We start from the raw sequence: 144179 nt of genomic DNA on the forward strand, positions 1-144179 counted from the left end.
ATGATGGTGCAGACATGAGCATTTCTTTTGAAACGAGATGGTTACACTACCGTGGTAGCTTTGGCGGCGGTGGCGCGATGTTGCCCGTTTATTAGCACTACTGCCGTGTCGACGTTTTCGTCGACGCGGCAGTGCCACAATATCACAATACCCCATTACGTACGTTAGTTACGTCCCAAAAAGTTAGAAGAAATATTGCTTCATAGTTCTTACAAATGTTTGTTCACAATATCACTCATGCTGTAACTCTAGTACACTGAAGCTTAATTTGTCATTTCTAATAGCGAAGTTCAAAAGGCAGATACAGGACACTATACTCTTGGTTGTCATCGTTTGGTGCTCAGACAGAGCTGCGTGTGCTCTTTTTAACGCCAGTGGTCCATGAGGTACGCGGAGCGTCCGGAGCACCGGAAGCGTCAACGGCAGCGTCCGAGTCGGTTGCGCCCGGTGCACCACGGAGGACTGTTTGACCGAGACGAGACTTGCAATGAGGTTCTATCTCTGACAGAACACTATTGCGTCCTATGGACCAGTTCACAGTATGGCGTGGTACGGTGTGGTGTGGAGGGTGTGCCGTCACGAACATGCACTACACCCATTTTAAGATTGTGGCTAGTATTGTCTCCAACCAATCTGCTTTGCCGGTAGCCATTTCATGCTTGCATCTATCTCGATTACGGGAGAGCCAGCATTTTTTTTTTTTTACTTTTCAATTTTCAAGAATCTTCATCAAAAATATATGCCATAAATTGAAATCCACGCTGGGCGCTTAGATGGTTTATACGAGTCTGCTACGCGTGCTTCTCGCGTTCTCCCACTTTCTGCCCATTTAATGTTGTGAAATCACAACGTCATAAATTTGTTCAGTTACCTGCCTTCGTTATTCTGAGCTTGCTTCGAATTGCCTAGCGAAATTATAGGAGACACGCTAATTTCTTGCTGCGAGTTACGAGCTAGGAAATAGAATGAAAGGAGTAGCTGGTCTACCGATCTGCTTGCGTCTAAATGTCGCAATCCCTAAGCACACTTGCTTATTTAGATCAGGGCTCAATTGGCCACATTCTTGGAGAAGCGACGGACTACGAAAAAAAACAAGAAATTTGAAAATATGGAAGCTTTTCTTCGATAAGAAAGTAATTTCTGGAAAGAAAGGAAAAACGCTCTGAATACTATAGTGGCGTCGCTGGAGGACAGGATTTGAATTTACAGCTACGAAAAAGAAAAGAAATGAGGGTGGAGGGCACGGAAAGTACAAGTAGTAAAGCGACGAGGTAGACAGATGAATGGTCTCAAAAAAGCCACTGAGAGCAGTAGAAAGTACAAAACATTTGAAAGAGGATTACTTTCAGTTTGATGCAAAGCTGATCACGGAGGACGCGGGGAATTTAGTCTGACTTATACAAACAAGAAAGTTAAACTTCGCCTCGTGGCGCAAGCACGATGGCAGCTTTGAGACTCTTTTCCGCAATGCGTCCTCCGCTTGCGCTGAACTTGTTTTTCTGTAGTTATTTTTTCTTTCTTTTGTTCTTGTTATTGTTTTCTAGTTTGCAGACTGAGCATGACCTCTGCATTTTCGCTTTTGTTCGAAGGCAATCGATTGAAAAGACGAGAGGGATACTCTTGACACATGAGCCGAAATAGTCGTTCCTTTATGTGCCTTCCTCCAGTGTTTCGTATCCATCGATAACTTTCTTGTAGAGAAACGTGGGTGGGCCAATACCAGAGACAGTGTAATGGTAAACTGGGCCAATCCCGGAGACTGCATAATCATAAGAGGAGACTTGAAGGGCCGACCTTTGCACCAGTTACGATGATGATGTGTGCCCTCGGAAGGGCTTTATTGGGATTTGTCAGCCGAGGAAATCCTCCAAGTAGTGCAATCCTGATAATCGTCATAAAACTATCACATTGCCGTAGCTAAGGTGTAGATTTTCGACCTTGCTTCTTTGACTCATTTTCCGTGTCTGCCATTGATGTCCCGCCGACTATACATAACGCGGGCTCTATCTCACAGCAGCGGCGCGCAGAGTATAAACACGAAGACTATTTACAGGAACACGAACTTATAGCTGGAAAGACTTCTCATGTTGCATGGGTGATCGATTTATCACATGCCTGTAACATATGTCGAAACGTTAATGGTCATCGTTGTTTCATATTTGCTTCTTACAGTGTTTCCTTGCCAACTCTCAAAGTTTTGCATTAGCTGGCCATTCTTTGTTGCATCCACACGCATACCATGAGGGGTCCATTTTCGCTGGAGACTTTTCTAGGGGCCTCTATTGTGTGACTGCCATTGCAATTATTTATTTATTTATTTATTTATTTATTTCATTTATTTTTTATATGCGTGGATGATCGGTACATTATCCAGCAAATGACATAGGATGCTCCATTACGTTTCAGTATCTGCGACCACAGTCCCAGATGGTTGATGCGATGACTTCGCATTGGTTAGCTTTGCTATTGTCTCAAACATAGTCATCTCGGCTGGTCTTCGTTTATATTCGCTGGCCCAGACTGGTGCAAGTTCTGGAGAATTTCGTTTTTCTGTAACGCGTCTTTTTTTTTTTTTTTTTGATACCAATCGGCTGCAGATGAGTTGTGTCATTCCCAGGAGTTATCTGCTTCCGGGTTTTGTGCTGCTGTACAGAAGAGAAACAACTGTTTGCATCAACACATTGTGATTTGACTCCATCCTTTCATTTTCTAAGCGTGTTCTGCGGAAACGCGAAGTCTGAACGTTGTTTTGTAGACGAACTCTTTCATCCACATGAGTAAAATAGAGCGCGACAAAGCGCTAGGAGAGAAAGTGACAAACCGCTATTGGGGGGTCCGATGAATGTCAAATGCTTTTATCGATTTTTATATTGTTGGCTAGCTTGTTCCGTAGTCTTGGTTCTGCGTCGATAGAAGCTCTGCCGTTATTGCTTGTCGGACGTTCTTGCCGCAGTTTTTTTTTTCTACTGAGTCTATTGTACCTGTCTACGTCGTATCTCAGAGACCATGTGTTGCTTATAGCCATTAAACGCCAGAATTTTTTGAACATGTCTAACTATGATACAACGAATACTTCGTGGTTCGGTTGACATTTCTTTTCTTTTGTACAGGCTTTTAGAAAAGATTCACGATGAATAGTGGCGCTCCTTTAGTCTACTTGCATGTGTTTTTTTTTTTATATCGCGCTTAGCTTATTGCGTTTCCTTAAAGTAGCTGTACAGGTACTCAACAAACTGATTCATTGAAACCTTACATTCCCTTTGAAAGTTTCACAGGGCACCCTTTAATGGTGTGACACCATGCCAACATTCAATAAGAGGTGGTAGAGAGAGAGCGTAGTAGATATTTATTTATTTGTTTTTATTTATTTACATATACTGCAGCCCAATATAGGGCTCTAGCCGGAGTAGGAACATTATATATTACTGTACATTACACATTAAAAACACGCATATCCACAAAAAGACGAATGATCAAAAAAAGAGCTTTTCATGTTAGCGAAGTGCTTACCAGTGATAGCTACAAAATCGTTGAGTGATAGTGAACAAATGTTACCGGGTAGAGAATTCCAAAGCTCTATTTTTGTGGAAAAATACTGTGCTTGAATGTGCTAGTAGGGCATAAGTAGGTGCAATGTTCAAGGCGTGGGAGCTATACGGGTACAACTTGCTTTGTTAAATGTGATACAGTTGCAATTAGAAAGACCAGAGGTGGTGTTATTAATTACGTATAAACGTTTGAAGGCTTCAATATGATAACGTGAAATTAATGGCTCAATATTCAAAGACTGATGAGGCTGTGTTGGTGAGAAACTGCGGCTGTAATTTTGGCAAGTGAAACGTATAGGTTTTCGTTGAACGTTATTGAGTGAGCTTATTTCACATTGTTTCTAAGGGTACCGAACGACAGATGCATACACTAGAACAGGACCAAAATACATGGAGCAGGAAGGAAGGAAAGGCAAGCAGGTTGCCTAAACTTTGTCTGGTTTGCTACCCTACATGTGGGGAGGGGGAAAGGACAGTATAAAGGGAGATAAATGAAGGTAGCAATTTAGATGAATCTCAAACGAAGACAATAAGCAGCTTGCCTACAGTCGGGCACTGAAGCCTGTTGCCTTGTTTGCACAGTATACCTGATATAGTTCGAAACCTAATACTTCGAAGAGGCTATAGATGAATATTAGTCGCCACCCAATCGCTGACGGTAAGTTATGAATACCTCCATCAGTATCATCACCATCAATTTTTGTCTATTATCTAAACAGAGCTGCTTTATGATAATTTATTCTTAAAAAAAGGAAACTTCAACCCTTTTTTTTCTGTTTCTTTCAACAATCGGTTCAAATTTAGAGCCTGAGAGATAGAGAGAGGTAACTTGTAAGGTAAAGGCAAACACGGTAATGAGGCTGAGCCTGATTATCTATCCTGCACTGGAGGAAGGAGTACGAGTAGAAAGAGGGGGAAAAAGTTTACGGCATGCTTGCACACGCTAAAGTGCTCGTCCTTCAATTAGTGACAATTAAGCGGTAACATGTAATGGCTAGTCTTAAGATACGCAGCAGCAATTGTGTGGTTCAAGTTCTAGAAAATGTGAAATCCTGACCGTCCTGTCTCCAAAAATAGTTCCGCTGTTTTGTCCGCACTACGTTGTATGTGAGGTTTAGCGTCGTTGTAAGTTCCTTTAAAAAATGAAGCAAATAAGGCATGAAGCATGTAATAAAGCAGCCAGAGACAAGAAAAAATAATTGAACTCAGTCCCATTCTTTTTTTTTGCTTCTAACAGACTGAGTCAAAATATTTCCTGCAGATTGAGTCACAAGTTAAGAGCAAGAAGTGGGAGCTCCAACTCGCCCGAGAAGTCCCTCACATTCCGAACTTGTATCTTTCTGTTTGTTCAGTTTCTTTCTTGCCTCTTTTTTTTTTTCTGCAGACTCATGCCCATTCAATGGTGCTAGATACCAACTGCAAACCGTACTTTGGGCCTTTTCACTTGAAGGCACTGACCAATCGAAATCCGCCAATGGAGCCCTAAACTCTTTGTCCTTGTCTGACACAGATAGAATTGGCTTCCATTGCAGTTCGCTGGCTAAGACGCTCAATTTAAGCTTGCGCATGAAACGGCACAATGTGCCCAAAAGCAGTGGCGAGGTAAATTGTCACGAATAAAGAAAGTTTATTTGTATTTACTGGTAATCTCTATCTCAGCTCCCAAGCGCCCGTCAAGTTCGCATCAGTAACTCTTAAAAAACGTTTACACCCTATGAGGCTTCTCTTATCCCACAACAACAGTCGATCTGTCTTGCTTGCCTTTCGTTTCTTAATATCTCTGCGCTGGCAACACTCTTAAAACAGTTGCACCTTTTAGGGTGTATATTTGCCTCACAACTGTGATAGTCATCTGTCTTCTCCGCATGTCCTTTCTTGAGCGCTGCGAGCACGGTACTTCCATGTCACGAACGGTATGCGCGTTATTAACATGCCAGAGCATTCTCGACAGGAATGTAGAGAGCACAGCGTTCTCAACAAAATAAACGCAAGCAAGACGACAATTATTGTTGGGAGGCAAATATGCACCCCAAAAGGTGCAACTGTTTTAAGAGTCACCTTGCCTGTCGAGAATGCTGTGTCACGCTGATAACGCGCAAGCCATTCGTGACTTGGAAGTACAGGGCTCGCAGCGTTGAGGAAAGGAAATGTGGACAAGACAGATGACGATTATTGTTGTGGGACGAGATACGGCCCAAAGGGTGTACATTTGTTTAAGAGTGATGCCTCTCACCGTCCTGATTTTTGCACCCTGAGGCAGGTCATTACTGACCAACGACGAAACCAGGGCATGTGCTCTTAGTCTATCACTTTCGAGGGCACCATTTTCTTCACACGTTGATTGGCTAAGCCAGTGGTCAGGATACCCGTCGCTCCCTTGATTTGTCACGTTGGACTCTACGCCACACAAAAGAAATTCGCCAGTGACACAAGCTCAGAATACGGCCCCGCAAACTTGTGCTCTAAATGAGTCATTTTAATTGGAGGTTGATTCGCTAAGCCAGGAAAACTGAATATGATTTAACGAATGACACGCCTCCCGTCAGTATTACGTTCACGTCACATGTAGATTTTGAAGCCAGAAACAGGATGTCCACCGGTGTATAAGCGTAACGCTGACTTTCTGTAGAGGACGATGTTAAAATGCGCAGGCAAGTACTTTACCAAATAAAAGAGACAATACAAAAATGTTTTCCTGCATTTTTTTAAGCTTCGCAGCCTCATGAGTCGTTCTCGCTTCCTGATTTCATCCCCCTGGAAAGCGAGAACGATGTTGGTCGCTCGTGGAGGCACCTTTTTGGGAAACGCTTTATCATCGAGCAGACCTACAGTACTAACCACATCAGATAATTATGCTGTTCTTAGACGACTAATCATGGCTGTTTTTGTCTGTTGACAAGGTATCTCGTGACCTCACACTCGTTCTTGTGTATCTAGACGATGGGCATGGAAGCACGCTTTGGTTGTGTTCATGTCACGACTCTACAGAAATTCATTTTGTTTTCAGATTCTTTAGTTGTAAAGTGCTCCGCCTAGGTTATCATCAGCATTGTTCATTCGGCCACGAGTGGTGTATGATAAGGATGGAATATCAGGGAATAGAATCATAACATTACACGGTAGCCGCCTGTGGTCCAGTGACCAACACGCTCCCTCACTTCACTTTTGAATAATTCATGCATGCATCCCAAACGACGGGCCACGAACGAGGAGTCGAGTGGTCCCACTAGTCCCGTTCTGAGCAGACGACGCATGATGCGGCCCGCGCACACGTGAGGGTGAAAAGAACACAAGAGAGAAGAACCAGAGCGCATGTATTTATAAGGGCCCGTCCAAATATTCATTTCATTCTCTAGTGTCGTCCGTTTTTAGTCTGTGTGTCATGTTTGCACTGTCTGCCGCTCCATTATGTAAACATACCAACAAGGACGGCATACCATTCCGGCAGACCAGTTTCGTTCTTTGTTGATTTGATATTTTTTTCCTTTTTCGTTGTCTTATTCTTTCAGATTTTTTTTATTTCATTTTCTTCGTTTCTTTTCTGGCCATTGTCACTGACTCAGACGACGCCACACCGTCATTATCGCAGGAAACGGCACGGATTCTATTTTATGGGCGCTCTCTTTTCGGACACCGCAATATTTTTATAAAATAACTTCTGACACTTGCCTTCCCCTGAATAAGCTGATAGCCAGATATTTACTCGCTTTAACGGACTGGACTACGTAACCATTTGCGCTGCCTTCCTGTATAGTGGAACCCTGATTACATGCACGCACTTCATAAACAACAAGGGCATTTGAAGACGCAGGGCTGGTTCGCGATTTGTTCTTTTCGCCACCTAATCAGCACTGCTGAGTGGGGCGTGTGCGAGTGCGGCCCATAGACCTTAAAGCCTGCCGTGATAGCGTGATACCCTGCAGCAATACTACAGCATGAAGTTTTTAAGAGTAAGCATGTAAACGTTAAAGAAAAACATTGAATCGATATAGTGCTTTCAAAGCGATTGCTATAAAAGCGGCCTAAGTAATGTTCGGCCTGGGGACGTTTGTGCAAATTTAAGTTAGCAGGCGTAAACGTAAACGAGGGAATGAGAACACACACTAAAGAGAGAGAGACAGAGGGAAAAGCATGCTTGAAATATTTACGCGCACACTGCATTCACTTTTGTGCTCTCATGCGACGAAAAGTTCATCCTATAGAAACGTCTACTCTGCCTGCAGGCGCCAACTTATGCGCCGACAGAATTCTGTGCACTTCAATAAAGAGCCGTCTCTCTCTCTCTTACCTGAAACTTTTCGCCAATGCACGCACACATATGCTCCGATAACTAAGGAGAAAAGCACATACATGTTGCCGTTAGTGACTAGGTGTTCATTTTGTTTTAACTTAGTTTCTTCCGGTCTTTGACGGATCCTAACACTGTTTATTTTTTCACTGCGCGAGCTCCCGGAGCAGATTCTGAAAGCTTAGACGGGGTCCTTTGTTGCGCACCATGCCGGCTTCCCGGCCACCTACATGTCGCCCGCACTATTTATACGCAGTTAACGAGTTGGCATTCACTGGTGGCGGCGCCTCTAGTTCTGGGTTTGTAGCTTCATTTACACCAAGTGAGTCGCGTTTGAATGCTTGCGAAGCTATGTAACTTAGCTCAACACTAGTAAAATTTAAGTTGTGAAAGCTTTATATGCCATTTACAACGACGTGACATTCATTGGTAATGGCGCCTTCAGTTCCGTGTTTGTAACTTCATCTTATATGCGGTGATGAATAGTTTCGTTTGAATGCTTGCTAAGCTCTGTGACTTAGTTCAACACTAGCAAAATTCAGTTTGCAAAAAGTTGACAGATTAGCACAATGGAATGGTTAGGAAAGTGTTTACGTTAATTTTGTGCATACGGCATCGTACCTTCACGCAGAAATGTTCTGGTCAGATGTTTTCGCAGTCATGTTATCTCTCTCTAGCTCCCCTTTCCGCTCCATTTCTCTTCCCCTTCCCCCCGTGCAGGGTAAACAACCGCAACTGCCTCTGGTTAGCCTCCCTGCCTTCATATGCATCCTTTACTCTCTCTCTCTCTCTCTCTCTCTCTCTCTCTATCACTATGGTGACGGCACCTAAGCATCACTGAAGGTTCTCACCTAGCGCTTCGCGGTTCATGCGGCTGCTCACGTACCTTGAACATCTTTAGCAATACCTGCATGATTTAAAAATGAAGTCGAATTAAGAGGTTTAATGCCCTAAAGCGTATCGCAGTCTGCGACAGACGCCGTAGAGGCGGCCTCCGTATATACTTGGGCCACCTGCGGTGTGCCTAAATCTAATTCCATGAGCGTTTTTGGATTCAGTCAACGTTAGAATGTGACTGCCGTGGTCACAAAACGAGTACTGCAGATACCTGCAGGACTCGTGCCCTAATATCCACTCAGGCACGCAGTGTCGTCGTTCAACAGGAGAAGCGAGAGACGACACTGGTCGCACATGAATTGAACTCCGAGGTCTAGGTTCAATCAGGTTGTCGGCAGGAGGTCGCGTCGTTGCGTATTACGGAGTGGAGAGGAAAAGTAGAGTGGGGAAGTGCGGAAATGCCCTACTACGCGAATTTGTTTGCTTCTATTTTCATACGGCATAGGGAAAAAATGTCGGACGAAATTTGCAGATATTAGTTTCGGTGCGCAACGTGCAAATCATAAATTCGCGCTTTTAAATCGCATTAACCAGAAACCTAAGGCGAGTTTCATATTCAATGCCGCATATTTCACCTTCCGCATATTTAGATTAATTGCGCTCTTATTGCTTTATTTTGACATGAATGAAGGTGACAGCAGAAACACTTTTCCCGTTCCCCCAATGTGATGAGAACTCGGATACACACTGACGTTAATTTCAGCTTTGTTGCAGCGCACTGAGCTCGGCGTAATCATAACTGTCTGGCCGAAATTGAAACTTGTAAAGGCGAACATCTTTCAGTTGAATTAGAAGATTAAGTATCACAATAGGCTACTACAAGGGACGAGAAAAAGAGCACTAGAAGGATTAGAAACTCGTGGCATGAGAGCACTTGAGATATAATGCCGAGAAACGCACGTAAATGCAAGCCGAGAAGCACGATAGGCTTTTGCTTTCCTTCGCTCTGCACATTTTCTTCTTCGATTCCCATTATATAAGCAATCTTCCTTGTCAGGAGTCCAAGGAGCGAAGCAGTAAAGTGAGTACCATATGGAGGTGTCATTAAGAATGAAAGAACAAAAGCTGTTGGAACTCCTTCTTTAGCTTCTCCCATGAAACCGGTGTTTCCAAAGCTGTTGATAGTGCCCTGTAACATCAGTGCCTGAGAGCCGTAAATGTGGAGACATTTACTACTCGTAAATGTTTATTCTCGGTGTCCTAGATAGAGAGTGAAAGAAAACGAAAACATGGCCATATAAAGGTCGATAAAATGGTACGCTAGGACGACAGCATTCTTCCATCTTTTCTAAGCAAGCCAAGCACAGAACAACACAAAGCTGTAGGGACTGGAGACAAAGTTTGTGTTCAGGAGGGTAATATAAAGTGTGTTGGAGGCAAAAAAAAAAGCAATAAAGAAAGCTATGTTCCTAAAAGCAAGGCTGCCCGCAGGGTTGCGGTTGAACATTGGGACGATCACGTTTTGCATGTCTTGCTCTTGGGTACTTTCCTTTAAAACTTCTTGGCCGGACGCTTTTACTAGCCTCCACATGGAGTTGTTGCAGAAGGAGATCGTTTCAGCTCCCAACACCGGACGACCGGCATCAACGCATGCGGAACTATCAAAGTTGCAACGTGCAGCAATGTCGAAAAGGTCGAGCTAAACATTTTTATGCGTGGAAGCTGGCGGTGCTGGAAAGTTCGTGAAGTTTCAAACCATCTAAGAAAGTGAAAGAAGAAACGTATTTTACTTGTCCTTGTGAGCAATAACATTCTGTTATAAACCTGCGTTGAGGAAAACTAACAAGGAGCCAATATACCATGGTGCGTTTGAAGTAATTTCCTCTGTCGTGACTGAGAACCACTATTATAACTCAGTTGCTTCTGTCAAAGCAAGCAGTGTTGCCGATAAAAAATATTATCTCTGGAATTGTGGAACAGTGTATTGTTTCATCTTTTTTCTTTGTGTCATTCATCAATAACAGTGAGCATTTTCAATATGCATCGCAATAACTACTCTTGACATGATAAAAACAGCCAACGTCAATCTGTTACTGCATCTGTATGGCAGAGGTGTAGGAGCATGAATTAAAGCCTTTTCGGCATAATGAGCTTTGCTGTAAATGAAAAGATTGTGCCCCTCCCACACGCCTCATGTACGCTTAGAATAAATCATTAGTCCTTGGTGCGACGACAATGTGCAGCCTAATTATTCAGTCAACTACTGAATGTTTGGCTGATGACGAAGTGTAGCAAATGTGTATTTCGAGGTTGGGATATAGGAGGACTAAAAAGTTAGTTCGAAAAAAAAAATTTAGGTTCTCAACGTTGCCTACCTGCAGCAGAATAGAAGGTTATGAATCAGGTTTTTATTTCCGAACCTAACAGTACGTGCTTCCGTTTTGATAACGTGTTTGGGAGATAATTTAGTTGTTCCTCAAAGGTTAAGGGGATCGGACTCTGAAGCAAGGTGAATGCTTCTCCCTGAACACAAGCTCTATGGAAGCAATGAAAGAAACGCAGCTTCTCTATATCTCCGTATGTGCACCAATTCCCGCTGAGCCCGCTGATCTCTCTTTTCAGGCTAGTAGTTTCTGTGAATCATGGAAGTTTTCTGCTTTTATTAATACACAACCGTATTCATCTCGCATATGCTTGCTTTTACTTGCAAAACAGCCGTTGTTCAATATCCGCTCAAGAATGCATGAAGGTTGATCCTGATAATACACATATATAGCACAATGTGGTTAAGTAGTTTGTTGTTGACGCCCAGCCTCGTTTATATAACGAACTATAACCGTCCCTGCCTCCTGTCAGATCCACAACTTGCGCTTCTATGCATCGTATTCAACGGGAATTGCCGGACAGTGTTCATTAGGCGATTTATTTACTTTCTGTGCTCTTTCATAAAGCCTCACGTGTGTCTGCGCATGTGTTGCAGCCTGCATGTGCAGGTGCGTCCGTGGATCTGGGCACAGGCACGTGTTTACATGCGTGCTTGCCGTAAACAACAAAGTGATCCCTAAACGTATACGCGAGGCGTGTTTATAACCATCTGTATAACTCTGGTTGACCACCTCCCTGACTAGTATGACAGTGTACAGCATATTCTGCCTTCAAAGCGCAACGGCTGGAATATTATCACTGTAAACTAATCATCCACCCATGTGTTATATTTACGGAACACTTTTTGTTCCTTTGTTTGATATGTATGTTTCTTTTAGTTGGTGCTTAGGAACATTTATATTAGTGCTTCAGTTTTCTATTAGCGGTTGCTTACTATATACTTCATGTTACTTTGTTGTACATTTTATATTTATACGTTTATTCACAAGCGCTCGCTCAACAGTGTACCTCTACGGGACTAGTTCTTGTGTATTATTGTATACTTGCTAAACTTGGTATTTATATGAAATTAACCGAAACTGAAATGGGGTTTTCTAATCCGTGGGGAAGATAGAAGTGCTTAGAAGTTGTCACTGCAAAGAAATTTGACTTGTAGCATGTGCTACTGCTTTCATTTAACAAGGTGATAGCGTAATTTAAATACTAGCTGGTACATAACCCTGCTGTTAAGAACATTTAGTATATTCATTCCTAGTAAAATTCTAAGGTGACTCACATAGTGGTTTGCAACTTCTCTGTTGAGATATTATTATCTAATGGACGAAGAAAAAAATTGCTTCTTTTATTTCCAAACAGGCTCAGAAGCGATAACACTTCTTCATGAGATAACTTGCGTACTCAGGATGAGGTAACTAATAGTTGACTGTGCTGAACCATTCTTATAGGTATACACGGGCCAAGAGAAGAATCAAGTTTTTGAGTTACGCGGGAAATTTAAGAAATGAAAAGAATAGCATTTAATTGTGGTAAATTACGTGTATTAAGCATTATAATTACGTATAATAAGCGGCTAGCGCAATGACCTCCTTAACTATATGCGCTAGAGCCAGTCCGTGCACTGTAATATAACTTACTACCTTAACAATAAATAAGGGTGTAGATCAGCCTATACCTCCTGCCTTTGCACCCTTTTCTGGATGTTGGGCCGGGAGTTTTAAACCGATTTACACCCTTATTCGTTTTAAGGGTGTAAATTATTCTCCAGTGTGGCGATCAATAAGAAAAGCTTGACGGATTCTACTAAAATGGCAGAGGCACCGAGAGGAGCACAGTAAATAAGACATTGCTAGAAAAAAATGCGTGAGCGCAATGGGCAACGAGATACGGCACATCTCAGAACTTTGTCCATTCGAGGCTCTGTACAATGGTAGCCAGTGCAAACGAGCGGCCAGCCATTGCGTTTTTTCCCGATTAACTAGACATTGTCCTCGGGAATGCAATAGGTTTATGAACTCATTAAGCGTAAATTAAATGTGTGACACACTAGCATATGTTATTCTTTCAACAGTGTTTTGTCAATCATTCATTTTTTTGGTTATAGCTTCAACAATGATATTACATAGCTCTTTTGTCTGACAGTTGCTTCTTTAATTTTTTTCACCTTCGACGAAACACGCGATATCCCCACACGATATTCACACACGATATCCTCATCGAAATGCTTGAAGCCGATTTCGAAGCTGGTTTGTAGCGTACTTGGATGACACGTGCTGACTCGGAGGTGTAATCATAAGGCTAGGTGGGATTTCTCTTTTTTTTTATTACGTGCGAATAATATTGGTTGCAGTTATCTTGCAGTTTCAGTTATGTGTTGCAGCTGCATCTCAATTTATTCGTGCAGAAATCTTATAATAAAATCAGTGCAGTGAACAGGAACCCCTAATTACAGAAGCACATGTATGTTCCCGCCCATATAGCGCTATGCAGAAGAGGTATACTCGCAGATGATCGCCTGGTCTTTTGCTTATCAGAAGCTTGAAGGGAAGCCGATTTGAAGAGCATTTCTTCTGTAAATGTGTTTGCGTTAGCTGCGAATGAGCCTGTGCTGAGATGAATCATCATATCGCAGCGTTCAACAAAAGTTAGATTTTGCAAACACTGAACATTCTCACCGGGACACTGAACAATGCTTACGGGAAGCAAGTACTGTGTCTTAACTTTGATTTTTCTTTTTTTTTTCATGTCCGCATGCGGTCACGAGGCAAGATAAGGTAGACTCTAAAGATAACATAGCGGTCCTGGTTCCTTCCCGCTCTATTCACCTACGTGACCATAGTTAAATTTCCTTTCACAACGTTTCGCACATAACAACTTCGGGCAAAATGCGTATATCTGCTCGGCAGGCACCGCCATTCAAGAAATCTGCTACTGGCTCTTGCTCCTAAAGGTGGCATGGGCATGCTTCGCAGCAAATGAGAGTACATTCACACCGCTGCGCTAATGGCGGGCTCGTTAGGACTTCATAGCGCTTCGCAAAGACCTTGCCCTTTACCTACGGGCGGTCTCCATGCTCACGAACCTACGAGAACGAGCTGTGGTGCAACGTCCTTTGCCAGCCCTCTTTGCACTGATGCTGATAGGCCACAGAAAAGGTTCGAGGCCGTTGGACTGCACATGCCATTATGCATTTTTTTCTCTTTCTTTTTTTCTGCCTGACTCCTCCTTATCTGTCTTTCGCTGTGTGTGTGCTTGTCGGTGTACATGGGTACTTGCCTCCCTCAAAGCGCCAACCATGCAACGGCTTCATGACAAGCGGCCTATCCTCATATAGCATTATAGGTAAGGTGCGACTCGCGAAATTTGTTGAAGGAAACGTGTTCACTCCGCTCGTCACGTTTCGGGCATTGAGCGTCCAATAATGCTGCGGTGAATTCGTCGTCCTCTCCTACATGGGTGGCTATAAGTGTTGACAAAATCGATAGCACGTGGATTTTTGCTTTGAAGTAAGGCCATAAAACACAAAACAACCAGCAAAAGCGCTTAGTTGCAGGCATATGGCACTTGTGCTTGTCATTTTATGTATTATCCTCCGTGTTATTCTGCGCTAAAAAATTTTTGTATCGTGCATGTTCTACGAGGCCATACTAGCCTTTTAGTCGTGTAAATTGATATTTTCTATCCCTGGCTTCACCGTTTAGCAGAATCACATCTAAAGCTAGTCTTATTTGGTCTGGTTCAAACATGATACCCTGATTTATTGAAATGGAGAGTGTTCCTACTGAGCAAGAGCATTCAGCACAGCTATGAAAACGTTTAGTTGGCCTACAAGAAAAGCAGCTTCAGCTTAAAGCGGCATTGAAAATGACCGTAGGGATTTATATGTGGTAACCTTCGATGACGCTGTAGGGACCTCACAGAGGTCGATCGAGTTTGCAGAAGGTTACGTGGAAGATGGTTGGAAAAGGCCAGATTGTCCTTTTAGGAATATCGCATACAATTTCTAAGGAAAGGAGAAAGAATATAGGCAAGGACAGGGAGGCTAACTATAGCGCAAGTAAAAGAATAAAAGGTGACACAATGACTGAATAGTAGTGAGAGAGAAAATGCACACAATATCGCGATTCGACGCGCCACAATTTTCAAAGACGGTCGTACAATTTCCAAGTTTTTAACAATCTGTGAAGCTTATTTAGGGTTTGAGTGCCGCAACGCATCTGGATGCATCTGAATTTATTGTAAGATTCGCACTGCACTATGCACAAATGATCCACTTGTTCCTTCCAAAATTTACCTTGACGCGCCTTCTCACATTCTCTACATCATCTCTTCCTGGCAACAATGCCAGGAACAGTGACTATTTATTTTAACATCGCTATCCATTTTAACAGGAAAATGGCAACTTTATCAAGGCAAATATGCGTCGGCCGGGTCATTTGGCATTGTTGTAGACTTTGCATTGCTTCAATACTGATGTACGCGATATATTTCGTCACCGGTCTCTCGTGAATTCGATAAAGGAACACACGAACTGCAAGAGAACTTGCGTTCTCCAAGAAGGATCAGGGAGGGATAACGCGTATTCACGGAACGTCAGGAAAAATAAAATAGTGCGGGGCCTTCAAGAAATGTGACAAATCGGAAGAAAACGTTCCACTTCCCGTAACCTATGGCCACACTTTCTAGAGCACACATGGAACTGTGGCAAGACTGAAAAGCCAAGGACACGGAAGCACTTCTTATGAGTTGTGAATGCGAAAGCATTGATGTCCAATTGAACGCCGCTGAGCGGTCCTTCAAGTTATAAACTCCTCTTGAGCAAGCGAGCGCGTTGGGACAGCTGGCCAACGCTCCCTAGATAGCACAAAGCCGGCCAATTTCAATCCACGATGTCATGCTACCTTGCCCTACTGCCTCAGAATCTAACGAGGACGCTTCCGTGTAAGCCGCGGTGATTATTACGTCACCGCTTTCGTCACGTCGGGCTTTGCAATGGAAATTTCGGTCCAAATAGCATGCTGTCAGATGATCGGGTTTCGGTGCTGTCATGAGGACTGGATACTTACGGTCGCTTGCTATTCAGCTTTTGCAGGCGTTAATCGTCTCAGGTGACGCGCAGTTTACGCACGCTTGGAACAACGCCCACGCTACATCGAACAGTGCCCGGCATTCGCTAGTTGCCAGCCACCACAGCTTCGTCAGCCGACCTGAACACTACGCGTGCCATCATGGGATCATGAACAATTGAAGTGCTTGCTCCACCAGCCGCGTCTGTGTTTCAGTGCTGTTATGAGGACGGGATGCTTGTGGTCTCTTGCTCTTCAGGTCAGTATGTCCTACTTTCACGATTCAGTTGATCAATATGACTGGTCTCATGTGACGGCGCCTAAACCCAACCTTTCAACTCTTGTGTATCCTTATTTGCATCGTCTCTGAGGCAATTGCACAGAACTGTCGGGCGGTACTGTCTATGCTGATGTTGCGTTTGCTGTCCTCTGGGGATATCGAGACAAATCCGAGGCCGTTCACAGCGGAGCAGTAACAGGAGCTCGTTAAGGCATTATGCTCACCGCTGAAAATACATGAAGGGTGCATTAAATGCTTGAAGCGCTGAAGGGCATCAAAGCTAGCCAGAACATCGCTTACGAAAAGTTTACTGCACTTCTTATGACTCGAATGTCCGTGATTGAACACGACGTTGGTAGCTTAAAACAGTTAGGAGCCCATTTGCATGAGCTAAAATTTCAAAACTCTTCATTAGCGACACAGTTGGGCAAAGTGAGGCAACAAGAAGACCTTGAAGATAGGTCACGTAGAAACAACTTGGTCTTCCACGGCGCAAGGGAAACGTTAAGCGAGACTTGGGAATATTCTAAGTGTCAGGTGCTATCGGTGTGTGCAGATAATTTGGGTGTCCAGGTGGCGTCAAACAGATATTGAGCGTGCTACCAGGATGGGCCATTTTGCTACCACAAGGAAGCGACCCCCATCGTAGCAGAATTTAGTTCCTTCAAAGAAAAACAAAATGCACTTGTGAAGGTGAGCAAACAAAGGGGTACCGCTCTGTCGATAAGTAAGGATTACTCAAAGAACGTCTGGTTTGAAAGGAAAAGAGTTGGTCACATTTGCCAAGGAGCCCAATGAAACTTTCATGCTTCGCTTTAATAAGTGGTTTATGGGAGGCAAAACATTTGTGTAAAATTCATCCAAGGATGACGGTGCAATAACAACCAAAAGCTCCCGTGCGACGCCAAAGGCGCAATCAGAAAGAACTTGTCTTGGTCGTCGTAAACTGTCGGAGCCTACGAAATAAAAAGGATGCATTTTTGGGCCTCGTGACTTCTACGAATACCGATAGCATTTTAGTCACCGAGACGTGGCTCCAAGACAGCATTTACAATGCAGAAGTTTTTCCTTCTCATGTAAACGCATATCGCAAAGATCGCGATGCGCGTGGCGGGAGAGTTTTCATTTTGGTTGATAACAGACTGGAAAGTGTGTCAGTATCATTTATAAACCTTCAGTGCCGAGCTGTGTCGCGTAAAATTTGTCTGGCATGCAACACTTCACTGCTGGTTGTATTTATCGGTCTCCAAACTTTAACCATGTATAACCGCTGGAAGCTTCGTCTGAAACATTCGCTACTTTAGGGGCTTAGCATGTTTTATTTATGAGGTGACTTCAACGTTCGTGATATTGACTGGATAAGTCGCGCTCCCATTTTGCGCTCGCGGTCTGGCTCGTACTTGACACTTGAGGAACTTACTGCGTGTCTGGTTTAGCCCAGTGGGTAAGGCGCAAGGCTTTTGAGCGTGGGTGTACTCACTACCGCCAACGTTCTTCCTTTCGAATATAGTCTGCTTTTTTATACATTAATTTCTTTAGAGCGACTACCGAGGTGAAGTTAGAACGCAGGTGAAAGCTGGCGCGGCCAAGGAATGCACGGATAACACAGGCTTCCGAGAGCGAGGGTTATGATGGATGGATGGATGGATGGATGGATGGATGTTATGAGCGTCCCCTTTGGAATTGGCGGTAGGTTGTGCCCCCAATCTCCTGCTGTTATGTTGTCTAATGTCCTATCTAGGCTAAAGAAAAATTTTTGGCTCCTTATTGTGAACTTTGTTTTTGTACGTTTCCGTTTTTTTTTTCGTTTCCCTAATTGTCTTCAACCAATCTTCTAATCGCCTCTTACTAATCGCTATGCAAGGTTTCAAGGTTCTCTATGCAAGGTTCACAGTATGCAATGTTCATGCTTATGTTTCCATAAACATAGATCGTGCGTACTGAAGGCAGTTAACTGGCGGCATATTTTAATAAATTAATTGTTTCCAACACTACCAACATTGAACAAAAAGTAACGTACAACACTAGTAATAACCTTAACGCCTCTTCTCGCTTCTTTCTCTGAAGAAAAACAATGAAACCTCGCATCGCAATACTTTTCAAAGACACTTCTTACCAAGAATTTTAACGACAGCGATAAGGTGAGAAATTAAAGCGCAGAAGTTTATCAAACGCGCGGAAAAATTTTACATAGTTAAAGAAATACGGAGATGGTTAGGAAAAGTGAGTGAGAGTGACATTGTTAGCACGGGTAGGTCATTTCAGACATTTCGTGTTTCCACTTCCGTTGCTTCTCTATGCGCACAAAAAGAAAACGTAAAGAGAAGGTTCATAAGCATTTTTACAGCACTTTCGCAAAAATGCGAGTTACTACACATTGAGCACCTCAATATATCCTAATTGGAGTCAACCTCGCCTTTCCAGAACCAGAATATGCATGCTCTATAGAAATTTTTGAAATGAAGGCGACAGTGTGATTCCGCAGTTGTCCCTTCCCTAGCTTGAAATTTACTTCCCAAGCATCGAAATTTTTCTGTATAGCTCAACACAATTCACAAAAAGAGCGCTCAATTTATTTTGTTGTGGCAATATTAGTTACTTTTATGAGTTATCTTATAATAATAATAATATGAGTTACCTTCAGCAGTGGTCCACCAGACTGTGTAACCCCCCCTCCCCCCCCCCCCCCCCAAAGAAAAGAAGCGGGAATTGTGTTCGCGTTTTATGGAAACAACTTTAAATCTACAGGCACCTCGTAAAACGATTGTACACACATTTTCTGTGGCCACAGACGAGGTTTCCCGGCACAGTCATATGTCGTACACGAGTGAAGAAATTTACCGTGACTTAACAATACCTGTCGTGCGAAAAAAAAAGCTCTTAAACAACTTACCTTACTCGTATTATATCACGAGTACCGGTATTACATCCACATATGCGCCGATGGCTCCCGCCTGCCGAACAGCTCTATACGGCAGCTGTCGTCATTGCAGCAAAAGCCGCCACTATCAAGTTGAAAACATTTCACTTGTCAACGTCGACGGCAGCAGAACTCGCAGCGCTTCGAGTCACCCTACACTTTATTAATGACAAACCAACACAAATCGTCGGTTTTCCGCGACTCGAAGACGGCACTGCAGTGTTTATTGTCAGCATTACGGCCCGGTCCGCTTGAGCAGTTGGTATTTACCATACACAAAAGAAGCCATACACCACTTGACTGAGAAAGGACATGAAATAATTTTTCAGTGAATACCAAGCCACTGTGGTGTCATCGGCAATGAGCCTGTCGATCAAGCTGGTCGTTCAACTCATGCAGAAGACAACCGCCTAATGATCCCGCAGTCTAGGACAGACGTCTACTTGCACGCCAATGCACTACATCAGAGTGGAATGAACCACATTTTATGCGCGCTAGTTTACACACACTGCATCCAACCCAAAGCCTCCGACTTGCACAAGACTTCCCCGAAGAGACGCGACCCTTTTGTGTAGGCTATGGTTAGGCGTCGCGTTAACCAATGCCTACGCGTTCCGCATATAGGAATGGCCGACACCGCAGCAAGTGGCGATTGCGGCGACCGCGGCACAAACAATGCGGTACGTTCTTTGCCAGTGCCCGCAGTACAGTGTGCAGAGACAGTCGCTTTCCGTCGTGCTGAACCAGTTGGGCGACCAGCCTTTGTCGGAAGAAATAATTTTGATACACCAACGCGACTTAACATCGCATCAGAAGGCCGTGCAAGCGCTACTGCGCTTCTTGAGATCGACCGGCCTGTGTGAACGCCTGTGATTGGAAAGCCTTTTCTGCCACCTGCCTTCCTTTTTTCTTCTTTTACTTTTTTTTTTGTTCCTTTCTTTTTTACCCTTCTCGCTCATTGTCATCTTTATAACCCTTATATCACCCACCCCGGTGAAGGGTAACGAACCGGACACTCTCCTCTGGTTAACCTATCTGCCTCCCCCCCCCCCCCCTCCTCTCTACCGTGATTTATTCTTTCCGCCTCTTATTTTCAGATAATTCTGTCGTCAAGTTCGCTAACACTACTGCGAAAGCGCTGTGGAGGTCAAAACTTCCAGTGTACGACAGGCGTTACAAGCGTCTCGGATTACTGTTTCGCTGAAAGCGTGGTGCATGACTGGATATACTTCGCCAAATTGTGCAAAATCTCGTGTGCATTGCTGCTGCGCGCGCCTGCAACGTGTGCCTTCTTGAGGTACAGGAAGAAAACGTTTTCTTTCGCTCGAATTAGAGCTAAGCTTCCCAATATGCTTCAGCGAGCAACGAGAAGGCATGATTTGACACTATGAAAAGCACCTTCGTTGATTTCTTCCGAATTTGTGGCGTAGAGTTACTCTATACGCGAACCATACACACCGGCTCATTTCTGGCGGTCCTCGGGATGTTCAGCGCCTCTTACAGAAAACGAGTGGTAAAACAATTAGGGGCGCTTTTTTAATAGTTCTTCAATAGTTCTCTATACCCTCTCTCACTCTCTACCTTGTTTCTATTCCTCTTCGCCTTTTCGCCAGCGCGGAATGGCCAACCGGACTATTGATTGGTTAACATCGCTGCATTCCTTATATATTCTTCCATATCTCTCGCCCTAAAAAGCGAGACTTTCTTTTTGGTACGTGGTTTGTCTAAGTAGGCTTCGCAAAACTAGCCCGAGCGTCGCGCGGGGTTTTTTCACACATGGAAAATACTAGTCTTCTTTTTAATAGGGCAAGTCAATTCAGCCCTCAAATTATCGTTTTTCAATTAGTTAAGAACAAGGGGATGCTAGTGGCGCTACCGAATTAGTCTGTGTAATCATTCATTTATTCCTACGATGCATAAGACTGAGCTCCGTCACTGTCGTTGATCTCAGCACCTGATATTCAGGTAACCATATGTTATAAAGCGAAAGAAGCACAAAAGAGCCTTGCTGATAAAATGCGAGCGCAGCAAAGTTCCGTTTCACTCGGCACGGATTAACATGGTTTCATGATGAGCGTGTTCATCTAGAGCCTAAAGGTGATCTATAGTTGACGAGGTACTTAAATATTTACGAAGCCGCCTTGCATCGGTAGCTCAACAAAGCAGAATGCTAAATAGAGGCAAGTAGCAAGTGTAGTGATCCGTTGTACCACCTGAATAATAGCTGCGCTTCGCCAAGGGAAACTTGAAGCACCCTATAATGAATGCGTGCAAGCCGAATGTTTTGCACGGTGAGCATTCAGCGAGCAACGAAGAGCATTTAAACCACGTACAACGTGAAGGACGAGGACTAAGAGAGACGTCGCACACTGCACTGGCTTCCAACACTATCTTGTGCCGTAGCCAAATCATATACTCTATGGGTATATACTAGAGGGGGCATGCGCAGAAAATGAAAAGAGAAGAGGACGGAAGAGGCACCCTAACAGCAAGTCAATTGTACTGTACTTTGATTAAAATTTCCGTGGCGAAAGTTGTTATTCTTTTTAATGATATCCGCTGTTCGGCTCATGTTTCGAACCACCTTAGTGTGTTACTAACGTCTAAACATAGGCCAATATAGCGTTTTTGCCGAATTCAGGCTTTTATTTTGGAGCCTGTTAGCATCGCATAGGCGAAAATAAAATTTTAGAAGACAGTAAGCTTTAGTGCCAGTTCTATAAAAGTAATTCCAGGTTTCCTCACCTGACCTTATTTCGTGAAAAATTTCGCAATAACGCTAGAATTCGCGCATTTTCACCTCAGCGCTAGGAGTAAAAAACATGGTTATTTTGCGACACTGTTTTGTATTGAAAGAACAGTGTTCAGGCAACGTAAAACCCCAAATTTTGAAATAATGCGCAATGTGGTGGATTTCTGGCGAATTTCTTTTTTGCAGCTGGTTTTCCATAATTTCGTGAAATTCAAATGGCGCTCACGTGGCCAAAATTTTTTTCTGTTCAAAATATTTTGGGGAAATACTGTTCAAGTAATACTTATATGCTTGTAATTTTTTCGTAATTATTTGGGAGAAAGTATCTTTCTCGAGCGCCACGGTTCGGGCAGTTGGCGTGGAATGACCCACTAACGAGTTCTGCGTTCGGGCGCTCCGCACTATTATCGTTCCTCAACTACCGTAGCGCAAGCACGGTTGGATGTGAACTCGTGCTTCTTAGCAAATTGACAAGGAGGTGCAAATACAACATATCACATACAGTTTTAGGGATTGTGTATCTACATTCTAATGTCTGCAGTTCGTGTGTTGATGGAGCCGAATTCAAACTCTCTGCTAACATACGATATCTTGGAAAGCCTCCGAACTTGCTCTGGCTAGTCTGAAAATTTCAACTTCATATCTAATTTGCATTATAAATAACGTTATTATCAAAATTTACAAAAAGGCTCCTTCATAAACTTTAAAATTGCAACTCTACAAGAAAGGCAAATATATGCCTTAAACTATACGTTTCGACGTAAAACGACTATCAGTATGGTCAGCATAGGGGCTCGCTTGCTGAAACCGCATGTAACGAAAACGTAATACTATACATGCATGTCTTGGCTCCCTAGTATTATTAAAAGGTATGCTTCTTTTTTTTATGCCCGGTGACCGCACTTCACCGGCTAACAAATTTTAAAGTTTATGGCGCAGCGCAAAACGGGGGCGCCTTTCTGTACCGGAAGTTTCTCTAATGTTATCGATGGCTCTATCTGTTCTCTATCTTGTCGCCGAGCCTCGTGTAATCAAATTCTTTACGCGACAGTAATACTGATGTACATTCTAGAAAACTTACTCGAGCACCAACGATTACGCTGGAAGGTTCATAGAGCCACGTATAAATAGCCGAGGCGCCTGATTCGCAGATATTGACGATCGTCGACAGTGCTTGCCGCTATCGTTGTGCTTCGACCGTCATTTGCTTTTGTGGGAACAGGCACGCCCAAAAAAAAAGTTAGGTTTTATTGCAATATCGATTATATGGACACTCCAGCTGCATTTCTGCCGTCACCGTGATACTCGTTACAAAGTCCAAAGGCGATGACATCGTCGCCGCACGCGTATGCTGTATGTGTGAGTGCGAGGGTGAAACGACGATGGCGGCTCAATCTCGAGCGCGCGCAAGGGTGGAAAGCGTGGAGAAAGCACGCCGTATCCCATCGCGCGCAAGACACCGGGGGGGGGGGGGGGGAGAACAGGGGGGGGGGTGCCGCCGACGTTCTACTCCAGCTGCTGCTGCGTATGGCGCCCTGGTCCTATCTTGAAAGTATTTGCGATAGGTACAAAGTCTAGGTGGCGCCGAGGGTTTATAGCTTCGTGTGCGCTTTGTTTTGGCCCCTTAGTTCGCGTCGAAGAAAAGGGAAGCCCGAAGGTCAATTCGCTCGCTGCTGCTGCCGCTCTTGCTTATGCCAGCGTTTTGACAGCGAGTGCGACACCATGCTTGTTACTTAGCAAAAGAATGTTTACAAATTTATACGGCCTATAAAACTACCCTCGTTACTTCGCATAACTTTCTACTAATTTGCTATTGCAATCGACGCTTCGCTTCTCGGGCAAAACTGCGACTTTTTTCGTTCCTAACTCGTCACTCAGTATTGCGCTCTCGGCGCTTTCCGCAGTAGAAGGCGGATCCTAGAGATCTTGCAATCTACATTTACCATCGGTACCTGCCACTAGGCATGCGCGCGCCGTCTTTGCCAAGCCGTCATCGTCATGCGACCATCGCCATAATCCAATTCTCGTCAGGCAGTCGATGTCACGCCGTTGCCGCCAAGCCACCCTTCTCACGCAAACGTCGTCACACCATTGTTGTCATGCGATCATCGTTATACAGCGGTCGCCACACAGGTGTTATAACATTTTCGTCGTCCCATATTGGTGGTATAAAAATATCTCTGACGCTTAAGCTTCCTGTTTCAGAGTGGAACGCGATAGCATTCGGAGGTCTCTGACTGCTTCTCACGCTTCCCGGCAACTGGAGCGTATTGAACCGTAATGTTTACAGGGAAACGCTGGCCGCAAGCGATATGCATGAACGCGGGTATTCTGGTAGAAACGCGGCCTCTTACGTGGGGGTTGATGCGGCGGAAGCGAACGCCATCTGGAGGTATTGCACGGAACCGGGCGCGCTGCTCCGTGGCCCTCGAGATACTCGCGTGCCGGCGCGCGCAAATGGCGGACGCCGTGGCTGATCTATGCATGGTACAAATGCTGGAAATAGGTTTCTTTGAGTTTTCGCGTAACAGAATTATGTTTTCTTGTATATTTAAATTACAATCCGACGCTATCTAGTCTGTAGGTTGTGGGTAAATCGTAGTTTATGATTTTTCTACGAATTTTAGCTTCAGAAATAAAATTAGTTCAGTAGAGCTTCCTTGCGCCATATGGAGGGCATGGGTATGGGTGGTTCGAAAATCCTTTTTGCCGAAACGACGTTCGATGCCGCATTTTCTGCTACACGGGGCCCTTAACGCTATCACGCTAAAATTAAATTCTGGGGTTTTAGGTGCCAAAATAACGATTTGATTATGAGGCACGCCATAGTGGGGGACTCCGGATTAGTTTAATTGGACCACCTGGGATTCCTTAACGTACACCCAATGCACGGTACGCGGGCGTTTATTTTTGCGTTTCTCCCCCATCGAAATGCGGCCGCCACAGCCGGGATTTGATCTCTCGACTTCTTGCTTAGCAGCGCAGCGCCAAGGCCACTAAACAACCACGGCGTGTCACTGGTGTTCATGCCATGGTCGTCTTCATACCACCTTCGTCGTTCCATCGACCTCATTTCTTCTGTCATTGCATCGTGATTATTACGCCACTGTGATGCCATTGTCGTCATACAGACGTCATCGCGTAAGCGTTGTCCTACCGTCATTGTGATGTCATCGTAGTTGTTCAATCATCGTCATTCTAGCTTCGTAATCCAACCCTCGCCATACCGCCATCATCCTGCCGTTGTCGTCATGCCATCGTCGCCATACAGTCGTTGCCAAACAGCCGTCTTCATAAAGTTGTCATCATACACTCATCGTCATCCCATTGCCATCATGTTGTCGTTCTCACACTGTCGTTGTTATCTTATCTTCATCATTTCAGAATCGTCAGTCCATTGCCGTCACGTCGCCGTTGTCATAGCGCCTTCGGCTGCACCAGTGTATGCTTAGAAAGATGACGACAGCTCTAACATCGAAGGTGAACAGAGCAGTTTAAACGAAAAGCCTATAAAACAGAATTTACAAAGGAATGTCTTGCAACAAGCGGAACCTTCAGAACCCCAAGCCATTCGGCGAGCTCGAGACTGGGAGCAATAACGCTTATCCCCCATCACAGCTCACGCCTAAACATTCGAAGTACATACTCGTAACCGTCCAGTGAGTTATTTTTCCGATTACATGGCGACTTTAACATCGCCATAAAATCCAGCCAGAAGAGATTGGAAGATCAAGATTGATGCTCAGAGATTAGAGTGATCCTCGATTCTCCGCTAACTCAAGCTCGTGTGATTGAACGAGAAGTGCCAAAACATCTATCTACTTGATCATCATAATAGCTGTGTCTTCCAAGACGGCAGTGAATGAATCATTTTGTGAGCGTATCTCTAAACCGAGTCTGATTGCCTTTGAGATGCCATTAACGCAGCATTCAAGTAAGATAAAGGGAAAGTACTTCTTGGCTATGAATTTCCGGCACGTATAACGAGTGTGTTCATCTATTCATTTACGATCATGATATGCGTCCCAGGAACGCCCTTTCTTTTGTGAATTCATTGCCTCAAAAATATCGTCTGTTTTAGGGGCTGGACAAGATGTTAGCTTATTTAGTGTGGCTCGAGATCACATAGAATAAAATGAAATTGCGCGTTGCTGATTCGGCACTCATCTGCCAAACGAGGCAGTGCCTTAACGCAGCCTATAGTATACCCAAATCTTTCTGGGGTGGCGGTGGATCGAGAGCTTCAAACTTTTATGAAACACCTCTGGTGCAGCTTTCGAGACGGTCGCGCCTGGCGACTTGGTGCATAATGCATCGAGCTCTTCTTCATCTAAACTCGTAGTATATATGCACGTCGAATGCTCGAAATACGTAAAAAATAACGACTGCGCCGGTTACCGCTACCGTCTTGCATAACGCGCGCAGCCACTCCTAGACGCCACGTGCGCTTAAGTGATGCTCGCTGCGTCAGCGGAGATGCGCGCGCCGATCCGTGCATATTGTTCGAGAAGTGCCCGGTACGCGCATCGATGCATACCCGGCTCGGTGCACGCATCACTGATACCCCCCCTGTTCATCCTCATTTCCGCCGCCTTTCGAGTGGCGCACGCCGTTGGCGAGATAGGGCGGTATGCAAATGCAGATCGAACTCGCATTCCCGCTAGCGCCAGGTTGCTATTCCATTCTCCCGTGCTCAAGTTTCCGTGAAAAGCATCTAATTTATTGGAACTGCACGAATGAAACCATACTATAAAAAAAAAATATCTGATGATTACCATACTCCCTAATGCAAAGTTTGAGCGCAGTTGTTTACGTGTTTTCATTTCGCGTTATATTGAGGCAAATAATTTGAGACCGAAATCACCGCACCGACTGGGAGAGGGCCCGTGCCGTGAGCGAATGCCTTCGGAGAGGGAGGGGCAGTATGGTAACGCTGGCATGATGAGCGACATCGGAGCCAGCTGTGGAAGAAGACGACGACGAACGGGAGAGCAATAACACGAGCGCGGTCGCTCGGTTACGCCGATGGGCACTGGCGTTCAACCCATGGGTTGGTGACACGCTCGTTCCTGCAGGCGTCCGTTCCTGCAGGAACGGGAGCCTGAGAGATACGCTATTAAAAAAAAAAAAAAAAAAACACCCCTTCCAGTCCGTAAAGATGGTCGAACAGCTAAGCTGTGTTATTTACACCGACTGTTACGCCATGCAAGTGAAACTTCGCAAGCAGTCTATATTGTAAACATTTTGTTTCACCATTCTTTCAACTCATTTTTGCTTTTGCGGTAGGCATCTTCTTCCTCAGGAATACCCGCTACTCGTGGTCTTGCCATAGTTGTAGCTGGGATTGAACGTGTGGAACTGTTAATACAAAGCTCCGTATATTGGGCACGAGGCCCACTGGAGGTGCGGGCCCTGCAATCGTTTTGACGATTGGTTGGATTGGTTTGACGATTTACGTGATGGTGTTTCTAAATGAGGTTACACACACACGTTCGGCTGTGACGGAGCGAACGACGACAGTGACGGCACGCCTGCAGTCCGCCGTTGTCGCTTGCGTTCAATGTCGCGAGTTTGCTAGGTGGCGTGGTTAGCAGCATCCGCCCGGCATTGCCGCTTGCGATTCTTCGAAATTAAATTGCTTCAAAATTAAATCTGTCTGTCACATTAGACAATGAATGGCTCATACCCCATTAAGCGAGGGTTCATACCCCCGTAAACGCGGCCTCCCCATTACGACGACAGAAGAGAAGTGAAATTCTACGTTTGAATGACTAGCTGCCACGAAGCCAGCTGTGGAAGAAGACGATGACAACGACGAACGCGGGAGCCGTGGCTCGAGCGCATTCGCGCGGTAGCGCCGAGGGGCGCCAACGAGCCAGCTGTGAAAGAAGACGACGACGCTCGAGCCATTGCTGATGATGGCAGTTTTAGCGAACTCCGATAACGACGGCACAGCGTCCGCATCAACAACTTCGCTGTAAAAGGAACAGGGTAAAGGACTAAACCAAGGGAACACTGGTTCACAGTAACGTAGAGTTATTTTGTTTTTATTCAGCGGGCTTGCCGCGAGGTACATGTATAAAAACAAATAGCAAGATGCGTCAAGTAGAGTTTGTGCATACTTTTGTTAATGATCACCCTAGTCGGTGACAACCGTAGAATGCATTGCAAATACGCGGCTGTCTAGCTGGAAGAAAATTTATATCGCTGAACCAGCCAATTGCGTTCGATAAATTACGTGATGTCATAGTGGAGGAGCCACTATTGCCAATATCGGCGTTTCTCAAGAGCCTTGTTTCGGAGTGCACGAGGGCATGGAGAAGATGCAGTGTAAAACCCCTGAAAAGTGCAGTGTCGTTTTGGGGAGGAGCTCATGCTGAATTCGTTGGCGGCACCAAGCACAGAAGTGCGTGGTTGCGTCAGCGCCAGTATACCTTTAAAGAAACATCTTTAAAAACACATCTGACACTGAAAAAAATTAATAATGAGAAAATAACATGGAGAAAAGGCGTAGAAACGTAATTTATGACGCTCGAATATGACCTTTAGTTACGACACGGGAAACATCCCTGACGCTGAAAAAGCAAAGAAAAAGAATACTAGTAGAGTATTGGTAGCAGGTATAGTTGTATTATAGTTGAAGTTGCAATAATATTTGATCAGTAATAGTGATATCAGCAGTATCAGTAATATCAGGAGCAGTGGTAACAGCAGCTGCAGTAGTAGTCGTGGGGCATTACCTTTTTTCTAACAACCGCTATAGGACCACAACTAGCACCACTAGTGCGACTGCTACTAATAATAATCCGGCGGTCGTTGCCATGACTGCATTTCATATCTTTGCTTGACTTTTGTTCATATCTTTGGTTGGTTCCTCGTGCTGCGAGCCTGCAGAAAAAAAAAAGAATCATTTCCTGACTCTGCTTTCGTCCTAGTTGGTTCTCAGCGTTTAAATTAGGTTTTGGCGCTTTAGGTGCCGAAATCACGATCTGATTAGAAGGCAGAGCATACTGGGGGACTCTGGATTAATTTTGACCACCTGGAGTCCTTTAGCCTCAGCCGAAATCTAAGAGCACGAATGTTTCTTTGCACTTCGCCCCCTTCGGAATGCAGCCTTCGCGGCTGGGATTGAACCCGTGGCCCCGCGCTTAGCAGGGAAACGACGTAGCCATGCACTGAGCTAGCGTCCAAAAGAATTGTTACAGGCACTAATGTAGAGGCAATGGACTCGAAACTTGCCCACTTAATAGAAGCCAAGGAAGCCATAACCCGAAGGTGGCGGGCCCAACGGCTAAATCGTAGGCTGAGAAAAAGAATCGCAGAACTTAACAAACAAATCGAACAATACTGTAACACCCTCTGCCAGCAACAGTGGGACGAGTTTTGTGAGTCAATCGATGGGCAAATAAGGAACGGCAAGGCGTGGCAATTGATCAAGCATTTGCTGGATGAAAAAGGCACTAAAGCCAACCAGAGACACAGCCTTGCCCGAGCTATACAAGTAGCCCTTAAGGATCAGCCCATCGAAACAGTTACCAAACAACTAATTGACAAATACCTACCAGTTAGAAATGAGCAGGACCAGCCACTTCCATCAGAATACAGGGGAGCCACTCAACCTCAACTCGACCAACCCTTCACCATATCCGAAATCCGGAGGGTGTTAAGTGAACTAAATCGAAAGTCCGCCCCCGGTCCTGATGGAGTATGAAGCAGATCACTTAGAAATCTCGATGAGCCGTCAGTTTAATCGCTGAGAGACTTCATCAATGAAGCATGGTTCTCAGGCGAAGTCCCAGAAGAATGGAAAACTTCACAAGTTATACTAATACCGAAACCAGGTAAACGTCCAAGCTTGGACAACTTAAGGCCAATATCACTTACATTATGCGTGGGGAAGGTCGCTGAACACGCAATCCTTAACAGGCTAAAAGACCACTTAGAGGACAATAATATATACACTCACAACATGCTGGGTTTTAGGTCCGCACTTTCCACGCAGGATGCCATGAAGCAAATTAAACACTACATACTCGACGGATATTCTAGAAATACTAAGGCCATACTGGTATTAGACTTGGAAAAAGCGTTCGACAGCATCAAGCATGAGTACATCCTCAGAACGACAGAGGACATTGGACTCGGGTTGAGGATGTTTAAATACATCAAATCCTTTCTCGAAGCACGCACGGCGAAGATAAAGGTCGGAGACACAAACTCGGAAGTGGTTCAGCTCGGAGATCGAGGAACTCCCCAAGGATCGGTGATCTCTCCCGTCCTTTTCAACCTGTGCATGATTGGTCTGTCCAGAAAGCTAGGCAACATTAAGGGCATTGACCATACCATTTATGCTGATGATCTCACTGTATGGTGTGCTGGTGGCAGTGAAGGGCACATACAGGACGCACTGATTGAAGCGATCAAGACGGTGAAAGAATGCCTGAGACCCACTGGACTCAGGTGCTCCTCACATAAATCGGAGTTGCTACTTTATAGACGTGAAAAGGGGGGCAGGCCTAAGGGCTGGAAACCTCTATCGGAAAGCAATATACACTTACATACAGAAAATGGTGCCAATATACCCAGAGTCAACACGATCAGGGTACTAGGCTTTTTCATTGATGCAAACGGTGGGAACCATACCGAGGTCGAGAAAATCACCCTTAAAACGGATAACGCCTGCAGGATGATCAGACGCCTGGCAGGAAGACATAGGGGCATGAACGAAGGTAACCTCATCAGGTTAATCAACTCTTTCGTACTCTGTCATATTTCATACGCCGCTGCCATGTACAACTGGACGTAGTTTCAACTCAAGAAGCTTGACGCAGCGCTCAAGAAGGTTGTTAAAAGCGCATTGGGGCTCCCAATTCGAACCAGCACTGCAAAAGTGCTCAAATTAGGAATACACAACACGACCATGGAGATCGCGGAGGCTCAAGAAACATCACAAATAGCGAGACTATATGCAACCAGCACGGGAAGATCAATCTTGGACAAGGTCATGATCAACCCCATTACGGATCCAGCACAGCATGTTAAAGTTAATCAAGAATTCGCAGACAACATAATTGTCGCACCGCTACCCAGGAATATGCCCCCAAAACATAATATCAACAGGAAAGTTGCACGAGCCAGGGCGTTAATCAAGAAAATGCATAAAGGGGGCAGAGGAGCCTGCTTTGTTGATTCGGCTGCCTACAAAGATCGAACTAAGTTCGCGGCGGTGGTAGTGGATCATCAGGGCAATTGCACCAACTGCGCCACGGTCTACACTAACAAACCTGAAGTCGCTGAACAAGTTGCCATTGCATTGGCACTAACAGACGATAGATTCACAGAAATATATAGCGACTTGAAACAGCCATTAGAGCTTTCAATAGGAGAAAGAATGCCCCACAGGCTGCGAGAATAATTAACAAAGGCAAACAAATGTTACACGTAACATTTATTGGTTTCCGGCGCAACTTCGTTCACTTGATGGCATTCCTGTCAATCCAAATGAATCGGCCAACAGCGTCGCCCGCGACCTTACAGACCGGGCCGCTTTTACATATGGTTTTGACTCTGCTGGATTGGAGAACTTACAGAGAGATACGCTCATTACATACAATGAAATTACAAAACATTACTACATGGGAAGGAGGGAGTTTCCACCCCCTCACTATAGACTAAACAGAGCACAAGCAGTTACACTTAGGCAATTACAGACAGAGTCTTATTATTCACCTGCACAAATAAAGGAATGGTATGCCATTGCAGACATGAATATTATATGCAAAGCATGCAAAAAGGAGATATGCACGCTTGAACATCTGCTCTGGAAGTGTGGGTCACTCGGCCCTGGCATTTCCCGGAATCGGTTTTTAGGAATGATCAGATCTCCAGATCATATCCCTCAAGTCCTGGCTGTCCAGTACGCCCGTGATAGGGCTAGGAGGCTTGACCTCCCGGTCACAACATGGGACTAGCCAGGCAGGTGGCAACATCTTATACAGGACACGAATAAAGTTTTTTTCCTCCTCCTTCCTCCTCCTCCTCCTCCCACTGAGCTAACGCTGCGGGCTTTTCTCCACCCTTTGCAAGCCCGTTCACGCGTTGTTATAGCCGACCTAGACTACACCCCTATGGCGTGAGGACGAGGGAAAGAGAGAGGAAGTGTTCGTTCATAGAGAAAGGGCGCAGACGGTGCTTGGAAGTAAAAAAGAAATGAGTGCATACTAGTATCCTGTTCTTATTACACAAGCCTCTCCGCTGTGATTACAGAAAGCTGCTGGCCAAGCGGAGTCCTCGCTTGCCGCTTGTTATATCGTCGCAGGAGACACCGCTTCTATTCTCCTTCCAGAGAGCGAGCCGTGAACACAGCTGTCGGCGTAGCGTGAAACAAAGGAGACACATACGTGTTCCTCCTTAACTGGGGCGAGGCACCTAAGGGTTACATGGAGAAGTCGCGCCATCACATTCTCGTCCTGTGCTTCCGAGCGCGCTCAGAGATTAATTAGAGAAGGCGTATCGCTGCAGTGTGGCAACACCGGCTCGGCTCCGGGTTTCGGCTCAACAGCGAGTGCGTCGCGTGGCCTCTAGCTGGCTCCACCGTGGTTACCACATATTGGCTGCACGATAGCTTCGGGTTGTAGAACAAAGAAGCTATTGCGAGAACGTCACACGCCTTCCTGCTCCAATACCATGCAGTCGTTGTTGCTTATTGAATGACGAGAACGCGCGAGAATATGCCACCAAAGGGCCCGCTATCCCAGTCACCAAATAATAAGTCCAGGCACTGTGGAATGTAGAGAAAAAAACTCAGAGAGAAACAGAAAACAAAATTCGGAAGATTGAGGAGAAATAGAGCCAGTTAACCCATCACCTATACAATATGCCTAATCAGAGGTGCTATAATATCGAAGTGCGAATGCCCAAGCACAGCGTGCGCTTCGTACACCGACATGTAGACATTCAGTAGCTTTTCTTATTTGGCATTCACATCCAAACCTGCGGCTCTAGATATCAGCGTGAAAGATTTCCCAATGCCACTTTTAAGGAGGACGTCGGCAGTATGAAGAAATTACCTGGAGGACATCGATATCTATCGATCTATCTAATCTACATAAAATATCTATATATCTATTTATTTAATCAATTTTATATATATGTCAAACTATCTGTTTGTCTGTTTGTTTCTAATTGCTAGCTGCTTCATTGCTTTTTAGAGTCAAATATTAGACCTATGCAGCCGAGTCTGTACTTCGCGAAACTCAATAAGCAAAGTGTGGATAATGTGTGATGCTGAGGAAGAGAGGCCCTCTGGAAACTAAAGAGGCTTCCCTGGCTGGCCGCCTAGCTCACTTGTTAGACCTTAGCGCCATCTTTCATAAAGGTAGTTTCCACGAACGATATGGCTATATTAATAGCTATAAAATATTATCATATTTTCACGATTTATACCATTGTGTTTTTTTTTTTTCGCACAGATGGGTGTAACATCTCTGACATTAAGTCCATGGTCTATAGCACAACTTACAAGTGTCTAACGGACATTTTTGCATGCGATCAATCAGCTGAACTACTCGGTGACTGTCAGAACAGAAAATGAAAGAGAAAGAAAGGCACCCACCACGCCCTCCGTCGAGAAAGCACAACTAAGGTGTGCACCCTCTTTTTTTTTTTCCCCCGTGCCTCAACGATGTAAAGGGCGACTAGCGAGAGCACGAAATTCGGAAAGTTCGTGGACAAACAAACTTAAAACGATTCCATTGCACAGCTACCACTAAAGGAACAGCAAATGGAAAAGACATAGGCACTAGCATGGACCGAGCTGCGGTTATAAATTTTGAGCCCATTTGGAACCAATCGGGAACACCTGCGCACGAGCGCAACTTCCAGAGTTCCTTTGCGAGGCTTTCAGAACACTCTCAGCCGCGTATGAGACAACGGAATGTTCCTTCTAGAGAACTTCAGTTCATGCGCACGGAACTAATACAGGCATTAACAAGGGCTTCCTACATGAGCGTTTAAATGATTAACTAAATAATATCAGTAGTGGGTGCAAAAAAAGATGTTCATTAGCCGCTATAAAAAGAACTTATGGCTTTTTGTTCACACAGTAAACCTCAAGGTGGCCTTCCACCCGTGTATACGTAGCATCCCACCTAAGATTACCATCTAATGAGCGGTAATTATTAGGTGTTCGAGCTAATTCATTTCTAAAATTTATTTTGCATGTCAGCTTCTTAAAAAAGACCGCTTATGGTATCAAGGTGATTTTAAAGACTAGACACTACTTTCAAGAGCACATTCTCCTCACATTGTATTGTGCCTTTATATATCTAGTCTATGGACTTTTTATAGACGACCTTACCCTTCTAAAGATTTGGACTTTTGTTGATACAAAGTCTATAGACTCTCTATAGGCGAAAAACGATAAAGTTTCTATTCGTTTTGGTCTATTCGCAGTCTATAGACGGTCTAGAGAAAAAAATCGATAAGGTGTTTGTTCATTTTTGTTTATTTCCCCTCTATAGACGAAAGTCGATGCAGTCTCTATTTTTGTCTATTATTTGTCTATGGACCTTCTATAGACGATAGTCGATACGGTTTCTATTTCTTTTTCTCTATTCGTAGTCTATAGACGAGAGTCGATAACGTGTATATTTATTCTTGTCTATTTCCACACACACACACACACACACACACACACATGTATATATATATATATATATATATATATATAGATAGATAGATAGATAGATAGATAGATAGATAGATAGATAGATAGATAGATAGATAGATAGATAGATAGATAGATAGATAGATAGATAGATAGATAGATAGATAGCTGCGCGACCGGCCGCTGGAGGCACATTGCGTGTAATCGCGAGCTTCTTAACGCTCGGAAAAACACTTCTGCTCTACGCTGAACTGTTTCGCCACGCCGGTTGTCCTTCCTCGCGGTATGAAAATCGCTCTCTTCGATAAAGCCGCATGTAGCTCAATAGCGGCACTAACTACGGATGTCTCTACAGTTTGCTCTCCTTGCGACAATCGCCATTCTGAAGAGCTAATGCTTGGCATGATCAGCAAGGCTCTCGGTACATCGGAACGGCAAGCACTGGTACAGGTCTTTGCCAGGCATGAGGCTGCATTCGACTTCACGCATGGAGATGCACCCCTTCATTTACCGTGGACCCGCGCTCGTCACAGGATAAATACCGGCTCAGCACACCCCATCCGCCAGAAGCCCTACCGAGTGTCATCGTCCCACCGCAAAGTTCTTGCAGAGCAAGTCAAGGAGATGATGAACAAAGGTGTCGTTCAAGAGTCGTCTAGTCCATGGGCAGCTTCAATAATCCTGGTCCGGAAAAAAGATGACTCCTGGAGATTCTGCGTGGATTACAGACATCTAAACGCAGCGACGAAGAAGGATGTCTATTCACCACCGCGAATCAATGACGTCATTGATTGCTTACACGCTGCTTCTTACTTCTCAACACTTGATTTGCGATCGGGGTATTGGCAAATACCTATGGACCCTGCCGACAAGTAAAAGACCGCTTTCGTGACTCCAAATGGCCTATTCGAATTTAATGTTATGCCTTTTGGCCTTTGCAATGCTCCTGCCACCTTTGAAAGATTCGTGGCCACAGTACTACGTGGTCTAAAGTGGGAGATATGCATGTGTTACCTCGATGATGTTGTAATCTTTGGCCGCCCGTTTGAAGAAGATAACGAACACCTCAGCCTCGTTCTCGACTGCATTGAGAAAGCTGCACTGGTTCTAAACTCAAAAAAGTGTCGGTTCGGCGAACGTCGAAGACTGGTCCTGGGACACTTATTCGACAAGGATGGCGTCAGACCCGATCCTCGTAAGGTTGAAGCGGTGAGCTCCTTCAAGCCACCGCAGTCAGCACGAGAACTCCGCTCATTCATTGGCCTATGTTCGTATTTTCGTCGTTTTGTTCCCCGGTTTGCCTACATCGTTTACCCGTTGACAAGTATTTCGCGACAAAATGCATCCTTCAACTGGACACCAGAGTGTGTCGCATCATTCTCTCAATTGAAGTTCATACTAACGTCAGCACCCCTTTCGCGTCCCTTCGATCCATCTTGCCCGACTGAAGTTCACACTGATGCTAGTGGAATCGGGATAGGAGCGGTGCTTGTACAACGTCACAGTGGCGCAGAACATGTTGTCGCACATGCCAGCCGTTGCTTGAGCAAATCTGAACGCAATTATACGGTTACGGAACAGAAATGCCTGGCAGCCGTTTTCGCCATACAAAAGTTTCGGTGTTATCTTTACGGTAGACCATTCAAGATTATCACCGGCCATCATTCTTTATGCTGGCTGGTCGGTTTGCGTGATCCCTCTGGTCGCCTCGCACATTGGGCGCTGCGCCTCCAGGAATACGGCTTTGTGGTATCGTACAAGAGTGGCCGTCGTCACGCTGACGCAGACTGCCTCTCTCGAATTCCTCTTGCAACTACCGACTGCGATGCTGAGAATTTTGACGACTGTCTCGTTGCTGTTACTTCTACGTTCCCTGACGCGGCAGACTTTCAGCGAGAACAACGGAATGATGTTACCCTCGATCCGCTTTTTGTCGCCACCCGTACTTCTAAAGGCAGCGGTCGCTTTACTGTCTGTGATAAATTGCTCTACAAAACTAATTACTCCGGGCATGAAGCGCGTTTTCTGCTTGTGGTCCCCGAGAGTCTCCGCTCCGACGTTCTACACGCCATGCATGACGATGTGACATCCGGCCATTTCGGCTTCGTGCGAACGCAGCACCGCACGCAGGAGCACTTTTACTGGCCCAAGATGTACGAAACAACCAAGCGCTATGTCGCTAGTTGTGAAACGTGCCAACGTCACAAGCGACCGACCACCGCGGCCCCGGGTCCCCTTCGGCCATTGACACCACCCAGTACGCCGTTCGAGCAAGTAGGCATGGACGTTTTGGCTCCATTCCCGTTACCTAACAACAAGAACCGTTGGATAATTGTTTGCGTAGACCATCTTGCACGGTATGCAGAAACTGCAGCCATACCGTTTTCCACCGCTGCTTGCGTGGCGGTCTTCCTGCTGCATTCCGTGGTCCTTCGTCATGGCCCACCACGTGTCATCATCAGCGACCGTGGTCGCCAGTTCACTGCTGATGCCATTGAAGAGTTACTTCGTTTGTGCACTTCAAAGTTCCGTCATTCCACGCCGTATCATCTACAGACCAATGGCCTCACTGAAAGGACGAACGGAACGCTGGCCAACATGCTTGCCATGTACGTCTCCTCCAATCATAAGAACTGGGACGACATGCTTCCATTCATCACTTAAGCATACAACACGGCGAAACACGAAACCACGAACTATAGCCCATTTCATCTCCTGTATGCAAGGTTACCGCGGAGCCCTCTAGACACTTTGTTATCCTTCGTACTGCACAGTGACGATTCTGTATCGAAGACTTTGTGTCTCGCCGAAGAAGCCCATCGAATAGCTCGTCTTCGTACTCTGGCCTCGCAAAGTCGTTCGAAAGAGCGATACGACGACCGTCACGTACAAGCATCGTTGGAAAAAGGTGACTTGGTCCTTCCTTGGACACCGCAACGCAAGCGTGGATTGTGCCAAAAGTTCTTGTCACAATATTCAGGCCCATTTGTAGTTGTGGACCGCCTGAGCGAACTCACATCATAGCTCGCCTCCTGTGCAATGGCCGGCGATCAAGCAGAACTCAGATGATTCATATTGCTCACCTGAAGCCTTTCTGCCCTGCTTGTCCATCCTGACTCGCCCCACGGGCTTCGTCTGCTTGCGAGGAAATGTAACGGATACGAAAGGCGCGGACAAGAAGAGAGAAGACGAAGAGAAAGAGGAGTTTGAGAGGCCGGGCTGCGCTACGATCACGCTACGATCATCGTCCATCTCCTGTAAATAAAACCATCTGTTCCCAACTCTTCGTAACAATATATATTGTTATGCTTTCCTTCTTGTCACATAACACCATACACCAACCGCACACTTGTGCTTCAGTCAAATTTTTTTCTCCTACTACATTTGTTCGACTGTTTCATTCGTCTGCACAAAAAGTGCGCCGGCTTGAGCTTTATGTGTGCGGACTCTTGAGCGTTATGTGAAGATGCGCGGACAAAAGCGGATTCGGTGTGGTGGTTCGGTGGCCATGGCGTTCCGCGCTGTTCAGCAATGGTTCGAGAGTTCGGTTCCCGGCCACCTTGACTGCATGTGGCAGCGGACGGACGCGAGAACGCCCGTGTGCCACCCTTTGAGCGCATGTTGAAGAACCTCACGTGGTTATAATTATTCCGGAGCTCTTCACTAATTCAATAATTATATGCATGTTTGAGAAGTCCATCATAACCTAAGATAATCGGCCGCGTAAAGTAAATTTATATAGCGAATGAAGTATTGTTTGTTTTAAAACATTTTTATTGTGCTTTTCAAACGACAGTTCCGCTCTAGATTGTGCGTCTTCTGCTGTAAGGAAAAGGGAAATGGGGTTTCAGGCAGGGTATCCAGAGGGTAATGCGGGAATGAGACTTCTCTCCTCAGAGTCCCAGAAGAATACCCACATCGAAATTGGGGTCCTGGATGGATTGAGGGTTGGCCACGTCACCATGGGTTTTTGGGGAACATAATTCCTGTTTGTTGTTCGAAAATGAGGCCTTCCGTATTATCTGTTGTGCCGTTTGTGGCGTACAGCAGAAAGAATCTTATGATCTTGTGTTTCTTTTTGGACATTCAAGGATTGACAAAAGATTTTGGATACATATTGCGTTTCTTCACTATGAGTGCCATCACTGGAAGCAGCTGCTGTAGAATTAAAATATGTTTTCTGTACGCAGAAGTCGCAGCCCAGAAGCATTCGTCCATCCTATGGGACCCAGCGCCGTCTATAGCCGTTCGCCACCTTCCTCTGCGTTCTGCATTTGCACTCATGCTGTATTCTTCTGTAGCCCCTGGCGATTGACCGGCGCACTACACCTGCTACCCCAGGAATGATGAGGGGCCGACCCGCAATAAATTGCAGCTACGATATGGTGTCGCATCATGTAATAGGTTGCGTTTTGGGGCACCGGGCATGTTTTCTCATCAGTGACATTGAGTGAAGGCGAAGCGAGGAAAAGATAAATCATACAAAGAGAGGAATGTAGAGAGCTTAACTGAAAAGAGTCTGGTTGGTCGCCTTACAAAGGGGAAAGGGAAGAGGGAAAGGAAAGATGAGAGGGAGAGATATAAAAGCCTTTCCTGAACACAAGCCCGCGCAAGGAAAGTCTCACATGGTCACAGGAAATCAAGCTGAGGACAGTGAAACAGTCGGTGTGGTCGATATAGACACTGCGTTCGCGGACAGCATACGAAGTACTGCTAGTCACTTCAATCATTGTGGAGTAGGCATTCTTAAACGCAACTCCGAGCCATAGCCAACCCCGGAGGGTTGCCTCGCGACGAAGCATGCCTGGCGGATGTCGAAGCTATGGCGACGCCTTCAGAGCCTGCCGCCTGATGTGCACGTATGCGTGTGACTTCGGAAGAAAGCGCAGATTAGTGCAAGCACTCATCCGAGAAAATGAAAATTCAGGGTTTCTCAAACCTGCCTGCGCTTAGTATTTCTAAACTCTGGCGTTTCTGAATTGTTTTCTTTTCCCTAATGAATCCCTCCACGATTTGAAAGGCGACGAGCTAAATCAAATGGGGAGGCTTCACTGCTGCTCATTTTCTTTATTTGGCAGCGGAGAAGCGAGAGACTTAAAAAGCAAGCAAAAAGAAAGAAAAAGAATGAAGAGATATAACTGTTTAATCTGGGGTGCTGGATTATCTTTTAACTGACTATGGGTCTTCATCCGATTTGTACACGTTGCTGTATCCGGAATTAAGTTTCCAAGTCTGTCTCTCGGGCAGGCCACGTGCCGTTTCTCTGAATTCTTTCTTCACCGGAACATGACATCGTCTCTATTGTGTGAAACCCTTAATCAGAAACGCAGCGAAAGTTATTGATCCCACCGGCGGGACGGAATGAAAGGCAGCGAGGCCGAGCACGTGCGAACGAAGTCAGCCTTGACGGTACTTAATCTTCCTGCAAAGTTTAAAATCAGCTGCACTAAGCTCCTTTGTGGACTGCTTACAGAAAGCAATACGAAGACGGTAACAAAAGTAATGAGCGCCTTTGTCATGTTTTTGCTATATTATTATACGTGGAATAACCTTATCTTATAATGTAGTTTCTAGATTATTTGCCTTCGATTTCGCCACTTCCTTTCAGTTTTCTTCAACTGCCTTTCCGAGCGTGCGTGAAAATTCCCAATTATTTCGGCAGAACTCCGTATCAATCTTTGTGTTGCCTCAATCTGAGATGTACTCGTGTTCACATTCATTTATTATCATGGTGACTTTCCCGCTTTAGTGACCTTTTATGCGCTTTGCTGTTAACCGAATTATGTTAGCTAATTCTACTTGTTCCAGGGGCAAGCGCTAAATTTATATTGCTTATCATATATGTATAGTAAACTTCATGTCAAGGTCCTAATACTTGGTGTTTTTTTTTTTACTCTCAGAAATTGTGAAAAGCCTGGATTATTTATCTCGTTTAGTGTTCATTTATGTATTTTAATTTAGCAGGCATTTCAGTACCCAAACTCTCCATACTGCCGCAGTTAATAATCGACAACAACCTTCTCAACCACTACTTGCGAAGAGAATGAGACTCCATTGCCTTGTATGATTTTTATTGTTTCCCGTAGGGTGTCGTATACTTGGTGAATGGCAACAACGATCTCAGACACAACAGCAAGTTTCGTTTTGTATAACTACACAGAGTGGACGGGTGAATGAGAGATAAAATATCAGGAGGAAACAAGAAAACGCAGAAGGAGAGAGCTCTATGCGGTGGATTTTGAGTAATATTGCAGCTGTTTGACTGTTTATTCGTGTTTTGGAGACAGGAGTGAGATGGACTGTTGGCATACTTTAAAATGGCGCCCCTCACCTCGCATTAACTGTCAAACTCAATAGGTGGAATACTGTTTCAGTGCCATTCTACTACGACGAAGATTGCTTCTATTTTCCACTGGTGAACAAAGTGATTAACTGGTTATACTGCATAAATATTGCATATGATCATTACGCAGGCAATACAGGTTTTTCTTCATCCCGGATTTTTGCGATTCTCTGCGTCACTGCGTGTGATGAGTTGTAGCGTGCCTTCTTTTCGGTTTTGGAGCGCGGCTCCTAGGCGCCCTTTCTCGCGTTGAGCGTCGTCGTCGTCGTAACCCGGCGGCGTAACCGAGCGAACGAGCACAGCAACAGCTGAAAGCCAACGCGGAGGGCAGCGGGAAAGAAGAACGCGCGAGGAAGGAGGTCGAGGAGGACGCTACAGTGAAAGCATGAGGCGGAGAAAGAGCGGAGAGATTGTCTGCGCATGCGCTGAGCCTGCGGCGGCCACGGCCACCACAGCCGCGTGGGCGATCTCATTTGCGCTTCTAGGGTTGGGGGGGGAGGGGGCCGGTGGCATGGTAGCCTGAGGTGGGCTTGTCCGCAGCGTCGTATGTCCTCGGTACAAGTATGTGTGGTGGGGACCAGTGCTCCTGCAAGGGTCAATGGCGAGCTGCTACGAGTAAGGCTCGATGCGACGCTCCCTTGGGTGTTGTCGCCGCTGACACTGGTGGCACGATTTCCCCGCAACGAAGGGTCGCTCTCGTCGTTGTTGAAACGAGAGCGCGAGAAGAGCGTAGCGCCGCGCAGAACGGGAGACGATGGCTACAACATGACGTCAGGGTAGCGCTCGTCGTATGTATGGAAACAAAGCGCGATACTCACAGCGTTCTCTTCCTGGTATCAACTGTGTGCCTGTATAATCATAATACAAGATATTGACACGCTAAATGAAAACATGCATAGAGCTGCGCTCTAATTTTATATTAGGGAGTATCTTAATCGTCGCTGAATTTTCTTTCCTTTATCTCTTTCCTGTTATCGTTCCCCTTTTTATTTCTCCTCTTCCAGCGGGGAAGGCAGGGCGGAAGAAGGATTACAGGTGCCTCATATCTAGTGCACTCTAGGGGTCGAGTCCATTTTAGGGGGGAAAATTGCTAGCACGCTTGTATTTTTCTCTCTGGTGTACTTATACTTGTTTGATTGATTATATGTAGTATTACTATTACTGATACTATAAATTGTGGTATGGTTTGTAAACGCTTATGAGTCGCAGGGCGCACTTCGCTGCATCAGTACGCACTTAAGAGTTGTCCGTGTCCATTAATGCACTGAATAAGTCAACGCAAGCCGCTTGCTTTGTCATGAAGGACCTTGATACATTTTCTGCTTTGCAAACGTGCACGTAAAAGTATACGAATCGCAGAAGTACAGAGCACACAAGGAGACAGCCATTCTCGAGGTTTAAAGCACAGCAAGAAAAGTCCATGAATAGGAGGAAGTTCCTTAGCCAGCACAAATCGTTGGTTTCACTAAAAGCAACCACACATTGAGTAAAGAAAAAAAAACACAGCTACAATTAAGCGGGCTCTTTATAAACGTTAATTGAAATTGGTACGAGCGCACGATATTGCATTTTTAGCAGTGATTTTAGCTAATTGGCGGACATTTACTCTTGCTGAATGTGATACGAATGGCTTCGAAGAGAATCATACGTCCTTTATTCATTTCCAAAAAAGGATAAGGCATGCTACTTAATGCTGAATGAGTAAAACCTGAAAAAAAAAAGGATGTGGGACAGAATCGTGTTTATTCGGTGAGCTGGCTGACAGTGACATTAAGATTGTCTAATAGTCATTACCTGGTGAGTTATTCTGTGTTCCGCAAATTACATGTTCTTCAGTTTTCGGGAATGTCAACCGTAAGGAGCCTCTGTTTGTTAACTGTGATTCCGTCGAGCTGGTTCTGCTGCGACAGCGGTAAACATGCCAATGAATTGCGATACAGGCAACGCACTGCGCCGGTCTGTAGTTCACTCGTCATGGTGCATGATGACGCTGGGGATTCCGACCTTGTTCCCAGCAGAAGTAATGCGGCAAAGACATCTCCAGATAATGAGCTACATCTTCATTTTCCTCACCTAAGCCCAGTCGATTCTGGGCACTGGAGCGTGCTGATTGAAATTAGGCATGTCCGACCGAGGTGTTTTCGAACGTGCTTTATATAATCAGGCTGTTAGCGTGAAAATATATATACACAGTCCTTGAGCAAAGAGAGTGAGAGAAAGAGAAGAAATGTGAATGCGGATTGAGAGGGGGGGGGGGGGGGAGGCAAGCGCGTATAATACCGAATACCATTACGCCTAATTGTTTGCATAAATCGATCTTTTGAATGAAAGGAAAGCGCTAATCTGTGACGAACGGCGTTTCTCCGTCATTACGGTCCATTAAGATATCTTCTTATAGCACACCATTTCAGATTGTGTATTTTTACGCTGCGTTCACAATAATACGTAATGTTTCGATGCATAATGTACTGCTGTGCCAGAGTACAGAGAGATGAGGTCCTGTCAGGCTTTCAGCTTTCGGCATGGTTTTATCTCCTGCAAACAGGCAGTAATCTTCCCCCGACTTCTTGGTAGACAAATCTTTGAAGGCGTAGTGACGCGAGAAGGGCTGTCAAATACCGTCGTGTCATCCTGCCGTGTCCTTGAGTAGACGGTCCGAGAAATTATGAAATGAACTAGGTATTGTACGAGGCTGTGTCCTTAAGCGCATGCAGCGAAACAGTGATACATCACATGTAGTACGCTGTATACGAGAGCGCAACGAGCAATCAATGCTACGCCAACGAAATAACAGAAGCCCGTTCACCACAACACTAACAGGTCATTATGTAATGTGTGTTGTGTTTATAACACATGCTGCGAGATAGAATGCCGAAAAGTTCGCAGAATAATCGGCGACATTCGCAAACGAGGTAGTTTGCGAATGAATGCCATGTCACCCGCTTTCTACAACGAAGCTGTTAACCTGTCGTTGGTCGGAATTTTTGTCGTTGATTGGGCTGCTGATGCGAAGGGCTAGGACTCATGATTCGTACTCACGAGGCTGCGCGTGACCTCACCGACCACGCTTCCTCTGCAAGAAGCACCGACTCCCCTCCTCCCTACGGCCACAGGGGCGCTCCCGCTACTCACAACGAGATTATTAAATTCTTCTACATGTCTAGAAGGGTCTTTCCACCCCCTCACCCCAATTTGAATAGGTCGCAAGCCGTTTCGCTTAGGCTTCTGCAGACCAGCACGTATCCGTGTCTGTCCGTTCACCACGAGGCTTACCCGGACGTGCATCGCGACGACGCCTGCCCCTCCTGCGGGCAGACCTCCACTCTAGCGCACATGCTCTGGGAGTGCGGGTCGACATACCCCAAGTTCACCAAGGAGGAGTGCGACTCGCTTCTGCGTTGCCCCGCTCTAAAAAAGCAAATCCTGGCTGTCCGGCGTGCCCGCGACCGGGCCGGTGGGCTAGACCTGCCGGTCCCGACGTGGGACTAGCCGGGTGCGCGACGAGTTCGCGTCCTCGCCGGACCTGCAATAAAATTTCTTCACTCACTCACTCACTCACTCACTCACTCACTCACTCACTCACTCACTCACTCACTCACTCACTCACTCACTCACTCACTCACTCACTCACTCACTCACTCACTCGTGATCAAGTGCAGCTTGCGATCCCTCGAATGAGCTGCAATAAGCCCCATTTCACTTGGTGGAGCTGCTGGGTAACCCCGGAAACTGGAACTCCGAAGCCGGACGCTACCCACTGCTGCGACCATGCCTGAGGAGACCACCCAGGAAGATGCACCATAGCCTCCGGCGGTCATCGTTTCTGGTGTGTTGCGCCAGCGTGATCTGCCATCTTTAGCGGCACCGATGATCATGACGTGGAGGATTGGTTGTCATCTTACGAACGGGTGAGCCAGCATAACAAGTGGGACGACGTCAGCAAGTTGCACAACGTGCTGTTTTACTTAACCGGCGTCGCGAACCTCTGGTTTTGAAACCACGAACATGATTTCACAACATGGAGCGCATTCAAGACAAATTTCGCAGAAGTGTTCGGGCGGCCCGCTGTGCGCAAGCTTCGCGCCGAGCAACACTTACGGGGGCGTGCGCAACATCACGGTGAAACCTTCACAAGTTATATCGAAGATGTCATTGATCTGTGTAGGCGCGTGAATCCGTCAATGGCAGAACAGGACAAGATAAAACACATTATGGGAGGCATTGATGAGGACGCCTTTCAAATGTTGTTAGCGAAGGATCCGCGTACCGTAGCCGAAGTTATCAATTTGTGCCACGGAAACAACGCAACAACGGAAAATTGAGCTACGGAAACAACGCATCTTAGCTCGGCGCCCACCGCCAACGGAAGATTCGTTGGCAGCATTGGTTATTGGCGACAACCACACAACTTTGCTGACGCAAACAAAAGAATTCGTGAGCGAGGAGGTCGCGCGACAGTTCTCGATGTTGCCGACCACGGAGAAGTCTTCTCAATATTTGTCTCCAGCGACAGGTAATTCAAGAGCAAGTGACCGAAGCTCTTCCACCTCCGTGCCAGCCGGCTCCAGTGGCCGCGCCTCTGATGTATGCTGAAACCGTTGTACGGGCGCCTCGTCTGCCAGGGTTCTCTCCTGCGCCTTCGCCTCGCCAGCCAGCGGCTCCCATTTTCAGTGCACAGCAGCAGGCTACAAATCCTTGGCGCACTGCTGACAACGGCCCAATATGCTATGCCTGTGGTACCCCGGTACATGTAGCGCGCTTCTGCAGCCGGCACTTTCCTACCTTCGTGGGCACCCCGCGACCACCCAGCTCCGGCTTCCGACCATTCCGTGTGCCTCAACGACCCCCACCGGAAGTATACGCTGCTGATGACATACCAGCACCGCAGTCACAGCTCTACGGTACTCGTCGCTCGCCTTCCCCTCGTCGGCGCTCACTCTCACCGATGCGTCGTAGACCCAGTGCCAGTACTACTGAGGCGGGAAACAGATTTCCGCAGTTTCTGAGGCACGAACTGCGTCATCGTCGGAATATCAAAGTCCTCGTTTTCTCCCCGCTAACGTTATCGAAGTGTACGTTGATGGAATCAAATCTCTTGCGCTCGTCGACACAGGTGCTGCTGTATCCGTGATTAGTGAGAAGCTTTGTCGTGCATAACGGAAAGTGACCATGATGCCTTCGGTACCATTGCTTAGAACAGCCAGTGCACAACAAGTTGAGCTAGTCGCTATGTGCACTGCCAGGGTGCTGATTCGAGACATTCTGTATTCGATTGATTTCTTTGTCTTAACTTGTTGCTCCCAAGATGTGATTCTCGGTTCGGATTTTCTGTCGCGCCTTCATGCCGTCATTGACTGTGCACGTGCTGAGATTCAGTTCTCCGTTCTGTGCCATTTGCCATCTCACGACTTTCAAGTTCATGGTGTTAGCAGGATCTGTGTAGCTTCAGATACTGACCTTCCTCTTCACAGTGCTATATTTGTCCCTCTTTCATGCGCATCGCTTGCCGAAGCGACGCTCATGTTTACACCCGCTGCCCTCTTCATTCACCGCCAGCCTATATTGTTGCCTTTCGCCCTCCTCACGGTTCACCATGGTGTTGCAGAAATACTGATTTCTAACCCAAATTTGTACACTTTGGCTTTGCACTGTGGCGAGACTATTGGTACCATCCAGACTGTGGACGCTGACGTTATTGTGCATTTTCCTGTTGCCAATAACGTGGATACTGCCAACGTAACAGCACTGACACCCCATGTGCCGACTAACCGAGTATCACCGGGTATATTTTGTCGCTCTATTGCCGATGACCTCGAGCCGACACAACGTTAGTGGCTAATTACTCTGTTAAATGATTTTCACGCCTCTTTTGACTGCAACCAAGCATCATTAGGCCGCAGAAGTACCGTCTCTCACCACATTGATACGGGACATCATGCTCTGACTACCACCGCTGCAGCGCGAGACCAGAGCTCGGGCTGCTGATGCGAAGGGCTAGGACTCATGATCAAGAGCCACTTGCGATCCCTCGAACGAGCTGCAATAAACTCGATTTCATTATATATATATATATATATATAAATATATATATATATATATTTATATATATATATATATATATATATATATATATATATATATATATATATATATATATATATATATATATATATATATATACGTATGTCGTTAGCGTGCGCCTGCTTGCGGATACCTATATTCGTGAACTCGCATGAACGATTTTGAGAAACCATGAGGGGTGGCAATAAACTAGTTTAAGTCTATAGGTGTTTAGGCCGACAGCTGCGTACACTAGATGGAGTTATTAATAAGCTCAGTCTCAGGATGACTAGGAGGAACCTCGGTAATCTTCTTCCACTGCATGAGCCTGAATTACCCGTCCAGCGACATACAACGAAATAAATAGTGGGAAGCTGTACAGTTAGCTATGAGGCACGCCAACGTGAAGGGCGCCGGATAAATTTTAGCGCTCAGGAATGTTTAGCATGCATTCAAAGCTCAGTTCACGAGTTTCTTTCATTACGTTTTTTTCATTCAGCAGTCTGTAATCAAACCAACGGCATTGTGCTCAACAGCACAATGCCACAGCAACTAAGCCATGGAAGGTAAGTGACAATATATTTTAAACAGCGTAGAAATAAAAGAAAAATTTCAACGAGATCAGAAGCTGCCACACCATTCCAATTTTTGAAGTGTTAGAGTGGGGGGGGGGGGGGGGAAGCTTTGTTTCAGCGACCGACTTGCGACTGTTGCAGAGCTAAGCCGCGCACGTGCGGACAACGCATGCTTGGAACCCTGTTATATGCAAACGAGGTCGTGGCACTGTAGCGCCTAAAGAATGAGAAAAAGCACCAAAAGAATCTCATCGTGGCCGAGAAAATGAACAGGCGCAGCAACAGACTCTTCTAAAATTAAGGTGTAATTAATAAGCCGCGGTTCCATTATGCTCACGCTTGACAGAGAAGGTGTCTGGGGTGCGGCGGGGAGCTCGACAGCGGAAGGAAAACGCGCGCCATACTGAGAACGCTCGAGGAGCAGCTCCTGCGGGGTTGAAGACAGGAACACATCGCTGACAGCCTTTGTGAAGCGGGTGCAGGTCTCTTGCGTTCTTCTCCGACATAAGCTGACACTATAATGAGAAACACTACATTCCGTTGAAAGTTATATCCTTCGCGTGGCTCGCATAACTTGTCACTAAGTCTTAGAAGCCGTTACACTTTGGTCATGTTCTTGGTGTGTGCCAGATGAAGGCGAAGTGCAGCGGTGAAAGCTAACAGCCGTCGCTCATTCAATAATTCCCCTGCCCGGCCACCTTTCGTACATTGCAAAACCACACGTGCAGGTATACACTCTTAGAGCAAAGTTATAGTGAAAAGGTGCAGGTGCGAAGCTTATTTGTCATTACTATCTTTTTACCAACTGTTCACTACCTTAAGATATTCAGGCCTAAGTAAGCGCTTCCTTTACAAGTATCACATCACGAGGGCTGCCTTTATTAAGTGCGACTTGGCTATTAAGTGCGACTTCTCTTGTTTGTGGTTTATTATACTTTCTAGTAGAGGTCTAAGTGCGACATTTAGATTAACTACAGTTTTATTTTGTTGGAGCAACAATGTGTTGCTTAGTGGTGCACTTATGCACACATTGCATTTTATACAAATTTGTTCATAACTTTGTTTATGCACCCAAATATATAGGTGTTCACCGATAAAAGGTCGACTTCCAAGGCTATAGGAATATATATAAAGGGTTTCCTCGCTAACTTTAGCCAGAGTTTAAAAATATGCGAATGCCACGTAGCTGGACAGAACTAAGGGAATGTTGTGTGCCGTCGCTTGGAGACAAATTATGTTTTCATTAATCTTCATTTGTCACTTTCATAATTAGTCTTAATTAATCAACTACTCAAATGTTATAATTAGATGAAAAGTGTCAAAGAGAAAATTGTAGAGCAGCATGAAATACTCTCGATACACCTTTCTGCTGCTCAATACGTCCTACATAAGTGTTTTTCCGAGCGTGAAAGAAGCCCGCGAACTCACGCAAAATTGCTGCGCGACTGGCCGCTCGAGGCACTTTGCCTGTATTCGCAGATCTCTTTCACGCTCGGAAAAACACTTTTATGTAGCACGTATTGAGCAACAGAAAGCTGTATCGGGAGTTTTTCATGTCACTCTGCAATTTTCTCATTGATACTTTTCATCTAGTTATAATATTTGAGAAGTTGATAAATAATTATTACTAATTATCTTTTAGACGGAATGAAAGAAAAAATAATTTGAGTATCTCCAAGCGACGGCAAACTACATTAGCTTGGTTCCGTCCGGCTTCGTGGCATTGGCACATTTTTAAACTCTGGCTAAAAAATTAGCTGGTACATTCCGTACAGGCGTACATACACATAAGATCGTCCTTGAAGACATGTCACGTAGCATCCTGCCATTGTTCCTTCGATTGTTTATTCGTTACTGTGCCACGCACTTAACCGAAACTTCATATTGCTGACTAGCATTTGTTGGTGTTAAAATAATGAATGAATGGCCTAGAAATGCCGCTCTTAATCTTTTACTAGTTTACCGCTGCAGTGAATGTTATATAACTACTACCCGCGCCACTGCTAATTACATCCAGTTACTAAATCAAGTAAGCTGTGTCAACTTTTTACTACGCGTTGGCCATTAATTGAGACGACCTTCTTCTAAGAGTGTTAGCGCATTGAGCCCGCACTTGATGTCTTCCTCGAGCTGTATTCACGCGGAATTTCTTGCCTTGTTAACTTAATTCGTATTTCTTAATTGAGTAGAAAACAAGTAGTTTAGCGCCGATAAAAAGTGAGCCACGCACTGCCTCACGTGGCTCGAGTGCACGTAAAGGAGAACAACCCCTTGACGGGTGCCGCACCGAGGCCCACACAGATATCGCAAAGCATGAACCAGCCTGTTCACTTTTTCCTCGATTGTGTCTAAATGTCTTTACCAAGGCAGAGACGTGTCAAGTGCCCCACCAACAGATGTGTGTTGATTCACTCGCTCAGTGGTCTTTCCAGTGAAAAATTTCTTAACCGTTTGCAAGTAAATGGAAGATAGATTCACTGTTCTGGCGATATGCCAATACTTCTAGCTCGCAGTAACTCGCCCGCAACTTCAATGCCACACTGCCGTCGCTGCTGCATAAGCAACAGGTCCATACCGGATACCCATATGCAACCATCATTTGTGTATATCATGATGTACAATAGCGGGGGAAGTTTGACGGTAACAGCTGCCTAACAGCATTAAATAATGTCGGATTCAGCACGCTGCCTTGCGGATACCCATGCGTTGGAAAACGATTATAGCTGTTGCCATCAACAGTTTTAATATAGATTTCACGATCATGCGACATGTCTGCTATGAGTCGGACCTCGTACGCTAAATTTGATCAAATCTTGCAGTACATGAGCATGAATGACTGTGCTTGAAGGCCTGCTTTTCATCTGAAATACTACGATTGCCAAATTACCACGTCTTTGCTCTATGAACGTTACAATGTCCAGTACACAGTTCATAGAGCAACCTTCCGTTTAGGTGGTGTGAGGCATTCAGGGTATACACTATTTCCTTCCAGCCACCATTGATGTCGGAATGGTATCGATATTTCGGCCCCCTTTTAGCTAACCTCGGAGTAATAAACAGCTCAAGAGATATTCCTCTATTGATGGTGTGCGTGACAATGCTATCACGACTCTCATTTCAGTTTGTTTCGCTTCGTAGTGACGTCACAGACTTGGTGAAGTGCCACAGCCCTACCAGGATCTAAAAAAATCTTGACCGGAGATCCCCATCTTTCTCATCCTAATTTTCATCCACTGCAGGATAAAGGTGTGTGTGTGTGTGTGTGTGTGTGTGTGTGTGTGTGTGTGTGTGTGTGTGTGCGTGTGCGTGTGCGTGTGCGTGTGCGTGTGTGTGTGTGTGTGTGTGTTCGTGCGTGTGTGCGTGTGTGCGTGTGTGCATGTGTTTTGTTTCGTTTTGTTTTTGCTTCCACGTCCATTCTGGTTATCTGCTCTATACGCCAATATGTGACCCACCCAACTCAATTCCTTCCTTTTAAGCTGAACTAGATTATCGGGTACCTACATTTGCTCTCTGTCCGCGCTAGATACGGATAAATAACCTCTATCCAGTGAAACCTAACGGCTGCGTAGAACCACGCGCAATTGGTCGTATTGCAGGATATTTATCCATGCTTAGAAGGATACAGCTGGATGTCATTTTCGTAATCACCTTTGATGGATGGTTGGATGGATGGATGAAAAACTTTATTAGGGTCCTTTAGGGCGCGCACTAGCGCGCAGCGGGCCGCTCCCACGTCGGGACAGAGGGGCCGAGCCTCTCCGCCGCGTCGCGGGCCCGTTGGACAGTTCATTGCTGTTCTTCGAGCTTGGGACTGCGTAGGACCGCATCCCAACGTGATGAATTATTGCTTTCATCGCCGCGTAACGCGGGACATCGCCAGAGCATGTGAGGTAAATTCGCTAAGTCATTGCATAGCGCACATGCATTTGTCGTCTGCATTTCGGGGTACATCTTGTGAAGAAGTAGGGGGTTTAGGTATGCCCCCGTTTGAACATCACCTTTGATATTCTAAAACAAATGGCTGAATACCTGAGTTGGTAAACAATTGACATCTATTCGGGTCAAAGATGATATGATGCCATTGTCAGCCGTCATTGCCCCTAGAAAAAATGGTCACATGGCTGCGGTTGCCAGAGGGGCTCTCAGGCGCGACTAAGCATAATGCGCCACATTCCAGCGTTGAGCTATATCCTCGGCTCCAACCACGTTTGTTTTATTGTGAAAGCAATTACTTGGACAGTTCAGGCGAATTTCTGCCGTCGTCGTCGATGTCGCGACCTGCATCATCGTTGGCGTCGCCATGATGTTCTATATAAAGTCCAAGTGTGATATAATGTCGTGGTCGCATGCCATATGCAGTAGGAGGGGGGGGGGGGGGGGAGGTGCGAGCGAAAGCTTGCGAGGGTGAGCGCGTGACAAGGTGTTTGTTTATTTAGTTACTACGCATATTTACTCAGCAGTTTATGCAGCTGATAAAATAACCAACCTTGTTTCGTTTATCTGTCTAATGATTTGCGGTCGCAATCAATAATCTGCCTGTCCATGGAAGCTTACTTTTTTTCTACATTTTTACTACCTGCTTATTTCGTCCTTGCTCAAAGTAAATAGATAGATAGCTTTAAACAAGGGAATTGCAAGTCGACTACGTAACTTAAGTTATTGAACTCTTTCGAGTGCATGATCGGTCGAATAACGTGATAAAGTATCTATACGAGAGTTAAGAGCTTCCTAACACGTCGAATGTGGAGGACACCGCAACGAGACCAGAAAGTTGATAACGAATGGAAGCAAACAGTATATGAATAAGAGCACAAAATAGTCAATGGAACAAAATAAAGTAACTGCTTTCACATGGCATTCTCGAACCTTGAGGCGATGGCCCTGTTGTCAGAGGCTTATCGAAGGATGCCAGAACCTCTCAATGGCCCAACGATTCGACGGTATCTGGGTCAAGCAATAAAGCTTCGCAGAAATACACCAGGGGGTACTTCTCGACTGGAGCTAAAGAAATGAAGTATACTCGACACATGCCACAATTAAAAGCATAGGAAAGATTATAACTGCCCTGAAAAGTATTCTAACGAAACTCCGAAGACGTGACCTCGAACCATAAGCGCTGTCTTTGAGAATTCGATAAGTATAGCTACGAGGTTGCCGTCGTTTCGTTCAGAATATTACTGCTTCTGTGGCTCCTCAGCTCGAGAAACGCTGCTTATGCAGAAGGGTAGAGAGCTGAGCTGGTTGGTAGCCGGTACCATTAAAGCCATATGCGGCATTTGGGAAGCTAAATGTGCCGTTTCCTTATTATCGGCTAATAATGGCTCACTGTGTTCAAATATACGTTGCTTTACGCTTGAGTGGATTTCCAATATTTCTCTTCCTTTTCATTTTAAATAACTCTGTATTGTTCCGTGCAACATGCAGATGCCACAACCACACCTCTGTATTGCAGTATATCGGCAATTTCCCTATCTGAACCTTGAAATCATCTTTCACTAATGGGTAAAAAAATTCAATAACCATCATAACTAACCCCCTTTTGTCCATACTTGACTTGAGGCTGCTCCAGTATCATTATTTTCCTCGAGTAGGAGCACACAATGAAGCATGTCCCACTTGTGCCCCACATTGATGGCATAATAATGACCCGCATCAATTGTGCAATTTAGCTAAATATGATCTTACTAAAGACTCACAGTGGCACCGGAAAACAAACTGGCGTTAGACGATTGAAAAACATAGCACCAGGTATTTTCTAGCGAACAGCGGGCCCTCAGAAACTTTATATTCTCTATTTGTAGGCAAGAATAATATCGACCGTTACGATGTTTAATATCATATACCATTCTCTCTTTTACAGTCACGTGACTTACTATGTAGCATAATGAGGGCCTTCCACACCCAACATTCTCTTTTATTCTACTCATCACCTTGCCGAAAACAGCCCTTCGGTACTTTACATACTCCTGAATATCGAATACATTTTCTAGAATGTTAAAGTTATTGACATTTATCCGCTCACGTGTCTTTATGACTACTTGAACAATAGAAAAAAATACCTTATAAAAAGCTTCCCTTCCTTTCATGCTGTCTTATATGGCCAAATCGGCTGGCTCTGTATACGCTAAAACAATTAAATTCTAGGGCTTTATGTGCCGAAACGACGATCTGATTATAAAGCACGCCGTAGTGAGCGTCTAGGGTTTAATTTTGACAAACCCTTGGGTTCTTTAACATGCACCTAAATCTAAGTAAACGAATGTTTTTGTTTTCCTCCCGCATCGAAATGCGGTCGCCGTGGCGGGGATTGAACCCGCGTCTACATGTGTCTAAACCGCTGTTAGAATTAGCAGGCATTCACAATATATACATTAACAGAATTCTTCCGTATCCAGGACCAACGCTACGGCCAGGGTCGAAGGATCTTCGTTGCAAAAGACCATGAAAGCGCTGTTGAAATACCTCAAGTCGACAGGTCTTGGGAACTGTGTGTAGACTCGGTGCGAACCTTCAACTGCGTACGAGACTGTGCTCTCTCTCTCTTCTCTCTCTCTCTCTTGATGCCCATACTCCCTTCCCACAGCGCAGGGTAGCAAATCGGATGTGCGTCTGGCTAACCTCTCTGCCTTTCCTGTCTTCTATTTCTTTCTCTCTCTCTCTCTCTCTCTCTCCTTATCCAGGCAAAAATACAGAACAGCTGAGCCGTGAATATGAGACTAGACTGGATGTTTACCCACGTCTAGAAAAACTTTTCTTAGTGAGAGATGTAGGCCTGCACAGTATACTGTTCATGGTTGTGTGCGCGAACTTTTGTGTTTATGTGTGCGTGTGTGTTAGCCTGATTTTATTTGTTTATCCCTTTCTCAATCAATATATAGCTTAACATTATTGAGATTGTCTATCTCCATTGCAAGGTGCACATTCTGTCCTTTATCTATATTCAAGCCAAAGCACTTTACCTTTATCACAAGAAGCCAACAAACACTGACACCAAGGACAACATACGGAAATTACTTGCACTTAATAAATGAAATAAGGAAACGATAAATTCATGGAAATTAAAGTTGATGAAAAAACCACTTGCCGCAGGTGGGGAACGATCCCACAACCTTCGCATTTCGCGTTCACGTTCTCGTGACACCTGTGGAAGAAAGGATGTTCTACATCCGCCGCCAAGGTCTATGGGTGGCGGCGCTGGCTAACACTTCCAGGGATCTACTAGGAAACATAAATACCCAAGAAAAGTGGATGGGGAAACGGCGCCGCAGTAGCTGAATTGGTAGAGCATCGCACACGAAATGCAAAAGTTGTGGGATCGTTCCTCACCTGCGGCAAGTTGTTTTTTCATCCACCTTAATTTCCATTAATTTGTTGTTTGTGTATTTCGTTTAATAAGCACACGTAATTTCCCCTAAGTTATCCTTGGTGTCAGTGTTTGTTGGCTTCTTGTAATATGACTAATAAAAATCGGGCCCCACGGTTAATCCCCTCTGTTCTCGTTTAGCACCTTACCCACCTATACATGAGACCATGTATAGCCATGGCGGCTAAGCATATGCAAAATACCGTATTTCGGTTATTAGTAAAAAAAAAAAAAATTTTATTGATTTTATTGGTTTACCTTATTCTCGAGCCTTGCTGCCGCCGTGAGTTTGTGACATTTTTGGAGGAAATCTTGATTATCATGATATGATATCAAGTTCCGTGAGCCGTAGGGCAGACCTATACAGCTTTGAGTTTGGAAGGCATGGCGATCGCTGGTGCCCGACAATCATCATCATCATCATCAGCCTGGTTACGCCCACCGCAGAGCAAACGCCTCTCCCAACTTCTCCAACTACCTCGGTCATGTACTAATTGTGGCCATGTTGTCCCTGCAAACTTCTTAATCTCATCCGCCCACATAACTTTCTGCCGCCCCCTGCTACGCTTCCCTTGCCTTGGAATCCAGTCCGTAACCCTTAATGACCATCGGTTATCTTCCCTCCTCATTACATGTCCTGCCCATGCCCATTTCTTTTTCTTGATTTCAACTAAGATGTCATTAACTCGCGTTTTTTCCCTCACACCATCTGCTCTTTTCTCATCCCTTAACATTACACCTATCATTCTTCTTTCCATAGCTCATTGCGTCGTCCTCAATTTAAGTAGAACCCTTTTCGTAAGCCTCCAGGTTTCTGCCCCGTACGTGAGTACTGGTAAGACACAGCTGTTATACACTTTTCTCTTGAGGATAGTGGCAACCTGCTGTTCATGATTTGAGAATGCCTGCCAAACGCACCCTAGCCCATTCTTATTCTTGTGATTATTTCAGTCTCATGATCCGGATCCGCAGTCACTCACTACCCGTCCTAAGCAGATGTATTCCCTTACCACTTCCAGTGCCTCGCTACCTATCGTAAACTGCTGTTCTCTTCCGAGACTCTTAAGCATTATTTTAGTTTTCTGCTAATTAATGTTTAGACCCACCCTTCTGCTTTGCCTCTCCAGGTCAGTGAGCATGCATTGCAGTTGGTCCCCTGAGTTACTAAGCAAGGCAATATCATCAGCGAATCGCAAGTCACTAAGGTATTCTCCATTAACACTTATCCCCAATTCTTCCCAATCCAGATCTCTGACGACAATAAATACCACAAAACACTCCTTGAATTCATACACAGCGGATGCGTTAGAATACATACAATTCGGCCCTTCTCACCCACGGCCCCCGTTGGTGTGGATTCTACATTGCACTCTACGTGTTTGTGCGAGAACACGTTCACCGCCTGAGGCAGTTTTCTTTATGAACGTGCGCAATCATGTGCTAACATATATAGCATGCTGCCACGCCATGTTGTCGACATGCTTGTCGCAGACATTACGTGGCGACGTTGCATGACCGATGCCAAATAATTCTTGGCTAAAAAGGCTGCGTGCGTCTTCATCACCATGCGTCTTCACAACCCGAGGGAAACGAACCGCCTACGAGCCAAGAACCACATAACGCGAAAAATAGAACAGCAAACGAGCCCTGCAGCTGCAAGGAGCAGGCGTGTCTATAGTACATTCGGAGGTTGCTGCAACCGACGTCATGGTGGCTTTCTTTTTCTGTGCTTTCTCACGGAAGATTGAGTGGCTGGTCAGTGGGTAACGCTCGAGGCACGTGGATACACGAACCGTAAACGCCAGATGTTCTTCGGATCGATGAACACAACCTGCTCTAGTGACGTACGTGCGTAGCTGACGCTTGGAGGGGACGTATAGCTGGACTGTTATTTATTAGTGCCGCCAGGGGCTAAACTCGTATAGCTGAACGTGACTTGTTTCAAGCACTGAATTCATGTCAGTCTTTTCTTTTATCAAATAAATGACGCTAGAAGGAACGCCAGCTTTATTGTCCCACGATACGTGGGATGTTCTGAGTATTTTAGGCGCACCTGGACATTGCGTTCTTAAGAGCGCACACAGGCCGAGAAAGGGGGGGGGGGGGGGGGGGGGGGGATATGGGACGCCCTCTTCGTCATCGATGATATCGGGTGGGCTGCACGCAGATACAAGACATGGAATGAGTGAGAGGATTAAATGGGGTTGGGGGAAAGGTTAGAGGTTTTATTTCAGTCAGCTGAACACATATTTTACGACTATCTCCCTTAATTAGCACAGCAAGCTGGGCGAGTTCGTGATTGATCATATTACTAGGGGTGGGCAGCGCAACCCAAACGAAGGACAAACGGAAGTGGACGATACGAGCGCAGACTAACAACTGGTCTATTTTTTTACAAACAAGTGATTAAATATGCAGAGAATGGGATCATGTGATGAAGTGACAGGTGCAAGTGCTGAAAGGATAGCATCTTATCTTGCCATTCAAGAACCTCATTTCTATATCTCACTATCTCCTAACTAAACTATCATTAAACTACTTCACAGCTACTGCATTATGCTGCTGAATATTCCTGGACCATCAGAGAGAGCCATCATCATGACGTCGCACGTGAGAAGCGCCCTTCATCAATTTTTTTTCTCGTAGATATGTTCTTTCCTTTTGTCTGTCGTTCGCCCTACAACGACGTTTCCCAAGGCTGTTAATCACATGTCAGAGGATTCGACGCCGAACGGCTGTCGTCAGACTACTTTTCGTTGCTATTGTCGTTCACATAGGGATAATTTACAATAAAGTAACATGCTTTTTGGGCGTTCCAGGGCCGTGAAATCTGGCATAAGATTATAGTGCTTGGTTACAGGCCCAGCGAGCGCCTCGTATATACAAAATCACTAATGAAATTTTCTGCTAGGTAGTACTTTGTATAGCACTACCCTAATCTCTAATTACCACGCCCGTGGTCTATTCGGAGTGCGCATTAGAAATGATCTTTCGTAAAAAAACCCGGACACCTTTACACATATCAAAGGACGCATTCTTGGCGCCCGATTGGTGTTTGAGGAACTACCGGTAGAAAGCCAGGTGTATGAACCAAGCTACCGCTACAAGTCCTGCAATGACGAATTCGGCCATTTAGATATGACACTTACTTTTCACGATGTAACCAAAGCTGAGCAAATTCGCATTCCCAGCATATTCATATACTCGTATTGCCTAGTCAGTGTTTGTTACGAAATTGTACAAATAGGACTTCTGAGTTCTTACTCATGGAACGGCGCTGCAGTAGTTGGCTACTTCAAAAAAAAAAAAAAAAAAAAAAAACAGAAATAGCATTCGAGAGCAAACTGTAACAAATGTTTGAACCTGCTCTCTTATTTGTTCTGTTTTCGACTGCTCACATTCTATTCCTGGTCAAAAATTCCACGTCAGAAATGCAATTGTACTCAAGTGAACAAGAATACGTAATGTTCACCTCTCTACCTACTGCCCTTATGTAACATTATTACTATATGTATCAAATAATGTAACACGACTATCAGCTCATACTAAGGCCTCAGAATAAATTTCGCGCTCATAGGTGTTAAATGTAGCTGTCACTGGCAGTAATAGCATGTACCTAGCGAAGTGATGCCGACGCCGCTCCATCCGAGTGATGACTTGCGTAACGATGGCAATAAGTTTCTAGTGGACTTCCACTAATTAGCAAAACCATCAATAATTTTTCAAAGAAAGAAGAGGCACCGTGATTAATAATTTCGTCATTGTATCCTTTATGCAGCCCACTTTCTCGTTCTAACCTTATCGTGCAGCCATTAAGGAAACGACTTGAACTCGCGTAATGTACCCGCGTCCGCACTGCCCGAGCTGCTTACGCTGCTGATTACGCGACACTTTAGCATTTAGCCTTCTACAAAGCACATAATAAAAATGCGACTTGGTTGTTGATGTTATAAGCTGGCAATCTTCCAAGGCTTTCATAACTTGCTAATTAGTGCGGCGTAGCTGAGCGCGCCGCCTTACAAGGGTCCCCCCGTGCTGTAATGGCAAAATAAGCTGCTGACTCGCTGCGAACCAACCCGTCGTGCAAGTTATTCCGCGAAGCCTCAGCGCTATACTATACCTAGTGTTAAACTATACCACAGACATGCGAGCTTGCGTTCCGAGACTTTCCCCACCCCGCACAGAGGTCTTTTTTGCGTTTACTATGGTTAGTATTTAGTTTAACCATCTCACCCAATTGCAACGGCTCCACGTGCCTGACTTGAACCAATGCTTTGCTTGGCTGTTCAGCGATGGTTCATGTTACGTGTAGAAAACTGTGCTTAAAAGGAGATGTATGAGAACGAGTATCTCATTTCTTGGCGAGGTTACTGCATCTCGGCCCCGGTGCATTAATTATGCTGCAAGCGAACGCAAGAGGTCTCCTAGGATGAGATGAGGCGAGGCGCAGAACCGCGAACAAGCAGTTTGTGTTGCTGGCACATATTGCCTTGTCGTTTTTATAACTACTCTTTCTTGTCCCCGTCTAGGGCCCTTTTCGCGGTGGGTAAAACGTTTTTCATTATTTACTACAGTGGTGATTCTAATGTGTTCAGGTGTAGAGCCTTGCGGAGCTGGCTGCCGGCATTTAGAGTCTAAAACAAATTTCACTGCATGCAAGTGCGCCAGCGCACTTACAATATTCTCTTCATTGGCTGCCCTGTCGGGCATATCGTCACTTTCTTGATATGATATTGGGCGTGAGTCTTGACGATAACACAGACACATCGTTTTCACATCGATAAGCAGCAGACGATGAAGGTTGCCGTGGCCGGAGAACGTACGTGCAGGCTGTAAAGCGCAGAGCGTGAATGACGTCATGACACGCCGAGAGCGCCCGTTGCTGGTATCGTAACAAAAATGTTGTGCAAACACATTCAATAAATTTTCTAAGTGTGTTCATCGATATGATGTTACGGAAGGTCTTCCAAGCTTTCTACGTCTTTCTGAAGCTTCAGTCTATTGTCCAGAGGGTCTTCCCCAAAAGCGATCTCATTGCCCAGTCTTTGTCAGTGCTGTCGCATCCTGAACGTTATTGAGTAGCCAGGCTGGTCCATACGTTGTTTTTCTCGCTACTGTTTCTGTTTATACCGTCATTGCTGTAGTTAAGGTTTAAATATGAGGGCTGTTAGTTAAAGAAGCTGCATGATTGCGCGACGGGCAGGGAGATATCGAGAGAAAGTGCAATGGTAGCGCAAGGACGTCATACAGACTGTACGTCCGGTAAGAAAGAAAGAAAGAAAGAAAGAAAGAACGAACGAACAATGAGGGATCAACTATGGATTGGGCTCAAGGAGCAGCGTTTTCATAGCAGACAGCGGAATGCACAGCGCTTCGCGGGCGTTTACAAGCGAGACCCTGCTGGCAGTTCCTGAACGGTGGCTCCCAGGATACCAAACCGCCCTTTCGAGAGGGAAGTCACTCGAGCCCAGTTTTCTCCTGAAAGAGCACCGCGAGATTTGCTGGCGAAGGAAGCAACGCTTCTATCTTGAGCACGCCGCTGCTCTGTCGTGAATGATATCACGCTAAGTCCAAGTTGGTGCTTGATGCGCTTCTGGAGCTTCGTTTTATTTCTTTCTCTCTTTCTGAAAGACAACCTTATAACGGGTCGTTGGCGAAACATGGGAGAGCGTTGACTGCATAGTTCTTATGGCCCTTGAGCCACAGATCGTTAATGGTAATCGTCTGAAAAGCAAATTACTGGAAACCCGTATAGTGTTAAACGACGCTCACGCTAAAGCCATATTGAGGTCATGGCGCCTCTTCGTTTATAAAGCTGTAATTAAGTCTCCTCATTTATAGGGCACGGAAGCTCAGTCAAATGTTAGCCCACTCTAAACGGCCCTGTTATTGGTTAAGAGCTTGCTAAATTTAGCTGGTTTATAAGCTTCGGTAAAAAGCAGATTTTAACAATGCAATATAGGATACAGAAAGAACCATTAGGACAGAGCGCTGTCCTTGTAGTTCTTTCTGGTTTTTGTGTGGTGCTGTAGAAGTATGCCTTTAACTAATTGTTCAAGAGCACTGAAGATTATGGCACCATAGAGTGCAACAATGAATACAAAGGAAAGAAATGCAGGAGCGCCAGGAACGGGGTGCAAAGAGAATAAAAACATTATCATTGATATCTCGCAGTTGAAAACGTAATTTCCAGAAAAAAATGGAAACCTTGCTGTTCTTCTTTTCCCATATTGCGCCTGTCGTAACCAGTACGTTGATATTATCTATGCTTTGCGTCTATACTTCAAAGAAAAGTCTTGTTGCTTTCCTCTCCTTCTTCTTTCTTTTTTTTTTACGATCTAATATACAGCTGCCGATAAGAGGCTAACATATTGAGGCTATGCCGCTTTCTTTTATGACAACTTTGACCACGAATGTTGGGATCATCCTTTCAAGAAGGAAGCTTCATGACTGTTGGGCCGTATCTAACGTGAAAAAGAAAAGGCGCGGGCACGTTTTTTTTCCCCTTTTTTTCCCTTCGTGCTTCGAGCGCAGGCTGTCACTCCTTATATCTTGTTCAGGCGGATAAATGAAGACTGAGGAGAGAATACCTGCTTTCTGAACTACGGGAGGAGGTAGACCTTTCCAAAAAATATGAAACATATTTGGAGGCGCACCCCATTTATCAAAGAGAAAATCACGCTGTTCTCTATACACCCGCACTGAAGTCAGAAAACAACAACGCGCTTCTTTCCCGGCAGTGCCGCTGTTTACGCAACGCGCTTTCAAGTCCGACGAAGTCTGCATCCTGACCTGTCATTCTCAGTCGTTTCCAATCGGGTGACGCAGCTGCTGATGTTCTAGCGTTCTCCTCATTTCTAAAGCCTCGGACTGTTTAAACCTTTCTTTCCTTGTCGCTTAAAGTCCCAAAACTGTTGTCTCTTTCTAGAGAGATAAGCGCATCTTCTCAATATGAAGATGAAAGAGACGTTGTCTGGCAGTTCGGATAAATCGAGTCCTTCCTGCTCAGGGCAAAAATGGAGCGAAGTAAATATGGTAACGCTGCCAAAAAACAAAAACATAATATTGCCGGTGGAAATAAAGTCAGGAACATCGGTGCACTCCGCTGATGTGTGTCGATGCGGCTTTAAAGTATGCAGGTGCTTCCCTGGCCCGGTGTAAGCTTCTTGTGTACTAATTCTTTGTTGCTTCTATTTTTACTCCTAACCTGCTTCCGCGCTTGCGTGTGTGCGTGTAAGATGCTGATGTCACTGCGCGGTGTCCAATATCGTAAGCTTAAGCTTGCACAAAACACGTAGGCTTTGTTACCTATTTGGCTGACAGCGGTCAACTGGGATACTAGTTTAAGCAGCCTTCAACGTCTAACGCAACATTTTCTTTTTTCAGTCATCATACAAACAGGCTAGCCTACAAAACCAGAGTAAGTAAATGGTTAGTTTTCCAACTTCAGCGCATTTTTCACGTCGGTTCTTAATTATTTTTATGATGGTTTAAGTACCGACAAATCCTGGAAAGTGAAGCTGAATGATTTAAAAAAGATCTTGAAGAATATCTTGCGCACTGCCCCATTAAATCTTCCTTACGCATTCTCGGCACTGAAAAATATGCCGCAGGTCATATCAAATTCAAGTCTGCATACAAAAAAAGAGTGCATAGTTAGCATTATTCGGCCCCAGAATCTTTTCGAATGTTGCGCTCATACAAAAACTAAAGACGCAGTTTGACAACGACACTCCTTTCTGTGTTACGCACCTCTCTGTTCCTCCTTTTTGCGGTCAAATAGCACCCACTCTGTAAAGCCCACCTACAAAGAACGCGATAACGTTAGCTGTCCTCGCTTTGTTATATTAACGCATAAAGATTCGGTAGTAGAGCTGTCATGACCTCCTGTTTAGTTTCTTCGATGTGAGTAACAACGAACTCCCAGAAAATGAAACCCAACAGTAAAACAGGAAAAAAAAATAAAAGCGAGCTGGCAGATCGATCGAACAATATCGTAATTATGCGATGCCTGGAAATTTCTCGAACCCTGCAGCTAGAACTTCGTGCACGCAACGAATTAAGCCGCAGGAAAGGACGCTACGGTGACATGAAATGCACATTATAGCATGTGAATTCCGAACAAAGCGTTGATGCAAGCTCAGGGCTAAACGATTCGTCGTAATGGGATATCGACCCTTGTTTCGCGCTTGTCGTTTTTGCGAGCACAGAGAGCAGAGACACCGGGTAGCGCCGCTGCACCATTTGGTGTTGCGTCAAGCTGCAAGGCAGAGAGTCCTTCTTAAACACGCGCGCTAGCTCCGGTGGGGTGCAGGCGTGCATACTAAGGCTCCCCACTGCCAGTGCAATAGCGCCCAATAGTTCAGTCTTACTATTATGCAGTCTGCCTCTAGAGGTGGCTTGAGCCGCCACTTGAAGCTTGAGATGACCAGTACACCGCTTTAATCAATTTGATTCACTTTGATCTTGTGTTATGGCGAAATAATACTTGTACATTTGATGGAATATTATTTGAAAGGTACTTGACAGGAGCTCATGCGTCATGCACTTACTCCGCACGCGTACTTTATCACTGCGTCCGTGACTGTGCGCACCTTCTTGACGCTGACTCCACAAACTAGAAGACAGGTAACTGTTCCTGACTGTTATTGTCAGTGTCTCTGACAATTAACCAAGAATGCACATACAATATATATATATATATATGTGTGTGTGTGTGTGTGTGTGAGTTCAGATTTCTTGTGTTAGAAAAAGAATGTGTGGAAAAGCAGTAGCATTTCCGTAGCGTGAAAGGATTTTTAAGCCTAATATGAAATTTAAGTAAAAATGAAAAATGTTCCGGACCCGTTTTGCGACTGTACTTATCTGAACATGCCCAGCCGGTTCATCCGCTGAATTGGCGTCATCGCGCTTTTTCACTAGGCTGGCATATCGTTAATGTACACGGGCAGCATTTCAGAAGGCAGATGTAATTAGAGATCAATGCAAGAAATAAGCTCCCCCGACTTGTCTTGAAAAAATTGACCGCCCTTCCACTACTGTGAAAAGGGGTGCAGAAGCTCGGGGTACGAGGCTCTTCGTTGTCGTAACGCCTCGGCTAGCTTCGCTCTCTCCTCACGGTGAGGTCGCCACGTCGACGACGAGCCTTTTCTCGAGCAAGTTCCTGGCGGTGTTCATCAATCTTCGCCTATTCTTCGGCCCAAAGCACGACGCGCGGCCCGCTCCCGCTGCCGTTTCTTCAACGCAGCCTGCTCTTCGACAGAACGAACCCAACAATGCCTCCCCCTCTGACTGCCCGGCCTGAACTGGCGGGAAGCGGCGGGCGCAAGGCTAGCAAACACGTGATCACGCCCTTTCCCTCCACCGGAGAGAAGGGACGCCTGTGAATGGCTTGCGCCTTGCCCTGCGTCGACTTCTTCATGCATATAAAACCCCAATTTGATGAACCACGCATGATAAAACATGCATGATAAACCGACAGTGGCTGACTCGATCTGTTAGCGTAGTGGTCTCGCCACTTCCGCGGAGGTCGGTGGTTCGAATCCACAGCCCGATAAGCAATTTTAATTTTCGCGCGGCTTGAGTTTTTTTGTACGCCAACGCTGACACGAGTGAGGAGATACAAGCTTCGCTTGAAAAACTTGTTGCACGCGCTTCCACGTGCTCGCTACCTCAACGTGCCGGAATTGGATGCGGATGCAGTAGACCTGAATGCTCAAGCTAACCTCATTTCATGGCTATAAAGAGGCAAAAAAAATACAATCTGAATCATTCTTCTTTACTACAACTAAATGACTGAGTTCAGAATTCAGTACGAGTGTGATTTTTACTTTATTATTAGAACGAGACATATCGTTGGAATGGCCATGCATAGGTCTTAAATATAGCCTAAATTTTCTTACTTAAAATAACATAATGAGTGATGTTCTTAAAATAGTAAATTTACCAGTTCTAGGTGGGTATTCTATAAAATTTTCATAAAAATCAGCGATCATTAGCTTTTAAAAGCAAATCGCAAATGTTCCAATTATCACTATTTTTGCAATTCTTGCATTTTTTGCATTTTGTAATGAAATGAATAAATAGTGTAGTTTCATAATTCTTTTTTTTTTGCGACTTACCTTATGAAGATTTGTAAGAAATATTTTGAGCTTCATCGCCTTAGCTAAAATGGCCCACAAAGCACCCAGATTTCGGGGTCATTATGAAGAAGTTGCTCAAAAACCAGTCTTGCAATTTTTCAAAGATACCTTCCGAAAGATATAAATGTAATATCCCCTGGGTCAATGGTACTTGGCACAACGACTTGACTTGGCACAACGCGTTAGCTATAGAGTCACGGGCTTTCGAATTTGTAAAATCTGCAAGTCTTTGAAACGCTTCTTTCCATATTTAGTGAAATGTTTTTTTTTTCTCAGGCAGTCCGTGCCAAGCTTCGCAAATTGAAGATTAATAAAAATTGAAGACAGGCGTCTTCCTACCTCGTAAAAATTTCGCTGAAAACTAAAGATTTTCGGGACCCCCTTAGTCTGTCCTTACCTAAGCATATGCAACTAATGGTTGTTGGCGAATCAACCATTTAACATAGTTAAAAAGTAGATTTATATTATACCTGGCATGCCACGTAATGTCATAGTGCATGATTATATTGCGCTTAGTGTAACACTGACGAACATAAGGGACAAGACCCGGACGTACTTTCGCTACGGCACGTCCACGTCTTGTCCCTCACGTTCGTCAGTGTAACACTAAGCGCAATATAATCACGAACGTCCACCAACTAGCCCCGTTCATTGTTTTACTACTTGTTAGTCTTCTGAGTGTGACTGCTTTGTTAAGGGCGGCAGCGCAAAGTGAACGACGGCGTCTATGTAATGCATAATCTGTCGCACAGTGGAGTCGTACTGAACACTAGCTTGTACAGCAATGCGCAGGATGCTCCCGCTAGCACATGCTTTGAACAAGACTTTTTTTATGAACCGCATTATGAGGTGCACTGTTGTGGGACGCACCCACGCGAAGAGTGGTTCTCGGCGTTGTCCAAATTTTTTTACGTGGTCGGCACGGCTAGTCCGAGATGTAACGAGCCATTTTCGTCTTCCCGCAATTTCTGCTGACTACTGAAAACTGCGGGGAGGAGAGTTTCCATAATTACCTTTACCGCATTACTCTGACTTCTCGAGGTGTTTTTGTCAGCGTTGAGAGCATCGACTTACTTCGCTGTGTAGGTAGGTGGGTGGGCGGGCCTACTCGTGGCGTCCTCAACCGCTCCGGTGCTTGCCTCTTTTATCTTGTTGAATAACAAGCGTCACCCACACTTCTAATTTCGCGAGTAAGAGCTTATGTAAGAGCGTTAAAGATGATCTGTATGCACCTCTTGAGAAAAAAATATCGAAGATAAAACGGACCCTGAGCATCCGCATGTTTTACCACGAGCTCAGGTAACTCCGCTGGCGTCAGGCGACAGAAATACCTGTATTATGCAGCGTCGAGCGGACAGTTCCCGCCTTATAAATGCTAATAAAATTTCTAAACACTAGGGCAACACAATTTTTGTAGAGTCCTTTGTGAATGCCCAGCAATTTAACGCGTACAATAGTTAGCTTCGCTCTGTCATTCGCTGAGGCCGGCAACAAAGAACGAAATGTAAGTCGTTAAAGGTTACAGAATGCAGCTCGTTGCCTTTTACACAACTGAGTCACCTCGTACGCTCTTGGGAAAGCAGCTATGAGAAAGATCCATCTCAAACATTGGTGCTGCTCGTCAAGTAAAACAATTTTTTTTCCACTATACTTGTTGAGCGAGATGGGAGAGCTCACCCCTGGAAGTGCCGACTGTTCCAAAAGATTTGCAACAAGAAACAACAATAAAAATTAGGCTGATTGATTGATTACTACATTTTATTGGCACAAGGCATATAAAATTAAGTAGGAAAAGAGCAAAACACTATGAGGAAGGAAATCAGAAAAAACAAGGAAATAGACCGAAACAGGAAAAAGAAACATGTTAGAATAACACAAGAAAAACAACACCACCAGCAGTAATGAATTTTAGGAGCCCGCAGAAAAATTAAAGACGAACATAAATTGGCGCTCACAAAGCAAGCACTGTAAACAAGAAAGTCACCTAGAGCGTTAAGAAGCCCGTGCCGCAGAAAATCCGGCATCGGCGTCCCGCGCCCGGCGTCCAGCGTGGGACGTCGCCTCGACAAAAAGAATTTCTCATCAAATTCCGAACCACGCATACCCAATCTCTTCTCTACCACCAAACCTGCTCATACCTTGTCTTTCATTCTTTACAATGTTATTCCTCAGAATTTTGAGAACAGCGGCCCTTAACAAATGTAATGAAAAAATAAAAAAACATGGACTGTGCATGTCCTTTATGTCAGCTCTTCTCAGACCGAAATATTTAAAGTGCGAAACAATAACAGGAGATCGACCCACGCAAGAGGCCGCGTTTCTACTAGAAAGCTCGCCTTCGTGCATAGCGTTCGCAACCAGCGTTTCCCGGTAAACGATTCGGTTACATAAGCTGCAGTTACCGGGAAGCACGAAAAGCATGTAAGGGTCTTAACCCTATCGCGTTCCACTCTTAGTGGCGAAGCTTAAGCGTCCTCCAAATATTTCTGTTTGCTGAGGCATGACCGGAGTCCAGGTTCTTTCTGCACATAAATATGACTCTGAGAGTAAACCGAAGGATCTCTTGCGGCTGGTAATCATGTGGGCAGTCAATGAGACAATGTTCGGGAAAATCTTCCGTGGTGCCATAGCCCGTGCACTCAAATGATGGCCATTTCCTCACTCGCTCATTCGAGAAGTAATAGGACGTCTGGTAAAGCTAGAGTAAGCGGCATATCACTCGAAGGCTTTGGGTTAAGATAAAAGTGTAAGTTAAGAAATTAGCTGGTAGTGCCGTAGCAAGCCTTTCACAGAAACGAATATATAACTTTATACTACGAAGATTTTAAGGAACTGCGTTGTCCGTAGCCAAGTTTGACTGTTAATACGAAGATTCCTCAGTCCGTTTTTTTTTAAGCGTGCCCTGGTAGTGACAGTCTATAATAACAGGAAGACAAATGCACTAAAACCGCACTCATGAGTGTATAGGAGGCAGAAAAAAGTGTCACATGTATCGAAGAAATCGAGAGGATATGGAAGAGAAAGGGATAGGGTTGATAAACCAGCATCGAGGGCTGGCATTGAGGGTGGCCAGTGCATTTACTGATACCTTTTTTTAGCTATTTAAAACGATGCTAGAGCTCCTGTCCATCGTCTGCTCTGAATAAGGATCAGAGCTGCCTCCGAAACATTGATTACAATAAATAAATAAATAAATTTTGGTTGGACATGCTGTCTATGATCTAATGTATCTACCCCACAAAACAGGAATACATTCCTAAAAAAAGAAAATAACAGAAAGAAAGAAAGCTTGCGTGAACCGCGTGTGTCAAGGGCAATTCCTAATTTTGTCTACTGTCCTCCTCATCGTTTTTGAGTCACCTTTCCCTCTTCGCCAGTACAGGGTAGCCATCCGCGCTCAGCCTGGTTAACCTCCCTGCTTTTCGCTTAGGACTGCTTTCACTTTCCTGTCTACTAGTGTAGGTGGAGCCTGGAAGCTCAGTTTATGCGCAAGATATAGGCTCCAGTGCACTTTATTAATTATTCAGCTGTGCTATTAAATATTACTATTCTTTGGAGTCTTTGCCTGAGCCACATCAACAAATTTACTACCTTTTCGAGTTACTAACTGTTACTACTGCTTCGGTTACCATGCTGAAGTTACTAAAACATTATTATCATAGATGACAAGCAGTTAGCAACCTATAGTTAGTAACTACCATGATCTTTTTTTAAAAGAATCACTGTCAAAATTTGCAATATCCAGTCTGACATTGCATCGTCGCCTTTCCCATGTCTTTACTATCTCTTTCATAATTGTTATCACTGACATGCATATATTGGCTATTGCTAAACAAGTCGACCCTCCCTGGCCAGCGCAGGTAATCATTTCGCTCTGAATGCCCTTAGTGTCCCTGGGTACAGTGGCGGGGTAATATAGTCGCTTAGGCTATTTATCATGACCAATCCGTACAATGGTGCAATCCGCAGTGTTGCCCCCAGTCAGAACAGCGCCGGTTTAAAGCGCACTCGTCACTGTTTCACGGCCAAATCTCCCTCTTTCCAGGTTAATCATCATCCGGCTTCGACTATCAATTACGTCGCATCCACACAATCCATACCTCTCTCGTTTCCTGCCACGTCTGTGCAGTGTCCCTCCCTGCTGATTGCGCATGACGCTGTCTGCTCGTACTGAATTTTATGTGCGGATTTAGGTCACCTATCTGACCGACGATTGCGCTAACGTCGTTTCCGCACCACCAAGTCGGACTCGTACCTATGTATAAGCTCGACTACATTAATTTATTTCAAACGAACCGGGTCTTGGAGTATCGCCGAGAAATTATTTGTGTCGAAATATCTAACGATATTCCACCTGCGTATCCATAACGCAATCGCCCTGCCTCTATGGCTGCCAAAGCGACCGTCTTTCTGTCAACGGTGAAGAACTAGAGCGATGAGCGTGTTTTCGGTTTTTGATTATATTGAATTACAGACCGCAGAAGAGTGGGTAAGAGAAATGCGTAACGTCCCCATTTACTATAGTTACTTCCAGTATTTTTCATGACATTTGCAATGTTTGCCAAAAAGCTGTATGATTTAGGAAGTGTCGTGGTTTCAAGAATGACACTCTTTAGAAAAAAGAACAGCCAGTAAAAAATAGTAACTGCTACAGCATACACAAGAAATCTATACCCGCATGGTGATTGAGTTAGGAGAGATTACTAGCTCGTCTCCCTCGCGCTTTATTATTGTTTGTGAAGGTGGTCTTTCTCCAACATTTAGATAAACTGTACGAAGGATCATAAATTAAGTTCTATAAATATTTACGTGCTACCTGTTTGGTGTATATATGTGCCAGTAGTATGTTTGTTTAGGCGCCTAACTGTTTATTTATCCAAACGACAGGCCACTTTCAGAACAGTCAGTCTTGGAATGCCGACATGAACTGTCGTCGCACCGAAGGTCGGTCAAGGCTTTGTTGACCTTTTTACGTGGCAGTGGCTTATTAGAAAGAGTATGATGATGTCATCCCGTCCCCTTTCCTTCTTTTCTTTTTCACGCTTTTATTTTTGTCACCGCTCTCCTATCCGTCTTTACTTCCCCTTTCCCTTCCCCTAGTGCAGGGTAGCAAACCGGACGCTTTCACTCTGGTTAACCTCCCTGCCTTTCTCATTTGCATATCTCTCTCTCTCTCTCTCTCAAATACAGAGGTTATGACTGGTACAACATGTTTTCCCAAAAGTATGGTTAACAATACCGCGCTTTACCAATTTGCTCTGGGCGGAAAAACGTTCAGGCTTGCTTGAAAAACGCTTTGCTAAAATCCTGTCCCCACTCAATATGAGAGAATTTCAGCTCGCAGGTTGCTCGAATGAAGGCTGCTGGCTATCCCCGCTCTCTTATTTTTTCCGTTTCAGAGACGCTGCTTAAAAGTCGCACTCTTGTGATACCCGTCATAAGCAGTTATAAATAAACCAAGTTGGTCCCGCTATAATACTCATAACGCTGCTTCGTTTGAAAAAGTCACTATGTTTCGGGGTTGGTAACTGAACCCACTAGTAGTCGTTCCTACCTGTTCAATTTCCTAAGTCTCATTAACACTACCATTACTATTCTGTAAGTAAAAGAGGTCTATACATTCCCTTCTAAACATCATACACTCAGCATTGTAAGTTTTGGAAATTTCTTCCTGCATCGAGAGCTGCCCAAATGTTAGAAAATCCTATTTCGCGTGGTTACAGTCATGGCCAGGCGCTGCTCTGAAAGAAAAAAATAACAGACAAGGGAAATGTGGACTTTCATAACTGCAGAAGTAATCAACGCTTTTTCTGTGAAATGCATAAAAATTCGTTTCTAAAGACTATTGCATTTAGTGTTTTTGTTTGGCTTAACTTCAAAGAACCAAGACATTATTGCTTTAACTCATAACAATGGTTTTCGAGCGAGCAATGGCCGAAGTCAAAGAGAAAAATGTTTTATGAGAGGAAAAATCAAGAGGGATAGAAGAAGTGAAAGGCAAGATGGAGGGGGCAGGGGTGCACGTCTACTTTGCTAGCCGGCACTGAGAGTAGGGTATACAGGGTTTTCGAGAGGCTCTAAAAGGCGGAGCAGCTCCGTATATGAAGGAACAAAGACATCAGAATGAAGGCAGCACCGGCATACCATCGATCAACGAGTTTTCTCCACCATTTTTTAAAGCTTTGAAGAGCCGCCTGTTCTGAATGCCTTGTCGCCATTCGCGAACAATAGAGTCCCGAGAAAACGAAGGGGTAGTGTGAGCCATAACCTGTTTGCCCGGGCGCGCTAATTGCATGCAAGCGTAATGCTTGTTGAATCAGTTGTTTCGTAGACAAGGACCGTGATGGAGGCCCAGAGGCGTCGGCAATTTTTAAACAAAGGAGTCCCCGAGTGCCCTGATGCCTCCGAGCGGGAACGCAACAGAGGCGTTTCCTGCGTGACGCCTATCTCGTTTAGTGTTGTAAGCACAATGTAGTTAGGCCGCATTAGGGCTTAGGTTATAGAACGTAAAAGTGCCCTTCAACTTCTAAGTGAAAAATTTCGAACCTCATTCTGCGCTACAGTTTCAAAATATACCATCATCAACTCTTCAAACATCGCATTTTTCTATTGAAAGGACAAGAAATTTTTTTTTTATTTTTAAGGAATGAACAGAAAAACATCACAACATTCGCAGCTTTTCCCAATGAAGTTTTTAAAATATAATATTCACATGCGTTAGCGTTTTTCTTAAATGTTCCCAGTGCCGAGAAGGTGTCACGGGAAGCTTTGATGCTTGTCGTTCTAGCAACGGTGTTAATGTGATAGCATTGCAGTATAGCAGGGAGGCATGTAGAGGCCGCCATGCCAAGAATATCATGAAGGTAAGCCGACGTGCAATATCTCTGTGCGGAAAAAAAGCGCGCGAGAGGACACATAAGCTAGTTTGAAATGAAACTGCATTACGATTTCGCAAGTATTACTACACCACGACGACATGTTTCAACATTTGAACGACGCCAATTCACTTATGGTATTTTCGACTTGTCGCTTCCATGCTCCGAAGCAGAGTCGGGCAGATCCTGAATTCCACGAACTCGGGGGTAGGAGACAATTAAGTGCGCAAGTCGAACGTACATGCGACTCGCTCTCGAAGGAGGAAATGGCAAATTCGAAACCGCGTGAGTGCTGCCAACGTCCGATGGTTCGCCTGTCCAAAGCTCCCGGCGCTGCTGGGAAAACCGGTGGACGCGCCGGTGGGACGAGCGTCCGTCGACACGCCAGCGTGCAGTGGCCTAGGTTGCCTAGGTTACGGTGGACCGTCGCCAACATCGGCCACGCTGTTGGACACGGTCCACTGTTAGCGTGAACCTATACACTCTAACAGAGCGCCCCTTTTCAGCCAAAATGATCCTTTTTGCTGATGAATTGTGACAGGCGCACTCTGTGCCCTCGTCACGAAACAGCAGCAATCCGACGTCACTTCCGCCGGCAACCAAATCTGCGTAGTGTCGTGAGAATGACGAACATTTGCTCCGATGTTTCTTCTTCTTTTTAACCCGGGACTGCGCTGTATGTCAACCATGTAGCCGATAATATCACGCGGCGCAACTACGTATGACGACAGCCAGCACTGATTACAATAATATTGATAAAAAAACGCAGAAAGAAAATCTCGGACAATAAAAATAGGCTTGCTATGACTATAGTGTCTGCATTATATTATTTATTGTCACTTTCACCTTAATTACCCGGCGCCGTGCCACAGTGGCTGCGCCGTTCTGCTGCTCTGTACGAAGTTGTCGCCTTGGTGATCTTTTCACATCCATCCTGTTTTTCACTGACAACGCTTATCTTTTGTTTTCATCCAGGAATCGAGTCCACGAGCTGCTTCCCCATACCGTGCCTCACCGCCTCCCGTATAGCCTCTTTTATCACCTGGAAAGGCCTCGATGGCCAGAGTTGTTTCTTCGGTAGGGGACTTCCGTCCATCTATCACCATTATATGCATCGCTTCTCTTCCGGCTTCTTCCTCTTTCACTCACTTTTTCCTCCTCTTTTATGAGCCTTGCGCACTTTATGACCTCCCGCGGCCCACTTCTGCGGCTAATCACAGCCCTGTCCTTGCGGTGACTGCTATCTCGAGTTTCGTGTTTTACTGTCTATCAGATATCTACTTTTTGTTTGCTTACATTGTGATTTCCTATCTTAACATTTTTTTTTGCTTTTCCTTTGTTTCGCTTCTTCATCCGGTCTCTTGTTGGCCTACTTATGCGAGAGAGCTTAAAAGCGAACAATTAATTTTGTTGAGAATTTGGCCTTATGTCTTAATAGGGAGAAACAGTATGAAAGTTTGCTAAAATACCGAGTCTGTAGAAACGGGAATATTTCTCTTTATGCTGATGGAAGAGAGAAAGGTTGTACTAATCGCTCGAGTAGTGGCGTTTCGAGTTTTATCGGCAACAAGCTCCACCAGTATACAATACAAAGTTGTGAGGTGGGGTAGTAACACAATCAGGCTTGTTATCAAATACAGTCAGTTTGCACCTAACACTGGAGTTTATACCAGGTGTTCCTTCTTGACCGGAACACTTCTTTTCCTGAGCAAACTGTCGCATTTAGCCCCTGCTGTTTTCGCTGCTAGGCTACGTGGCCAGTTGGTCATTAGCAGTAAGATAACTTTTAACAAAATTTTCGGTAGTTAACTAAATTATGCGAAATTACCTTTTTTAGATACGAACTTTACGTTCCTTGCTAAAATTATCAAATCGAAGCCATTGAGTAATGAACTCTGCTCTACGTAGCAGAGATCCAATAACTGACACTACTTTCATGATAAGCAGCCTTAAAATGCGCCGCGAATTGCATGACCAGTTGATTCCTAAAAAAGTGCCTGTAACAGTTCGGGACGATCTCAACTGCAACGCCGAGGCATTTTTTCGCCCCAACTTTGATGCCGCATAGCAAAATGAGCGGCGATAACTAACTAACTAATTAACTAAATAAATAAGTGTATAACTAAATAACTAACTAACTAACAAAATAAATAACTAAATAACTAAGTAGATAAGTAACTGAATAACAAACTAAATAATAAATCAATCAATACATACATACATACATACATACATACATACATACATACATACATACATACATACATACATACATACATACATACATACATACATACATACATAAATACATACATACATACATACATACATACATACATACATACATACATACATACATACATACATACATACATACATACATACATACATACATACATACATACATACATACATACATACATACATAAATAAATAAATAAATCTTCAATGCAGTGAAAGGTGGCGAGTAACGAAGCTGGTTTTGATTGAATGTTTTCCGTCCTTATCTACCAAACCCAACCATAGAGGGCGGTGCTTGCTGCACGCTTAAACCACAACAGTGAGATAGACGACAATAGCCTGTTCACGATCTGCATTGTACCCTGCAACTATGTGCGACGCCCGCAGAGCTGTTCAAATACTTTGAGGGAGTGCGTAAGATTGTGAATGCAGCTCGTCCTCAACCAATGACGCAAAAGTGAGGAGGCTGCACTGACAGAATGTAAAATTGATTTTCTAATGACCCTGGATTCGCTGTCCTTATAACGGGCGATTTGTCTTTCGGTGTACAGGTCAGCGACAGGCGAGCCATCGCTGCAAGGGAAATGCCGAAAGACACGCCCTTTTGGGAGGGACAAAATTGGGACAGACGCCAGCTTCGTAATGCCCCCCCCCCCCCCCCCCCCCCACCACCACCACCTCCCATTTCGCAGAAACGTGCGTTTGGCATGTCTTTTCTGAAGCAAACGAAATACGGACAGCGGAACGCTCGCCCGCACTGCCACGCCCACAGGAAAATGAAACGAGACATTAAAAAGGCAGCTTCGCAGAAAAAGAATGCATGCATGTTTGAGTAACTCTGGCTCAAGTATTGCGTTCGAGAATAAGGTCGTCTGCACGACTGTTCATGCCGCACTTATCATCGCTGTCCACTCGGTTGTTCATTCAGCTGGTAAGCAAACTCAATTCGTCTTAGGACGGCGTCAGCGAAAGATGTCACTTTTCGCTCTTCCTGGCCATTCGTTTATCGCCACTACTACTCCCTGATTACAACTCATCTCTCCACAATCTTTCGGCCCTGTCGTTGCGGTGACACGTCTTGTCTTGTCTCCAAATAGTAGTTCACACTCACTACGAGAGATTGGCCAAGAAGCAGGCGGTCTCAAATATGTTTGTCATATTTAAAAGCAAAACTAAATTCGCATAGAAGAGCGTGGGATAGAGAAATGTAATTTGGACGTTAGAAATGATAACCGTTTAGAATTTTGAAATATAATACCACGTCTTTGAAATGGTACAACACGGTCTGCTTTTTCACCTCCTTCAATTTTCTTCTCTGAAGAATTAGCTTTGTTTACAATGCTCCTTTCGGAACTTGAGCACACAGGACCTTTCTTTAACATATGAAATGTCAACTCTGCCCTTTAATTTTCCAGGTTTTCCTGTAGGGTGACTTTCGAGCCTTATACATTTGCCCTGTCTGCATGCTAGCCTGTTTTTTTCTCTGTCAATCAGAATATTTGCGCATACAATGCGTTCTCATTCTTGACAGGGCAGAAATTGGAATGCATATATCCTTTTCATTTGTCTATGTTAAGGTCGTGCAGTCCGTCTTGGGCATTAAATTGCTTCCCAAATCTAGAGGACAGAAATGTGTGCCTACACAGCCCAACATATTTAGTTTCTTAAGCCACTTCTCCGTGTGCCCTTCCGCAGAAAAAGAAAAATCAGAATAGAGGCGAGTATGCAAGAAGTCTATAATTTGTTACAGTTAAATTTTACCTTAATCCATTCTAAACTCCTATGAGAATCGGTACAGCGCGAGGAAGACAAGACGGACAGGTGTAGACGCACACAGTGCTGATTTTCAACAATTTTGCTTTCGGCAAGCGCTGTGTCCGTCTTTTTCGCTCCGTCCTATCTACTGGGTGTTTTATCTATAGGCATCAACCATCAACATGCCCAGTTGCCACTCTATCAAAATTCATGGCTTTCAGTGTTTTCTGGTGATATCAATTATATGGACACGGCAGGAGGAGTGTCTACGTCGTATATATATATATATATATATATATATATATATATATAAATAGATATAATAAAGATAGGGAGCTTGATATTTCGTAACACAGGCATGCTAGAAGAATTCTGCCAAGTGGAGCTGTGCAGAATCGCGACTGCGTCTAACTTTTCAATACAAAGATACCCGCTTACTGCAGTTACTAAAAAGTTCGTTGGTAAACTTTAGTGATGCAGCCGGCAGACAGCGATAATTATCATCCCAGTTTGTGTCCCCGTGGCCACATAACTTATCTACTTAGGTGAACGTCACGTTCCTCCCGGTGCTTCATATTAAGAAAATTGGAAGACTTAATTTTGATCACCTTGTATATATATATATATACACATTAGTCGTGTTTCTAGATTTCTTTATATAGTATAGGCAATCCCACCCACCTAGGGAAAAATTTAGAAACACGACCAATCTGTATATATATATATATATATATATATATATATATATATATATATATATATATATATATATATATATATATATATATATATATATATAATATACATCTATTAGTCGTCTTTCTAGATTCTTTTTCCTAGGTGGGTGGCATTGCCTATACTGGATAAAGAAGCAATACTGATACACATATTATTCACGTGCATTTCACACGCCGTTGATAAAAGACTGCCGAAAGGGTCACATAATCTGTATGTTTGTTTCAGGGTGACAAAAGCACGCTAAACAACTTGGCGCGAAGTGAACATACTGCAACGTATTCATTCTCTAGGCATAGGCTATCCATACCATTAGAAATAATTGTTAGTTGGCTAGCTCCCTCCCTTTTAGGAATATAGCAAATTTTATCCTGTGTAACTATTCAAATACATTAACTGAGAAGAAAGGGTGTTATCCGCGGGGCCTGATTTTTATTAGTTGTATTAGATTTTGTTATTTCCAATAATTTATCGTTTCTTTATTTCATTTATTAAGCACAAGTAATTTCACCTTTGTTGTCCTTGGTATCAGTGTTTGTTGTCTTCTTATGATATTTAAATACATTGTGACTGTGCATGTTGTTCACATGAAAATGTCAAAAGAATGGATGAAGCGAAAATATACAGATGAGGTAGCGGCCGCTGTTGCTTCTAATGCCCTTGTTTGCCTATTGTCAGGATTTGCAGAAATAAAGTGACTTGAAATCCGTGAAATATGAATTGAAAGCCGTGCATGTCCGCACGAACAATGATTAACTATATTTTTAGCCACAATAATATTTCAAGCTAAAAGGCAGACACAACTCAAACAATACCTCAAATGATGTGGGTAACAGAAATGCCGTAATGACACGTTAGGGGCGGGGAGGGCAGGGGCTTTGGCATCGCGGGGCGGAAAAGGCGCTGTCCCCCTCCCCCCGGAAAGCTTCGGAGGAGGCTCGCTATTGTCGCTATTGCTATTCTCTTATAATTTTTTTTACCGTAGGTCCTGAATTACCTCATTTAAGAACGTTTTCTTTTTTCTGTTTACCTGCAACGACATAGCAACTGTTCAGGGCCTTGTGTCGCCCTGTATGACGTACTTTTCAATAGAGCTATGCATGTAACGTTCAGCAACGCTTATTTCCCGTGTTTATCACTCTTCTATAAATCCATTGCTAAAGGCACGTGTTGCAGAAAAAAGCAAACGGAAATGGATGACGCGCTCTGTCTTCAGATCATATAGTTGACTCTAACAACCTGGTAGTGTATAAGCCGAGTCTGGGTTTGTAAAGGCTTTGTCTAGATACCGTGCGTTATCTTTAAAAGACAGATAAATTCATCCTACACTGAATCAATCATGTTGAAATAACTTGAGCGATTCGGCAATATGGTTCTATTCGCTCATTCAATTCACGGGGTGCTACGAGCTTCCATCAAGCGAAAATGCTGGTGTCGTATGTTCGCAGGTCGGTACAGCATCGTTCAATATGTTCTGCTGTTTTACTCACATATTCTTTCCTTTGAATTATACTATATTTTCACGCATTTCAAATGAAACAAAGTTATACCGCTGTTGTGACATACCACGTGCCTATCATCGAGGCGACGGGAACTGCCATACTACGTGCATCCCGTGGCTATCATCGAGGCGACAGGTTACTACGTGCGCCACGCGCATGTCGGTGAGGCGACGGGAGCTCCCACTTCTCCGCAGCGAATCAAGAATTCGACGAGGGAGACTTCAAGAAGCACCCAGCCATCTCCGCGACGAATCAAGAATTTGACGCAAGTGACGTCGGTACCTGCCAAACTTGTTCCTGCCAACCGGCCCATTGTGAGGAGAGAGAGTCGCTTCCAGCCGCCCAGTCGGTCTGATGCGCTCTTGCAGCTACACGTATACGCTATCGTCCACTATCTGTAAATACGGTATAAAGTTTTTCGTTTCTTCTTCGTCTGCAGAAAGAGTCCGTCTTTCGTACTCCACCCCGAAGTCACAACAACCACCCAGGCCTAACTTGCGCCTTGTTTACATAGATGGTGGAATTTCTCCCCAACAATGTGCATCTCTTCATTGCGTTTCTATGTAATTTTTTATTGCGATAGCACTTATTTGGACACTCTAGACCAAGCACGTACCCGGGAGGGCCCGCCCCCCCCCCCTCTCCGCCACAAAATTAAGCGCCATACCCTCCCCCCCCCCCCCTCTCTGCCCACGCCACCACTCCTCACGCACCTTCCTATAGGTCCGCCAAATCAAAGTTTAGACTTGACAGCTATTAGGCGGCCTACATTTTGCTGCCTTTTTCACTCCTTTTGGATGGCGGTAGTCATCGCCATCTCCTAGTGTGTGAAGGCCAGTTTTTGCATCGATTAGGTGCCCGCGCGATTAACTCGAGATGCGTTCATTTGTCACCATCTATACAACGGCCAAGCGCATCGCTGTGCCTTCGTTGTTCAACCTTCTTCGTTTTAATTGATCCAAGGACCAGTAAAGGGATTAGGTTCGCGGTCAGCTGGTCTGTAGGCTCGTGGAACGAGTTGCGGCGGGAGAGAACACCAACTGCGTTTAACTTTTCCTTTCGCTTCATTATTTCCTCGAGCGTCGGCTCGCCGCGACGCTGGCAGATCCTCGGAACAGTATACCCGCGATATGTGCTAGATAAGGTGGAAAATAAAATAATGCGAGGCAGCGTCCATCATCCAATCATGCAATAACCCTTAAACCTATAAGCCATATGACTGTCACTCATTACCTCGACTGGTTTTCCCTAATTGTACAGCACTTTTCGTGCAAAATTGGCAACTGGAAACAGGAGTCGCAAGGAGTTGAGAAATTAAGTGATCTACTAAGAGAGAGAGAGAGCCAAGCCAACAGCCAAACATGAAGGAAAAATGAAAAGTAACAAATTTACCCATTGTTTACGAAAATATTTATTGATCAACATCTATTTATTTAAAAAGGAAGTAGAGAAAACGGCGCCGTCAGTGAGAATAATTCCGTGTATTTTGAATGAGGCTTCTACAGTCATCAGTCGAGCCGCCTGACGTAGCCACTTCTCTGCTGCGCTTATGTGGGTGTTTTTCTAAAATGTGGGTGTTCCCCCCCCCCCCCCCCCCCCCCGACACAATATCCTGGGTACGTGCCTGTTCCAGACGCATTTATTCCGTCGCCATCGGTGTCCCCGTGATGTTCCCTAGAAAGTGCAAGGGTGATAACAACATCGCCGCGCGCCTTATGCAGCTTGTGCGAGTGAAGGCGTGCTGAAGGGCGGAAAGCGGTGAGGAAGCGTGCCGTCTTCCATCGGGCCCAAGGCATCGAGCCCCTTCCCATCGGGGGGATGGGAACGGGCTCTTCTACTCTGGCGGCTGCTGTGTATGGCGCGCCTGCCAGCGGCCGCACGCACCCTATACTGAAAGCTATTTGCGATGGCGACAGTGCGGCGAGTGCTGATAGTTTCGTGTGCGCTGCATTTTCACCGCTTAGTTCGCGTTGAAGCGAGAGGTTGCACGAAGATCAATTTGCTCGTTGCTGCTGCCACACTTCTTCACTCCAACGTTCTGACAGCGAGCTTCCACGGCCCTCAACTTGGATGTGTCCATGATTGCCTGTACGCGCAAGACGCCGAAGTTGTTAATTTACTCAGCAAATATTTACAAGTTTATGTGGCTGATAAAACTACTATCCTTACTTCGTATACCTGTCTACTAATTTGCTATCGCAAGCGATGCCTCAGCTTCCGAGCGAAACTACGATTTCTTTTTTTTTTTTTTCGGGCCGAAAGTATTACTATGCCTACTAAACAAGTTCAAAAACAGGTCACTCACTTATGTTTTTCTCTGCCGGTTTAAAATGTCCACTTTCAATAAAGTTTGTCATATTGTAGGCTCTCTTGCTTGAATCGCTGAGTGACTACAGCTTGAGCGAACATGATATGAAATATTTCGAGGGTAAATCAATGCATACAGGGGTATGGCATGGAGGCGAATAAGAGTGATTAAATGAATGAAAAAAGATTTGCGGATCTAATGAAGTCCAAGAGGGGTCGATGATGTGGTCCCTGCGTCCACGCAGTGTAATCGCTAAGATTGTGCAGCGAAAGTCCCGCTGCTGCGAGGTCGGTTTCAATGCAGGGCAAACCCACAGCAGGTGGTGGATGTCAGCTTCAGCATTTCGCAACTTGAAGACTGGACACCCAGAGCGAGGATATAACTGGCGAAAGTGCGGCCACAAATACTACATTTTATTTTATTCAGGCATTGCTACCAGCTTTCTCGAAGAACACTTCGCGTGATCGAACGATCAAACGCTTGTGTTCGGCATACACTTCAAACCACTATGTCTCCTGAAATAACATGCTTGGTTGTTTCCTGTCACATTTCTCGAGACAGTAAACAATATAATTTGTCCGAATAACTTAGATTAGATTGATTTGCATACGCAAGACATCCGGTAAACCAACTTTGACATCCCGTCTTTCCTTCGATCAGTGTCTTGCCATTTAGTATGAGCTAAGACAGTCGTCAGCAAAGCGAGCCAAATACTTGCAAAGGTCTCGTACCTTCCAAAATTACAGCTTTTTACAAGGACAGTTTCCCCGTTCTTTTAACGAGCTGTCGAAACACACTACGTTAAAACGGTCAAACGTACCCAAGGAAGTGACACCGGAAGTAAACCTCAAACAAGTCGTCGCCATCTTCTACTTACTGTTTCCTTTACTCTCATTCTTGTTCTTGAACTATAGCTTTTTTATTCACTCGTGTATCTCACAAAAGCATTGTCGATTTTCTTTTTTCTTGAACTGTCGCTGCTCTTGCATCCCTCGTTGACACGTGCTAAGACGAGCGTCTCCCAGCTCTGACTTCAATTTCGGAAGGAAACGGAAATCGCGGGAACGGTGTGCCAAGAAAGTGTCGGCGACTCGACACACTAAGTCGTACTCACTCCCGCTCAGATACCGCGCGCTATCCTCCCGGAAGACGCCATGGCTTCTGACCTGTCAGAATAGCCCGAGCGACTCGGAAAAGGAAATGAAGTCGGGGGACGTGTCAGAGAATGTGGGTGCTTGCTTTGACATGCTTCTCGGAAGGAAAGTCCGTTTTCTTGTTGTTTCTGCTCTAGCTTAGCTTTCTGCAGCTTTTTTTCTTGTAATTTTTTTATCCTTTGCGTCTTTCTCATGCTTCTATCTTCATGTAGCCTACGCACAGAACCCTGCTGTGCTGAGCCGATTTCCGTTTTCGCCGCTGACTTCCGAAGCTCGATTCTTATCGGGTGTTAAGCTCACCTGCGAGTTTTTGTAACACCCATTTCCGGTTATCACTGCTTTCGCATTGAGCGTCTGCTGCGTCTTGCCTTTCCCGTGCGCCCTTTCTTGTGCCAGGTTGCAAGCCAGCAGGCCATCGGTCTCGTAGAAGGCCACCAAAATCGGACACCTTATTTTTCCAGTCCCGTCGAGAGTTTAGAGTTCTCAGCCAGTCTAGCGTTCTCGACATAGGTTCGGTCGCCAACATTCACGTAGAAAATTGAAAGGGGACGCCATCATGGATGTTTCTTGTGCTTTCGGGCGTTTCCAGTTTTTGCAAATATTGTTCTGACTCGTTACTTGAGTGACGCCCGCACAGCAGTATCACACTACTGTTTCTCTGGACGTCCTTGGGTATGGTGATTTCCCGATTCCGCATTCAATTGGGATGATGGAGCCTAGAGGAATATGAGGACATGTATCCAGACAGAGAGAAAAAAAAAACAAGAAAAACAAGAAAAACATACGCACTTGCAACGCGCCTACTTTCGAAGACGAACTTTTGGAATCTACTGCATATATACATTATAGACAAATGAGTACCAAATTGTATCTTGCTGAGAACATTACTGTTAGTTGTTTCTTATATCTATCTAGAATTTCTTAATTGGCGCCTTGAAATAAAGGCCAAAATTAACTAGGTACATAATTAGTGATATAAATAATAAGTTTCCGATGGCTTCTAAACTTTGAACAATATGCCCTACGCATACTTAGTTTCGTTCGCGCAAAATGATTATTCCTGTTTCCTTTTCATTTTCTTGTTCTCTCATTTCTTTTCTTCTTTTTCTGCTTGGCCCATTCTAGCTGGGAGACTCTGCTTACAACCTTTTGAAGAAAGTGCCAATAACCAGGACTGACCAACGACCCCCCATTGCCACTCATGTCGCTACGGATTGCACATAGCTTACGTGGCTGAGCAGTTTCCAAACTTCAGTGCACACTAACGCTGTACTGGTTATATTTATCAACGTGTTCATACGGAGCAAACAAAAATTAATTCTGAGGTCTTACGTGCCAAATGCCCCATTTCGTTATGAGGCACACCGTATTGGGAGATTCCAGATTAGGTTTTTCCACTTGTGGGTCTTTAACACGCCCTCAAATCTAAGTAAACAATGACCATTGATGCCTCCAAAGGTATAATACACCTAGTCTAGCAGCGTCTGCCGAGCTAGTAGTTAAATTCATTTCTTGCACGAATCAAAACTATAAAAATCGCTGGCGTTAGCACGAGGCAATAATGAACACACGTGCGTGAAGAAAGCGGCAGAAACTGACGTGAAAAAGTGATTACACAAAATTACGCACTTCTGAAAAAAAAAAAAGAAAGCACGCCCTGAAGCCTGCAGCCTTCCTGTCAGCTGCTGGCATTCCAGTAGAATGTAGGTGAATTTAAATGGTATCGCTGAACGGACCTATTAATGTATATGCCGCCAGCACGAATTGGAACGCGACTATAAGTTAGGTAATCTTGAACGCGTGCCAAAAATGCGATCTTAAATCACATCAGTGCGTGGCTGGCTGCTCATGCAAACTGTGTGCGTAAGCTTCAGGCACGACAGCGTCACACTCGCTAGTGAATGCGGAAGCAGACAAATAGTGCTCACTTCAAAGTACGGACGTCGAGCAAGCCAGACGTTTCGTCACTGCGAGTGCGACGTTAGAACTGCGGTGAACAGCTTTCGTAGCTCAGCGGCATCTGCCATGTTTTATTGCTACTATTTGCCCACTGCTCCATGAAAAAGATCGCCGTGCTGTCCAGGTCGTATTGCTCTCGGCAACTTCCCACCCCGATTCAGGAATCCACAACAATTAGGGTGCTTGTGCTCTTCGCACGTTTTAACCTTCAAAATCTGTCGTAGCAGAAACACCCTGGATAGGCGTCCCTTATCTGTGGACAAATTCATCGGTCTACGGTCGTGCCCGAACAAACAAACACACGTTCTTCGTAATTTTGAGCCAGATAGCGAACTTCCTGCAGACTCTTTGAAAGACGATCATATATGGTGAACGTGCTTACCGTCAGACATGTAGCACATTTATGTGAACTTGTACTTTACTTTACGAGTTTTATTCTTGACTGTGTTTCGCTTTTTATGCCGTGACTGTACAAATCAAGATTGTTTTGGAAACGCTCGAATGTCACTGTGCGCTCGCACGCCGCCGATACAGCGCGCTCTATGTTGTATGGCAAGCTACGCCGGAGTTAAGTGACACTCTATTGTTCCGCTATTTTTTCTTCCCTATTTTCGTCTTTCCTTATTCCCCGGAGTTTACATTTATGAAGGGTTGAGCCAGCCCTCAGATGGCCTGTTTTCATAGTTGCTCATCAAATGCTAAACAATAACAGTGTTCGTGTTTGTGGGAATTCTGTACGTCCATCGGTCAACATGTGCGTTGCTCTTGAAATAGGTACGGTTTTCTATCGGACCCGTATGACGCATTGTATGTCAACGTCCGTCCGTGAACCGCTGTTGGTACTGCGCTTTGATCGATAAGCTAAATGACGTTAATTTATTTCATTTATTCTCCCTAAATTGGTCGTATCCTTAAATATCGGTAGGTTTTGGTTTGTTTCAACATTCCATAATCATATATGGTTTTAGCGGATACTTTCACTCTCGACTGTTCGTCCTCAGCCAGAAGGGAAGGAGAAGTGGGTGTCAAGGTGGGGAAGTTAGGTATAGGAGGGCGATGCATAAGTACGACCTATCCGGTGTTTTCTCGATGGCGACGGGACCATCTTCTCCGCTCCAAACCCCAGGAGGATAACCTCAGTAAAATCGGTATCCTACATCCAACAGAGCAGGGGCGGCTATGACACCGTCGATATTTAAGGAATTTTATTGAATTTCAGTAGGGCATTCGCCAAAAATACGACGAAGCTAAGTACAGTCCACCTCGCGGGAGACTCGGTGACCTAGCGCGTCTTGCGCGTCTTGCTTGCATGGAGACGCCGCCTTGAACAGCACGCAATAGTTGCCCCGCGCAAACTGTTCATATTATAGTAGTCTCTTAGCATTGTGGAGAAATTTAGAGAAGTTCTCTCGCTTGCACTCAAGTTGTCTCGTTGTTTTCCAAGGGTGCCGGGAAGCTTTTAAGGTCACGCGGTGCCTAAAAATTGTGCCCAGGAGTTAGGACTCGTAATTACTGTTCATAGTAATTGTCTTAGCTTAATCAAAGGCACACTGAACTCCTGTTTTCTTTCTCTGTTGGTCTCCAACATACCATCCAACGCTACCTTGCTGTTTCTCACGTGAAGCTGTTTACCCAAAGGCAAAAGCTTCACAAAGTCAAAAGCTTCGAGCAAGTGGCCGCAAGTTCCGTTTTGTGTTCCGTTTTCACCGAGTGAAAAAAACCCCAGGAAGATTTGAGACCTGAGGTGGCCGAAATCCATCGCGTTGCCAGCGCAGCCGAGCTGCTAACGAAGACAAACGATAGTGAGGGGGGGAGGGGGTGCCTAGCGTCTGCGGTGTTTGCATTATTGACGAAGACGCGTAAAAGCGAGGAGAGATCCTTGTGTGCGTGAATCCGCGGCAAAGGGAATAAGAAAGCTGGCCGACGCTCTCCAAGGCATCTGTGCATGAATAGTTAATCGTGATGGCACACAAACGGGGAGCAGGGATTGTCGATGAAAAGAGGAACGGGAGCCAGACAGCACTAGCTGCGCCACCGAAAGAGAGAGAGAAATAGAAAGGAATGCTGTAAGGTTGATCAATATCGCACTGGGACTGTTATCCTTAATAACTGGGATTGTGAAAAATGGGAATCACTACTGTACCTCGCCCAGCACTGCTGCAAGAACAGTTGCGCAACTGCTCAGTTTGCCAGGCGAAATGAAGTAGTCTCTCTTCCGTTAACCTTCGTACTGCTACTACCCTGGCCCACTTTTGTGTGCGTGTGCGTGCGAGTGCATGCGTGTGTGTGTGTGTGTGTGTGTGTGTGTGTGTGTGTGTGTGTGTGTGTATGTGTGTGTATGTGTGTGTGTGTGTGCGTGCGAGTGCGTGTGTGCGTGCGTGTGTGCGTGTGCGTGTGCGTGTGCGTGCGCGTGCGTGTGTCTGTGCGTGCGAGTGCGTGCGTGCGCGTGTGTGTGTGTGCGCGTGTGCGTGTGCGTGCGTGTGTGTGTGTGTGTGTGGGCGTGCTTGCGTGCATACTTTGTCAGTCTTTTCTGAGTGTTTTTCTGTGTGTGTTTGTGTGCGTGTGTGTGTGTGTGTGTGTGTGTGTGTGTGTGTGTGTCTGCGTGTGCGCGCGCTTGCGTGCATACTTTTTCAGTCTTTTCTGAGTGTTTTTCTGTGTGTGTGTGCGTGTGCGTGCGTGCGTGCGTGCGTGTGTGTGTGTGTGTGTGTGTGTGCGTGCGTGTGTGTGTGTGTGTGTCTGCGTGTGCGCGCGCTTGCGTGCATACTTTTTCAGTCTTTTCTGAGTGTTTTTCTGTGTGTGTGTGTGTGTGTGTGTGTGTGTGCGTGTGTGTGTGTGTGTGTGTGTGTCTGTGTGTGCGCGCGCGCTTGCGTGCATACTTTTTCAGTCTTTTCTGAGTGTTCTTCTTTTGAATGCGTGTCAGCAATTGACTTCTGCGATGGTCAGTAAAGCAAAATTGTTATACCTGGAATGGATGCTCTGAGCGGTTAGCTTGATGTTATCTCAGTTGCAAGAAAACATAGTATTTGAGTGTACTGTATTGCATCGTACTGTAGGTGGCACTGGTGTTGCAATAATGCCTCTGTTTCATGGAAGCGACCTTCACATACTTTGCTTGCGCTTGTTGAGCCTAGTGCCGATATTCTATCCTTCACCTAGAATAACTCACCAACATGTTTATCTTCGAAAAAGTTAGCGGCATCAGGTTAATTTTCGTGCGTTGGCCCGTCCGAACACAGAAAGCTCCCTCGACCAAGAAGCACTGCGTTCTATCGCTGTCGGCACCGTGTCTTTCCTTAGAACGAACCTGTTTGTTTTTATACGATCATCGGGAGTCCCGTGAAGTATAGGTTGCACTGATGATTCACTGACACCTGAGGAGGTTCTGCCGGGCCCTGAAAATGATGCCATGGTCCAGCCTAGCTGTTGCGTTCTTCAGTGCTTCTCTGCTCTCGTTTGTCGTTCTCGCGCTCAGCCTATATATAACAAGATGAAAGCGCACCAGGTTGTCTAAGTTTATATGTCAGGATTTTGAACCACTTCATGCGCATATCATTAGCTAAGTACGCCTTTTTTTAGTCAGTCGTTTTTTGATTGGCCTCTTCCGTCTGTGGTCAATACGACCAGCCAGTGCCCAGTTCCGCGAGTATTGTAGATGGTGTGCAGTGCCGGGCAAGACTATATGGTGAATTCACGAAACGACTGATCTTTAATGGAGATTGTTGACCATATTTCAAACCGAAGTGTAAGACTTCCTACCGTGCTTTCTTGCATGGCGGTCCCCCTCCACATGAAAACCGATTTAGAAAACCGGCAGCAGATTATTGATAGTAAAGGTGTTTGAAAGCCGGCCAGAGGTCCCTGGCGTGCAACTCCGCAACACAGGTAAATATTTAGGGACGGACAAGGAAAGGAAGAGGGAGAAATGATTTGACGATGCAATACTACAGCGAATTTTAGGGGTCATTGCTATGTACGGAATACATACCGTGTATAGTTCCTACAGCTGCACCAAATGTGCTGTCATGGGAACACCAGGGAAAGAAAAGTTGCGCAGATCCAACTCACACCCTGGAAACTATGTAAAGCGAAGCATTCGCCAAGCGGGTAATTAAGTGCTATATAACCAGATGCGATGCCTACAGCTGTCAATACTGTCATCCATGCAACGAGTAAACTCATGCAGGGGAAGGAGGAGGACGTGCCTCTTGCGATAGCAACGTGTTGACATCCTTTGCAGAATGAACCTGGTAAGATGTGGCGCACATGCTTGAACTTTGTTAGAGAACAAAGCACGTTATTCAGCCGGTGTGGCATATAGTCCAGCCACATTACACAACGTAGCACCACATCCGCACCACCTTTTTCTACGTATATCTTCACTTGGCGAAGATGAGCGCACCCGAGAGTTTCCTTTATTCCATTAAACGAACAGCTGCTCCTCCCCTAAGTCACTGCCAAAGTTTTCAGTTGCACCCACTATAAAGTCAGTAATAGTAATAAATGTTGGAGAAGCGGATATTCGCACTGATTTTCGGACGGCTTAAATAGGTAGGGCACGATAATTAACCAGTTCTTTGCCTAGTTGGTAGGCAAGGTTATCTGCCTGTTCGTTTGCACACGTATATGCGACGGGGAAGCTGGGACAAAACTCACGCTCGCACTTGTGCACTCTAATGTTTGGTGCGTTTGGGGAATAGCCTCCTGATGGATCCAGCACCTCCCCCTCAAAGGTTAATTAACGCCGACGTGTATTCCTGTTCCCTGTGTTCATTCGAGGCAAATACTTCTTGTGGTTTTTTGGCAAGCTGCCGCGCAAGCGCATTCTCGCCAGGATTAGGCTGCAAATCACCGACCGCCTAAGCGATGCTTCCCACCTGTAATTAAAACCGTCATTGTGCACAGAAAACAATACCCTATGCTGCCGGCTGAAACGACAGATTGTGCGTCTTCTATCGTCTGATTAGCCAAAGCAGTCTCACAAACTAAGTCAAAATGCACACAAATAAACAAAGACAAGGCCAGGCGCTCGGGGTTTATCCCAAGGGTAAACGAAGTAAAGCGCCGATGGACCGCTGCGGCATTTCCCTGCCCCTGACGTTATGCGAAACGCCATGCACACCACGCAAAGCCTTACTTAAGCGCCGATTGCCGCATCTCCATTGTCCCAAAACGTACCTCTTCTAGTTTGCCATACAGTTGAATGCACTGCAAAGGCACAATTCACAATGGATCACGTCAACGAAGGGCACTCGTACCCACGAACCACAACTGTCTGCGTCACCCCGACATCTCCATCCCTGAAGGCGGCTGCTTCGGTTTTGCCACAATGGCGACAGCACGCTTTGTCGGCTGAGAAGCCGTTCTACCATTTCTCGTCTGCTTTCTGCCAGAGTGGTCTTGCGGGCTTCACATTCCTTCATAATTACTTCTTAGTCTGCCTCGCTCTCATTGTGAAGACGAATGCTACTGTCTCAGACTTTACCGATACTGATCGACGTTGGTACTTGACTTTACCAACGTCGATCATGTATCCTCTTCTTCGCCGCAAAAGAAATACTAAAGGCTGACGTCTCTCAGCATTGATGCTGTAGCAAAAATGGACTTAGCCTTTCAGAGAATGGGAATTAAGACAGTGTGTCTGTTCCGTAATGTATATCGCTTGCCAACGTACAAGTACACTAGTTATTGATTGCTTTAAAGGCTATCAGAAATGCAAGCTTAGAGTCTAAAAGCATAATTACTGCAGGAAAATCTGGAACTAATCGTGTAGCATGTGACATGAATTGGGAATGTGAGTGCAAGGCAATTTGAATGACTAAAGTAGCTGAAAATAAGGAGGTAAAATCAGGTTCTGTGAACGATTAATGGGAAATTTTAGAAACTAAATCGCCTTGTACTTTTCTCGGTTTAACTCATTCCCCAAATTAATTATTGATTTTTAATTTGAGTCCTTTAACACATGTCTAAAATCTACTGACTCTTGGTCAATCCACTTGAGTGGGTATGTACCACTGACTTTGAGAGCATTATCATAATCACCAAAAATAGTGCCCCTAAAGCAGCTGTACGTATAGCCGAAATCAAAAACTCCCTTGCACGTGTTTCGCGTTCTTTCCTGATCTTGTCGCGTTCTTATTTTACTTATTTTTTGCGCGTCAGGCTCGCAGCACCCCCAACATTTCGGTGCCCTATTTCTAAAACTCCCTAATGACACAAACTGTGCTTATTACCTTCCTCGCCTATTTTTGTTAAATTCGTGTCTCCATCTTTCTGCGACATTTTCCTCTTGATTGTATCCCAAACACGTAGGCGCTTTGGAGTTGTCGATGGCCTGTCTTTGTGTGAAAAGTTCTCGACACCGTAGTGTCGCTGTATTGTCATTTAGCCTTCGCTAAGGGACTCGCGTCGTCGGTGCATTAACCTGATGTCAAGCGATGGGCATAGTATAATGGCGTGCATGTCATACCCTAGCAGAAAAATTTTTTCCTATGGTCCCGCGTGGTTGTCTAAAGCTTGGTACATGCACCAACATTTGCACTGAAAGATTGGCCAGGCGTTTCATTCACGAACCCATTGCTAAAGCGGTGCAGCTTTAACAAGACGATCCCACGAGACTTTCCGATGAAACGCAGCTGCATTAATTAGTGGCGGGTGTACCACGTATTTAAAGCGCGCATCCCTTGTCACCTCCGTAAAAGTACCACAAAGTAGATCTTGCGTGAATGATATAAGAATCTGGCCGGCAATGCTTAGGAGATTGAGACTTAAGGATTTTTGCCGTTATTCATGCAATAGGATGGGTTCGATGAACGCGACACGTAAAACAAATACTAGTAAAACAAATGTTTTCCCATCTTTTCATACATTTTAGAAAGGTAACTCACCTCAGTATTGTAGAACATGATTTCCTGGACCCCAATACCTACGCAATATCATGCTTATTTTGTGGAGCTGTTTCACAAGTTTATGGCTGCTGCCAAGTACCTTGCAATATTTGGGGTCAACTATAGAGCAGCTCTTTTATTTTACAGGCTTACCTTAGATGCGTCGCCTTTTACGATCTATAGTACATGCTTTTTAGGTCCTGAAATTGGTTGGCGCCTCCGTCCCTTGGAGATCATTCCCGACTTTATATCGATTAGCAATCTATATTATGACATGTCGTCAAATTGTGGCGTCAAAGAGGCTCGTTGAAGCGTGGCTCATACCCATTGTCGCACACCCAGTGGCACACACCCGGTGACCCCAGAGAGGGAGGGAAAGAGAGAGAGGAAAAACATTTATTGCCAAGGTTGAGTGGAGTTTTCTTACCCCGCGGTGTGGGCTAGCGGTGACCCCAAATTGGCGTGAAATAAGTTCACTGATGAAGCCAGTGACTCAAGATGGTCCGATGGTTGGTTTGGAATCCAGTTCCCTTAACAGAGCAGCCAGACGCTCTATCCCATTAGGTCATAGACTGCCCGGTTGGCATGAAAGAGGTTAAGCGCGCACATCCATAATACATACATACATACATACATACATACACATACATACATACATACATACATACATACATACATACATGCATGCATGCATACATACATACATACATACATACATGCATACATACATGCATACATACATACATACATGCATACATGCATACATGCATACATGCATACATGCATGCATACATGCATACATACATGCATACATACATGCATACATACATGCATACATACATGCATACATACATGCATACATACATGCATACATACATACATACATGCATACATACATGCATGCATACTGTCACGTGGTGGTGACGTAGAAGAACACAGTAGCAATACTGTGAACGAGAAAACTAACTTTTATTGGGCGAACTTGTGCCCACAAAACAGGCTACACTTATAGCACAACGAAAGCGGCGAACACAGTCGGCGATCGTCGGAAATCTGATCAGCGGGTCAAGCGCGTCGGCTTTTATAGAGCAGTCATCGAATGTCCCAGACTAATCGTTGGGACCCGCGTGCCTTCCACATAGTTCTACATCATTCGCGTCAGGCGATGAAATCAGATAACACAAGGTTCGTCGACAACAGACCGCGGATAGAAGCATCGATAACTTTCTAGAAACTTCGGATACATGCAGGTGCGTCCCGCGCTGTGTGATAGCATTTGTTAGGCGGCGAAGCGTGGTCGCCCGATAAAGATAAGTACACGTGTCAATACCCCCCTCTTAAAAAAAGCATCGACCCGATGCTGCAAACAAACGAAAGTAATACACAAAAGCACTCGTAGCAAAGAAAACAACAAAAATAACGAAGTTCGTCAGCGTCCGTAAAAGGGTTTAAGGCGCACCACGTGGACCACTTCAGATCGTGCGCGGCGCCGCTGTGAATGCGAAATGCCGTCTGGCACGACCTCATAGTCCAGAGCGCCAATACGTCGGATGACCTTGTAGGGTCCGAAATAGCGTCGCAGTAGCTTCTCACTGAGTCCTCGTCGGCGTATCGGGGTCCATACCCAAACACGGTCGCCGGGCTGGTACTCGACGAAGCGTCGTCGGAGGTTGTAGTGTCGGCTGTCGGTCCTCTGTTGGTTCTTGATCCGGAGGCGGGCGAGCTGTCGGGCTTCTTCGGCGCGCTGGAGATAGCTAGCGACGTCAACATTCTCTTCGTCAATGACGTGGGGCAGCATGGCGTCGAGCGTCGTCGTCGGGTTCCTGCCGTAAACCAGCTTAAACGGCGTGATCTGTGTTGTTTCTTGCACCGCCGTGTTGTAAGCGAAGGTTACATACGGCAGGACCGCGTCCCACGTCTTGTGCTCAACGTCGACGTACATCGCTAGCATGTCGGCGAGGGTCTTATTCAGGCGCTCCGTGAGACCATTAGTTTGCGGATGGTAGGCAGTTGTCCTCCTGTGGCTTGTCTGGCTATATTGCAGAATGGCTTGGGTGAGCTCTGCTGTAAAAGCCGTTCCTCTGTCGGTGATGAGGACTTCTGGGGCGCCATGTCGCAGCAGGATGTTCTCGACGAAAAATTTCGCCACCTCGGCTGCGCTGCCTTTCGGTAGAGCTTTTGTTTCAGCGAAGCGGGTGAGATAGTCCGTCGCCACGACGATCCACTTATTCCCGGATGTTGACGTCGGAAACGGCCCCAACAAATCCATCCCAATCTGCTCGAATGGTCGACGAGGAGGTTCGATCGGCTGTAGTAACCCTGCTGGCTTTGTCGGTGGTGTCTTGCGTCGTTGACAGTCTCGGCATGTCTTGACGTAACGGGCGACGTCGGCGTTAAGACGCGGCCAGTAATACCTTTCATGTATCCTCGACAGCGTCCGGGAGAATCCGAGGTGCCCAGCAGTGGGATCGTCGTGTAAGGCGTGCAGTACTTCTGGACGCAGCGCCGACGGAACAACAAGAAGGTAGTTGGCGCGGACTGGTGAAAAGTTTTTCTTCACGAGTAGGTTGTTTTGAAGCGTGAACGAAGATAATCCACGCTTAAATGCCCTAGGGACAACGTCGGTGTGCCCTTCCAAATACTCGACAAGGGCTTTTAGCTCCGGGTCCCCTCGTTGTTGATCAGCGAAGTGTTCTGCGCTTATTATTCCAAGGAAGGCGTCGTCATCCTCGTTATCTTGCGGCGGCGGGTCAATGGGGGCGCGTGATAGGCAATCGGCATCTGAGTGTTTTCGACCGGACTTGTATGTTACAGTGATGTCGTATTCTTGTAGTCTGAGGCTCCACCGTGCCAGCCGTCCTGAAGGGTCCTTTAAGTTAGCTAGCCAACACAACGCGTGATGGTCGCTGACCACTCTGAATGGCCTGCCATATAGGTAGGGGCGAAATTTCGCTGTAGCCCAAACGATGGCGAGGCATTCCTTTTCCGTTGTGGAATAATTGCCTTCCGCTTTTGACAACGACCGGCTAGCGTAAGCTATCACGTGTTCATGTCCATCTTTTCTCTGGACTAGGACGGCACCGAGGCCTAGGCTACTGGCGTCAGTGTGGATTTCGGTATCGGCGAGCTCGTCGAAGTGCGCAAGTACGGGCGGCGACTGCATGCGTCGTTTGAGTTCTTCAAATGCGTCGGCCTGCTGCGTTTCCCACTTGAACTCGATGTCACATTTAGTTAGCTGTGTCAGCGGCTCAGCGATGCGTGAAAAGTCCTTGACAAATCGCCTGTAGTAGGCACACATGCCAAGAAATCTACGCACTGCCTTCTTGTCGGTGGGCTGCGGAAACTTTGCGATGGCAGCTGTCTTCTGCGGGTCGGGGCGGACTCCAGACTTGCTGATGACGTGGCCTAGGAAGAGAAGCTCATCGTAGGCGAAGCGGCACTTTTCTGGCTTCAGAGTGAGCCCTGATGACTTGATGGCCTCGAGTACTGTTGCGAGCCGCCTAAGGTGATCGTCGAAATTTTCGGCGAAGACAACGACGTCATCCAAGTAATCGAGACAGGTCTGCCACTTCAATCCTGCTAAAACCGTGTCCATCACGCGCTGGAACGTTGCAGGCGCCGAGCACAGTCCAAATGGCATAACCTTGAACTCGTAGAGGCCGTCTGGGGTGATGAAGGCGGTCTTTTCGCGATCTATTTCGTCGACTTCAATTTGCCAATAGCCAGACTTGAGGTCCATCGACGAGAAGTATTTAGCGTTGCAGAGCCGATCTAATGCGTCGTCTATCCGTGGGAGGGGGTATACATCCTTCTTCGTGATCTTGTTCAGTCGACGATAATCGACACAGAAACGTAGGGTTCCGTCCTTTTTCTTTACCAGGACAACAGGGGATGCCCACGGGCTTTTCGACGGCTGGATGATGTCGTCGCGCAGCATTTCGTCGACTTGTTCTCTTATAGCTTCACGTTCCCGCGTCGAAACTCGGTAAGGGCTTTGGCGTAGTGGTCGAGCGCATTCTTCGGTTATTATGCGATGCTTTGCGACTGGTGTTTGTCGAATCCTCGATGACGTCGAAAAGCAGCCTTTGTATCGTCGAAGCAGACTTCTGAGCTCTTGCTGCTTAATCACGGGGAGACTTGGACTTATGTCGAAGTCTGGCTCGGGAACTACGGTTGTCGGGGTAGATGCGATAGAATCCGAGAGGACAAAGGCATCGCTGGTTTCCACAATTTCCTCAATGTATGCGATCGTCGTGCCCTTGTTGATGTGCTTGAACTCCTTGCTGAAGTTTGTCAGCAACACCTTCGCGTTTCCTCCGTGCAGTCGAGCGATCCCTCTTGCGACGCAAATTTCACGGTCGAGCAGTAGACGTTGGTCGCCTTCGATGACGCCTTCTACGTCAGCGGGTGTTTCGGTGCCGACCAAAATAATAATGCTGGAGCGAGGCGGGATGCTCACTTGATCTTCAAGCACACTCAAGGCGTGGTGACTACGAGGGCTCTCCGGCGGTATTGCTCTATCTTCCGACAGCGTTATTGACTGTGACTTCAGGTCGATGATTGCGCCGTGTTGGTTCAGGAAGTCCATACCGAGAATGACGTCTCGTGAACACTGTTGGAGGATAACGAAAGTGGCAGGGTAAGTCCGGTCGTGAAGGGTTATTCTTGCCGTGCAGATTCCAGTCGGCGTGATGAGGTGTCCTCCTGCGGTGCGAATTTGAGGGCCCTCCCATGCAGTCTTAACCTTCTTCAACTGGGCGGCGATGTGTCCACTCATTACGGAGTAATCGGCCCCTGTGTCGACTAAGGCAGTGACTGCGTGGCCGTCGAGAAGCACGTCGAGGTCGGTGGTTCTTTGTCTGGCGTTGCAGTTGGGTCTTGGCGTCGGATCACGGCTGCGTCGTGTTGATCTGAAGCTGGAACGTCGCATCGTCAAGTCGTCTTTCGTCGGTGTAGTCTTGGCTTCCAGACTTCTTCGGGACGGCGGCGTGTCGTCATTAAGTCGTCGAGATGGTTTCTTCGTCGTCTTCGTCGGCGGCGGAGGATCTTCGTCAGTTCGAAGAACAGCAACCGCACCTCCATCGGTTGCTGCTTTTAGTTTTCCGGATATGGGCTGACGGACCGGCCCCGGGCTGGGCCAGTGTATGGTCGGCGCTGCGGCGACAGGTAGCAGCCTGGTGACGGCGAACGGGAAGCTCGTCGAGGGCTCCACTGAGTGGCGGCGAGGTAGTCGGCGATATCGCGAGGTCGTTCGCCAATCTGTGGCCGCGGCGCGTTAACGGCGAAACCTCGCAGTCCCATCTCCCGGTATGGGCATCGGCGGTAGATGTGCCCCGCTTCTCCGCAGTGGTAGCAGAGCGGGCGGTGGTCAGGAGCGCGCCAAATGTCCGTCTTCCTCGCGTAGGTGCGCTGGGCGACGGGTGGTCGTGCTGGCGCTGGCGGCAGCGGACGACGGAACGGCGGCGTGACAGGGCCCTGGCGCGGTCGCGGAGGGGGACCTTGACGGCGTGCGACGGCGGCGTAGGTCATCGCTTGCGGCTCAGGCTGGGGCGATACAGGGGCTACTCCAAGTTGTTGTTGGAGCTCTTCACGCACGGCGTCGGCAATCGAAGCCACTTGAGGCTGTGATGGTGGGAACAGCTTTTGTAGCTCCTCCCGCACGACCGCTCGGATAGCCTCGCGCAGGTCGTCGGTGGCCAGTGATTGCACTCCGGCGTAGTTCGTCGAGTTTGTGCGGCGGTCGAATTGCCGGTTTCGGATCTCGAGTGTCTTCTCGATGCTGGTGGCCTCGCGAAGAAACTCGTCCACGGTCTTCGGTGGGCTTCGTACCATTCCGGCAAAGAGTTCCTCCTTCACACCCCGCATCAGCAGGCGGACTTTCTTCTCCTCGGGCATTTCAGGGTCGGCGTGGCGGAAGAGACGGCTCATTTCTTCCGTGTAGATCGCGGTCGTCTCATTAGGCAGCTGCACCCGGGTTTCTAATAGCGCTTGGGCTCGTTCTCGGCGTACGACGCTTGCGAACGTCTGCAGGAAGCCGCTTCGGAAAAGTTCCCAGGTCGTTAAGGTGGCTTCTCGGTTCTCGAACCACGTCCTGGCCGCGTCTTCCAAAGCGAAGAAGACATATCGCAGTTTGTCGTCGCTGTTCCAGTTGTTAAAGGTAGCGACTCTCTCGTACGTCTCGAGCCAGCTTTCCGGGTCCTCGAAAGTTGAACCGCGGAACGTCGGAGGCTCCCTGGGCTGCTGCAGCACGACGGGTGACGCTGGGGCTGCCATTGGGGTGGACGTGGTGGCCATCTTCCTAGTCGTCTCAGGCAAAAGTCCGTGCTCCGGGGGCAGTCCTTGCAGCCTGCGGCTACCTCGCTGGTTCTTGGCGACGTTGGTGTCTTCCGAGTGAGGGCTTGGGTCACGGCTTTGTGAGGGCGTCCGGTACATGAACGCAAAGCACCTCCACCAGATGTCACGTGGTGGTGACGTAGAAGAACACAGTAGCAATACTGTGAACGAGAAAACTAACTTTTATTGGGCGAACTTGTGCCCACAAAACAGGCTACACTTATAGCACAACGAAAGCGGCGAACACAGTCGGCGATCGTCGGAAATCTGATCAGCGGGTCAAGCGCGTCGGCTTTTATAGAGCAGTCATCGAATGTTCCAGACTAATCGTTGGGACCCGCGTGCCTTCCACATAGTTCTACATCATTCGCGTCAGGCGATGAAATCAGATAACACAAGGTTCGTCGACAACAGACCGCGGATAGAAGCATCGATAACTTTCTAGAAACTTCGGATACATGCAGGTGCGTCCCGCGCTGTGTGATAGCATTTGTTAGGCGGCGAAGCGTGGTCGCCCGATAAAGATAAGTACACGTGTCAATACATACATACATACATGCATACATACATATTAGAAAGTTGGAAAACAGCCAAAAATGCTAATCGCATTATATGCACGCTGAATGCACATTAGGGGCTGCACCTTGGACTACATGTTGTACTCGTACCATGGACTAGTGCCGCATGAGCGTTCCGTGCTACGAAGGCGCTTTTAGCTTTCAGCGGTTTATCTTCCTAGATTCAACGCCATACTGTATTTCTTTGTGTTAAACATATAAGTTTATATATAAACGGCCTGAGCAATGCAGTAGGTTCGCATTTTGAATGGCTATGTTGAGCTTGTGAGCACTACTATATCTTGCGTAATGAAATATACATCTATACAAGAAACGAGAACATTTTATAATATCGGCTCGTAGGTATCTCGAGTGTGCAGAGGCCCTTTAATGACATGGTGCAATATATTCAAATATTTTATTTACTGATGTTTGCTTTACACCATTCTCTCCACCCGCCGTGGTTGCTAAGTGGCTACGGTGTTAGGCTGCTGAGCACGAGGTCGCGGGATCGAATCCCGGCCACGGCGGCCGCATTTCTATGGGGGCGAAATGCGAAAGCACCCGTGTACTTAGATTTAGGTGCACGTTTAAGAACCCCAGGTGGTCGAAATTTCCGGAGCCCTCCAGTACGGCGTGCCTCATAATCAGAAAGTGGTTTTGGCAAGTAAAACCCCATAATTTAATTTTTAATTTAATTTTTTTACACCATTCTAGTATGTGTCGTTGGATGATGCGGCCTATATGTGTATATATACATGAAGGAAGTAGTTCTTCGGATCTTTGCTTTGCTACGTGAGCCTGCCCATTCTGTAATATATATATATATATATATATATATATATATATATATATATATATATATGTGTGTGTGTGCGTGTGGGTGTGTGTGTAGGCTAATCTGCTAATATCTGGGTTAATTCACTTGGTAGGGGGAAGTCTCCACAAGAGCAGTGACCACGGATTCGATCCCTGAGCCTAGACGATGGTGTCTTGGACTGCTAAACTTTAGTTCCTAATAAAAGCGTATAGGCTAACTTTGTGGAAGGAAGGAAGGAAAAAGTGGAGAAGGAAAGGCAGGGAGGTTAACCAGTTTAGCTTAACCGGTTTGCTACCCTACACAAGGGAGAGGGATGGGGGCGATGAAAGGTGGGGAAGGGGGAGAGATAGAGAGAGAGAACACAGCACAGCACACACACATCGAGCTACACTAAGGTGGACGACAGTATTTCCCTTTCGTAATTTCAAAAGCTTCTTTCTTTATTAAAACGAAGTTTGTAGTACAACTTCCGTCAAAACAAACCGATTTATATTACATACTTCGGTGATGTTAAAATCTGATGCGCCATCAGCAGGAGACAGCTCATCTACTCACTGTATATGGTACGACCATGCGGCTTCTCTTGCTGTGAAGTAACAACTTTTCCACTTTTCCACCCTAGGGGTGAAATTGAAAAGTTTTTGGGTTTTCGATAAGCTTCAGTAAAACAAATCGACAAGAAAAGCCCCACCTGCGGGCCGAAAACTGTGCTGCAAGGTCATCGCAGCGGGAGCTGTGCCAACCAGCAATAACGGTTCTTTTTTGCGAAAAGCCACGAATCACTTCGTGGCACGATCGCTTTGCCGGAACCACGATCGAGTCCACTGTTAGTCGACCGGAAGAGCAAACAAGTACGACGAAGTTCAATGAAGCTATCTTCGCTGTTTCTCTCTCTCTCCCTCGCGCGCGTGCAATTTCTTTCGCCTACTATGAGTGTTGCGTCAAAGCATGTCTAATCATTTACGAGAGCATTTACTCTATGTATTTTCGGCCTTGTTAAATAATAATAATAATAATAATAATAATAATAATAATAATAATATCGTTAGTGCCAATAATCAAATCAGTACATTCATACATGCCTGCCAAAGCCACGGTGATAACATTTCCTTGCATAATTTACTTCTATAATTCGTCTATATAATTGTCATGCATTCTATATGCATTTCTTGCGTCTTAGTGTGTGTGTGTGTGCGTGTGTGTGTCTGTATGTGTCTGTATGCGTGTGTGTGTGTGTGTGTGTGTGCGTGCGCGTGTGTGTGTGTGTGTGTGCGCGCGCGCGCGTGTGCGTGTGCGTGTGTGTGTGTGCGCGCGCGCGTGTGCGTGTGCGTGTGCGTGTGTGTGTGTGTGCGTGCGCGTGTGTGTGTGTGTGTGTGTGTGTGTGTACGCCTAACTAGCATAACAGCATGTCCATATATATGCAGCTAAGCAATCCGCCAGTTGCACGGTGGCGCTGTTTCAACGCGGGCTCGAGTTTCAGGGCCTGGCCCGTTTGAAACGGGCACCTTAGTGGCTTTTGCATAATCTAAGGAGCTCCGATCGAACGCTGCACCGTATCCTGCTTCCCTCACTTGGAAAGGCTAAGAGCAAACGTTTGCGAAAACATTACAGCTTTCAGTGCTTCTCTTTACACATGATCTTCGCGCCGAGGAAGAGGATATCAATAATGAACCAATACTTAATCCGCTCAACAACGCCATAAGATAGCGAAGGCGCCTTGTTCCTTCTTCAGTCTGTGCAGGGGTACGCACCAAAAAAGAAAACGCAGTGATAGTGGGTTGTTACCAATAAAACAAAGATGGTTTCAGTCCTGCTTGAGCTGCGCTGTACCGTGTCTAACTTTATAAATGTGCGCAGCTTCGGCGAAGCTGTGAAGGCGCGCCGAGGTTGTCGCTAATGCCCAACCGAAAGCAGCTACAGATATCTTGTGGTGTTTGTGCTGGGTGTAAGCGTTATGCTTAAACTGAAATAACTGTGCGTGGTCTGTACTATGCCACTGTTCAACCGGTAGGAATTCAACTCATGTGTATTGTTTTGTTTGCCCTCTACATGCCTTAGAGGGGCAAATTTAATTTAATAGCAATTGGTTGACAAAGGGATCGCTTGTCAAGTAATTATCATTGTCTCAGATTGACCTTGGCAATCTCACTTTGCGTTTATTCTCACTGAAGCGCTATGGGAGACTAAGCATAGCTCTGTGGAGTTGGCACCTCAGAGGTGGGTCAGTATTCTAACTCTGAACCAATAGCCTTGGAGGGCATTTTATAGCACGCAAGCCACCTCTGCCGTGAGCCGTACAGTGCTGCGGTGCAAGTCCCTCAAAATGATCGTCCATTCTCTGAGGCCGTGCCTGTGAAATTTGACAGCAGAGAGCCTATAGGGAGAGCCGTACGTGGGGCGGAATTCTTTTTTCCTGTGATTTTCTCTTCTTCTAGGGGAACTTGTATAACGGCTACCATTAAATAAGAAACGCTGTAATACTTATAAGTGGACCTGCGCGGCAAACACAGCATCAACATCGCCGCTTTTGAATACACTACCTCAGTTTTGCAGATTCAGAAGGAGCACAGATTGCGTCAGATGGCATTCATATTTTTACGCCATTACATGAATAAATGAATGAATGAATTGAGCCTCTGTACCACACGCATAGGCGTAAAGTTGCAATAAGCGGGATAACTCAGCTGAGTGCAGCAGTAAATCTATGGTGCAGTCGCAAAAGTGGAACAAGTATAATATTTCAGCTTCCTAAAAAGCGTACTTTAGCGCGTTCCTGGACAAGTATACTCCACAGATTAGAACAACGTGAAACAATTATCGTTCATGTAAGTAGTGGCTAAGCCGGCTACTGCAATTAGACTCCAGATGGTGCACGGTTTTAATGGGAGATACTGAGCACGTTTCGGAAACGCGGTCCTTTCCCAAAATGGTGTTGTGATCAGGGAATTAAGTTGATGAGTGGCTTCCCAATAGAAGCGAAATAAATCTCATGAATAAAGTAGCGTTAGTTCGGCATCAAAAGAGAAAACACCAATACACCTGGTGCTCTGTTAATGACATTCAGGCTGCCTCTTGCCCCATCCTTGCGAAATAGCGGCGCAATATGTAACGAAATCGGCGACACCGGGTGGCCGGCACGATGCACGCAACTCGCGCTGTCGTCAAGCGCTGTGATCAAAAAAGTCAGACTCTTTGCAACAAAGAACGTTGTAGCACCGAATCTGAAGAAGAACGATGGGCGATAGAAGGAAAGGTGTGACTCCATCTAAGCACTTTGCCGAATTACACTTGGGGAGAGAAAAAGTGCCTGCCTATTCCTTCCTGCGTTTCAGTACGTACGTATGTATATATATATATATATATATATATATATCGGGTGATCATTCTTAAGATATATGGAATTTTTAAAGGTAGCCTGTGGCAGATAACATCATTCTAGACCTTGAGTTGGATTATTCGATGATTCAGATAGGCAGACATTACTTGCATGAGAAATCGAGACGCATATTCACTTACTAGACAAAAATCCACAAATTATGTTTTTGAAATAATTACTTTACAGCACATATTCCAATTTGTGAATCGTAGCCTGTCAGCTTGCAAGGTGTATCTACTTTGAATGAATTCCCATAACTACGCCACTTTGAACATGTATGCCATCAGACTTGCCGTAAAAATGCACTGTCGCTGATGACACCCTGTACAAAGATGATCACCCTGTACATATATATCAGAGAGAGAGAGAGAGAGAGAGAGTGAGAGAGAGAGACTACTAGCAAAACAGATAATTTTGCCGGCGCCTATACAACCGCTGGCATGCTACTCTGTATAGGGATGGGGAATGGGATTAACAGTTTCCAGAGGAGAGTGATTCCAGAGGAGAAATTGTGATTAGAAACAATTAAAATAAGGTTTGGGCTGGCAGCACCGAGCTTAATAATAACTAAGCATTTATGTGAAATGTTGTCAGTATTACACAGCTTAAAAAAACAAAAAAGAAAGAAACTCGTAACTAAAAAACATATTAGCGAAGTTGCTAGACCAATGTTGCTAGTGGCCATCCCAGACCACTAGAGACACAATCTCACTGGCTGGCTGCAATTGCGTTATCGATACGTTGCCGTTTCTCCTTCTCCTTCGCTCATTTTAGCTAACAGCAAGGTGGCCATCTCGCACCAAGCAGTTCCGCTCGACTGCTTCTTCCGTTCTGCGGCCCACTTACTTCGAGTGGCTGCTGACCTGGGGAACGCATCACTGCGTCAAGCGGATCACGGTGCTGGTTGGTGTCACCACAGCGAAAAGCCAATTGCACCTCTTCTCCCACTGGCTCGATTCCGAACGTGGTCGAAATGACTGCGCAGTATCCTCTCGGTCGAATGCACCGAGGAAATGGCCTCCGAGCTGCATGGTTGAAGGAACTGCACGATCGAAGGTACAAGGGGAAAAGGCGAAGGTGTCGGGAAAGCCGAGAGAAGACGAGGTGAAGCTGCCGAGATGGAGAGGAGAGAATCGATTTAATGTATCCTCGAGAGGTTTTGCTAGTGGCATGCCAAGCACGCAACTCGAGATGGAAAGGAGGAAAAATGAAATGATGTGTACCGCTCACAGCGCAGATACACAACAGGCACAAAACACAACGCACTTAACACTCGACTAAAGAGTCTCATGGAGACAGGTGTCTCTGAGAAAAACACAAGCGTTCCTTACGCGCGCAACATGCTCAGGCAACTTGAATGCATGGGCCGAGGTCCTGTCCATGGGTCGATGGAAAAGAGGTCCTGCAGCGAATCCTCTCTTATTCCTTTCTCTTTAGTTGTGTGAGGCGATAAACGTGCTGCATGACGTTTGCTTTTTGTTTTCTCCAAACTCTTCTTTCGTGAGCTCTAGATGCTTTCTACTAGAATACGCAAAGAACGTTGGAAGCTGCTTTTGTCCATCATACTTTTAATTTCGTTCTACACAGTTTCTACTAAGTAAGAACATATTTGAAAAATTATTCCAGTTACTAAATTAATCCTGCCACGGAATCAAATGTGTTTGAGCATCGGCTCTTCTTTTTGTCGAGCTTGTTCCCAGTGTTACTGTGTATCCCGCTTAATACTTTTCTACATAAATTTTACTAAGTGGAACATATAATTCACGTTCCACACAAATAGCATAAGCTAATTGTAACATGTGTACAACACATGGTTCACCTGGGCAACGTACGTGGAAGCAAATTAAAAGGGTGGAGTGAATGTAGTTACCACAGAGCATATTAAGGATTCACCAATCAGGGCCCTACTTACATTAGAAAAGTATTGCTAAAACGGACCCTGACTAGTAAGACTTTCTTCCGAAAAGAGTTTCGTGGATGAGAAATCTCGGAGCTGTCAGTGAATGCGATGATGCAGAAAATAAAGTAGAACCACTATTGATTCTCCATCAATGATAGTAACGTGCTGTGAGCACGTTACTGCACGGATGGAGAAATCAGTGGCTTTTCTGGCAAAAGCTTGAATATGTTTATTGGGAGTAGTCTGTAGTAAGTTTCTGACAGGGAACAATCAGCCGCTTTTTACCTCAAGTTCTGCGTGCTACCTAATATTCTTTATTTATATTACGAAGGTCCAGATATACCGGAGTAGAATTCCCAAAGCTCTTTCTTCGCAACAGGGCATGCAGAAACATATCTTTGTGGACTCATACTCATAGGAATTCATGGGATTTTAAATCCACAAGGGCACTTGTAAATTAGCAAAAGAGCAGTCCCTTATTCTTAAAGGAGAGTGGTTAATCGAGAGTGGGCTTGATGAAACCTTCCAGCAGAACGGTAGCTCAGTTCGCCTCGCTGATTGTACAATAATCGCGACAGGCCGGTATTTGAAGCTTGCACGCCACTTTGTCGACATTTCTGCTGCCGGCCTCCTAGTGCAGTCTCTGTGGAAGGTCTTTACATTGCTGAACCACATTGGTGCTGGCAATGCTATTAGAATGAAAGTAAAGTCATTATAGAAGTACACCAGTGTTTCGAATTAAAAAAAAAGTACACCAGTGGGGCTCTTTAATCTGAGATATTTATGCTTCAGTGCTCTCATTATCGGTAGGGTGTTAAGGCTTTTTCAGGCTTCGCTGTCAGATGCGACAGTCTATATATTGTGGGAATTCAAACTTTCAGTAAATATAAAACGTACGATTTAGCTACTGCCCCGGTAAGCACGAGGTAGTATTTTCGGCAAAAGATAATAAAAACTGAAAAGTCTATGTATTCTAGACCATCTTGGATTCCGCTAACCCACAGAACGTTACAAACTTCTGCAAGTTACAGGATTTCTGCCACATAGATATATCACTAATTCCCCTCTTCAAGTGCGTAATCGCAATATGTGGGCCAAAGTGAATAGTGTAAAAGAAAGTTTCTTAGAACAGCTTCATTAAATATGCAATTTAGTACTTAAATATTGAGTTTGTTTATTGAATTTACTGAGTTTTCGTGGCTCCTATTCAGTGTCCACGCTATCAGATGAGCCCAGAATACTAAGCGCACATTTTGGGGGGTGGACAGCGCTCTAAAATGGGGTGAAATGTTTGGTGAAAAGTTACTACGAGAGAAAATTGCCGCCATTACTTTATTGTACTTAGGATGTATAGCCAACTCGCTTAAGTGGGACGATTCTCAGAACACTGTTGCAAAAAACCCAGAGTTGCAAGCACCGTAGCAGGATAGTCAATCTGGTCAACCTCTAGGCCTTCCATGTATTATTTTATCTCTTTCTATTCACTTCTCGCTAATTTACGATCGTTCTGATGCAAAATGTAGGGCTATTCTCCTTCACTTTTCAGTCAACAGAAAACCAGAAAGAATAAGGTACAAGGCTAAGTTCGAAATAAAGCCATGTATTAATGAAGCCACGAAACTTCCTGCAGACGAAAGAAAAGAACTTGGCTTCCGAGTTCCTTCTCGGCAACAGATTCTGTTCCGCTTTCTTGTTTTCCTGTTTGAAGGAGACGATGATTAGTGTAACCCTGTCCTTATCGACTGTCTTCTATACTGTTATTGTTATCGGCTTTCGCTTTTAAGTAATACGCTTACCTTCTTTGTTCATAGAAGTGATTGGTTTGTTCAACATTGTGGAACTTGAAGCAGCGCCACTAGAAACAGAAAACTTTGAACAGTTTACGGGAGAGCCCAACTGAAAAGGTCATCTCTATCAGTAGCCGATCGCCGTATCATACATCTTTTCTACTTTCAAGTTCCCCGTAGGCGGAAGTGAAAGCTGCAGACAGAAATCTAGTTTAAGAGTACAAAACGATTGAGAGGGGGGGGGGGATAATAAAACTTCAAGGCGGAAAACAAAAAATGCGTTTCAAAATCTCTCCTTTAGAGTGCAGGCCAGTCAAGTTTTAATCTGCTTGTCGCGACCCAATTCCTACCAATCAGTCTTCGTTTCTCTTCCTATTTGGGACGCAGTGGATCATTCTATTCGGCTTTCGTACTCCGACGCTACACAGCTCGTTGCTCTAACTAGTTTTTAATCCCTAGACAAACACATACGAAATAAAAAGCGGAGTGTCTGCCTTCCTTTTCTTTTCCAAGAGCCCAAACAATTGCACGAGTTTGAAAGGAATGATCACCTTCTTGCCTTATTCCAACATCCGTTTACGCTTTTTACTCGGCGTCGCTCCATAGAATGATTTCTTTTTACTTTCCACTGTGACTCTTTCTTCACCGTAATGACTGTACTGTCGTCTTTGATGGCGGCTTTCGCTTTTTATTAAGTAGATTTCTGGTGCCAGCTTCGCCTTCAGCAAGTTTCCTGCAATATAAACGTAATTTGGGGCACGTAGTCTTAAAGATAAGGGCCAACATTAACAAAATACCCTCGCTCTATAGTTGCTCGTAAGTCCGAATTGTCCATCTTAATGCCAGACTTACTTTCTTTTTGTAAAGAAAACGCAAGTTGTGAGTATTTAAAGGGAGTTCTTAACCTGAGACGTGAGGTTCTCAGCTGCAGATCTACATCTACACTATGAAAATGTAAATCTTTGAATATACTGGCACGTACCCACACTGGGGAATCGGCCAAAAACCGGATAGCTCAAAGTAAAGTACAAAATAAAAGGACAAAATTTTATCAGGAAGTTGGAACCGGCATATAGAGGCTGGAGAGACTGCATGATTTTATGTAAATAAATAAATTATATGACAACCGCAAAAATAGCACAATTCGAATTCAGTTTGGTTGGAAGAAAATTATGCTTAAAATTTTGAATTTACGGAATCGACGTAAATTTTGAATTTACGTTGAAATCGCCTTCGTACTAAAATAAAATTTTGGATGACAACGCTAGCCTTTCCGTCGCTTTAGCCAAAAGCAGAGCCGCTCAAGGATAGTAGAGTTTGAACAGTTAAATCTAATCCAAGAAGGCGGCATGGTTTTTTTATTTATGTATACACTACATGTTCAATAGGAACATTGAGTGATGGGGAATGAAATACAACAAAATTACTTTAAGCATAAACAAGAACAAATGAACGTTGTTAATGACTATAAAAATTCTACGCAATACTTAAAGGGAAGCTGAAGGGGCTTTAGAATCGGTAGAATTACCGTGGTTTGGAAGACTGCCCAGTGTAATTTAACTCCTTAACTTATTTTCTCGATTATGCACGTATATAACAGCGCTGCAATCGCCGTTTAAATTTTTGTTGAAGCTCCGCCCCTCCTCGCATGCCAAGTGTAGCGGCGAAAGACGGGGCACGAGGATGACGTCAATACAGGGGTCACGTGAGCGCTCTATTCCAATTACGCACGTCGCTGATACCTAAGATGACGTCACGACCATCTTCACTATCAGAGCCCGCCGAACGATGCGCGGCGTCTAGTAGTAGCGAGTAGCGATGACTTCTGGCCTGTTAAACTACCATTTTCGTATTCAGGGGATTAAAAACTATGGTAATTCGCTGAATTCTCACTTTTTTTAAAGTGGTTCAGCTGCCCTTTAAGAGGAAGCTTTAGCTCGGGGGCTCCTATCTAAATACATGTAAAAGTAGAATTCGTTTTTCTCGGTAACCACTGCACCAAATTTGACGGGGTTTGTTGCATTTAAAAGGAAAACATAAAATCCAGTGACTGTTGGTCTCGAATTTTTGAGTTAAGTCGTCAATTTTTTATTATAAATTGGCAAAAATCAAAAATTTTCAAAAAACGAAACTATCAAGTTTACAACTCTGTAACTCCACAATGAAAAATGATAATACAATTCTGTGAATTGTATCTAATAGTACATTTAAAGCGGACAAAATTGGTATGTTACACATGAATATAAAAAAAATAATAATAGGGAAATATAACTTTTGCAAAACCCTTGTAACTAACGTAACAAATTCACGTAAGATGAGAAATGACATATTGAATTTGTCCGATTTGAATGATCTAATGGATGCCGTTTACAGATCCACGATATCAGTTCTTGATGCAGAGCTATGAATTTGTAAACTTCATGCTTCTATTTTTTTCAAACGGTCGAATATTTGAAAATCGTTTCAACAATATTGAGGCCCTAAATCAAAATTCTGCTTCCAACAGTCACTAGAATTTAACTTTCTCTCTCAAATGCAACAAATTTCATTAAAATCGGTCCAGGGGTTATCTCAGAAAAACGTTTTTGCGTTTTACATGTATTTGAATAGGCCACGTCGGAGTTTGGCCCGAGCTAAAGCTTCCTCTTAACACACAACTTTACAAGAAGTGAGTATACAAATTCTCGCGGAATGTTTAACAGTTAGTGACTTGTGGCAACGGTTAGAGTGCAGCGACTTGTGGCAACGCTCACAAATTAAAATGTTTGGTTCTATCAAACATTCGCTTGACGCTGAGATGATTATGTAGATGCCTAGAGGTACGTAGTTGGGTTACAAGGGGCAATTTGTGTTGTGTTGTGCCGTAAATGTATTTGTGTATCAGACGTAACAGTGCGATTGTTCTACGGGTTCATAATACTAGAACAGATAAGTCGGCATTAATTCGAGTGCCAGAAGAGTACCGGTCGTAGTTAGATGAAATGACTCTGGCTGCTCTGTTTTGTACTGCTTGTAACATTTAAATTAGGTAATCTTGATGACGTGACCATATTGACGAGGTGAATTCAAGCTGCGGACGAAGGAAGGCTATAGACATAAGCTAATTTGCATGTGCTAGCAGGTTAGTGACGTAGGTTTCGACGTAAATAGACTAGTGTTTGTGATGCCTTAGCGCATATGCTAATGATATGAGTTTTCCACGAAAGATTAGACGTGATATTTAAGCCCAATTACTTATATATCTGCGCTCGAGCCACTGCAGAGCTATTTATTGAGTTGGAAAAGATTGAATATGATTATTTACGAGAAAATTAAACTATTTTGCGCTTTGATGAGTTGAGGGTCATGAGCCAATTACGACACTGGGAATGGATTTGGTTAAGATCGTTTAGAAGGCAGATGTGCTCATCAGGACTTCTAATAGCTCTATATATAATGCAATCGTCGGTAAATAGTCCCATGAAGGAGGAAATGTTAAACGGTAAATCATTAGTGTAAATTAGAAAAAGCGGAGGACGCAAAACACTGCCTTAATTGTGACACGCCAGAAGTCACATCAGAAAGAGAAGCAGATAAATAATTTACTACTGTTACTGCATACGAAGTGTTAACTGCATACGAAAAAGGCAAGATAGCGTTTGTGAGTCAAGTTCAAGAGCAGATAATTTGGAAGTAAGCCGACAGTGAGCAACACGATCGAATGCTTTAGAGTTGTCTAGAAAGATACAATCAGTTTGAAGGCTATTATTCATGTTAAAATGCAAATCGGATGTGAATTCAGATAGCAGTGTGTCGCAAGAAAATTATTCTCTAAACCCATGCCGATTATTAAAGAAGTTACTAGACTCGAGATGGTTAAAAATATTAGATGCAATTATATGTTCGAGCAATTTGCAACAGATGTAGGCTAGCGAGATAGGGTGGTAACTTTCTGACGAGTTCTTGTTACCACTTTTGAACACAGGAACTATATTGCCAACCTTCCAGTGATTCGGGAGCAGTCCTAAGGATAGCGACTGCGTGAAAATGATGCATACGATTTGGCTTGAGATGGACAAAATATTTTTTTAGTTTACATGACATGATTTATTCAGATTCTAAGGCCGTTGTCAGGGCTTTTCAGATGGGAAAGATGGCTCCCCAGGCCCTACGTATCATCCAAAATGCTAAAGACCTCAAAGATCATTCATTCGCCTGGTTCCCTGCGCATTTGGGAACCATCGAGGATGCCTCGCTCAACCCCAACGAGGAGGCGCACTCGGCTGCACGAGGTCTGACTGACTGTGCGCCGGGTAACGCGACCTCTCCTGGGCGACCCGAGCCTCTCTTCTCGTGCAACGAGATATGCTAGCATAATTATCTATCAAGAAGACCTTTGCCACACTCCTCGCTGTGCAGGGCCCAGGCAGTCACTCTCAGACTTCTATATATACAAACAAGCACTTACGCGAGCCCCGCGGCACTGCACACAATGTACCCAGAACGGTTCCCAAGCACGCACTGCCCTCTGTGTGATGGTTATGCGGACTTCGAACATGTCCTGTGGGGCTGCGCCTCTGGTGGTCCCCCTTTCACCCAAAAGGAAATGATGAAGCTCATTACCCAGGACCAGACCTCTCACATTCTGACAGTCCAGAGGGCTCGCCGTCTGGTTTCACCTGATGGTCCCCGAGTGGGCCTAGACTGCTGACGTTGAGTTTACTCGCGTCTATTGTGGACCGAATAAAGTTGTTTCACTCACTCACTCACTCACTCACTCACTCACTCACTCACTCACTCACTCACTCACTCACTCACTCACTCACTCACTCACTCACTCACTCACTCACTCACTCACTCACTCACTCACTCACTGAGTATCTCGGATTTATGTTATCTATGCCTGTGGAAGATGACACTTTGAGATTTGAGATTGGTTTTGCTAACCCTTTTGCTTTAATGTTAATTGGCACCGTAAATAGAAAATCGAGATCGGAAACAATGGGCACTCGGGAATGATCTTCAATGGTGAATACCGATGTAAAGAACTTGTTAAACTCGAACGCGGATTGTTGATCAGACATCACTGTCTGGTCATCATTAAGGAGCGTTACGTTGTGGGTGAGACGATCAGGAGCAATCATTCGCCAAAACTTTTTCGGGTCTGCCTTAAAGAGGGAGGGTAAATCTTGTAATACTTCATTTAGGTGAGATTATCTTGGCGCAGTAATTCTTTAGGCAATCTTTGTAATGAGCCCATGCAGAATCACAGCTCGAATGTTTAGCCTGTGTATACAGCAGTATTTTTACGTTGCTTGCTTGCCAAACCATGGTTTAGACTGATCATTAGTTATTGTAAGTAAGGCAACGTACTTATCAACGCTAGAAGAGCGCCTTTAGAGAGTACCTATTTTCGTTTACTGAACGACAGGAAAAAGAGGGTAGGAATGTATCATTATAAAACGTAGTTAGATCAGTGTTCATATCAACGTGTTTAGCATTTTTGTAATCACGCATTTGTTTGACAGCTATGCCTGGAAATGGCAACGGAATATTAACCTGTAAATGCAGTAACTTATGGTCACTGAAACCTTCCAGACAAGAAATGAGGCCAACTGTTTCGGGAACATCAGTCAGTAACAGATCGAGCACATTCGAGCCTTGTGTCGGCGCAGACACTACCTGAAATAGGTTAAAATCTAATGTCAAGTTGACGAACTCGGCCGAAGTTCGATTGGTAGAAGACAGCCGGGACCAATCGATATCCAGCACATTAAAGTCACCGAAAATATAAATCATATCATAACAAGCCAACAAACACTGACACCAAGGACAACATAGGGGAAATTACTTTGCTTAATAAATTAAATAAAGAAATGATAAATTAATGGAAATCAAAGTGGATGAAAAAACAGCTGAGACGCCGTAGCGCGTCTGGTGGGAAAGCGTCCCCTGCGATGTGTGCCGCGCTGCTGGTGAGGAGTCATGCGTCTGCGTGGTGCTCCCAAGCGAGATAGAGGACGATCCCATCGAGGCATCAGCCTCATGATCGCGTCCGCCTTCATGGCGCGTCGCGGCCCGGCTGTCCGTGCCGATCACGACGTTTGGCTCACGTAGATCGTTTCTCCCTCCGAGACACCGAGTTCTTTGGTTCGTTCCGCTTGCTCAGGCGCACGTTTCGTCTTTGTGTGACTCAAGAGCATGCTGAGCGAATGAGTGGGCGGTGCGAACGGGATGCGATAACGCTATCGCGTTCCACTGTTGAAGGCGAAGCGTAAGCATCCTCTAAGTTTTTTATCTATTTCCAAGCATTCGTATATTTTCAAACGTATGAAAGCAGTTATGGAGTACACGCATATGTAATCATTGCGAACTTTAGTAATTATAAATAAATCTTTTGTTGAAGCTGAGCAATTCGCAAAACTACAAAGTTGTTTGAAGAGTACTACTCATAAAAATTGGGGCTACCGTCATTCCCATACTGGCCGAATCGCCATATACTTGCAGTTCCTGTAGAGAATGTATTTTTGCAAGTCGTCCATTGCTCGATAGCACTTTCAATACGGTTGCGCACCTGTTGAACCAAAATGTGGTCCAGAACTGGTGGTCGGTAGCAAGCACAGATTAGTGTCTTAACAGATGGGGATGAACACGCAACCCAGACAATTTGCTGATCACAAATGGTATGTACATTGAAGGATGAAACAGGCATTTTATAGCCACTAAGACGCCACCACCTCCTTTTTCGGTGCGGTCATGTCTTTATATGTTATACAGATTGTTACCACACAAAAAATTCGTTGTTTGTTTTATAGGAACACAGCCATGTCTCAGTTATTAAAAATAGATACAAACAGGTATCTTCAAGGAAAGAGCAAACCAGATCGCGCTTAGGCAGCAGGCTAGGATTTTAGTGAAAGTCAGTGATAATGAACATACTGGTGGTTTTGGCTGAGTTTTTTCTTGAACGGGCGAGCAGATAATCTGAGCTAGCTGGAAGGCAAACCGAGCGATTTAGTTGGGTGTTCAAGGTTGTCATTTTTTTTCATGCGAAGTTTGTCCACCGACAGCTTGAAGCGCTTATTTTTACTTTTCACCAACTCAATTAACTTTATTCTAGCTTCTTGTGTCAATGGCGAAAAGTCCTCTCGGATGGAAAAGGCAGATTCCTTTAGCTTGTGTGCAGATGCTTGAGTGGTTTGCTTTTCCTTAAAGAAAGCAAACTTAGCTATAATCGGCTTACGTTTGTCTTCGGCGAACACGCCCAACCCGTGTACGCGTTCCAATTGTGTGGTGCTTATTTATATTTCAAGCTTCTCAGAACAAAAATGAAGTATGTTTTTTTTTAAACTAGCCAGTTCTACTTTTTTTCTGTCTTCCAATACAAAAAAACAAAAGATTGCAGTGACGCATCCGATTCTCAGTGTTGTTGCACCTTGCGGCAGTAGATTACACTTGCTAGTTTATGTCACTTAATGAATTGTGGTCGGTGCTATTACGAGCCAGATAAAGCGAAGAAGGAGCTGCTTTAATGGATGCAAGTTCAGCTGGAAAATTCGCGACTTCCCCAAACATTGCTTTTTGCTCGTCGTTAAGGCGCAAGACATCACTAGCAGTAACTTATTGTTCTTCCTTGAGGTGCTTTACTACGCTATCTATTGCTTCCTGCTTCTCTCTTATGTTTCGTAGCTCGCTCAGTATAGCCTGCTGCTCAGCATCAAATTTACGAATGGTTTCTAATACGAATGCCAGAATGTCAGCTAATGAATCAATACCAGGCCCGCGGTTAGAATCTATGTCTCGTGCGATCACCAACAGCATCTTCGACAAAGCCCAACCCAGTCGGGAAGCAACAAGCAGCGCACGCCTATATCTTTCAAGCAACTTCACTGGGCACGCCACCAAAACGACACACCTGCTGTCACTTCTAATGCAAAAAGCATCATTAAGGTAACTAACCTGGAAAAGTACGGAGCGTAAGTTCTACATGCTGTTATCGGTGCTGTGCCCAATGGAGTCATTCACAGGCGGGCGTTTATATCCAGGGAAGCGCGAGCAGGCGATAGCAGTCGCCCAGCGTTGTTGCCAGACGAGGTTCCTGGTTGCGTTCAGACTTGGCCAAATGGGCACTGGAGTCGAGATGAGCGCCGGTGCTTCAGCTGCGCTTTCACGCCAAGAGCCCGGAAACCGGAATAATGCGCCGACGAAAATCGCAGCCTGGAAAAGTACGGAGTGCAAGTTCCACAAGCTGTTATGGGTGCCGTTTTTCTAGTGTTTGTTCTCTTATGGTAATAAATCGTCAAGAAGAAATTAAAAAAAAATGTTCTATGGTCTCATCTTCCCTTTACAGATGACAAGTCGGTGAGGATGCCAGACCAGTTCTGTGTAAATAAATATTTAAACAAAGTATGCGACAGCATAGCCTACTAATAGTTACTTCAGTTCTTTTTGTTTAATATAGATTACTTTTCCAGGAATATAATAGGCCTCTAAATTTTGAGAAATTTGTTATAGATGGGCACGGAAATTTTCTCAGCATCATCTCCTTCCGATATCTTGCAGCTATGGTCAGGGATCATATAGGGAGAATTTGAACGGCTTGGCCAACTGCCGACGCCTTCGCCAATGAATCTGCCGCTATATTTAGAACTAGGTCTGTATGGCCCAGTACCTATATCAAATAGACATTAGTTAAGTGTTCAGGTACTAATGATTTGAAAACTTGCAAAACTTAAGAGTTATTTCGCGCTGTGAGCGAAGTACACAAGGAGAAAGAATCAGGGACAATGACTACAGAATCTACTATTGCTGGGCTTAATTTACAAAGGCCCAGAACTACCGCTAGAAGTTCTGCAAGAAAGATGGTTGCAAAGTCTGGAAGCTGAAGGGGAAATGACCCATTGAGAGTAGGGCTGAATATATCAAGCAAAATAGTGGACAACTGGTACTCCGGAAGGCAACGTCCTCTTCGTCGTCTTTGCTACAGCCATGAATCTTCTCTTTCAACTTCAGTAGCCATGCGGCAATAGTATTAGCAAATTAATGAGCTATAGGTGAGGAGCACTTACGAAAAAAATTTTCTTGTGAATTCGGCCCCAGAATACTCTTTTTTTTATGACTTTCAGATAATAATAAGTTAAAATCCTTGGCTTTTGAGTACGTACAGCTAGAAGCAAAATAAACTAGCCACAAATGCTAGACGCAAATGCTCTAGCGCCGCTATGGTACCTGGCAGTGGTTGGAATCTCTGTTGCTATCATGGGCGAGTAGATTTGTATGATGCCCGGTGAATGCTGCCATAAATCACACGTGTTCCGGACTTGTGTCGCTGCAGCGTTTGAGTTTCGGTGGCATAGAAACCTTCATTTCAGTGTCAAACCTACAGAGACGGCTGCCGTGATGGTCTGGTTGAGCACTGTGATTGAATGTGAATCTTCTAGCCACATAAGAAAGCAGGGAGTTTGAATCCGGTCCTATAAAAGCAATGCGCATACAGTGCCATCATGTGATCCAATTAACTCTTGCCTCAGTGTTCACAAATTTACTGCCTTTCAGACCGAAGGGCTCAAGCAGCCACCGAAATTTAATTTGGGAGCACCAGTAGAACGCGAATTCCATAAGATCCACAATTTTAAGGGTTTTTTAAACTTTTTTTTTTCTTCTCAAGCTATTCTTGTAGTTTCATCTTTTGTTGACTAATCCAAAGCCTTGTTATTGTTTAATATATTCATCTGCTGATTTTCTGTTCATTTACGCCTTGTCTTCTAAAACCTTTATTATCGTAAATTTTACATGTCACTGCTGTTGTTTGTATCATTAATTCTGGTTATCATACACAAGAGGCCCCATATTAGTTTCTAACTACGGGTCCTCCTTCTGTATATACCTATAATGTAATTATCCCCATTTAAGTCGTGAATAAAACTGATTCTGAAACATGTAATAAGAGACTCATCTGATTATGAAACACGCTATGATTTGTAACGCCCTCGTATGTCAACAAGCTCTCTAGCAGCCGACGTAGGTCTACGATCCAGATTAAATCACCACGCAGTAACGACTTAGGGGATGGTGAAATCCGCCGTTACGACAGATGTTATGACTGAGCCATAAGTATACATAAAGTGAGTGGCATGTGTAGAACTCTTATTGCCTAGAATTACAAATCAAGTTTCGTTGCGGTATTATTTCTGCAGGCGCACAAATTGAACTAATACGCAAGATAGATACTTAACACAAACAAAAATGAAACTGGAGGACGGTTAAGCTTCGCCTTTAAGAGTGGAACGCGATAGCATTCGAAGATCCCTGACTGCTTCTTACGCTGTAGTGTATGAAACAGTAATGATTACCGGGAAACGCTCGCGGCGAACGCTGTGCATGAAGGCGGGCTTTCTGGTATGAACGCGGCCTTTTGTGTGGGCCGCGTTCATAGAGGCGAGCGCCATCTGGAGATGTTGCAAGGAAACGGGCGCGCCGCTGCGTGGCCTCCAAGGTATTCGCGCGCCGCTCCCTGCCAATGGCGGATGCCGTGGACGGTTTATGCATGGTAGAAACGCTGGAAAAGGGTTTTTTTTAGTTTTCGCGTAACATAATGATGTTTTCGCGTGTATTCAAATTACATTCCGACGCTGTCGTGTCTGTGGGTTGTGTGTAAGTCGTACTTTACAATTTTTCTACGTGTTTTAGCTTGGGGAATTCAATTATTTCTGTAACTTCCTTGTGCCACATGGAGGGCCTGGGTGTGGGTGGGTCAAAAATCTTTTTGCCGGATTTTCTGCAACCCCGGGCACTTAACACTATCGCGTTAATGCAAAGGTTGAAAACGCGCAGCGCTATACACGCAACACTACACCCAGTGCTACGCGCTTTGCAAACCCTACCATGATGGAGGCAAAAGGCGTGGCGCATCAGAAACACGACAAAAGAGCACAGACGACACACACGTTTGAAGACAAATTGTGTGTCGTGTGTGTTATTATTTTGCCTCCATCTTGATATACCATCAAGCCCAACGTGCAACTTCAGCTAACACTACCGGTAGACTGCGCAGCATTGCGCGCAGTTGGCAAGGCTAAATATAACCTACTGAAATGCGAACGAAGCAGCACTCTAGCCTAAATTATGATGGATCGACTCGAGCCGACCCCTTCCCTGAATACCGAACACACCATTCCATACCGGGTCTTATGCAGAAGCAGAAAATGGTGCCAGATTTGCTTCCTATTTTCAGCTGATATTCCAGCGACTCTCAATAAATCAATCGGCTGCTTTTCAGTGTTTCGTGTGTGTGAGCACGTGCGAGCAGCGGGGTTGCATTTACATGGAATAAGAAATACAGGGACGCATAAAGAAAGAAGGAACGCTATAGGGATGGTGCGCAGTCTCTTCTGAAGAACGGATTGAGTGGCATAGAAAAAGCTCTTGCTGAAAATATCGTGAAAATTTTCCACTAAAAGAGTAAGCGGATACAGACTATCCAAGGAGGACATCAGGATGTTCGTTTACGCCTGCCCAAGCATATCTACACTCATTGATCATCCAGAAACGATTGATTTGCATGTGAACTTTCGAACTAGTGCCACTGTATTCTTTCTAATCGTACCTTCGGTTACGAGCCTTGTTTTGAACAGAATAATATGTCAGCAAGCAGGTATAGCTAGCGCCACCTACATGCACCAAATTCTTTTAAGTACATTTTATTATTGACATAAAAACCTTTTTTTACGTTTAGTTTAGGTTTGCCCCTTAGCACTATGTATTGAATGCCAACTATATTCCGTAATACGCGGTATATTGTCTGTGTGAAAACAACGCCGTGGTTGAATGGTCTCTCGAGGTTGTGTCGCTTTTATCCGAATCGGGCTCGTATGTGACACAAGTATAACTTCTGCTTCTGTTTTTATGCCGTAGGCTAGGGTGACTGTGGTGATTTGTCTTCATAGCATTATTATTCTGCCTGTAGAAACATATAAACTTATAGAAATAGATAGATAGATGCGTTCTTCGGGTGACTCTGTCGTGTTGCAGAATCCCCCAAGTAGCTTAGGGCAATGTCACCAACGTTGGTGTCCGGCTTGGTGTGGCATGGCACGAAAGCCCGACTGGTGTGCTCGCGGGCAGTGGCGTGTGCCGCCTCATTTTATGTCATGCATCGATGGCCGGGAACCCAGTTGTCAAGGAACCTTTAGTTTTCTTCACGCTATGGCAATGGCGATGCTAGGGACGACGAGGTGGCTTGACAATGGCAGAAATTATTATGGTGTGCCCGCGATGACGACAAAAGTGGTCGTCAGCGTAACGGAGTGGATGGACGGACGGGACGGGGATGGACGGACAAAGCAAGCCCAATTTCGAGCTCCTAACTGCTGTCGCAGTAAAACTACGTTGATCCTTTGTCTGTTGTCCCACTGCTATTGAATGTGTGCTTGTATAGGTTAGCCCGTGGCTGAAGGCATAGCGTTTGGCTTAGCTTCCACGCAGCTGTTGTGATCGCACTCTGAGCATACGAGTGGGAATGGTATATAGTTCAATATGGCCACATGCGCACTTACGTGGTGAAGCTCCGAAGGTCAGCTCATGCACAGCGACGTCGTCAGACGTAAACAATCCGGAATCCAGTTAAGCCAAGCAGATATGACTCGCATGCAGTACCATGGCTCGCGATATTGGAGATTTTCCGATGGCGGCGAAATCCTTGGGAATCAGTTCTAAGCAACAGGACAAATCTTCAATTATTGGATAAATGTGCGGCCGTCGGAAATAAATAAATAAATAAGCAAGGCTAACATAGATTTGCTCCACGGGAACAATCGACGAAAAAAAATTGATACCGGACAACGCGCAAAAAAGGCTAAGTGGCCTTAGCCGGGATCCTTCTATTGTGGACAAAATGTGCCTGCTGTCTCATATGGTGCAGACTGCCTTGATTTAATTATTTACATTTCTGCTACTTTCTGTATGTGACTGAGCCTCCTTAAAGTAGGGATGCATGTTCCATACTGATTTCCACTCTCGTATATAATAAACATAATGCATAGGGATAACTGCAGCGTCAGGTGGAGAGCTTGCAAACAGTTGCTTCCTGAAGCTGCATATCTCATTAAATAAGCTAAAGGACTATGAGAACAAAAATAAATGAATAAAGAAAGGTAACCATGCCGAAGGACAAGTAAATAAAAGCAAGAAGTAGTAAAGGAAGCAAAAGAAAGAAGTTCACGAGAAGATGGAGGTTTGAAACGACCCACAGTGGTGTAACAAGAAACATTGCGGGAGCCCAAGTTTCAGCAAGAGATCTTGTTTTCATCAGGGCCGCTAACGACGACAAGTTGGCGTGTTGACACGTTGACTCCTGCAGCACATCTTATTCGACTATATAGTGCTGATCGCATATAGGACGTATGACTATGCGTATTCAAGCTGTAGCCAAAAGAAAGACACGAATTAACCAAGTTCACCCACAAGCATGCTCATGTGAGTATATTTCTTATTTACTAAAAAAAACTCACATCTGTATTGCATGCAATACAAGAAAAGAAGGAAAAAAGGTCCACACAGCGCGGTACATTGACCATCTGTAGACCTTTATATTCTCTTGCTGGATCAATGTTCACTTTTGACGGGTTCACTTTTGACGGGAAGCTTTACTTTGCGCTACTGTGTGGAGCGCATTATTAGCCGCACGGCCAACGAGGCCTGGAATGTTTCGGTAATGTTCACTGTCTCCCGCCTTGGTATTTTCTATCCTTTTTCCATTTACTGTCCGCATATAGCGTAGAAAGTGTGACGCTCCGCTCGTCGACTTATTTGCCTTTCCACTTCACGCATTCCATCACCGAACAACACGTAATGCACTCCTTAATATGACTTGGGGAACGCCACGGTTCACGAATAGTCACTATATATATATATATATATATATATATATATATATATATATATATATATATATATATAACCGTCAGCCCAATAAATGTAAATGTCATCGACCATCTCAAGTTAATCAAGTCCACGGGGATGGTTCAAATCTCGACAGCGTCATAGCGTTATTCGAGGAGCTTTGCTAGGATGACCTCTACGGTTGTCAACGCATTCTCTCTCTCTCTCTCTATCTCTCTCGTCCGCGTGCAACCTGCTGTAGAAGTAGTCATCAATGACGAGGCTGATTTCGCAGGTCCCCTTTGGTTTACTATCAATGCCAGCGCGAGTTGTCATGTATTCTGCAGACAAAGTCTGGAACTCAAAAAGAAAACGAAGAAAACACGAAACCATCTAATTACTTACACCCGTAAACACACCCAAGAACGATTGTCACGACCATAGGTTCTTCCGCCCTAGGCACGTGGTTCGAATTTCATAGATGCGGTACAGAGCTCATGCAGCAAAACTTAAGCTGCATTTGTGTAATTTCACCTCGGTGCTGTGCTTAGCTGAATATATATATATATATATATATTCTGCCGCGAAATGCGTGATCTGTTCAGGTACTTTTGCTCTCCAGGAGAACGTAAGCTACCACTTGTTTATAATTTATACAGCATTAAGGGGATGGATTTCCACAGATAGGATTCAAGATTGGTGCTTCTGAGAACACAAAATATAGGCTACAAAAAAAAATTCCGTGCAGGTTACTCATCCATAATTTTCTAGAAGGTTTCCAATTTCGTAAAAATTTCACCGGCATTCCCTTTTGTTTGTTGCTGCTTCGTTCGTTTTATCCCCGAATACCGTTAACCGTATAATAAAACCACAAATACCGAATGTTACTACGATGACGACGGTGAACAGCGGCGTTGTCGATCTGGTGCTTCCTATTCTCGACCACTGTCTTGAACAGACGGTCTACTGTGTTTGAAAAGTTTATAGCTTTTTAGTGAAAGATAGGTGAATCCACCTTCCAAGGTTGTGATGCCGGGCGGTTGGCACGCTCGTGTTGATCCATGATTCTTGAAAACAGACGAAAGCAAATCACTAGTCACTTGTTGATATAAGCTCTCACTGACAACCTCACCACCTCGTAATTAAAGCAGCACGCAACGCGTTTTATTTAGCAGCGGGAAGAAGGCGCGGTATAGATGAGCTGAGACGTCGTACTTCTGACTTTTAAGACGCCGACGAGGCCTGCCAGTTCTTCTCTCTTCTCTTCCCTAAATTAACTTCTGGAGCACGCGTAATCCAGTGAAAGTGATTACGGCAATCTCTCAAAAATGCTTCGTTAATCTTACCGTCATAATGTCCCCAACAAAGTGAAGCAAGAAACGGCGGCGCACCGCATTAAGTCCTGACCATCCCGCTAAGCACGCGAGGAATTTTTTGCGCGCCGATGGAGGACATTTCATGCGAGCGTACATCAAGCTGACACGCCGCTCATAGCACTCCTCGTAACGTCACTCATAAAACAGCCCATTGCGAGGACTGTGCAAGCGTGCTACGACTGCTCGCTTCGGAATAACGCGACTACGACAGGCCGGCAGCTGGCGTACTAAAAGGCCGGGGACCAAGAAGGGAGCCTGCCCCATAAATAAGGGGTAAGCATTGCCTATATGATGTGTTTAGGGACGGGCATAACACTCATAACGTCATTTTGGGATGGGGAAATTCGCGCGCAGAAGAGCCATCCCAGAGCCGCCCTTTGCACGTCGTGTTCAAGTTGTGCGCGAAGATACTGCAGCCAGAAAGTTGTCTAGATTAATTAAATAAGTTAAATACGTAAGGTTTGACAGGCAAAAGGTATTCTCAAACGGGCGGACAAGGCTTTGGGAGAATTTTGTAAGCCTTCGCTCGATCAATGAGTCTTTAAGCGCTCTGTTCTAATTTCTAGCTTCATCGATAGAATAAGTGCAAAAATTACCTGTTATGATTAGCACGGAACTACCAGTTTTATTTCAACGGAAAAGCTGTGCTTACGTTTTATTCACGCGATGACCAAGTATTGGTTTCTTGGTTTGTTTGATTTTATTTTACATCTCAGCTGAAAGCGCTGTTTCTCTGCATTATCCCTATAAAGGCCTCTGCCTCCTATTCCATTCTATTGAATATTTTATGCCGATATTTATATCAAATATTGTTCGAATATATTGCAGTGTACACTTTTTGGTCCCAGAAAGGTGCGACTGCGTGTCCTCCAAATATTATTTCGAAGATATTTCAAGGCTAATGCCTTGAGTATTAAACAACCTATAAAGAAATGTGTGCAGCCATTCAAACAAACTTCAACTAGTATACGAAAGACATGCTACTAATCTTTATTTCAGTAATTTTTTACTTAAATCTTGCCGATAGAACAAGCCACGTGCCATTTCCGAATGAAATAGCTCAACAACATGCGCACGTTCGTGTAGCTCGAAAATAATTTAAAAATCATATTTGATGAAGTACGTTTTCCTAGAAAGTGATGAGATTCAGCAACAGAAAGCAGAAAGCCATGCTGTGACGAGTTCGTCGTAACTCGTATGGTACACAATATCTACGCTTCGAGCAGTTGTACTTGCATGTTGATGCAAGTAATAGATGCCGGAAATCGAACTGAGAATTGCGGGTGCTGGTAACTTATACATAGGAAACCAGCTTCACGGAACACGCGTTGGCCGTACGAAAATACCACTTTCTGGCATTTTGCCATCTTGACACCGGAAGCAACACAGACCGGGAGCACGTCTTCTGTCCCGCTGAAATGGCGGTGAAAGAAACTACGCTTCCGACACGTGGATGACACGTGGTGACACGTGGTGATTGCGCTCGTTTTTCTGTTCTTAGAGTTGGCTTGTTCTCGGAATAATATAGATAAATTTGCTGCCCAGAAAAAGTTTCTTTCTGAGTTCGTTGAAAAGAACATAAAAAAAAATTGCGGCCTGTTAAAAGAATGTAGTTCGTTCAAGTATACTGCATACAGATGTAGCCGTTAGCACCTGCAACGGTAAATCTTTATTTTCCTTGGGTCTTTCTCGCCATTCCTGTTGTATTTTGCGCAGGACGTTACTTGTTCAACATGAACGAAATCGTTCGCATTAGAGTACTTTTACCTTAAATATGGAATATAAATATCCTTGCGTAAATTAGGAGGTATTACGATTCGTACTCATGGTTTATAGGTGGGCTGGGCTGCTACCTGTATTAGCTGTTAGAGGTACCTCTGGCCGCGTGCACTGAAAAACGCGTGCCTTCATTAGGCATACGCTTCTGAATGACTCACTCTTTAATATTGTTCTTCTCTCTGCTTCTTGTCTATAAGGAATACCCAAAATCAAGTTTTCTAAATGACACTTTTTGAAGACTTACATTTCGAAGGTGGAGCCGCGTCGGTGCCCAGAGAGAGAGAGAGGAAGCATCTATAGAAAGGGAGGGAGGTTAAGCAAACGAACTTCAGGCTGTAGTTCTGGCTTGTTGCTCACCTATTACGCAGCACCCGACGAAAGCGACGACGTGCGAAACGATTGCTTACTTACTAATGAAACGACGCATAGGTATACCGAATTAAAGTTGCGAAGGGTGGTTCTCACGAAATGCGTAGTCTCAAAGAAATGAAATCTATGCTTTCGGTCACTCTTGTGAATAAGATACGGAACGAAACAACGACAGAATGCCCTTACCATGCAGCTTCAAATGCGCAATCTTATTTATGTGGTTCAAAAGTGTATACTCTCAGAATTTTGTCTATTTGCTTTACAGGCAACTACGAAACAACGTGTTAGCTACAGGTGTGAACACTGACGGCATGCAGAGAGCATTGGCCTTTCAGAGAGGCAGTGCCCTGGTGTCTCCCGCCTGGTTTTGTGTCTGTGCTCTCGTTGCTTCTGTTATGAGTCGTTAACACGGTGACGAAAAATATGGCAAAGGCCGACCGGGCGTGGCTGCGAGGTTACTGACCTCAGAGAATACTGCTGATGCTAGACAACTGTATTATTCCTTTCTTTCTTTCTTTCTTCCTTTCTTTCTTTCTTTCTTTCTTTCTTTCTTTCTTTCTTTCTTTCTTTCTGTTTACATTTCTATTTGAGAGACTAATTCTGAATTCCGCGGAGTGATCCAGCACTGCTTCAGACTAAGGTAAAGCCAAAGAAATTGAGTTTCGGCTTTTATGCCCACTCGTCAATGGTGGCTCAGTAGGTGTGGCGTTCCGCTGCTGAACCCGCGGTCGAGAGTTCGATTCTTGGCAACCACACACTGACGTTAGTGAACTACACATACGATCACGTACATAGTTGTAGGCGCACGTTACAGAAGTCCAGGAGGTCGAAACTCATCCAGAGCCTCCAGCTACGACGTCTCTGAAAACACACTGTGTAGTTGCGGGATGTTTAGCTTTACTATTTGATTAGATTTTTAAATTCACTTTATTCTGACAGAAACGCCAGTGCTATCAAAGTCCTCTCAATGAAAATGTATGGATGGCAAGATCGCTCTATCGAGCTACGGTATAGTCATATTAGCATACGTGTCTCGTATAAGTTATTAGTGTAGTATGGCGTTGACATCTTTTTGAACGCTTTGTCAGAACTCGTTAAAAAATAAGATTGTCACTTTTTCGTCTTCTACCAAATCAGCCGTTGGTCCAGAGGACATTACTGAACATTAGAAAGACAAAAAGTGGGATATGACAATTTGCTTTTTACCACAGCGAGCACACGGCGCTAAAAGCTAAATGTAAGCTGTCTCTTGCATTACCTAAAAAAACAAAAAAAAAAACGTGACCACTCGGTTTGATGTAGCTAAATTTATCTTTGGCGTCATCGTGCTTCGCAGAAAGCGCACTCGAAGTATAATAAAACAGGCAGCATTCATTTTGGAAAACATAGCTGCGTGCTTAGAATAACGTGACTTTGTGGCATGCCATCCCGAGGAAATGTTAATTTTGTGCGCGTGTTTCAACGACCCATTTCTAAGGAAATCGGTGGCAACCATATCTGATAAACAAAGTTAGGAAATGCGCTTCTCCCTTTCTGAACTGAACCGAACCTCTTGGCTGTACTGCTGGTTCGTTAAGCAATCTGTCTAAATACGGCTTAGAGTGTACACACTATGCTTCTCATCTTTTCTTTTTTCCTTCAACTTTTTTGTTTGTGGAAGGAATAACTACATTCTTTTTGTTTTTTATATGTGTCCTGTTCAGTAAAACGTCACATCAGCGAGCATACCTTGCGGCATTAGGTAAACACCCAGGATAGGACAAGGTTGGCCACGGCTAACTGTAGCCCAAATGATAAGAGTGAGAAATAAAGCAAGAAACGAAAAAGTAAGAAAGCAATTTGAACGAGCGTACAGTTTGCTATGCTACAGTAGAAGGAAGGAAAAGAGGGAATGGAAAAGGCAAAATAGGCAGAGAAGGAATTCTGTGCGCACGCAGGAGGATCCGCAGAGGGACTATATATCGAGGGTCCTTCAGGCTTAAAATGGAAAGTGCAGACGTAAACCTAAAAAAATGGACTTTCGTCCGATAGACGAAGCAATGATAGCGATAGCAAAGTAATAGAGAATTTCACGCAGAAATTAAGTTAGTAGTTTTATCAGCCGTATTAATGCCTGTAAACATTAATTCCATAACTAATCAAACATGATGTCACGCGCCCACTGGCAAACATTGGCAGATCTCCCTCGATAACCGCGATCACTCGCTGTCACAGCACTGGCATAATAAGGAACGCCGGCAGCTGGGAGCGAACGCTTCATGTTGCCGCTCGCTTTACCGCGTCCCAGGAAGCATGGCTAGAGGAGTCGCGCGCTCTCCTCCCTTCGCGCACATTCGATCACGTGGTCTCCAAGTTAAGTATGCGGGACGATGGCGCGCAGCAAGCCACCAATCTCGTCGACTCACCCTCGCATGCTTTCTCACGCCCCGCAACATAGGGCGCGAGGACGCTTATTCTTTTCGCACTCAGTTTATACGGAACGTCACGGCGACGGCAAAAATTCACCTGGTGTGTCCATACAATTGCTATCGCAATAAAAACCTCTCAGCATAGAACAGGTTCATATTTCTGCAATCTGTAGCATGTAGGACACTTCGGGCTACAACGTGTAAAAAAAAGCATAGTTTCTGCTTTTTCCGTTCTGCCTATAGGGAACTAAACGTTAGTTAACATTCTAGGCAGCTTCCCGAAAAAAAGAAAAATTCCCACCCTCCAGTGACTATTGTATTGCCCAAACTCAATGACTGCGAACACTTATAGGCATCGGACTCATCGTTACGCCTAGAAACTCTACATGACGTTATGAATCCAACGTGGTCGGCTTCTTGGATGTCTGTCCGCAAATGGTGTTCGCCATGTGATCGTCGCCGCCTTGTCGCTGTCGTGTCTCCGTCGCTGTTGTTGTCGTGTTCGCATTTGTCGGCGGATGCGTCATCGGATGGATGTATGAGCGGATCGAATGCATCGTGACATAATGATACACGGCTTCGCCCACTTCTTGCCGCCACTGCGGCTGTCCTAGGCGGGCGCAAAGAGAAGAAATGGTCGACCAACCCACGGATACGGAATCAGAGTAGGCTGGGTAAAGAAAGCTTCGCTTTATAAGTAGCCAACAAAATAAGAAGGTAAATGTTGAGACTATAACACAATAACCCCATGCATCCCATTATTTGAACATACACTGAACATACACGAACACCACTATCTGGAAGGCATCTTAGAATCTGCGTACAAACTTAGGTAGGTGATACCAATCTAGCTGTTCGAATAAGTGTCAAAGAAAAAATAGAAATAGCAATTTCTTCAAAATTATTGTAAAGTCTCTAATAACTTTTTCGATGTTCTCGTTTCTTGTATAAATTCTATGATTGCACGCACTCCGCTCATCTGTGAAGTTTTTGTTGGCCCCGCAGCCATGAAGTTTCTTCAAGGATAGCCGTCTTCTACAGGGGATTTGCAGTTTTCTTGTCGGCTTTCGGGCAAGCTGAATATTTCCCACAATGCAGGATCTCCTTTCAGCAGTCACTGGAATTGACGTGGACAGTAAATTATCATTTTCTATAGAACATTCTTTAAATCTCCTTGAATCAGAAGTTATGAAGAAGAAGAAAAAAAGTAATAAAAACACGGAAAAGAAAGCAGGCAGACAACAGTCTGGCGTAGTCTAATATTCATCGCTCCAGTACGATCGACGTTCCCAGACGTATTTGCGTTTCCCAAAAAAAGGCGTCAAGTCAAAAAGAAATGAAAAAAGAAGAAAACGTGGTGAGAGAGGAAGAGGGCATGTTTCAAATGAAAGCGGGGACTGTGCGGAGTGCTGGCAACGGCGATCTGCCGCAGTGCTTCTCAAGAGAGGAAGAAAACATGGGGAAGCGTGGGAGTCTCGTCTTTGAATGCCGGCTGCGAGTTGGCAAGCGCGGGGCCAATCTCGAGGGTAAACAAAAGCGACGCGCACCCGGAAACAAGTTGTGATGCGTCCGAATAAAAACCCGTCTTTTTTTTTTTATTAGTAGTGTTGTTTGCAGGTAGCGCTTCGCAGATGCGGAGAGTGCAGACATCTCAGCCACGAAGCATCCTCGAAACTCGTGGCGTATATTTGTTAGTTCTCTGACTTTCGCACCTTTCTGTGTCTTTGAGTGGACTATTGATTTTTATACACGTGATGTGCAAGACACCGCGTCTTTAAGTCGCGCTTGATAGTCATTTTCGCATAGAATTACAGTCTAAATATCAAAGAACTGCGCTGAAGAAAATGTGTGTATGCTATCTGAACTAAAATACCATCTAGAATACACTAACTCTAAAAATTAAGTTAAATAAACGCACTAATGGCAGCTCGACGAAAAGACATAAAACGCACGGTGGTAACAAGGACCCGACATTAGAGCGCGAGTGCCAATATATGTGAACTGCTTAAGCATGACTCGTCGTGTTGTGATAGACAAAAATGAGAAAATAGAATACGTCAGGGACTCAATCCAATTTCATCGTTGCGTTTGCTAGGCCTCCTTTCTCTTTCTTTCTTCATGTAGCCGAATAGATAAAAATGCTATGACGAGCCTAAAAAGGTGCGAAGCAGTGGTGTGGTCTGTCGGAGCTAGGCAATACAAGAGGCAGTTATGTGAACGCATTGTGTGCAGAATAAATGACCTGCACAGTATTACATAGGATGGACATTGCACAATGGTCAAGTTGATAAAAGTAAGGTTGATAAACGTAGCAAAATTATAACATGAAGAAGAGGAAAAATAGTTTAGTACTCCAGTGTGTATTTAGCCTGCTTATGCAGGTGTAGAACACATGCATGAATATATTATACAGACCTAGCGCAACCTTTAGAAGTCAAAACATTGCAGGATGCATGTATATGTAGGTAGAACGTATTCATTGCAGCAAAAAGAAAAATCACTCTATGTTCCCGAACAGTAGGCACCATGTTTGACATTCTCCTACGCATATCTCAATACTTTCTTTCCCTCGTCTTTGTTTTTTCTTTTGTCGCCGTCCTTAATGCAGAATCCCTGTTCGAGAATTCGGTTCTTCACAAAGCCCGGAGAATATTAAAAAAAAACAGGAATAGAGAACTGCTGCTGAATGCAGCACGGAAGGTTACTCATGTGAAGCAGTGTCGTTTAGCATTGAACGAGCCTGCATTTAACATTATGCCAAAAGAGAATAATGGTTGTCGGTGTTTTGCTACAGGCGATGTTACCCTGACAGTCAGTGCTGGCAAGTGCTCCATCCGAGTGCCACTCCCAGTACCGCATGGTGCGCCAGATTGAGCCGCGATCGGCAGTTCCCCTTGCGCCCGGTCGCGTGTTTCCATTTACGACCAAGCCCAGTGCTCGACCGCTGCGCCGCCATGAGCCGCTCGCGTCTACCACGTTTCTAAGTACTTTTCTTCCCCGAAGCGCCATGGGGAGCGCCCTAGATCCTTCTGGGTATTTGTTGGGACTAGGGACATGTTATGCCTGGGCGCACAGTCTGCTCAGCCAGCTGTCGCTAAAGGCTCACTCCCACTAGGCCGACCCAGCACCGATTCCGGTCTGCCAACTGTCGGCGACAGCGTATTTTCCTTCGTGTTGGCGCTTCTGTCACACTGTACCGACCCCGACAATCTGCCAACGGTCAGCGGAGGGCTCGGCCTCGGTACAGTGGGACGGAGGCGCCAACACGAAGAAAAAATAAACGCTGTCGCCGACAATCGGCAGACTGAAATCCGTGCTGGGTCGACCTAGTGTGAGTGAGCCTTAAGAGGAAATAGGTCTTTCAAAGCATGCCGCCTAGGCTATTTCGAAATAAATGTTGCTTGCGGAAGCTGAAGTAACACTGGACGAAATGTTTCAGTCTGGATAAGGGGATAAAGGGGCGGGATAAGAAGATGGCTGTGGTGTGCAAGGCGCTTCGGTCTACAAGAGCTGGGATAATCGTGGGGCATTGAGGGTTTCTCGCACCATGAGCCATATTATCGCTGCATTCAAACGTCTTTTCCTTCTTTACATCACAATCTCTCTTCCAGCCGAAACAGTAGCAAGGCGCCGGTGCCACGCATGACGCATATTAAACAAACTATATCTCAACGTCATGTGCTTCTTTGGTTTCGACAGACTGAGATGAGAGCCAACCAGGATGCCACTCTGGTGAAGCTCTTGACTTGTGTTTGTCAACGGCGCTTCGCATTGCCGTCTTTCCTGCCGAGATCCACAAAAAGCCGCCGCGAGCTGCTTTTCAATGCCATGAAATCCTCGCTCCTTTGATACCCGGAAATCTCCCGAAAGAACGTCAGTGGAATGATTCTATAGGGCCGGTTAAAACGAATAAGACGGGAACAAAATGCGCTTCAGCTTTGCAACAAGAGCCAACTAACCCCATGCGATCCGACCAGTCACTTGAAATAAAGTACCGCTGGATGTACGTGACACGTGGTCTAGCGATGAGGTCCTGCTTTAGAAAATGCTTACTGTAGGTGTTCATGCAGTGTATGTGCGCGCATGAAAGTATACTAGCGTAAACAGCACGGCTTCTCGCATTGCACCGTCTTGGGCGCTTGCAACAGCGCCATGTAAGTCTGTATAATTGGTGCCTATAACGCTGAGAAACGGCTTTGAGTTCATTAGCTGACAATGCGTGGACAATAAATTGCAAGAATATTTATTCTTCCGTGCAGGGTTTGTAACGTACGTGTCTCATTCCGGGTCATAATGCCCACTATAGCTACACATTCTGGGTTTGCTTCCAGTGGAGAAAAAAAAAAGCAAAGAAAAAAGATGTTTTGATCGACTTTCTGAATCATGTTTCTCTTTCAAGAAGTGTAATGCTGATTCTGCAATAGTATATCTTCGCATTGCGGTAACCATGGCGTAAATAGTAGTGCAGGCTGAACTATTTCCCAAGCGTGCCACTAGAGTTAAGCCTCGTTATAACAAAACGGTGTATATAGCGAAATAATGAATATAACAAAGTAGGTGAAATTGTTGTGTGTTCATCGAGGGCAAACACAAATTTAAAAGAAAGAAATTTATAAAATAGGGATTCATGTAGCGCACTCGACAACCAAATAGCTAATATATTCTGTTGTCCCTGTAAACATGCCTTGAAGCATACCCCATTGACCAAGTAAAATCTGTCTCCTTCCACGTAGCTTTCAGTTTCTCCTCTCATTGCTCGCCCACCAAGTTCCATCGTCACATCTGCTGCTTCAGAAGGAATCGGTCCAGCGTAAAGCGAGTGCTTCATTATTTCCAGATTCAAGCGCAATCGTACGGTCAGACTGCAGGACTCCTAGAGAGCTATTCCGTAATTAGTGTGTCCTTTGTCACAATCCACAAGCGTCAGCAAGAAGAAAAATCCGGCCGAGTTTGCCGCCTAGAGTCATTAATAAAGCTCATTGAATAGCGAGATCTCCTCAGCGGCAGTACATCTCCGTTGCTACGAGCTGGCGGAATTTCGCAATCGGGAATGTCGCCGAGACGCGGCACTTGAGTTTAAGTGGACTTGTAACTTTGCATAAAGGCCGCGCCGGGAACGGACTGTCAAGCGCGTAGAAACAAACTCTGTCTCCCAAAGAACTCTGTCTACCCATATTGTGTTACCGTTGCTAATAAATAACCGATACGTGAATAAATAACCAATAAGGGGAACGCTTCGGGCGATCGCGACGCTCGTTTCCGTCATAGCAACGAAGCTAGCCGGCATTGGATTCCTCTTTGTCCTTTGCAGAGAAAAGCGAGTGTTGTCGAAGGCACACATGACGTGGCAAAAGTGGCTTGCTAGAAATAGGCACACAACGGTTTACATTGTAGGCGACTCTACGGGACAATTATGAATGGGGTGAGTGCGATGAAAATTCACCACGGTGGTCATTTCTCAGTCATTGAAAGACAAAGGCGTCTTCTAGATACTACCCATTACACATGCGCTTCGCCAACAGACCCACCCTATATACACCCGCAAACTACTTAATACCCATGCCGCAAACTTATTATCTTCTGTCTCGACGATTGCGTTTCCCTATCCGTTCACAATTCTGCAACTCTAATTGACCACCGGCTACCTGATCAGAGATTTCTATGTTCTTTCAAACTGCGCTTCTTGCTCTTCATTTCAACAACAGTACTACTTACTTATTTTGTCCGTGACTTATTGGTGACTACCGTCTTTCGCTTTCCTCTCCACCGCTTTCTGCCCCCCCCCCCCCCCCCCCCCGTTTAAAGGAACACTAAAGAAAGTTCAGTTGTCTTGGTAAATTACATGTGTATTACTCGTCACACACACACACACTCACGCGCGCAAACCCGCACGCACGCAAGAAAAAGTACCCTTACCATAGAGGGGGCACTGGTAAGCCACAAAATACAGACGGGTGGTGACGTATCCTTAAAATATCCATACCAGTTTGCTGTGACATCATGGATTCTGACGGCATGTGCTCGAGCCCGAATAATGTTTTGGCGGTAGAAATAGACTACCTTGTATTGTGAAAAAAAAAAGAAGCAAGAAACTCATTCAGAACTTAGCGCTTTTCGAGAACATTTACTGCGCTACAACTCCCGAATACGAAAAAAGAAGAAACATTGAAATCAGCGGTGCCGCACGGACATTCGGCACTGGCGTTCCGGCGCGAAATAAAGAAAGAAGGAACAGAAACTTTGTCCTTAATTTTGTTGTTTAACAATGAAATTATTACCGATAAATTAACAGAGTTCTGAAAGAACAACATAGCAGTCAAAACATATTTAGCGTTCCTGTTTAATGTCCCTTTAAGCATTCTTTGTTCTTCCCTTTGTCAGCATCCAACATTCGGCAGTATAGCTTGGGTACTATTGGCAAAAATAGACTTCGCTGCCACTGCTTCATTTGATTGTGCCCAGGTCTGCTGCTTACTCCCGTCCAGAGGGACCACATTGTTACGATCGCAAAGAATCAGCACACAAGCTTCAGGGGGTTTTTTGGGCTCTGGACTCAATTACGACGACAGCGGCAGACTTCCACAAATGATACCCTCATTATGGTGATGCTGAGTGGCTACAAGAAAAAGTTATATGCACTGCAAATGAGGATGTCTTCGTCCGCTTAGTAGTGGCCATGATAACTATGATTGTCACTACAATAATTATGATGATGGTACTGTCCACCCCATACAGAATTAATTTAGATAAAAAGTATTGCGAGGACTTGGGCTCGCTAGGATGAAAACTGATCACGGCTGTGCTGGCGCATACAACCCTTTATTTATTCTCCCACAAGGCAACCATCGTGTTTTATTTGGTCTTTCGCTTTCCAGGAACGCATCCAGAAAGGGGGGAGGATAAAATTAAGTGGCACACCTATTGCTGTTTCCTATTGCTTTAAGCGGCATACTGCTGTTTCTACGGACTTCGATTACGTATGACCTATTGTATTTTCTTGAAATGTGCCTTACGTTAGCAAAGGGAATTTATAATTACTCTACAGTAGGTGCAATTCTTCCTGTAAATGCTTAACATTGATGCTGTTCTTTCTTCTCAGTTTCGCAAACTTAAACTGAAATGAGCTGTATACTTTTGACGGGGGGTGTAGGGGTCTAGAAAACTGGAACATTTTATTGAAAGATCATCGCATGGTTGCTATTTAAGGACGACCAGAAGTCAGGCTGTGTTACCTTATTGCGCGAGGCATGAACATTGCAGCTCAAAGCAAGGCTTTAAAGACGGTCTAGATGTATTAGAGAGAGAGCAAATTTTAAATGAAAGGTAGGGAAGTTAACCAGGGCTGAGCCCGGCTGGCTACCCTACACTGGGGAAAGGGAAAGGGGACAGAAAAATTAAAAGAAGAGAAAGTCCACTTGGGATATCATTCGCTCACTCAGTCCGGATCACAGACGCTGACTCAATCCGGTGGCTTTCAAATATCACAGCAGTACTTTTGTGGCCTTTTGTAGCTGCGTTATGCGAGGCCATGGTCCCAAGATCTTGTTCAAGGTGAACGGCTTTCCATCTAGCTGATTGAGAGCTTCGCAGAGGTCTTACCTTTCATTTTCAAAAGATGGGCAGTAGCACAGTAGGTGTTCTATGGTTTCCTCGACACCGCAGGCATTGTCATATAGTTTGTTTCGGGATAGTTTTGATAAAAGAAGAGTTACAGCCGTTTTCTGTAACCATACTCCCTCCCTAGACGGCCATGTATTGACAGAAGACGGGAATTCTGTAACCTTTATAACTTCATTGCGAATTAATTATGACAAATAAGTGAAACTCGGCGTAATGATAGAGTCGTCTTAGCGGCCAATTTCAGTATTATCTTATCCAAGCTACCTACATTAGATTGAGAGCTACAGAGCATTCGCGAGAAACTGGAGGCGAAAATTTTTTTCGTGTCGACGCGACGCGTAGACGGACGGACATCGAACACCGCCGGACGGTAGTTAGTACAGCTTGGCTGTAAAAGCAGCAATGCGCCGCGACTTCTAGCGAGATTGGAGGCCAAAATGACTACTCACCAAATTCGGCGGTGAATAGCGGTCAAAATTTTTGTGTTGCCGCCCCTCCCATAATACAGCGCTTGCATGCAGGCTTCCTATAGAGTCGATCGAACCCGAAGTCGTCCCCAAGCTCCTCGCACGAGCTGAACAAGTCCGGCAAAAGGTGCGGGCTTTGGCGTGCCCAGAGGAGTCCCGAGGAACGTGCTAGGCGACTTGCCACAATGCAAACATTCTACGCGCAATGCACGAAAAGAGAACGGCACCCATAAGCTTGCGCGGAACCCGTGTTCGCGAAATGAAAGTTCGCTGTAATTTTTATCAAGCGTAAATGAGATAAAAGGTTTATGCTGAAAGTACAATTGTATTGTGTCACATAAGCTTTTTTGTAAAATATTAATATTTAAAAAAATGTTTGAAAAATAATCTACGTACGCACCTTGACAAACTGTTTAGGTTATACAAAATGGAACCTCGCAGCCCTGCCGTAATAATTGGCTCCGAAGGCGGTGTGGAGGAACGTTCGTCGAAGCATAATGTGCCATCAATCAGTGTTCAGTGTGCAATCAGTGTTCTTATTATGCTGTGTACGCCAGTTCTCCTTGTCGATTCATGTTATATCAAAATGTATTCCCGGCGGTTCTGTGTACAAAACTTCGGTACACAGGCACTTACGACTGCTTACGTGCGGGAATGCGAAGCCATTAAACTCCCTTTAGTAAAGCGTTTTACAGCGAAGCTGTGAGTCTCTAATTAATCGGGATTTTTCGTGTCCGCGTACGCGGTTTCGCTGACCCAAAAACAAGTACATGGGAATTACCGTCCGATGATATAATCTAGGTTTGTGCGAATATTCAAAACTTTCAAATAGCGAATCGAATAGTGTCCTATTCGATTCGGTCTTCGGGTCGAGTGGTCATTATTCGTAAATGCCAATATTCTTCGAATACATTCCGAATATTTCAAAACGTCAGCTGCGCTCGAACAAATATCAATTTGGCGCTAAAACACGGTAAGTTTTCACATCCGCCGGCATATACAAAAAGCATGAGGAGTTGCGTAGTCGAGCAGGGGGCGGGGGGGGGGGCTGTATTTTGTAACAGCCCACCAAGCCGACAAATCCATTTCTCCCGCTGGTGAAACATTGATTGGCTGGGCTGGGTTAGGCGTCAGAAGGAGACAGGCACCCCGAACCAATCAGCACTTTGGCAGCAGGCGAACTGGACATTTCCACTAGGTGGACGCTTACAGAACACTCCCCCCCACCCAGCTCCACTACGCAACACCTCATGTGTTGTGTCTATACTATGCCGGTGGGGGTGAAAACTTACCGTACTTTAGGGCTAATTTTACGTTTAATCGAGCGCAGTTGACGTTTTGAAATATTCGGAATGTATTCGAAGAGTATTCGCATTTACGAATAGTGACTACTCTGTTCGAAAACATTTCGTCTGCTTCCATGGTGCTGATTGGGTTTGGGTGGGGTTACCTGTCTTCTTCTGGCACGTAACCCAGTCCAGCCAATCAAAGCTTCAGGAGCAGAAGAAATGGATATGTTCGCTAGGTGGAGACTTACAGGATACAACCCTACGCCCACGGCTAGTTTACAGGCTACATATACAGCGAGCATTCGCACTCTCTAGAGTGTCGTGTGCAAGTGAAGGAACTACCGGCCGCGGTGGCTTAGGGGATATGGCGTTGCGCTGCTAAGCACAAGGTGACGGGATCAAATCCCGGCTGCGGAGGTCGCATTTCGATGGGGCGAAATGCTAAACCACCCGTGTGCCGTGCATTGGGGGCACATAAAGATTCACTGGTGGTCAAAATTATTCCGCATTCCCCCACAACGGCATGCCTCATAATCAAATCATGGTTTTGGCACGTAATACCCCATAATTCAAGTCAATGTGAAGAAACTACTTGTTTGCTCCTAATGCTCCATTTGTGCTTATAATGAATAACGCTTCACAATGTACTATGTATTGAGGGAAGCTTGCTAACCTTAAGAATACTAGGATGTGAACATCGTTCTATATCAATTGTGATAACGACAGTTCATTATAGCGGAAACTATTCGAAAGCTATTATATGTTCGATTTGATTCGCTTCTGCCACTATTCGAAGCTTGCTAACCTTAAGAATACTAGGATGTGAACATCGTTCTATATCAATTGTGATAACGACAGTTCATTATAGCGGAAACTATTCGAAAGCTATTATATGTTCGATTTGATTCGCTTCTGCCACTATTCGATTAGGTCTCAAAAATCACTATTAGCACACGCCTACTATCATATGTGCAGCTTTTGTGCCAGTCGTATTTTACGCATTTTTCTAACACATTTTACATTTAAACATTCATTTCAATAACGCCCTGGCGCTTGTCGCAGGGCCTAGAAGAATGACGGTGGAAGCCGCACTACCGGACACGTGCGTGCGGTAGTGACCTACGTCGCTTGTGGTGGCGGTGGTGCATGTGTAACGTCGGGGACAGCTTCGCTGTGCGTCCACTTTCACAAGGTGGAATGGAGGAGGATGTTCTTTTGTTTTTTTAACTTCCTCAAATCCTTTAACGAACGAGACACCAGGAAACCGAGAGTCCGATTCTCATTCGTCAAATCATAAGAAGCCAACAAACAAAGACACCAAGGACAGCATAGGGTTAATTGTACTTATTAGTTCAAATAAAGAAATGATAAATTGATGGAAATGAAAGTGGATGAAAAAAACAACTGGCCGCAGGTGGTGCACGAACCAGCGTATTCGCATTACGCGTACGATGCTCTGACCAACTGAGCTACCGCGGCGCCGTTTTGCCATTCATTGTCTGGGCTATTTATGATTATCTACTAGAAGTAAACCTGGGAGCGTTAGCCAGCACCACACCTCGCGACCTTGACGGCGGATGTAGCACATATTTTTCTGTCGCAGGCGTCGCATGCGCCTTTTTCTTGGTGAAGGCAACTGGTTAATAAACCCACACACGCTACTTGAAGGCACCATTGCTGCGGATTTTCTCGTCCTTTAACTCCTTCATTCTTGCATGCGAAATGCCACAAAAGTCCTTCTGCACTTCTTGAACAGTACTGGATTTTACCAGCGCTTGTGTCAGTGGACCTTTCTCTGCCTGTCTCTGTCTTTGACTGACTCTTTATTATTTTTTTTCTCTCTCCTTTTGATGATCGACTTCTAGAGAGATAAGCTATCGAATTAACACAACATAATGCTTTCCTTTACTGTCGCTTTATGCTTTAGTAGGCAAGCTTTAATGTCTTCTGCTCCTAACGAAATGCGATGGCCTTGCTAGAGAATTCAGGTGCTGCAAGCCTGCTTTGCACGCCGATGCACCGAATTTCAGTGGAATGAACCTAATTTTATGCATGCCAGATTAAACATCCTGGATTCAGCATTAAACCTTCGGCTTACACCGAGAGTACCCAGAAGAAACGCGGGCCTCTTGTTTAGGCATCAGTTTACCAATGTCTACTCGCTCCGCGTGGGGACTGCCGACACCACAGCCGGCGCCCACTCCGGCGGCGAAGAAAGAATCGAAGAAAACTCGCATCTGGTTAACCTCCCTGCCTCTCCTCTCCTTCTGTCTCCCTCTCTCTCTCTATGCTAGAGAATCGATCCCGCTACTTAGTGCTCACCAAGGGAACGCCATACCTCATGCGAAACGGTGAACTTTTTAAGAGAGCAACGTGGCAAAGTGAACAGGCTTATTGACATTTTTGTGCGTTGTGCACCCATGTAGTATCTCAAGCATGTATTTGAATAGTGAATCATTTTCTCAAAAAAGGGACGTAGAATACTTCGTGAAAATTCGTTATAAGTGCTATTGCAAACATGTGAAATATTCACATGTTCAGAACAAGGAAAACAAACACAAAAAGTAGGAGGGCCACACAGTCCGTGTGTGTACACGTCGCATTCCTTCACGGTAATGTTTACGGTAATGTTTACAATTAAACGAACAGGGGTGGGGTGGACTTGAAGAGTTGTAAAGTAATGCAGTGACTTGCAATTTTTTAGCCAACCATTTTCTTAAGCAACCTTGATTTGGTTAACAGGCCCTAAGAAACAGCGGTGTCGTTCAACTTCATGATGTGGCAAATGCCAGTGCATGGCTAATAAGAACAGAACGACTTCCATGAGCGTCTTTCGATGCGGGATAACGACTGAAATGCGGGGAAAATGCAGTCGCTAAAGTGATTATCAGAGAAAAGAAAAGTGAACATCAACACGACCAATAAAATCATCTCCCTGAAAGAGTCTGTCATTCAGGAAGGGAGACATACCGATAACTTTGGGGCCGGAAACTTCCCACCGACCGGATGTGGCTGCAGCAAAGGAAATTGCGACCTTGAGGTTGCAAGAAGGAAAGAATGACATAGCGAAAGGCGTGCACAGCCGAGCTGCTTATTCGAAAAACGTTGGCCACTAGCTCCCAGAAGTGACACCGAACTTCGACTCTGCACGTCTTGGTGGATTTGTGCATTCTTTGGGGTCATTACTTGTGCCCCCGAACATACAGAGAGATCCATGGAAATGGAGAAACCGGAATGTAGGGTTAATAAATTATGTGAGCAGGGAAGGCTGTCATACCACAGACGCCATTGTCAGCATTGCGAAGATTGTATTGCTCGCTGTATAGAAGGGGCTATGGCATTTCCTTATGGCGACATGCTCAGCCGTACTTCGGGTACTGTTGAAATACATGGTTAGCATAGGAACGATGTTAATAACGAGCAATATAGCAGTGTTTATTATTACAATCAGAGAAAGTGCGACGAAAGAAAGTGCAAACGCGAGGAGGTTAACCAGTTATTACACAGTTGCGCAGTTGCCTGTGAATAACGTTGTACATATGATTACGAATAAACTAGGACAACCTAGGGTTATTTGTCGCCAAAGTTTGTGCAATGTGCCCACAACACAATGCAACCGCCGCGAGTTCGCCAATAATAAGCTGCATGAGGATGTTGCCTACACTCTGTTATGCAATGGAGGTCTACAGTGGGCATGGTTGTTGTTGCCCAAGTGCTTGAGAAATACGTTAAACTGCAGTGAAGACAACGAATACGACGAATCTTTGTCGATGGCCGGTGGCGGTTGTAAATCATCCTGTCCAACGCTCTGTTGCAAATGAACGTGGATATGAATAAAAACCGTTACTGCAACATGAGAAAGTCTTCAAGAGCGCGACCGTGTCTATCTTTGTTCTATGGTGTGGCAGACACGCAGGTGAATTCATTGCGAGTGCAAGAAAATAGAAACAGCTGGAGAGCACGTTAATCTTACTTAAAGACAAAGAAATGGCATCAGCAGCTGTCCGGCACAACATAGTTGACGAACACGATACTTATTGATGCAGGTACACTGACTTCCCAAATTTCTGTGCGTGCTCATTACTGTGAACGCGCACAAAACTTTAGTGCCATATCATAAACACACCGCCTAATCATCGAGCAAATACTGGCGAGGTGTTGCACGGTGCACAATTTATTGTGACTCTGACAATAGCCCAATGAATATGTCACAAAATCTTTGCAAATAACACTGAAGTTAGTGATTTGTATTGGCGCTACTTCCCTTTTAGTTTCTTTTTAAGATATACGACCTTGTCTTCAACTTTAAAGATGCACAGTTATGGAACACTCGCCTACCCTTGAGCGCGCAGACGCTACTGAGAGTCTTCTTACGAACATAAAAGGCTCCTCCTAGTTGTTTACTGCCTTGTCAGTACTTGGCTTTTGCAACAATCACATCTGACTAGATACCGAATTCGGAAAGAGAAGCGACGAATTCGACAACACAGATGAGCTCCAGCTTGGTAGAATAGAACGGAACATACAATGATTGCACGACAGTGAAAGACGGCACCGGCTCTTCTTCCAGACAAAGGTCGTTGGCGGAGCACAGCTACGGCATCTAAATATATCTGGGTGAATAGTCCGCCATCTAATGCAGCTGTCAGCAATGACGGGAAAGCAACGGGGCTTTCCTCAGAAGGTGACTGCAGCATTTCCGCTCCCTCGCAACCTTTGTCTCTTAAAAGACTCTGATCAATGATTCGCACGGTAATAGGTCGCTGGCGCTGGCTTTCGCAGGAAACTTCCCCAAGTACATTGCAGCAACCAAAACGAACTACTGCGTCCGTGCATCATCGCAGCTTTCTGGCGGCATTTATCCTTTGGTCTTCCCCTTATAATACGATGTAGCCAGATATATTGTAACTCAATTGCGAGCAAATAAAGAAAGCTGTGTCAGCATGTCATTCGTACTGTTAGAGGATGCGAACGTTTTATTCTTGCACAATGCTCTGTGACAGTCACTCTATTGCATTGTCCGGCGTGAATGCCAGCGAGACACCCGCCGTGGTTGCTTAGTGGCTAAGCACCGTGTCGTCGTTTTATACCTTTCTTTTGTCCGTGTCTTGTGTTGCGCTGTAACGAACCTTAAGATGAGTCCTAACCAGCTGGCCCAACTTGCCGTCTTGATGTAGTGGATACGGTGTTTGGCTGCTAAGAACTAGGTCGCGGGATCGAATCCCGTCCACGGCGGCCGCATTTCGTTGGGGGAGAAATGCGAAAATACCCGTGAATTTAGATTTAGGTGCACGTTAAACAACCCTAGGTGGTCGAAATTTTCGGAGTCCCTCCTCCGGCGTGTCTCATAACCAGATCGTGGTTCTGGCAAGTAAAAATCACCAGCGAGAGCAAATCCAGTGCACTACCCACGCAAAGCAATTGGAGCGAGGTATTGCACGCCTCCGAGACCAGTGGTGGGATCTGTGCCTGTATTTCGGACGCTACAGCAGGAAGTTAAAAAAATAAATTATGGGGTTCTACGTGCCAAACCACTTTCTCATAATGAGCCACGCCGTAGTGGGGGACTCCGGAAAGTTGGGCCCCCCTGGTGTTGTTTAACGTGCACCTAAATCTAAGCAAACGGCTGTTTTCGCATTTCGCTCTCATCGAAATGTGGCCGCCGGGGCCGGGATTCGATTCCGTGACCTCGTGCTTAACAGCCCAACACCATAGCCACTAAACAACCACGGCGGGTTACAGCAGAAAGTTCTGCAGCGGAATAAGGTGGCGTTGTGTGCACCCTAAAGGAATTCTTGTTCAGAAGACGGCGATGTCCGATACAAGAGCCTGCCGTTGTCGCAGCACATGAGTTTAAAGCCAACGATATCACTGGGCACTGCTGATGTTAAAAATTTTTCATCATTTATATATGTGCGTATCCCTGCTTAAATGAACTGCCCGAAAATAGAGGTCAGCGGCTTTGCGAAAAAACGATGAGTGACAGAAGTGCTTCAACGCTCACAAGAACAGTAGTTCGACATTCTTTCTTCAAAGGCGCTCATCATTACGGGACAGTGTGCCACATCGGCCACTCACTCAAAATGGCATGCCACGCTTCTGCGCCGATGATCGGAATGCTTGCTGCATGGTTCTCCTACTTTTTTTTAGATTTGCTCACGTATGCTGGTTAGCCGCAGAGAATTAACAATGTGGTTAGTAATTCGGCTTTGCCGCATTAAATGTAACAGCCGCAGTGAAGTCACCTGTGCACTCACCTGTCCCTCCTGTTGCGGTTCAAGCTTGCTTTACCACTGACTGCAGCGAAGCTTTCGCGCAGGACTGATGGCTTGCTTGATCCCCCCCCCCCCCCTCTTCCTTATTTGTGCGGCGTGGGTAACAAAGTGAGGGAAGTTCCTCGTTAACGGAACGTTTTCAGTACAGGGGTACGTCGACGCCACCGCTGTCACACAGCCACAAGGGGTGACCTCAATTAGTCGGGACATGAGCGTCGCAACCTGGCAAGCGTGAAAACGCTGGAGAGTACGGCAAAGGAGATTTCCTGACCGGCCCGAAGAGGACCAGCAGCGCGTGCAATGGCGCCAGCTTTTGGCGAGCGCGGTAGGCCCCACAATATGACCTGCATTAAAAGAAAGGGAAAAAGAGATTTCTCCCTGCAAACGGACAGGGCTCTGGAAGAGGTATGCTGGCAATTACCGCGATGTAATTTGTGCCACATTGGTGCTTGCAACAGTGCAAGGTTAAAGGCAGTTGCGTGTGCATTGAATGTAGCCAATAGCCTGTCCTGCACCTAGTGTAAACGTTTTGGTCATTTTGTTAAATTGAGCTTCGGTTGACAACTTCTGGGCACAAGGCAACTGTTGCATTGTGCTGCCATGTATTCAAGAAGGATTGAAGTTTAAAGTTTATCAGTAAACACTCAACCGAACAGTATATACAAATCCGGCTCCGACTGAGGGAAATGAACGGTTACGTTTTTGACAAATTCAGCTCCGTCACAAGAAGTTGCACTTATGCAAGCTCATTGAAATTTTGGAGGGATTAAAGGAAAACGAAATGAGGGAAAAACTAGTAATTGTGCCGACTCCGGAAGTCCTGGAATTCAGAAGTCACAACAGCATACTAATAAAATAGGTCAACTCAATTTTACGTGATACGATGAAACTGCGATCTTGTTTATGTTTGGGCATGGGATTCAAGGCCTATCAACTACCGGTAAACGTGCTTTATATATTCACAATATTTTCATATTGAACGTACGTTCAAAAATGTACATTGCCAAAAAGCCTAAGTTTAAAAACTGAAATCTTTATTGGGCGTACTTGTTCCCAGAAAAAGAATCAACACTCAAAGCACGACGTTAACGGTGAGCGGAGTCGTCGGTTGAAATCTGAATCGCGACAACATCGCCTTCGCTACGGTATTCACGACAACTTAAAAAAATCCGGATACAGATGGCGCGTCGCTGGGCGAACAGTACTTGATAACAGTGACAGCGTAGTGGAAAATAGACACCGGACAAAAAGAAAATAATTTGCGTGCTAGGATGCTGTATATAATAAGAGCATCAACACTGCCTAAAAGAACTGTGCCCACAATCGTTGCCTACTTATCGTTTCCTAACGTTGCCTGCAGTCAGCGTTGCTAAGCAAAATTTGGCGAAGCTTAACACAGCATGTTTGAGTACTTCTTATATTTTGAGCGAATTTCACAGAAGTAAAAAAGTTAGGCTCTGGCTTTATTAAGCCCAAAACCTGACTATGAGGCACGTCATGGTGGGCGACCTTGGAATAATTTTGACTATTGGGATTATTTAACGTGTACTTAAATATAAGTGCGCGAGCATTTTTAGATTTTCACATCGAAATGTAGTAGCAGAGTTCGGGAATGAATCCGCGACCTCGGGATCAGAAGGAAAACTGCATAGCCACTAAGCTACCGCGGTGGAAGATAATTAAAAGGTTGTTAGTTAAATGTTATTGAAGTAAGTGCAGTGTCGGCAGTGCTTGGTAACCTCAAATCGCATCTGTGAAATGAGGTGAACACAGCTGCAATTAGCTTTACCTTAAGGCTTTTGTGTTATGCATGCGTCAATAATGCACACGAGTTCTGCCACAGAAAACACCTTATTTCCCGATCGCAAGAAAACAATTAAAAAAAAATGCGAATCTAATTATTATTTGGCTCTTATTAAAGCAATGAAGAAATGCTTATTCGTGAGGAAGTTCTTTAATTTATAAAGTGAGGTTGCTTTTTAAAAGCTTCTTATATCAACACCGGTACTTATACACAAAAAAACGTCCATGTGTCGTGAGAAACATAGTAGGATAACCTCCCTCGCCTTCTTCTCGCAGCCCCTTTCCCTTTGAGGTGGGATAAATGAAGTTGTTTCTCTCTCTCTCCATTCACAATGTTAACCAAAACAGCATTAGACTTGACATATTAAATACTGCACTTAAGTCTGAAAGTCAGCTAGTTAGGCAACACACATTTACATCTACGTGATACACCATATACACCTTTCGAAGTGGTCCTAGAGAGATACGTTGTCAATTTAATCTCTCCACCATGGATGCTAAAATATCTGAAAAGGCAGCGTGCTACTCACTGAAAGATACTTCACTTGAAAGAACATTTGCTCTTCTTACGCACTTACTTTAGTGAAAGTCACAATCTGTGCAAGCGAATATCACAATTAGGCCTACAATTTCCTGTCCATAAAGAACATTTGTACAGACCTGCTGTGAAACAGTATTACATGAAGGCACACTTGCATTAAAGCTGCAGAAGACTACTCTTTTCATTCAAGCAGCAGTGACATTTCTTTCCATTCATAGCCAGCAAGTCAAGATGCCTGTGCTAACATTGTTAAAATTACACATTTCCTTATGGTAAACTTTAGTTAAGGATATCATGTCCCTGACAATGCTGGCAAAAGTGATGCAGCTACGGGTGCCACATTTAAGCTAAAGACCACGTGTGTTATGTCGGAGTTAATCTTGGGGGTAGGATAGTAAGTGAGGGTGGCTCAGGATGTGTGGGTAGAAACATATTCACCGTGTTGTGTGCTTTATCTGCCATGGCATTAAAGGACCAGAGCTGTGTCCTTGAACCCACTTTATGCGACCATTAAAAAGTAAGTTGTGGAGCTTTTATGTATCTGACAAGGGTAATATGGCTTTACTGACTCGTTTCAGCTGTTTCATGGCAATCAACGAATTGGTGGATGTGTGTAGTTGGGTGAAGTTTGATAAACATGTGGCACCCTCATTGACGTCATGAATGGCTGTAACATGTAACAGCCCTGTTCAGCACACTCTTGTGATTTATGGCATGGAGCTGCACTTGAGCTGCAGATATCCATCATATTTTCCTTATATTCATAAGGAGGGAAATGCGTAAGGCTAACCCATACCATGCTTCCATCTCCTGTAATAGTGTCTGTATAAAATAAATTGGTCCAAAGCAACCTCAGCGTACCGCAATACCAGAGCTTTACGTTTCTTTTTGCAGCCAAGCGATTTGGCATCTCTCATTGCAGGGGGCACTAAATCTACTCGAGGCTCCGCAATAGTGATGTGTTGGAGACATAGTCAAAGGGTTCA

The sequence above is a fragment of the Dermacentor andersoni genome, chromosome 3, assembly GCF_023375885.2.
Source record: "Dermacentor andersoni chromosome 3, qqDerAnde1_hic_scaffold, whole genome shotgun sequence".
Classification (NCBI taxonomy): Eukaryota; Metazoa; Arthropoda; class Arachnida; order Ixodida; family Ixodidae; genus Dermacentor; species Dermacentor andersoni.